Consider the following 131170-nt stretch of genomic DNA (forward strand, 5'->3'; position numbering starts at 1 on the left):
TGTTCAGACCCGCCGCTGAAGCATTATATAAAATGTTTCTATCTCCTGGAGAGCACGGTGTAGTATCCACGTCAATGTGACCAAAGATGGCCCAAACATGATTTAATGGGACATAATTGACCATAAGAGTGGCAATAAAAGTGTGCACTTTCTTCCAGAACGATTGTATCACCAAGCAACTCCAGAGGCAGTGAAAAATATCTGCTGAACCCTCCCCACATCTAAAGCAATTGTCATTGGGGAGTATCGTCATTTTAAACTCCGAACTGGCAAGATGTACGCCCTATGATAGATCTGTAACGTCATTTCAGTATAACGACTAGAAGGGAGATACTTAATGCTGTGTTCCAGGGCAGAGCGTAGCGTTTGTGTTGTTAGCTGTGGGATGTCTGATAGCTATTAGTCATGGCTACCCCGGATTCCTGGTAATCCAGGGGGCAGTGTATGAATTTATAATTTCTAGAAGTGTGGCCCCTATCACTAGAACAGATCAGGATGGAACAGAAAACTGGATTCCATTCCAGGGGAGACAAGTGTGGAAGTATACGGTTTACGTAACTACAAGCCTGCAGGTATGCAAACAGTTTGAAAGTTATCTGTGGATATTTATTTTTGAGATTATTAAAAGAAAGAATACTCTTGGTGTCCATTTCTATGAGATGGTCAATATTCACAATTCTTCCCTTTTGCCATTGAAAGAAGTGTGCGTGTGCCATGCCAGATTGAAAGTCCAGGTTACATGTCAGTGTTAGGAGAAGTGAATAGTTAGGATGAAGGGATTTGAGCGATCTCATTTTCTGCCGTGCCCGCCACGTTGCTATTAAAAGTGGATTATTTTTACATGTGCCTGGTATTTTGTGAAATGCTAGGTGTAACAAGTTGGGCAGTGCAATGGATGAGCTATATGTCCTATCCCTGTGTGTGTGTTACGTCTAATGCCGGGGGGTCGTCGTTCTGACTTAACCCTTGACGATCCCGGCCATGGACGTCTCTCTTCTCGGCGTGCGCTCCCTCCAGGGAGACGCCGGCACTCTCTTCCGGGTCCTCGGACTGTGTCCCGCAGGGCACGCGCACGGCCTTAAAGGGCCAGTACCTGTCCAGCTGCCCAACATCAATTATCAGCCCAAATGGCTGCTGGACTATAATAAGGGGTCCTGCCCACTGGTTCCTTGCCTGAGCATTGTTGTATACCCTAGTTTGTCTTGCTAAAGGTCTCCCAGTGTTTTCTAGTTCCCAGTGTTACCTGTTCCTGCTGCTTGTACCCTGTATCCCGTGCTATCGTTACCTGCTGTGAAAGTCAAGTCGTGTCTTCCCGCTGCATCTGCGGCGTTACCTGCTGTGAAAGTCAAGTCGTGTCTTCCCGCTGCATCTGCGGCGTCACCTGCTGTGAAAGTCAAGTCGTGCTCCTGCCACTGTCTACATTGCCTCAGGTACCCGTTCAGAACTATAGACATTGTTTTGTACCTTGTTGGCCAGCTGCTACCCCGCTACGCGGTACGGCCCAGGCCATGGACCCCATGGGCCAAGTCAAGAGCCTGTCATCCTCCCAAGCCATGCAGGCGGACCTGCAGGATCTGCAAGCATGACAGGATCAACTCTTTGTAGCAGTAGACTCCATGGCACAGCATCTTGGTGCGCTAGTTACTTCCGTCACCACTCCAAGTCAAGCTCCTCCAATCGACCCTCCTGCTACACCTCCTGGCAGCTCCAGTTCGGACTCTCAGTTCTCGCTGCCATTGCGACCTTGGTTTCATGGAGACGCAAGTTTGTGCAGGGGGTTCCACTTCACTCTGCACGCCCGAGCATTTCCTTTGGACGGAGCCAGGATCGCCTTCATTATATCCCTACTCGCCAGCAAGGCCCTGGCGTGGGCGAATCCAATCTGGGAACGTCAGGGACCCAAGACCAGAGACTTCCAGGGGTTTGTGCGGTTGTTCCGTTCCGTATTTGAGGAGCCTGGACGAGTCTCATCGGCAGCCACTGATATCCTTTACCTGCGTCAGGAGGACGCCTCCGTGGGCGAATACACCATCCAGTTCCGGACTCTGGCAGGAGAATTGTCCTGGAACAATGAGGCCTTGGTAGCATCCTTCTGACATGGCCTATCGCCTGAGATCAAAGACGAACTGGCTGCTCGAGATCTCCCAGCTGCTCTGGATGATCTGATTCTACTGGCTACCCGTGTGGACATAAGGCTCAGAAAGAGATCCCGAGAGATTCTTCAGGAAAAACGGCTTCCTAGACTGGCGTCCAACTTCCAACAACCCCTCTTGCCTTGTTCTTCTGCTGCGCCCGAGGTTCCGTCGCAGGTGGATCGGCTTAAACTGTCCGATCAAGAAAAACAGCGCAGGCGCACCTCTGGACTCTGTCTGTACTGCGACCTTGCTGGCCATGTCGTGCGTCTGTGTCCCCAGAGGCTTAAGAAACCCCAATGCCTAGGATTGGTTGGAGAGACAGCCCTGGGCGCTACTGTACTTGATGTAGAACTCTCGTCCAAGCTGTTTATTCCTGTGACCATCGTCGCTGGCGAGAGATCTCATCCAGTCTCTGCCTACCTGGACTCTGGCTCCGCGGCCAATTTCATCTGTCAAGACTTTGTGGATCTTCTTCAGTTGCCCACTGTTTTGGGAGAGACCGTTGATCGTTGCCTCGGTAGATGGACTGCCTTTGCCTGACCCAGTATTGTCTGTGACCAAGCCATTGAGACTCCAAGTGGGAGCTCTTCATTCCGAGCTTATCTCCCTGTATGTCCTGCCCAAGGCCGTCAACCCTGTGCTGCTGGGTTTGCCTTGGCTCCGTCTTCACGCCCCAATCCTGGATTGGAACTCCGGAGAGGTTCTTCAGTGGGGCCCCAAGAGTCTAGACCGCTGTCTGGGTAATGTTCATCTATCCCAGCCTTCTTCGCCTCAGTCATTGACAGAGTTGCCTCCTTGTTACTCTCAGTTCGCTGATGTCTTAGACAAAAAGGAGGCAGAGATATTGCCACCACATCGAGAATACGACTGTCCTATCGACTTGGTTCCTGATTCGTCACCTCATCGCGGTAGAGTATACCCTCTCTCCTTGCCAGAGACCCAGTCTATGTCGGCCTACATTAAGGAGAATCTGGAGAGGGGTTTCATACGAAAGTCTTCATCCCCGGCCGGAGCCGGGTTTTTCTTTGTCAAAAAGAAGGATGGATCCCTTCGACCCTGCATTGACTACCGGGGTCTCAATCAGATCACGGTGAAGAACCGGTACCTCTTGCCGTTGATTTCTGAGCTCTTTGATCGTATACGGGGGGCAAAAATTTTTTACAAGCTTGACCTGCGGGGGGCTTACAATCTCATCCGGATCCGTGAGGGAGACGAGTGGAAGACTGCATTTAACACAAGTGATGGACACTACGAATATTTGGTCATGCCCTTGGGCCTGTGTAACGCTACCGCAGTATTTCAAGAATTTCATTTTTCGTGACCTCCTCTATGTCTGTGTTGTGGTGTATCCCGATGATATCTTGATTTGTTTCCCCAGATCTTGTGAATCATCAGGGCCATGTCCGCCAGGTGTTGCTTAGATTAAGAGAGAATCATCTTTACGCCAAGTTGGAGAAGTGCGTGTTCCTGAGAAGGTAAAGGCTGTCCTGGAGTGACCACGTCCCTAAGGCTTAAGGGCCATACAACGCTTCCTGGGATTCGCCAACTTCTACAGACTGTTCATTCCCAACTTCTCTTCTCTGACAGCCCCCATCTCCACCCTCACTAAGAAAGGGTATGAATGCCAAGGTATGGACTCCAGAGGCGGAAATCGCATTGGAAACCTTAAAAAAGGCCTTCACGTCTGCCTTCATTCTGCACCATCCTGATGTATCCCTACAGTTTTCATTAGAGGTGGACGCCTCCTCTGTTGGTGCCGGTGCACTATTGTTCCAGAGGGGTTCGAAAGGCAAGACTGTGGTATGTGGTTACTACTTCAAGCTGTTTTCTTCTGCAGAGCGCAACTACTCGATTGGAGATCGGGAGTTACTGGCCATCAAGCTGGCTCTGCAGGAGTGGAGACACCTACTGGAGGGCGCAGCTCATCCTATCCTGGTCTTCACGGACCACAAGAACTTGACCTACCTACAGACGGCTCAATGGCTGAACCCTCGTCAAGCCAGATGGTCATTGTTTTTTGCACGGTTACGGTTCGAACTCCACTACCGACCTGCCGGCAAGAATGTGAGGGCCGATGCCTTGTCTAGGTCATTTGAGGCAGAGGACACTGTGGCGTCTCCACAGAATATTATCGATCCTTCCTGCATCTACTCTGTTAACCCTCTGCAGGTTAGAGACATTCCTCCAGGAAAAACTTTAGTACGGCTGGCAGACAGAGGAAGAATCCTTCGCTGGAGTCACAGTTCCAAGCTGGCAGGACATGCGGGTGTCCGTAAGACCCGAGACCTAATTTCCCGTCAGTTCTAGTGGCCCACGCTGCCCAAAAATGTAATGGACTTTGTCTCCTCCTGTACGGTATGTGCAGCCAACAAAGTTGCCCACTCTAGACCAGCCGGTCTGCTCCAACCACTGCCTGTGCCCGATGCCCCCTGGCGGCATATTGCTATGGACTTCGTCACAGATCTGCCTCTCTCTGCAGGATGCAGTGTGATCTGGGTGGGGGTGGATCGTTTTTCTAAAATGGCTCATTTTGTTCCCCTGACTGGCCTACCTTCTGCCGCTCGATTGGCTGATATCTTCATGCAACACATCTTCCGTCTGCATGGATTACCTCTGCATATTGTCTCGGATCGAGGGGTCCAGTTCACCTCTAAGTTCTGGAGAGCACTCTGCGGCCTACTCGGTGTAAAGTTGGACTTCTCCTCAGCTTACCACCCTCAGTCCAATGGACAAGTTGAGAGGATTAACCAAATTATGGAGAACTTTCTGCGGCACTTTGTCTCCAGAAGACATGATGACTGGGTGCAGCTGCTCCCGTGGGCGGAGTTCTCTTATAATAACCATACCAGTGAGTCCACCACCTCCAGCCCGTTCTTCATAGTCTACGGCCAACATCCTCGAATACCCCTGCCCTGTCTAATAATGTCTCAGGTGCCTGCAGCCGACTTTACCTTCAGGAACTTTCTGCAGATATGGCAGCAGACACAATCTTCTATTCTGCTGGCGGTGGACCGCATGAAGAGAAAGGCAGACACTAGAAGACGAGAACCTCCCCAGTTTCTTCCAGGTACAAAGGTCTGGCTGTCTTCCAGGAATATCTGGCTGAGGGTGCCATCTTGCAAATTTGCTCCCAGGTTCCTTGGACCCTTCGAGATTTTACTACAGATCAATCCTGTGTCGTACAAGCTTCGACTGCCTCCTAGCTCAAGATCCCTAACTCCTTCCACGTCTCCTTGCTAAAACCCGTGGTTCTGAACCGCTACTCCAGAACTCCTAGTTCCGCAGTGGCTCCTGACGGTTCATCCGGAACTTTCGAAGTGAGGGAGATCTTGGCCACCAAGAAAGTAGGAGGCAGGACGTTTTACCTGGTGGATTGGAGGGGATTTGGTCCAGAGGAGAGGTCTTGGGAGCCAAAGGAGAACATTGTTGCCCCTGTCCTCGTGAAGAAGTTTCTTTCCCGCTCTGGCCCCAAGAAGAGGGTCGTAAGAGGGGGGATACTGTTACGTCTATGGCCGGGGGTCGTCGTTCTGACTTACCCCTTGACGATCCCGGCCATGGACGTCTCTCTTCTCGGCGTGCGCTTCCTCCAGGGAGAAGCCGGCACTCTCTTCCGGGTCCCCGGACTGTGTCCCGCAGGGCGCGCGCGCCCGCGCGTGCACGGCCTTAAAGGGCCAGTACACGTCCAGCTGCCCAACATCAATTATCAGCCCGAATGCCTGCTGGACTATAATAAGGGGTCCTGGACTTCCGGTTCTGGCGCTGCCATGTGAGGAGGGTGAAAAGGAGCTCTCCAGACCTACGGGACAAAAAACCGACTGCCATAACCAGCAAACACGCTACTAAGACCGGGGAGTTCAGCCATCAACCTCAAAGGCTACGACGGGCAAACACCAAGAATCCCGACATCGATAACAGCACCCCAGTGCTTACCGTGGATTCTTCGGAACGGCCCAGAAACGGGTACGGAGACGCGGTGGTACACTGCCCACACAGCACCAGAGGCGGTAAGGTACGGAGGCCCGCCAGATAAGGACCGGGAGCAGCATCTTGACCACGGTACCGCAGTCTAAACATTTTGGCGCCAAGACCCGGGGCAGTGCAGGGGGAGAGAGGACGCGCCATCTTGTGCCTTCATACCGCCCAAACCACGCACTGCTGCAGCTTTGACTGCAAGAGATAAGCCGACCCTGATACAATAGAGACCCACACATAGAGAAGTACCTATCACGATGCCGCCAATCACTCGGAAAGACAAACAATCAGTGAGTCGTCCGTCCTCAGGCCAAGAAGATTCAATGTCGGACGAGGACGGGGGGGAGGGGACCTCGACCTCAACGAGGATAAACTACAGAAAGCTGGCCATTGAAGTAGCCAAGCGCATTACCCCTGACATACAGGACATCCTGGCCACTACTATATCGGCTTCCCTGAAGGCGTTGCAGAATGATGTTGTACAACATGGCAGACGCCTATATGAAGCAGAGCAGAGAATCTCGATGCTAGAGGACGATACAGCAGACACCCATGGCACAGTGCAGAAGCTGGTAGCCGAAAAACAAAAGATGCTGGCCAAAATTGATGACCTAGAAAACAAATCGCGACGAAATAACATCCGTGTGGTGGGGATACCAGAGTCAGTGCCGGCCACACAATTGAAACGCATCTGTGAGTACGATCTACCGAAGACGGTGAACATGGAAGGTCCGTGCAAAGTGGAAAGAGCACACAGAGTGGGACCTGACAGACAGAAGTTGACACAACCCCAAGGCCAAATGCAGAGGGCACGACAAGTCATAGTCCGCTACCTGGACTACTCCGACAAAGAAACGCTACTGCGACTATACAAGACCAGAAGGGGGCCGGTGAAATTAAATGGAATCACAGTCATGTTGTTTGGTGACAATTCAGCGGAAGTCTCAAAGAAACGTAAGCTATTTAGTAAGATCTGCACAGCATTTGACAAGCAAGGAATGAAGTTTCAACTACAATATCCGGCGATTTTGAAAGTAACGACACCAAGCGGCACACTACAAGTTTATACAGATCATCAGGAGGCAGAGGCCGTATACAGAGAACTGCTCACAGCTCCAGGGCCTACCGCAGCAGATGACAACTCTACAAGAGGGAACGCACAGCAGAATGCATCGCATCTGAAGGGACAGCCACCAAAAGAAAAAACACTGCCGCAGACCCTACGACACGGGTAGTGACTACCCAAAGCCAGTCGCTGGTTGACTACTCGGTTGACGAGAGTCGTGAGTACCGCAGATGATTGACTTTAGAAATGTTTTGTCTGACAGGGAATATCTGTAGCACTAGACATTACTTAGATTTAAAACATGGGTGCCAGTGTAAGCTAGACATATGCAATAACATGTAGCCAGGTGATGTGTTGTCAATTCCTACTAAATGTGTTATGCTGCTTAGGACATGCCTAGGAGTAGGTTAGAGAAGATCACATGGCTGAAAAAAGAGATGTTCTGAGTAATAATGAAGAGGAGAAATGGGTTTCTCCGAGGGCAACGGGGGGAGTTAAATTCTTGGTTAATAGTTGGATTTTACGGTTGAGTGGTAGTCGTATCGAGTTAATTATGTCAAAATATGCGGAGCTCAGACTCCTCATCTATGCCCTATCAAAATATAGCATCACCTATGGGACGCGAGCACATCGTCCGCTATCACAGACACATACCATAAAAGTTCTTTATGAAAGTAGTGACATGGAATGTTTAGGGGCTCTTGTCCCCACACAAGCGATCAATGGTCCTACGATATCTTGGTAAACTGAGGGCTGACCTGGCTTTACTCCAGGAAACACACCTGGAAGAAAAATATTTTTTTAGAATGCGTAAATTCTGGGTGGGACATGTTTATGGTTCCCCGGCAATTCAAAAGAAAAATGGGGTGCTGATTTTAATAAACAAAAATGTTGCTGCCACTTTGCGTTCGAAATATACTCGGAGGGGCGCATGTTACAAATCTTATTGGACACGCAATTGGGCGATGTTAGCGTATACAATATCTACGCACCCAACACAAACAACCGCACCTACTTTCAGAACCTACAAACTACACTTCTAGAGGACACTTGTGCAATGAAGTTAGTGGGGGGGGGATTTTAATTCAGTACAATGTATAGATGAAGATAGGAAAAGAAGTGCGCAGGCGTCGGCACTTGCCACAGATGGCATTTTGCCAGAATTCTCGCAAGCCACGCAAATAACTGATAGCTGGAGATATAGCCATCCTGACGACAGGGAGTGCACCTACTACTCCCCATACCACAAATCCTGGTCTAGAATAGATTACATTTTCTTAAGCCGACAGTTATTGCAGCGAGTAGAACAGGTAGATATCACTGACATGATCATATCTGACCATGCGCCAGTGCGTCTGGTGCTGGCAGATGCACATCCCAGGGGAGAATTTATTCAGTGGAGATTCCCGGCCCACCTAGCAGAAGATGATGACTTTAAGCAGCGGATTAGGGGGTGGTGGTTAGAATATGCGACGGATAATGCGGAACACATTGCAGATTAGACGCTGTTTTGGGAAACGGCTAAAGCTGTCTTGAGAGGGAGGCTCATCTCGTACGTCACGTTTAGGAAACAGCAAGCACAGCAGAAATTTAGAGAATGCAGCGACAGTCTTAGAATGGCATACTCCACCTTTCTGGCCAATCCAGTCATGGATAAAAAACTTAAATGGATAGACGCCAGAAGGCACTTTGAAACATGGTTGGACAATAAGAAAAGGTTTGGGAGATCAATTTATGAGGCCAAACTTTTTCGTTTTGGAAACAAAGCTGGAAAGATGCTGGCAGGGCTGTCTAGAGGATTTAGACCACACACGCATATCACCAAATTGAGGGATCACGAGGGTCGAATTCATTCTGATCCTGGGAAAATGAATGCCGTGTTACAGGCTTTCTATCAACAGCTGTACGCATCCACAAATGTACCTGGGGACACGCAGGGCAGTCAGTTTTTAACCAACCTCACCATGCCTACCCTAGACCAGGGACAGTTAGCGGATTTGAATGCACCAATAACACTGGAAGAGTTGCAGCAGACTATAAAATCATTACCAAATGGGAAGGCGCCGGGACCTGATGGTTACCCAGCAGAATTCTATAAAATCCTACAAGAACAAATAACCCCGACGCTATTAGCATACTTCAACTCACTATTGCAGGGTGGGGCCATTCCTGCAGCAGCAAATATGACTTACATAAAGGTGCTGCCCAAGGCGGGAAAAGATCTGTTACTACCAAGCTCATACAGACCCATATCCTTAATAAGTCAAGATCTCAAATTGATCTCCAAAATTATGGCAGCCAGACTAGCCCAGCTGATGCCTCTCTTGGTGGGGCAATCACAAGTGGGGTTTATTAAGGGTAGATCGGCAGTCACGAACATTAGAAAAGTTTTGGGAGTCATGGACGGGATAGTAGCTCAGCCAAAGTCACACAGCCAATCGGCGCTAGTACTGCTAGATGCTGAGAAAGCATTCGATAATGTTGAGTGGCGGTGGCTAGACATGATCCTAGATAAATTTAACATACAGGGGGCTTTTAGGGTCTACCTGAAAGCACTATATGATAACCCCACGGCAGCTGTCTGCACGCCGGGCATTAGATCAGCTACGTTTAAGTTACATAAAGGCACAAGACAGGGTTGCCCATTGTCGCCGCTCTTATTTGATCTAGCATTGGAACCTTTGGTACAGGTCTTGGAACATGGGCAGGTATATACTGGTATTCGAGTGGGCGAAGTGGAAGTTAAAACTGCGGTTTTTGCAGATGATATTCAACTGTTTCTCTCTCACCCGTCCAGACATCTGCCAAAAGTCTTTGAAGTGATTCAGGAATATGGGCAATATGCGGGCCTTAAAATTAACCCACTCAAGAGCGAACTTTTTGGTTTAACACAACATAATCACGCAGCAGATGGAAACCTCCAGCAACTGGGTATAAAAATTGCGAAATCGCAGATAACGTATCTGGGGATACGGATTGGGCGGACCCCGGGAACCTTATATCACCTGAATTATGAGCCCATCTTCCACAAAATAAGGCTAGAACTGCAGAGCTGGAAGGCAATGCCGCTCTCCATGTTCGGTAGATGTCATCTAGTCAAGATGATATCCTTTGCGAGGCTATTGTATCCATTGCAAACACTGCCTATCTTGCTGAAGCACAAAGATGTCAATGCCTTTAATTCTGATTAAAAAAAAATCATATTGTTAAATAAACACCCCAGAATATCATTGCTAAAATTGCAGGGATATCATTGGCAGGGGGGAGTGAACATACCGCACTTAAGGGTATATAATATTGCTAGTCTTTTCCAACATGTCCTAGACTGGATACATAAAACTAACCACTATTCCAATCAAGACTTAGAATCAGCACTGGCGGAAAATGGGATCTACGAGCTTTATTGCACACAAAACTTATGCACCTCCCACACAGTGTTAAATCTTCCGTTATATTACGCGACACTATAATGTGCTGGAAGGAGGTGAGGAAAAAGCAGGGCCTCTCTTTTCAATTGTCTAAATACTTATCCCTATGGTCACATATACAATTCCCGGCAGGGATGTCCAGTAGCCTATTTAGGAGATGGAAACAAAATGGGATAGCCACAGTGAAACATCTGCTGCAAGCGACGGAACCGAGATTAAAGACGTTGTCAGAATTGGGCAGTGAATATGGGATCCAACAAACGCATTTTCTGCAATATATGCAGGTTAGAACGTTCTGTACAAAGCTGGTGGGAAACTTAGAAAAGGAGATTGTTGATAACCCGTTTGACACTGAAAGATATGTATGTGCAAGTAGAACAAAAAAATCAATTTCCTTACTGGAGATGTATTTTTAAAACACCAGAGGTAAATGCGCAAATACTAGAGTGATGGATAACAGTGAGGAAACATGTTATTAATGAAGTATGGAGAGAAACGCAATTTAAGCTGATGCATGCAGCCATTTATGCTTTTAACATACCGCCAAATGATAGAGATCCAGATCTGTTGCATTCCTGTCCAGCCACACACGGACCTATATCATGGTATTTGGTTGTGTTCTGCAACTCAGGGATACTGGTCAGAAATAATAAGATACATTAGGAAGCTCTGGGAAGGATCTATACCACTGAATCCTACACTTCTATTATTTCATTCAACAGCGTCAATAAACACTGAAGTGGAGGGGGCCTTGCAACATATACCTCCGTTAGTACACATAATAATACTTATAGCCAAAAGGTGCATTCTGAAAAATTGCCTGGAAACTAATACACCGACACTGGAACAACTAATTCAGCAACTACAAAAGTACCTATATTAAGATAGGACTGAGGCCTTGTTACACAAGGAGCAAAAAACTGCAAAAATTTTTAAAAAATGGAAACAGTTCTTGGTACAAATGTCTGTCACGGACATAGCGAAAGTGATGGCGGGTTTCCATCACACTAAATGGTACCTTACCGAAGACCTTAAGGGGACCTTGGGGAAACTGAAGGTTAAAATGCCAAGAAATTACACAGAAACACATCGGATAGAGGCATAAACACGGATAGGAGAAGAAGAGTGACAAGACACTAATTAGACTATCACAGTTGTTGGGTTAACTGTTTACAAGTTTTATTGTATAATCTGCAATTGAAATCATACTGCGTTTTCATTATAATTGTTTTTGACTTTTCAACAAATGTAATGATATGTATAAATATGTATCTTCTTCAGGGTATGGGCAATGTCATACCTTGTTTCTTGTAATTGTACAGAAATATTTATAAGAAAATCTCAATAAAAATTTTGGGAAAAAAAATAAATAAGGGGTCCTGCCCAATGGTTCCTTGCCTGAGCATTGTTGTATACCCTAGTTTGTCTTGCTAAAGGTCTCCCAGTGTTTTCTAGTTCCCAGTGTTACCCGTTCCTGCTGCCTGTACCCTGTATCCCGTGCTATCGTTACCTGCTGTGAAAGTCAAGTCGTGTCTTTCCGCTGCATCCGCGGCGTTACCTGCTGTGAAAGTCAAGTCGTGCTCCTGCCACTGTCTACATTGCCTCAGGTACCCGTTCAGAACTATAGATATTGTTTTGTACCATGTTGACCAGCTGCTACCCCGCTACGGCCCAGTGGGTCCACACCATGACAGTGGGTCTGTGAATTGTGAGGTGGCATGCAACCAATCCAGCGTGATCCTCAACTGCCCCATGACAATATAAGCCCGAATGTTAGGAAAATTGAGACCCGCATTAAGTTTAGGTTGTTGAAGGATATAGAATGGAATCCGTGGGTGTCCCCCCTTCCATATAAACGAGCGGCACAAATAGTTGATATGTTTCTCGTCCTTGGGACGTAGGTAAATAGGTAGAGTGTAGAAGAGGTATAGAAGTCTCGGAAACAAGCATTTTAATCAAGTGGTCTCTCCCCACATAAGACAAAGGCAAATGTCTCCAGTTTTCTCTAACCCTAGTATGTAAGATTTAATATTGATATTGTATAAGTTCCTTGGAGATTTTGTGATGGAGACTCCCAAATATTTGACGGAGCCGACACGCCATTGGAATGAAAGGTGAGAGGCCCAAGATGGTTTACTTGAACCCCTCAACATCAGAGCCTTAGTCTAAGGTAATATCTCGACATACTACCAAGATCTCGTATATCTCGAAGCACCTGAGATCTCCTTGGGATCCCTAATCATCAATAAAACATAATCTGCGAAAGCCCATTATTGATATTCCCTGGCAGTTTCTCCAAGGTAACAAAACTTCCCTTACTGGTTGCAAGTTATATAATAGAGGGTCAAGGGAGAGGTTAAAGAGTAAGGGTGAGAGGCGGCAGCCCTGACGAGTGCCTCTGAAGATATCAAGAGGATCAGTGTTCTGTCTGTTCACTGTGAGTCGCGTTTGTGCGTTTTGTTGTATGCAGTGAAGAAAGGTTCTAAAACAAGGGGTCAATGCGCCTCTGTTGTAAAGCAGCATGTAAGAACGGCCAAAGGACCCTATCAAAGGCTTTTTCTGCTTCTAGACTTAGGAGCATCATAGGGGGTTGTTCAAATTCCTATGCCGTTGTAATGGCATCCCTAATGTTTTAGTAGCTTGACAGTGCTTCACAAAGCCCCTCTGTGAGGGCTGCATAATATCTGGGAGAAAGGTTTGGACACGATTAGCCAATATTTTTGTTAAAAATTTATAATTGCTATTTAATAACATTATGGGTCGGTACCAATGTAGCAAACTACAATCTTTGTCTAGTTTCGGGAGTAAAATTGTCCTAGAATCCAGGAAAAGATCCACCTGGGCATTATTTACATACAACGCGTTATATAAGAAAGTAAGAGTAGGAATTATGTCAGGTTATAAGAGTTTGTAGTATTTATTACTAAAACCATCCAGTCCTGGCGTTTTGCTATTAGCGGATGACATGACAACCCTCCTGACCTCATCCTCCGTAATATGTAAATCCAGAATAGCCATCTGTTCATCCAACATGCCAGGCAGGCTTAAAGAGGCTCTGTCACGACATTATAAGTGCCTATTTCCTACATAACGTGATCGGCGCTGTAATGTAGATAACAAGACTGGTTTTTATTTTGAAAAACGATAATTTTTGAGGAAGTTATGAGCAATTTTAGATTAATCTACTTACTTTCTTAATACCCAACTGAGCGTTTTTTAACTTTTGACCAAGTGGGCGTTGCAAAGAGGAGTGTATGATGCTCACCAATCAGCGTCATACACTTCTCCCCATTCATGTCCGTTTGTACTCAGCACAGCATGATCTAGCGAGATCATGCTGTGCTGTCACATACACCCACATTAACTTTACTAAAGTGTGTTGACAGTGAATAGACATCAAATCCAGCTAGGACGCGATGTCTATTCACAATCCCGACACTTCTGTAAAGTTTGTGTGGGACTTAATTGCTGCACAGCGTGATCTCGCGAGATCATGCTACTTCTGTCATTCATAGCCCAGTTGGGCATTAAGAAAGTAATTAGCATAAATCAAGAATTGCTCATAACTTCCCCAAAAATGATCGTTTTTCAAAATAAAAAATAGTGTTGTTATCTACATTACAGCGCCGAACACATTATGTAGGAGATAGGGCACTTATAATGTGGTGACAGAGCATTTTTAATGATTGCAAGAAACAATGTATACCGTCTAAATCCGTTGGGGCCGCCCTGTACATATCCTCATAGTAAGCATGTAGTAGCCCACCAATATGCTCGGACTTGGTGTAACAATCACCTGTCACTGTGTCCCGGAGGGAGGTAATTAACCTGTACTTAGAGTGAGGATTCATTAAGCGATATAAGAATTTTCCCGGTCTATTTGCCTCTCTTTAAAATTAGTTTGGATCCTGCCCCGTCAACCAAACAGCTTGGCTATCTATAAAGGTTTGCATGAGACCCTTGGCTTCGAAGTACTGTTCCCTCGCCTGGGCACCGCCACGTTTGGCAAACCATCTTTGGTGCTGCAAAAGCGAAGATTGCAGTGTGGCAAATTTGGCTGCAGTTTGTTTGCGTTTCAGACTAATGTAGTTGATAATGTGTCCACGAAGGACCGCTTTGGATGTAACCCAGTGTAAAGTCCGTGGTTGCTGACCACAAACTCCTTCCATCCAATCGACGCCCTTCTCTCCGGAGATGTCTGCACATACGGCCGTTCTGTTCCACAGTGACCACCAGGGTGCGCTCGTGAGCTCAGTCCAGACTTAAGAAGCCAAAGCGCACGCAGGTGGGAGATTGAGCTGATTGCTCCCAGAGCACCCTGGGCTATAAGAAGGGCTGTGCCCCTTCCTCCCATGCCTTAGCGTTGTTTGTCGTATCCACAGTTTGTCTATGCAAATGGTCTCCTAGTGTTTTCCAGTTCCCAGTGTTCCCCGTACCTGTATCCTGTGCTATCATGGTCAAGTGCTGTGCTGAGCTGTAGTCGTGCTGTGCTGTATTCCATGCCTGTCCTGCTACTCCACGCCTGACGTCTACCTGCTGCCTAGTCCCAGCCGAGCCTGCCTTGCTACTGTCCGAGCTGCCACAGGTACACTATATGAACTATAGACTGTGACCTGCGCCCTGTTGGCCAGTTACCATACTGTCAAGGCAGTATGACCCAGTGGGTCAACGAACCCAATGTGACACCCAGAGCAAGGGAACGTCATCAAGGTGAACTATATTGTCATCTATGAAGTTTGTCCAATTAGTGCGAAGTTAGTTTTTGAAGTCATCTGATTGATATAAGTATGTTGGGAATTTCCAAAATCTAGTTCTCCGTGAGGGCGCTAGACCTGTTATGGTGATCGTCACAGGGGCATGATCTGACACTGTTATGGCATGAATCTCACTAGCGACAGTAGATTCAAATAGATTTAGGGAAAGGAGAAAATAATCTATCCTCGAGAAACTATCAATGTACAGAGGAATGACAAGTGTATTCCCTAGAAGTAGAGTGAATGTTTTGCTACGGATCATAAAGGGATAGTGTTTCCATTTGGTGTAAAAGATCCCTTGGGGAGGGTGTCATCGAGTGTCTATGTGATGAGTAATCCACCATAAGGCATAAGGTAGTGTTATAATCACCCCCCATTATTAGACATGAATCTTGCCGTTTCAATAACCAGGCCTCCAAACAAGATAAAAAATTAGGAGCATATAGATTTAGGAAAGAATAGGTGTTAACTACTTTTGAAGGTTAGCATGGGAGTTATCTCCCTTTCACGTCAGCCACTTCCTCCTCAACAGAATATTGGAGCCCCCATCTAAATAATATGACCACCCCTCTAGACTTTGAGGAATAACTAGCCGTGTAACAGCTATCTATCCAAGGAGCTTTAAGCGTGGCCCTATCTTTTTTCTTCCAGTGGGTTTCCTGGAGAAATATTATGTCAGGATTGAAGCATTCAGTGTGTGTGTCTATTTTATTTCTGCTTTACAGGGGTGTTTAGATCCACTACGTTCCAGGATATCACCTTGAACTCAGGTGAAGTGGAGTAGTGTTCTGTTGTGTTGTGTATCGGTTTCAACATCAAACCTGGTGTGGTTGGTTCAAAATTCTGGCAATATTTGTTATGATGCTGCCACCTATCGTCCCAGCGAGCGACGTAGAGCAGATGACACAGCAGGCGCCAATCTTGAGGGGCCTGCAAGCCACGACTAGAACACTTCAAAGAAAGTGAGAGAGATATCAGCAATAACAACCTATCAAACAAAAACCTTTTAGACATCAAATCTGGCCTAACCAACATCGGCCCCATTGATGCAAAACCATTTCTATGAAAGCGAAAGTCTGAGGACATGTCTATCCTATTCTCCCGACAAGAGTCAAGAATTTCATCCTCCCTGGGGAAGGTCATCCTAAAGGGGTCATCATTCCTGATGCGGAAATGCTGTCTTGCAACCGAGGGATCCTCAGATAGAACCTGTCTGCCTTGATTCTGAACCCGCAACTTGGCTGGAAGCTGAAACCTTATGTTATTGTCATGAAGGTATCGACAATTCGAGGTGTTAGGGTATGTTCACACGCTTAGCAAAAAACGTCTCAAAATACGGAGCTATTTTCAAGGGAAAACAGCCCCTGATTTTCAGACGTTTTTTGAGCAACTCACGTTTTTCGCAGCGTTTTATACGGCCGTTTTTGGAGCTGTTTTCAATAGAGTCTATGAGAAAGCGGCTCCAAAAACGTCCCAAGAATTGTCCTGCACTTCTTTTAATGAGCCGTCATTTTACGTGCCATATTTTGACAGCGATGTGTAAAATGACAGGTCGTCAGCACAGTACATCGTAAAGCCCATTGAAAGTAATGGGCAGATGTTTGCCGACGTATTGGAGGCATTTTTTCAGACGTAATTCGAGGTGTAAAACGCCTCCATTACGTCTGAAAATAGGTCGTGTGAACCCAGCCTTAGGCTTCCGTTCTGCCGGAGCAGTCATCGGAACCCTGCGATTACTCACTTTTGTGCGCTGCAACTAAGGGGTTAATCGGCCGGATCCGGTCCTGGCCTTGAAGCAGTGATAGCGTTAAGCTATCACTGCTTTAAAACTGTGTCTTCAGACGCAATACCCTGTTAATGCTGTGACGTAATAGTCTGTCAGTTTGCGTTAACAGGACAACGCCTGTAACGTACTATTACGTCACATAGCATTAAGGGGTTAAGACAAAATTTAAGGCAGAAAGACCCACAAACAAGCGACAACTGAATACAGCTGCAGTAAATGCCTGGCAAAGCATCACAAAGGAGGAAACCCAGCGTTTGGTGTTGTCCATGGGTTCCAGACTTCAGGCAGTCATTGCCTTCAAAGGATTCTCTACAAAGTATTAAACACATTTTTTTTTATTTATGGTAATGTTAATTTGTCCAATTACTTTTGAGCCCCATAAATGAGGAGGCTGTCTAGAAAAATTCCAAACGTTTCACAGGATATTTTGTTCAACCCCTTGAATTAAACATGAAAGTCTATACTTCAATTGCATCTCAGTTGTTTCATTTCAAATCCAATGCGGTGGCAGCAGAGCCCAAATCATGAAGATTGTGTCACTGTCCAAATAATTCTGAACCTAACTGTAATAAGTAATTTTTTTGCTACAGTTTCTTTTTAGCACAAATAAATAGCATTAGATTTAGCGTCAGTTAGTGACAGACGTTCAGTTTTCTTTTTACTGAAGTTCGTTCACTAAATTTTACAAAGCGACGCTTTATGGTTTTAGACTAAATTTACGGTAGTGTAGTATAATTTTTATACTACAGATTTTTTTAGCACTAATATACGTATTGCGTTGCATATTCAGTGTCACAAAATCTTAGTTAGTGTCAGGCAGTCAGGAAATTCTTTAGAGTTTTATATTGCCATAATTTTTTTTTTACTTGTTCAGTAAATGTATTTTATACTACAATTTTTTCTAAACTTATATTTTACTTTCTTTTTCCCTTCTCTTTTTTTTTTATTCGTTAGCAATATTGAAATACATGTGTAAAAGCACAACACACACAACTCGCTGTGTAAAAATAAAGTCAGTATTACACGTGTTTAAGCAAAACACCCCCCCCCCCCACCTAATAAAAATGTCCCAGTCATCCAAAAGGGTCTATTTAGCAGAGGAGGCATATGCCTTCCTGGCCTCTGACACTGATTCGGCCAGCGAGGGAGAAGAGGAATTTGCTCCAAACATCTTGTCCTCGCCCTCTTCCTCATCATCCGCTAATGAGGACTCCCCGCAGAGGCGACCCAGGACATCAGCTGTGGCAACCCCCCCCAGATAAGTGATCCCATGTGGAACCTACCCAACCGAGAATTATGAGCCTCAGATCCCTGAATTCATAGGCAGCTCATGAACTAATTTTGAGACTTAAGTCCTCACAGAATTCGATTTTTTTTAACATTTTTTTCAGTGAGGATTTTGCAAATTTAATGGCAGCCCAGGCCAATTTATATACCCTGCAATTTATTGCCCAGAACCCCACATCATCATATGCTAGACCCCTCAGGTGGACCGCAGCAGAGATTAAAAATGTTTGCGGCCTTGTGCTGCATAGGGGCTAGTAAAAAAGCCACAGGTCAGGCAATACTTGAGTACAGATGTTTTGTACAAAGCCACAATTTACCGCATGGCTATGATCTGGACACGCTTTGAAACTATTTTTAAACTTTTAAAAAGAAACAAGTCACGACCAAGTAGTTGAAAAAATTACGAACAATCTTTATTAAAGTCAATTAGACACAAAAAATCACATAAAAACAACTGTACACAATAAAATAACATGAACCCTCGTAAGAAGATGGAATCAGAACATAAAGCAGCATGGCTCCCCAGATGTTAAACTAGTCACATGATCCCAAGGAAAGCTAAAGTGCATAGATCAATAGTTTTGGGCAGGTGCTAGGCATGGTACGTTTGCACAGATAGATACCTATACATAGAATAAATGCAAGTGCAATCTTAAGCAAATATAACATACAATGAGCAGTATACCTACACCTACGCAGTACAAGGATAGCCAAGAGATCAGGACCGGGAGGGGAGACCAGGATTTCTGTCCAGTTGTCTGCTGATTCCAAAAATTCCTAGTGAGGTGGGCATTGCACACAATGGGCACTGGCAGTATCCTCATTACATATTTGCTCTAATATAGCGTTGTACCTACATGGTTGTACACCTAAAGGTAAGCCCCCACACCCACTGATTTTATTGTGCATATGTTGAATTTATTCATCCTATGTAGTGCTATACTGTTTACTTTTTAGACCTTATTAATTTTTTTAAGTTTTCCCTTGGTGCTGGAGGAGAAGATTTTAGCCCAAACCTCCAATCCTTTGTGGCTTCAAGATATCTTTTGGACAATTCTCTTTACATTTACAGTATGGAATTTCTACTGCTTTTTTGCTCATGGTTTTGGACAAAATAAGTTTAACATAATCTGTAGATTCCTGTACAAATATGAAACAACCTTTGGGTCTTATTTCCAGGACTGGTTAAGATGTTACCAAGAATTGAAAGCGGTCTGGATTCTGTGTGACAATACTATTTATGTCACCTTGGCCGAGGAAAATCAGTCCCTCTCATCAGTCCATCTAAAAAGATCAGAAAACATGGTGTCATGGAAGTCAATGGCTCAAAATATATTAGACTGAAATTTAGATGAGTGTTCCAATAGACACTCACGCCAAGAACTTTATCCAGCATCCTAATCAGGATATTTTATACCGATATATATCGAGAGGGGAGAAAAAAAACACACAGACACTGCTGATATGCTCAAAATATTCCTCTGGAGGTTTCTTACCAAACTCCACTATAATAATATCATTCAAATGGGGTGTAGATTTTAGGTTAACCAATCAGAGGCAATGTGACATTAATTCTTATTCAGCCAATTACAGACATACGATACATTCCAGATACATCATTATTATTCTTCACACATCAGGTTTGCAGGTGGCCTTATCTCTCTTGGCAAGAATGTTCCTGTAAGATGGGGGAGGCACTCCCACAAGCATATTTGCCACCCTCCCATCTCACTTCCTGTGCCTTCTCTGCAAGCTTTGTATGGGAGCCAAGGTCAAAGATAAAACATACGAAATCAACATTACTTGCGTTAAAGGAACAATGACTTATCAACATTACTTGCGTTAAAGGAACAATGACTTTCTTATTCACTACAAAAGACAAAAGAACCAAGATGGGGACTCCAGACAAGATGGCTGCTGCACGAAACTAAATCATTTAAACATTATTATAATCACTTTCACATAATACATATCTTAGTAATTCGGCATCCTGCTTGATAATTCATAATGTAATTTCATACAGAGAATATAAGCAAATAAACCATCCTTCACAATGGTTTCAGACTTTCTTAGCCAGAAACATCTAGATCTGAGGTCCTAATCCAAGTGGTCTTTGTTTTAGGAAGATGGATATAGTATATACACATGTGCAGCCACCTCTCCATTCATTCTCTGCCATGATAGCAGCCAACTCATCAGGCAGGTCAGGGGACCCCTATATTCCACATAGGTGCGAGTCCCAAAGGCGGTACCTTTATCTAGCAGACATTTATGGAATACCCCTTTATTCTGATCTATTCTTATATTGCAGCTTCCAAATCTGTAAGTTTATAAGGTGCCATGACACCATGTCTTGTGTCCAAGGCAGCCGATCTTTACCATGTGACATGACATCATTGCCTTGTAAACAAAGACAGACAGATAATACCTTTGAGGTACATTGATATAACCCAATTCAACAAACGCCGAAAATAAAAAAAACATTGTGAGAATCAAGCATTTTATTAAAAAATAAAATTCCAACACAACGTTACACATAAGGTTAAGTGTAAGATAATGGGACATCATAGCGTGGCTGTGTCCCCATAGGAACGGTAGTTCATGTAAAACCCTGCTCTGTGGATGGTAACACAACTGTAATGTTTTTTCATGTGTAAGGTAAAATACACGTCGTTTTAGGCTTACTCACAATCATTACCTTACCCTTCAAAATTACATGTTTATGAAGCATGCATTATCTAAGTCTCTGACTACAGTGACCCTAAGGCTGCGTTCACCCTACCTATTTTCAGACGTAAACGAGGTGTATTATGCCTCGTTTAACGTCTGAAAATAGGGCTACAATATGTCGGCAAACATCTGCCCATTCATTTGGATGGGTTTGCCGACGTACTGTGCAGACAACCTGTCATTTACGCGTCGTCGTTTGACTTATGTCAAACGACGACGCGTAAAAATACAGCCTCGTCAAAAGAAGTGCAGGGCACTTCTTTCAGACGTAATTTGAGCCATTCTTCATTGAACTCAATGAAGCACAGCTCAAAATTTACGGCTGTCAGAGAAGCCTCGCAAAATGCGAGGAGGAGCAATTACGGCTGAAACGAGGCAGCTGTTTTCTCTGCTACCGTGTGCACATACCCTTAGGAAACCCCATGTAGTCTTTTTTTTTTTTTTAACATATGTTGACATGTGTATCAATATTCAATCTTCATTTATACAGTATAAACAGATAAAAGGTGATAAAAAATTTTTTATAAATTTAATTTGCAATAATTTTTTAAACAAAGAAGAAAACCACACAGATATGCCACTTCTTTCTATGGCTCAAATACCTATCTCTGCCACCTTTGGCAAAAACAACCACCAGCAGGCGTGTTTTTTTTTTTTATAAATCCTCATTCACACTTGCGTATTTTGTTTAGTATTTTGCATCAGTATTTGTAAGCCAAAACTTGAAGCGAAACATAAACAGAGAAAAGTACAATAGAAAGATATGTATGTCTTCCATGTTTTGTAACTACGCCTAGTTTTGTCTAAAAAATACTGATGTAAATACTGTCCAAAATATGCAAATGTGAATGAGGCTTTACGGTCCGCTAGTCTCTTATATGGGAGATTTTGTTTCCTACTCTTTCATGGGGAGCATGCACAACCAGTTTTACTCCCCCACTCCCCCAGGATCTTGTTGGGATTTAACCCCTTCCCGACATCCGCCGTATATATACGACGCTGTCGGGCAGAGCTTCCCGCAAAGCGCAGTACCATTACGTTGTGGTGATACTGCGGGCTCAGGAGTGGTGATACAGCTGGCACCCTGAGGTATCGGCCAGGACCGGAGCTAGCATCCGATCCGGACCAAAAAAAAAAAAAATACCAACAGACAGAATATGATAATGATAATAGTGCTCGAAGCATCAACATATACACTGTAAAGCACTGTTGCTAGTTATGTGAGCGGCACGTTATCATATCCTAAGTATTGACCAAGATACACTTGGTGCGTCGATCAAAAGATTTAGCATGAGAAACTGACAAAGAGAAAATGATCGACTTGAAGCACGTGAAGTACAAAAAATATATATACAATCTTTATTGAATAGAGACATGAGACAAGTAAAAAGATGGAATAAGGATAAGTCACACAATAAAAAAGGACGTCACATCGATCATAAATCAGATGTGCTAATTTGGTCAACATGTTGGAAACAATAAGATATTATGGCAGCAAATAGATAAATAGCAGCATACCTGGCTAAAACACATATATGCATATATTTCGTACAGTAGTGGCGATTTGAGTAAAAAAGAAAATGTATAAACAACGCCAACAGGATACAATAGTATAGAGCAGTTTAGGTGTGCAAAAGCTGGTTTTGAAGTGTAATCAAAGAGTTATAGGCAAAGTTTTGTGCAAGCTGCTGAAGATGGCAAGTATTTGTTCAACATACCAGTAGACATTGTGATGCAAAGATGGGACGTCTACACCCGACGCGCGTTTCGGCACCTGCCTTCGTCCGGACGAAGGCAGGTGCCGAAACGCGCGTCGGGTGTAGACGTCCCATCTTTGCATCACAATGTCTACTGGTATGTTGAACAAATACTTGCCATCTTCAGCAGCTTGCACAAAACTTTGCCTATAACTCTTTGATTACACTTCAAAACCAGCTTTTGCACACCTAAACTGCTCTATACTATTGTATCCTGTTGGCGTTGTTTATACATTTTCTTTTTTACTCAAATCGCCACTACTGTACGAAATATATGCATATATGTGTTTTAGCCAGGTATGCTGCTATTTATCTATTTGCTGCCATAATATCTTATTGTTTCCAACATGTTGACCAAATTAGCACATCTGATTTATGATTGATGTGACGTCCTTTTTTATTGTGTGACTTATCCTTATTCCATCTTTTTACTTGTCTCATGTCTCTATTCAATAAAGATTGTATATATATTTTTTGTACTTCACGTGCTTCAAGTCGATCATTTTCTCTTTGTCAGTTTCTCATGCTAGCATCCGATCCGGCCAATTAAACCCTCAGATGCTGCTTTCAATGGAGATCGCAGCATGTGAGGAGTTTTTAGCCACCGGCACCCTAGCAACGTGATCGCTGGGTTTCTGGTGGCTGCAAAGGCGATCGGAGGCCTAAAACTTACCTCCCAGTCTGCCAGCAACGGCAGCCGCCTATGCCCTGCTCGGCGGCGGGGCCTAAAAGGCTTCCGGTACCATCGGCAAGATGGTGCCGTCTCAGCTTCTGGCTCAAAAGCTGAGCCGGCGTCATCAGCAGTCTGCTGTATGTTACAGCGGACACCCCGCTGTATCGGCAGGAACCGGAGCTAGCTCCGATTCCTGCCATTAACCCCTTCGATGCAGCAATCCAATGCGATCGCTGCATCAAAGTGGTTTGTAGCAAATCGGCAGCCTGCCATGCGATGGCAAGGCTGCCAACTGCTACTATGGCAACAGGAGGCCTAACAATGGCCTCCTGTCTGACATTACGGAAGTCGATTAGGCCCCGACCGGAGCCTGATCGGCTTGCTGTCAGTGAATAACTGACAGTTCTAATACATTGCACTACATAGGTAGTGCAATGTTTTAGAACATTAATCAAACAGTTGTTCCTTAAGTCCCCTAGTGGAGAAAGAAAAGTGTAAAGAAAAGTGTAAAAAAATGTAAAAATAAAAGTTGTAAAAAATAAAATAAAAGTTTCAAGTAATAACATAAAACACTATCACCCTTTTTCCCTTATCAAGTCATTTATTATCGAAAAAAAATAATAAAACCAAACATATTTGGTATCACCACGTCCGTAACGACCTGAACTATAAAAATATTATGCTATTTATCCTGCGCAGTGAACACCATAAAAAAAACAACCTAAAAAATAATGTCAGAACTGCTTTTTTTTTTTGGTCACTTTGTTTTACAAAAATGTAAATAAAAAGTGATCAAAAAGTAGCATGTATCCAAAAATGGTACCTATAAAAACTATACCTCATCTCGAAAAAACAAGCCCTCAAAAAGCTCCATCGACTAAAAAATTAAAAAGTTATGGCTCTCACAACTTGGCGACAGAAAAAATACATTCTTTGTACAAAAGTAATTTTATTGTGCAAAAAGTTGTAAAACATAAAAAAGTGCTATAAATTAGGTATCGCCATGATCGGACTGACCCGCAGAATAAAGTTAACATGTAATTTATAACGCGTGGTGAACGCTGTATAAAAAAAACTAAGAAACTATGGCAGAATTGCTGTTTTTTGATCACCCTGCCTCCCAAAAAAAAGGATAACAAGTGATCAAAAAGTCTCATGTACCCCAAAATGGTACCAATAATAACTAGAGCTCGTCCTTCAAAAAAAGAGCCCTCATACCACTACATCTATGAAAAAATAAAATTTGTAAAGACTCCAATAAGTCAGGAAAGAAAAATATGCAGTTATGCCGGCCCGAGGGGAACATGTCTTCTGTTTCAAGTGGCTATTTATCAAGACCTTAAAATTAGGGAACCAGGAAGGGGAGGGCCCAAACATATCTGCTGAAAGCGAGGGCACCCGTATTATACCAGGACAACACTTCCCAGCAAAATTCCTCAAACTGCAAAGGTGCGGAGTGTGGACCAAAAAGGGGCTAAGGAAAGACATTTATCAGTGCAACCCAGGCCTGTGCAGAAAGTATTGCTTCACAGCGTAACAAATATTTATGGATTCAAATTTACTGCCTGTAGTAGAACGATTAAAATAATGTTTAATTGATAATAATAAAAATGGGCTATCCTAGCCCTAGTTTCAATAGAACAGGCTCAGTTAAGGTGGTCAGTAATGAAGAGAGGAAAACTCGTGTGCTGACGATATTCCAAACACAGAGCAAAACCTCTCCACTTATAGTATACTGCACTGACACACCTCACTGACATAGGAGACAGTCCAACGCGTTTCCGTGCCACTAATACATGTGACACATCATCAGGGACTCTCAATTCGGTTTATTAAATTGTATATTCTATTACTGCCGTTCAGCACAGTTGTGTGCCAAATTGAACCTCACGGCGCGTGTCTGGCTCTAATGCATTGGCCGCACACGCGCCGGCGAAGTTCCGGTCTATTTGACAGGCCTAAGCCCACCCATTCAACTGACGTAGCTACGACACGGCACCAACCCACAGTGAACACGTCAAAAATGACGTTGCAGGAGAGGTGCCGAGCCTCCAAAGCAGCAGCCAATCAGCTTTCATTTGAACGCTACAGCGTCCCACGTTGCCTAGGAGATCTCCAGGCGAATCAGTATAGCTGGTGAGTGAATACACGACTCAGTGCAGATGCAGTTTAAGACAAAGAGAACAAAAACAAAGCATCAGAAACACCATATAGTTTTAAAGGTAATTAATATGTAGAAGTTTTGCGCGTATAGAATAAGTAAATAGACAGTATCAGACCGCTAAATACATTTCCATGATGGGATACATGTCAAATTGCCGCTGAAAAAACGCATACCAAACCGCATGTTTGCGCATGATCATGAAAGAACATTTTTGCATCCCATACCATAAGGATCACCTGTATTTACCATACGTGACACGAGAAAAAGCACTACACACAGCATCTAGTTGGTTTGTATTATCCTATACTAGATAAGATTGATTAGTTGTACAATAAGTGTTTTACCATCTATTCGCTTACCAGACCCAATAACAAGACGCTTGAGGTAGATACAAGTTTCAGTAGTAATAATGACCCTACACGCAAGGAATTCGGTTAGATATAGTATAGGTCCTCCGCAAAAGATTGCATTAGGCCATACGTAAATAAACTGGAAACAGCGACCCGTGGAACAAATCCACAGATATCACCCAAACGGTATGATTTAACACTAGAGTAGATGTCAGAGTATTACTATAGGAAGCATGCATAAGAAATCTGTTCATTTAGACCTAGGGGACAAATGGTTTGAAGACGATGGATCCATTGCGCTTCTTTTTGCATAATCCTTTTATCAATGTCACCGCCTCTTAGTGTCTGTCTAATACATTCCACCCCTTGAAATTTGAGGTTTGAAGAGTCACCACCATGACACTCCCAGACATGGCGGGACACTGAGGTATCTTCTTGTCGCCTAACGTCCCCAACATGCTCTCTAATCCTCCTTCTAAATTCCCTTTTAGTTTTCCCTACATATTGCATTTTACAACCGCAGGTAATTAAGTAGACCAGCCCCTCGGTTTTGCAATTAATGTAGGACCTGTTTTCAAAGCTTTTCCCCGTAACGGTACTCGTAAACTTATTGCTGCATAGTATGGACTCACAGGCTTTGCAGGATCCACATCTATAACTTCCTTTAAGGCCACGATTCAGCCAGGTACCAACAGGGTCCTGGATCTTTAGATGGCTGTGAACTAACCGATCCTTGACATTGCATCCACGTCTATAGGTAATCAAGGGGGCTTTACCTACCAAACCCCCAATGTCTGGGTCAGCTTGCAGTATACCCCAGTAGCGTTGTAGGATGGACCGAACTTCCATACTAGAGGAGTCAAAAGTACCGATGACCCTAATTGCTTCCTCCTCCACTTCCTTAGGTTTAGGGTTCAATAAATCATCCCGATTTCTACCTAATGCGTTCTGGTATGCATCTTTGAGTACTTGTCTTGGATATCCTCTCCGCCGAAATCTTATAATCAGATATAGTCAAACAGTTCCGGCGTGCCCTCAGATATTGGCCTTTCGGAATACCACGTCTCAGATTTAGAGGATGACAACTTTCCCATCTCAGGAGACTGTTTGTAGCAGTAGATTTCCTAAACATGTTGGTTTGAATGGCTCCTGAGGGTGTCTTACAAATCGTGACATCAAGGAATGTGATCTTATTATCATTAATCTCTGACGTGAAAAAAAGGCCTAGGTTGTTTACGTTAAGGACACCTACAAACTCCATGAATTGTGCCCTTGTTCCTTTCCATAAGATCAGAATGTCGTCTATGAATCTAATCCATAGAAGGATACAGGAGGTCCATTGTTCCATTAGATCCGTAAAAACGCACTCTTTTTCCCACCAGCCCAAATACAGGTTGGCATATGTCGGGGCACATGGACTCCCCATGGCAACCCCCTTCAGCTGGTGGAAAATCTTCTGATTGAACAAGAAGAAATTGTGTTCCAATACAAATTTCAACAACAAAATGACAAATTCATTGTGGGCCCTGAAGTGTGTACCCTTGTCTCTCAAAAAGTAATCAATGGCACAACATCCCTGCTCATGGGGGATAGAGCTGTATAAAGCCTCCACGTCTAATGAGGCAAGAAACACATCGTGGTCAAGACGAATGCCCTCCAGTTTCCTCAGGGTATCCATAGTATCCCTGACGTATGAGGGCAATGCTATTGCAAAGGGTCTAAGAATGCGGTCCAGATACACACTAGCATTTTGCGTCAAGCTGTCAATACCGGACACAATTGGGCGACCTTTTAAAGGGGTCGTCCCTTTGTGGATTTTAGGTAGACTGTAAAATGTTGCAACCTGTGGAAAATCGGTCAACATAAATTTGAATTCTTTCTCGCTGATCAAGTTAAGAGTTTTTGCCGAGTCCAAGATGTCCTTCAGTTGACTCTTAAAAATCCTTGTGGGGTCATATTCAAGAACCCTATAGCATTGTTGATCCTGCAAAATATGAAGACACATTTTTAAATAGCGGCTCCGATCCATGACCACGATATTACCACCTTTATCCGAAGGCTTTATAACAATCGTGTCATCCATTTCAAGGGATCGTAGACCCGCCATTTCCTCCTTGGTTGTATTGAAATGACCAAACTTACAGTCATCAAGTGACCTAAGTTGGTCTTCAACAACTTTTACGAACACATCAATAGGGGTGTTATCATTTAGAGGTGCGAATTTAGTGGATGGGGCCCTCAGATCTGTAAATGGACCCATACCAATCTCTCTTTGACCTTCCTCCCATAATCCTTCCAATACTCTAAGGTCTGGTAAATCATCCTCAGTTATGCCCAATTCTAGGCATTTACGACGATCATGCGTCAGAAAAAACTTCTTCCATTTTAATTTTCGAGCAAATAAATTAATATCCTTTACCCAGGTGAATAGATTAAATCTATTTGTAGGGACAAATGACAACCCCCTTTTAAGGATACCAACTTCCTCACTTTTGAGTACTCGGGATGAGAGATTGATGACCTGGGATTCATCTTCATCAGATCTAGACCTATAGCCTAGATGTCTCTCCTGTCTCTCAAGAGGTATTCCGAGATGGGATGGCTTTTGGCTAAAAAACCACCCCCCCCGGCTTTGCCCTTTTCCTCTACCTCTACCCCTTAGATTAGCACGGGTGGGATAGCGAGTCTGATCCATCCCTCCCCGTTGTCGCCTAAAGTGGGTTCTCCCTTGTTCGGAGTCGGAATATTCCTGCTCTGACGATGAAATGTCAGTTTCGGGTTCAAGAGTAGTTTTAGATTTAATACTATAATCTAATATTCTTCCCTCCTTAAAGTCAAGCGTGTCACGAACGAATTGATAATGTTTTCGCTCCTTTATATGGTTCGTAAATTTTTCCACAGCTTGCTGTAGGACAATTTCTTTCCTCTCATACTCTATGTTGGAGGAAAATTTTTTAGCCGATGTTATTGCTTCTTTCAGTTGTTGTGTGCTTTTTACCAGGCAATTTTTTTCCTCCTCTAATAACAGACCCATGAACCTTAGTGAGGACTCAACAGATTCTGTTTCCCATTTCTTCAATAAATCTGGGGATCTGATTCTGGCTGCTGGAGTCAGGGAAATTCTTAAGCCCCTAGGGACAATTTTATTTCTGCTATATGTTTCTAAGGTTTGTATTTCCCACCAAGATCTTATGTGGTCTTTATAGATTTTTGTCAGTTGGCGAAATGACGCATTAATGTTTAAATTCTGAGTAGGAAGCACAATCTCATTTTCAGAGAAAACCTCCTTAGCATCATGCACCCATTTGTCAATATTAAATTCACCAGTTAGAAATCCTGCCATCTCCAATCAAAATATTTTGATTGGAGATGGCAGGATTTCTAACTGGTGAATTTAATATTGACAAATGGGTGCATGATGCTAAGGAGGTTTTCTCTGAAAATGAGATTGTGCTTCCTACTCAGAATTTAAACATTAATGCGTCATTTCGCCAACTGACAAAAATCTATAGAGACCACATAAGATCTTGGTGGGAAATACAAACCTTAGAAACATATAGCAGAAATAAAATTGTCCCTAGGGGCTTAAGAATTTCCCTGACTCCAGCAGCCAGAATCAGATCCCCAGATTTATTGAAGAAATGGGAAACAGAATCTGTTGAGTCCTCACTAAGGTTCATGGGTCTGTTATTAGAGGAGGAAAAAAATTGCCTGGTAAAAAGCACACAACAACTGAAAGAAGCAATAACATCGGCAAAAAATTTTTCCTCCAACATAGAGTATGAGAGGAAAGAAATTGTCCTACAGCAAGCTGTGGAAAAATTTACGAACCATATAAAGGAGCGAAAACATTATCAATTCGTTCGTGACACGCTTGACTTTAAGGAGGGAAGAATATTAGATTATAGTATTAAATCTAAAACTACTCTTGAACCCGAAACTGACATTTCATCGTCAGAGCAGGAATATTCCGACTCCGAACAAGGGAGAACCCACTTTAGGCGACAACGGGGAGGGATGGATCAGACTCGCTATCCCACCCGTGCTAATCTAAGGGGTAGAGGTAGAGGAAAAGGGCAAAGCCGGGGGGGTGGTTTCTTAGCCAAAAGCCATCCCATCTCGGAATACCTCTTGAGAGACAGGAGAGACATCTAGGCTATAGGTCTAGATCTGATGAAGATGAATCCCAGGTCATCAATCTCTCATCCCGAGTACTCAAAAGTGAGGAAGTTGGTATCCTTAAAAGGGGGTTGTCATTTGTCCCTACAAATAGATTTAATCTATTCACCTGGGTAAAGGATATTAATTTATTTGCTCGAAAATTAAAATGGAAGAAGTTTTTTCTGACGCATGATCGTCGTAAATGCCTAGAATTGGGCATAACTGAGGATGATTTACCAGACCTTAGAGTATTGGAAGGATTATGGGAGGAAGGTCAAAGAGAGATTGGTATGGGTCCATTTACAGATCTGAGGGCCCCATCCACTAAATTCGCACCTCTAAATGATAACACCCCTATTGATGTGTTCGTAAAAGTTGTTGAAGACCAACTTAGGTCACTTGATGACTGTAAGTTTGGTCATTTCAATACAACCAAGGAGGAAATGGCGGGTCTACGATCCCTTGAAATGGATGACACGATTGTTATAAAGCCTTCGGATAAAGGTGGTAATATCGTGGTCATGGATCGGAGCCGCTATTTAAAAATGTGTCTTCATATTTTGCAGGATCAACAATGCTATAGGGTTCTTGAATATGACCCCACAAGGATTTTTAAGAGTCAACTGAAGGACATCTTGGACTCGGCAAAAACTCTTAACTTGATCAGCGAGAAAGAATTCAAATTTATGTTGACCGATTTTCCACAGGTTGCAACATTTTACAGTCTACCTAAAATCCACAAAGGGACGACCCCTTTAAAAGGTCGCCCAATTGTGTCCGGTATTGACAGCTTGACGCAAAATGCTAGTGTGTATCTGGACCGCATTCTTAGACCCTTTGTAATAGCATTGCCCTCATACGTCAGGGATACTATGGATACCCTGAGGAAACTGGAGGGCATTCGTCTTGACCACGATGTGTTTCTTGCCTCATTAGACGTGGAGGCTTTATACAGCTCTATCCCCCATGAGCAGGGATGTTGTGCCATTGATTACTTTTTGAGAGACAAGGGTACACACTTCAGGGCCCACAATGAATTTGTCATTTTGTTGTTGAAATTTGTATTGGAACACAATTTCTTCTTGTTCAATCAGAAGATTTTCCACCAGCTGAAGGGGGTTGCCATGGGGAGTCCATGTGCCCCGACATATGCCAACCTGTATTTGGGCTGGTGGGAAAAAGAGTGCGTTTTTACGGATCTAATGGAACAATGGACCTCCTGTATCCTTCTATGGATTAGATTCATAGACGACATTCTGATCTTATGGAAAGGAACAAGGGCACAATTCATGGAGTTTGTGGGTGTCCTTAACGTAAACAACCTAGGCCTTTTTTTCACGTCAGAGATTAATGATAATAAGATCACATTCCTTGATGTCACGATTTGTAAGACACCCTCAGGAGCCATTCAAACCAACATGTTTAGGAAATCTACTGCTACAAACAGTCTCCTGAGATGGGAAAGTTGTCATCCTCTAAATCTGAGACGTGGTATTCCGAAAGGCCAATATCTGAGGGCACGCCGGAACTGTTCGACTATATCTGATTATAAGATTTCGGCTCATGAACTAGAAAACAGATTTCGGCGGAGAGGATATCCAAGACAAGTACTCAAAGATGCATACCAGAACGCATTAGGTAGAAATCGGGATGATTTATTGAACCCTAAACCTAAGGAAGTGGAGGAGGAAGCAATTAGGGTCATCGGTACTTTTGACTCCTCTAGTATGGAAGTTCGGTCCATCCTACAACGCTACTGGGGTATACTGCAAGCTGACCCAGACATTGGGGGTTTGGTAGGTAAAGCCCCCTTGATTACCTATAGACGTGGATGCAATGTCAAGGATCGGTTAGTTCACAGCCATCTAAAGATCCAGGACCCTGTTGGTACCTGGCTGAATCGTGGCCTTAAAGGAAGTTATAGATGTGGATCCTGCAAAGCCTGTGAGTCCATACTATGCAGCAATAAGTTTACGAGTACCGTTACGGGGAAAAGCTTTGAAAACAGGTCCTACATTAATTGCAAAACCGAGGGGCTGGTCTACTTAATTACCTGCGGTTGTAAAATGCAATATGTAGGGAAAACTAAAAGGGAATTTAGAAGGAGGATTAGAGAGCATGTTGGGGACGTTAGGCGACAAGAAGATACCTCAGTGTCCCGCCATGTCTGGGAGTGTCATGGTGGTGACTCTTCAAACCTCAAATTTCAAGGGGTGGAATGTATTAGACAGACACTAAGAGGCGGTGACATTGATAAAAGGATTATGCAAAAAGAAGCGCAATGGATCCATCGTCTTCAAACCATTTGTCCCCTAGGTCTAAATGAACAGATTTCTTATGCATGCTTCCTATAGTAATACTCTGACATCTACTCTAGTGTTAAATCATACCGTTTGGGTGATATCTGTGGATTTGTTCCACGGGTCGCTGTTTCCAGTTTATTTACGTATGGCCTAATGCAATCTTTTGCGGAGGACCTATACTATATCTAACCGAATTCCTTGCGTGTAGGGTCATTATTACTACTGAAACTTGTATCTACCTCAAGCGTCTTGTTATTGGGTCTGGTAAGCGAATAGATGGTAAAACACTTATTGTACAACTAATCAATCTTATCTAGTATAGGATAATACAAACCAACTAGATGCTGTGTGTAGTGCTTTTTCTCGTGTCACGTATGGTAAATACAGGTGATCCTTATGGTATGGGATGCAAAAATGTTCTTTCATGATCATGCGCAAACATGCGGTTTGGTATGCGTTTTTTCAGCGGCAATTTGACATGTATCCCATCATGGAAATGTATTTAGCGGTCTGATACTGTCTATTTACTTATTCTATACGCGCAAAACTTCTACATATTAATTACCTTTAAAACTATATGGTGTTTCTGATGCTTTGTTTTTGTTCTCTTTGTCTTAAACTGCATCTGCACTGAGTCGTGTATTCACTCACCAGCTATACTGATTCGCCTGGAGATCTCCTAGGCAACGTGGGACGCTGTAGCGTTCAAATGAAAGCTGATTGGCTGCTGCTTTGGAGGCTCGGCACCTCTCCTGCAACGTCATTTTTGACGTGTTCACTGTGGGTTGGTGCCGGGTCGTAGCTACGTCAGTTGAATGGGTGGGCTTAGGCCTGTCAAATAGACCGGAACTTCGCCGGCGCGTGTGCGGCCAATGCATTAGAGCCAGACACGCGCCGTGAGGTTCAATTTGGCACACAACTGTGCTGAACGGCAGTAATAGAATATACAATTTAATAAACCGAATTGAGAGTCCCTGATGATGTGTCACATGTATTAGTGGCACGGAAACGCGTTGGACTGTCTCCTATGTCAGTGAGGTGTGTCAGTGCAGTATACTATAAGTGGAGAGGTTTTGCTCTGTGTTTGGAATATCGTCAGCACACGAGTTTTCCTCTCTTCATTACTGACCACCTTAACTGAGCCTGTTCTATTGAAACTAGGGCTAGGATAGCCCATTTTTATTATTATCAATTAAACATTATTTTAATCGTTCTACTACAGGCAGTAAATTTGAATCATTAACGGAACGAAATAATCTTATCTTTGTGCATATTCTGTCAAATATTTATGGATTATTTTATTGTTTACCCCATTATTATACCACCTGACTATGCCCCTGATGTACTCTGCCCAGCTTACATATGCCCAACATTATAAACTGAAATACCAGTAAAACATTCAACCAAAACTATTACCAAGCAAAATCTACGCTCCAAAAGCTAAATGGTGCTCCTTCCCTCCTGAGCCCCACAGTGTGCCCAAACAGCAGTTTACTTCCACATATATGGCATCGCCATACCTGGGAGAACCATTTTAACAATTTTGGGGTGTGTGTCTCAAGTGGCATAAGCTGGGCACGAAAAAATTTAATATTTACTTTGCACCATCCGCAGTGCAATCATTTATGTAAAAGACCTGTGGGTGAAAATGCTCACTACACCCCTTAATACACCGTGTTCCAAATTATTATGCACATTGGATTTAAGTGTCATAAACATTTAATTATTAGTTTTCAATTAAACTCATGGATGGTATTGTGTCTTAGGGCTCTTTGGATCATTGTAATCAATCTCAGACACCTGTGATAATTAGTTTGCCAGGTGTGCCCAATCAAGGGAAAACTACTTAAGAAGAACGTTCCACATTATTAAGCAGGCCACAGGTTTCAAGCAATATGGGAAAGAAAAAGGATCTCTGCTGCCAAAAACCGTGAAATAGTGCAATACCTTGGACAAGGTATGAAAACATTGGATATTTCAAGAAAACGTAGGCGTGATCATCGTACTGTGAAAAGATTTGTGGCTGATTCAGAGCACAGACGGGTTAGTTCAGATAAAGGCATAATGAGGAAGGTTTCTGCCAGACAAATTAATAGGATTAGGAGAGCAGCTGCTAAAATGCCATTGCAAAGCAGCAAACAGGTATTTGAAGCCGCTGGTGCCTCTGGAGTCCCGCAAACCTCAAGGTGTAGGATCCTCCAGAGGTTTGCAAGTGTGCATAAAGCTATTATTCGGCCACCCCTAAACAATGCTCACAAGCAGAAACGGTTGCAGTGGGCTCAGAAATACATGAAGACTAATTTTCAAACCGTGTTGTTTAGTGATGAGTGCCGTTCAACCCTGGATGGTCCAGATGGATGGAGTAGTGGATGGTTGGTGAATGGCCACCATGTCCCAACAAGGCTGCGATATCAGCGAGGAGGTGACGGAGTCATGTTTTGGGCTGGAATCATGGGGAGAGAGCTTGTAGGCCACTTTAGGGTCCCTGACGGTGTGAAAATGACCTCTGCAAAGTACGTAGAGTTTATGACTGACCACTTTCTTCCATGGTACAAAAAGAAGAACCGTGCCTTCCGTAGGAAAATTATCTTCATGCATGACAATGCACCATCTCATGCTGCAAAGAATACCTCTGTGTCATTGGCTGCTATGGGCATAAAAAGGAGAGAAACTCATGGTGTTGCCCCCATGTTCCCCTGACCTCAACCCTATTGAGAACCTTTGGAGCATCCTCTAGCAAAATATTTATGAGGGTGGGAGGCAGTTCACATAAAAAAAGAAGCTCTGGGAGGCTATCCTGACATCCTGCAAAGATATTCAAGCAGAAACTGTCCAAATACTCACAAATTCAATGGATGCAAGAATTGTGAAGGTGATATCAAAGAAGGGGTCCTATGTTAACATGTAACTTGGCCTGTTAAGTTTTTTTTGATGGAAAGAGCTTTTGATTTCTGTAAATATGACCTGATGCTGTAAATTCAACAAATTACCATTTTAGTTCTCTTTACAAATTTTAACATTTTTTGATCTCTGTTGTGCATAATAATTTGAAACAGTGCATTTTGAGTTTTTTACTTCGAAAAAAAAATCCGTTATCATTAGGAGATTTGTTCATTAAAATTTTCATTATACTCCAACGGTTGATGGCTTGAAGATTATACTGACTGTCATTTGCATCGACTATTTAGGAAAATCAGCGAAAAATAACATTTGCATAATAATTTGGAACGCGGTGTAAATGCCTTGAGGGGTGTAGTTTCCAAAGTGGAGTCACTTCTCAGCGGTTTCTTTTATTATTTCACATCAGAGCCTCTGCAATTGTGAACCAATACTGTATATGTTGCCAAATTAGGCCTCAATTTCTCATGGTACCCTCTCCCTCCTGAGCCCTGTCGATAGTCCAGGCAAAAGATTAGGCCACATGTAGGGTGTTTCTAAAACCGGGAAACACAGCATAATAATTAGAGAGCTGTGTTGTTATGGTGGCACAAGCTGGGCACCACATATTGGCATATCGATGGAAAAAATACCATTTTCACTCTGCAACATTGAGTGCACACTAATTTCCACTGTACTGGTTCCTTAGGGGCTTTGCAAAAGCGACATGGTTCCAAGAAATCAATCCAGCAAAATCTGTACTCCAAAAGCCAAATGCCGCTCCTTCTCTTCTGATCCTTGCCGTGTGCCCAAACAGCAGTTTATGACCACATATGGGGTATTTCCGTACTCCAGAGAAGTTGCTTTACAAATGTTGGGGTTAATTTTCTCCTTTATTTGTTGAGAGAATTAAAAATTTGGAGCTAAAGCTATGTCTTATTGAAATAAAGTGATTGTTTTTATTTTCACTGCCCAATTCTAATAAAATATATAAAACCCCTGTGGGGTCAAAATGCTCACTACATCCGTGGATGAATTCCTCAAGGGGTGTAGTTTCCAAAATGGGGTCACTTGTGGAAAGTTTCCACTGTTTTGTCCCTTCAGGGGCTTTGCAAATGTGACATGGCCTCCGAAAACCATTTCTGCTAAATTTGAGCTCCAAAAGCCAAATGTCGCTCTTTCCCTTCTAAGTCCTGCCGTGTGTCCAAACAGCCATTTAGGGCTACATGTGGGGTGTTGTTTTAATCGGCAGAAATTGCTTTACAAATGTGGCGGTGCTTTTTCTCCTTTAATCCTTGTGGAAATGAGAAAAAATTAGCTAAACCTACATTTTCTTTGAAAGAATGTAAATTTTAATTTTCACGGCCTACCTCCAATAATTTCTGCAATAAACATGTGGGGTCAAAATGCTCACTATACCCCTAGATAATTTCCCTGAGGGGTCTAGTTTCCCAAATGGGGTCACTTTTGGGGGATTTCCACTGTTTTGGGACCGCAAGAGCCCTTCAAACCTGACATGGTGCCTAAAATATTTTCTAATAAAAAGGAGGCCCCAAAATCCACTAGGTACTCCTTTGCTTCTGAGGCCAGTGCTTCTGTCCATTAGCACACTAGGGCCACATGTGGGATATTTCTAAAAACTGCAGACTCTGGGCAATAAATATTGAGTTGCATTTCTCTGGTAAAACCTTCTGTGTTACAAAAAAAGAAAAAAAAATGGATTCAAAATGAATTTCTGCAAAAAAAAAATGAAATTTGTAAATTTCCCCTCTACATTGCATTAATTCCTGTGAAACTTCTAAAGGGTTAAGAAAGTTTCTAAATGATGCTTTGAATACTTTGAGGGGTGAAGTTTTTAAAATGGGGTGACTTATGCAGGGTTTATAATATATAAAGCCCTCAAAGCCACTTCACAACTGAAGGCTTAGTTCTAAGCCTTGTAACGTCCTAGAAGAATAAATTTAGTATTAAAAACAATGCCGATCTAAAGTAGACATATGGGGGATGTTAATTAGCAACAATTTTGTGGGGTATAACTGCCTTTCTTACAAGCAGATACATTTAAATTTAGAAAAATGCAAATTTTTGACATTTTTCACAAAATCTTGGCGTTTTTCACAATTAAATACTGAATGTATCGAGCAAAATTTGCCAGTAAGTCCAATGTGTCACAAGAAAAAAATCTCAGAATCGCTTGAATAGGTGAAAGCTTTCCAAAGTTATTACCACATAAATTGAAACATGTCAGATTTGAAAAATGAGGCTGTCAGGAAGGTCAAAAGTGGCCAAAGCGGGAAGGGGTTAAAACTAGGCTTTGACTAGGCCATTCCAGAACCCTCGATTTCATTATTTTTGGCCATTCCTTGGTGGGTTTACTGGTATTGCCATGTTCCAAAGTCTACTTTAAGCTGAACTTAAAGATTTCTGACAGATGGTCCCACATTATCCTCAAACAGCCTCTGCCAATGTAGAATTCATAGTGGATTCTAGGCTGATAAGCTGCCCATGTCCTGATGCAGTCTAGCAGTCCCAAACCATAACATTTTCTCCACCACAGTCTCGGAAGTCATTTACTGTTTTTTCCTAGTGAAATGAGGTCTATAGTTTATGCCAGACATGTCTTCTACTGTGGCCAAATAACTTTTTGATTCACCATTCCATAACAGACTGTTTCAGAAATCATAGATTTTGCCTAGGTATTCACAAGCAAACTTTAATCTTGTCGTAATGTTTTCTTTTTGTTTTTTTTGGATAGCTAAGGTTTTCTTTTGGCACACCCCAATGTAGTTTTCATTTTTGAAGCATTTTTGCAATGGTAGACCTCAAGAGTGGCAAAATCTGCAGTAGATCTTTAAAGAAATTCTGGGATTCTCAGAAACTTCTCCCAGGTTTTTTGGACAGTGGAATGATTCACACCTAATAGTTTGGCCATTTTCCCTTTACTGAATCATAGACATCTATAACCTTTCTGAAGGCTTCATAGCGCTTTGGATCTCGGCATGGTTATACCACACATTTCAACAACAAAGGATATATCAAACATCGAGGTTTAAATTAGACACATTCCTCCTAGATCCTATCTAAGGCCCTGTTCACACGGCAGAATTTTTGCAGAAACAGATGCGTAGTCCGCCATAAGATTCCACCGCCCATTATTTCAGTGGGAGTCGGATGCTTCTTTTTCCCTCTAGCTGATTTTTTCAGTCAGCGGGAAAAAGAAGCATCCTGCTCGATCCTCGTGAACCTCCCTTTGAAGTCAATGTGAGGAGGAATCTTCCAGTCGACGGCAGGAATAATTCTGCAGGGGATTTTGGGGCAGGGACCCGTCACACAAAATCTGCTGTGTGAACATATCAGAGATAGCATATCTATAAGACTAAGGCTCCTATAGCTACACCGATGGATAGAATTGGATGCATTGTCTCAGCATACAATATCATACATGATAGACTTAGATACATGGCCCCAGCAGACAGTATCACACATGATAGACTAAGGGCTGATTCAGACAAGCGTGATTCTCGTCCGTGTGCTGTGCGTTGAAACAACGCACATCACACAGACCCATTGATATCAATGGGGCTATTCACACATGCATTAGTTTTCACACAGCGAGTGTCCATTGCATGAAACTCTCTGCATGTTCTATATTGGTACATTTTCACACACCTAGTCGCCCATTGAAGTCAATGGAGGCGTGAAAACTACGGACAGCACACAGATGTGTTTCACACATCAATTACACTGAAATAAACCCCATTAGTGCTTGCAAGTGCATGAAAAGTACATGCCACACGCAAAGCATAGTGATGCAAAAACGCAATGCACACGGACAGATTTACGCACATTTTTTACACACATAAATCTGTCACGCTCATGTGAATGTAGCCTTAGATACAGGGCCCCAGCAGTACGTAACCTTGTACTAAACCTTAGGGCAAATTTGGCATTTCTGGGGCCCCAAGCAAAGTTATTTCCTGGGGCTCTAATCAATGACACCTGTTCCTCACAAAACCCCCCTGTATGGTTCCACACACAGCCCCCCTGCCATACATCCTCCTTGTAGACTCCCCTCTAGGTAGTCCCACATACCCAACTTGTCTCAGCAGACAGTATCAGACATGACAGGCTTAGTTACATGGCCCAGCAGACAGTATCACACATGATAGATGTAGATGCAGGGCCCCAGCAGTAAGTATCCTTGTACAAACATATGTTAACCCCCTAAAAAAATGTGTGCGTGTATGTATGTATGTGTGTATATATCTATATCTATATATAGATATAGATATATACTGTATATACATATGTATGTAGAAATGACCAGATCATTCCAAAAGTTGATGTCAAACAAAGATGTGGTTTATTATTCCATGTTTCAAAGACAAGCTACGTTTTAGTCCTCTCACAGGACCTTTTTCAAGCTCAAGTGACGTGCAAAACAGGGTTTTTATACCCATGTACCCATGTGTAAACAATGCATAATCAGCAGTGATAAATGCCAAGTCGTACAAATCAGGCCAACATTTGGCTAATACAATGTATAAAAAGTGCACAGTACAATATAACAATGTTAAAAACATGTTACATACAATGTGTATTCAAAATTCATTGCAAAACAGTGTGTAATATCAGTTACATAACATTAGAAAAATATACATATTCATGGAAGGGAGGAGTCCCGAGCCACTCACCAATCGTCGAACCAACAGACAGGTGTATGCAAATAGCACTTCAATTAGAAACTACGATCCTCCTGCGTCTACAACAATCAACAGTGCATGCGTAATAGAACATTATGCAAGCAGGGATTGACAACCAATCCACAGACGGCGTCCCGCGTTGCCATGGGCACAATTCCTGTCGGCCTATCAGAAACATGCTAGTTCCGTTGCTACAGTTACGAAATCACTGCTGTTAACAGCATACAAATGCTGCTTATAAAATGCTGATATTCTACGAGAAATGCCTCAATATACATCACAAGACAAAACCTTTTTTAGCTCCAAGAACCAGAGATAGGTTATAACTTAGTGACCGGGTCATTGTCTAAACCTCCACATAAATAATGTAATATATAGACAAGCTCCATGTCTAATATGGCCTACCACCCCCACCTTCGTGTGATGGTTCTACATTATAGACATAACGGTCAAATGTGCATTAAGGTCGAGAAACCAAAGGAGTTTTCAGGGTCGATTTTATCGGAATAGGCAAATCCCTTTATTACATATGGAACTCACAAGTTTTACAATGATTTAAGCAATTCATACTGTCTGTTGATCATTGTTAGATTAAAGAGGAACAAACATATCAATTTATCAATATAAATTTACCTTGGTGTTCTCAAATGAGTCCATACAGTTTTTGGACACCAAGGTTACTATCTCTAGCACTAGTTTGCATACTGAACTCTTTACAAAACCTACCGATCGCAATACTTTGATTCATTATGATAGTTGTCATCCGAGAAAAATTATTGACTCCCTACCTTTTAGTCAGATGCTACGTGTTAGATGGATCGTTGATGGGGAAGAAAAAATTGACCCCACTTTAAAAATTATGATTGACAATTTTGGAAGACGGGGATACCCATAACGAGTCATTGATAAACAAAGAAATGGGGCACGACTATTTACTAGAGAGCAGGCATTATATAAACATCATAAAAATCAGGGTCTGGATAGAATACATTTTGTCTCATATAATGGTCTGAGTCCCGAGATAGGCAATATCATTAGACACCATTGGCCATTAGTTAGGGATGGTCATGGGGAAATCAAACAATTTAAGGTTTGTCCCCTTATGTCATATCGACGCCCTACAAGTCTGAAGGACAGATTGGTCAAATCGGACATTGTTGGCAATACTGGTAAAAGTCAATTATCTTTGAAACCGGAGAAAATGGGGTGCTTCCCTTGTTTGGGATGCATCAATTGTGCACTAATGTCAAAAGGGAGTGTTTTTGTACATCCACAAACCAGTCAAAATTTTAAGATTAAGCATTTCTTGACCTGTAGTTCAGATTGGGTAATATATGTGACTTGGTGCCCATGCAAACTTTTGTACGTTGGTGAAACAATGTGTGATATGAAAACACGCCTTAATAATCATAGGTACACTATTCGGAAAGAAAGAAAAGATCTACCTGTGTCCAAACACTTTTTTTGATAAGGGACACGGAGAACGTGACCTTCGTTTTATGATCATTGATCATATACCAGTGTTAAAACGTGGAGGTGATAGGCTCACTGCTCTAAAGAAACGTGAATTAGAGTGGATTTTCAAACTTGGTACTGTAATGTCGGGGTAGGGAAACAGACAAGTGAGCCCTAATCTACCCGCCACCCAGTCCCTGCCTACTTGCAACGACCCGCCCTAGGCGACGAGATACAACTGGGCGACGGTCCCTACACTCAATAGGTGCACGACAGACAAATAGACAAGGGTACAAAGAAGCCAGGGAAATGGGGAAGTTGCCCACGGGAACACCGTGAGCAACAAGAGTGGTGAACGAGCCGAGTCAAACCAGGAGATGAGCGAGGTACAAAAACGCAGAGCAGAAGAGTGGTCAGAAAAGCCAAGGTCAATCACAAGCAGAGGATCAGTAGTTCAAGAAGCTGCAGCAGGGCCAGGAAACCAACAGAGAAGAATCACAAGCAAAGGAGGAATAGGAAAGGCAGGTATAAATAGACAGAGGGCGGGAGCTAGCTCCGTCTGGCTAGGCTGTGATAGGCTCTTCCACTCCTAAGCCTGCCATCCTGGGTGGTGGAAGATGGAGTCAGTCTCACAGACATAGAAGCAGGTGCAGACTGATTACCTATGGGCGTCGACACAGAAGTTGTGTCTGGCAGATCCTTTACAGGTACATTGAGACCTAATGGCCTGAATGTTGACTTTCAAGTATCTAGACTTATGTTGAGATATTGTTATTTGATTACTATTTTTCGTAAAATTTCGCTCATATGGGGAGTCTTGGTCTTATTCCTCAACCCTTTTTTCTGTCATTGTCTGATAAAGCATAATGATGACATGATATGTCATTTTTTAGTAATTATTATATATTTTCGTCTTTTTTATTTAGAATCACAATATCGAATGGGGAAGAGCCACACACCACCTGTGAACAACAGACATTCAATAAAATATTGTCTCTATATACTTGTATATCCATTGATATGTTTGTTCCTCTTTAATCTAACAATGATCAACAGACAGTATGAATTGCTTAAATCATTGTAAAACTTGTGAGTTCCATATATAATAAAGGGATTTGCCTATTCCTATAAAATAAACCTTGAAAGCTCCTTTGGTTTCTCGACCTTAATGCACATTTGACCGTTATGTCTATAATGGAGAACCATCACACGAATGTGGGGGGTGGTAGACCATATTATATATAGAGCTTGTCTATATACTACATTATTTATGTGGAGGTTTAGACAATGACCCGGTCGCTAAGTTATAAACTATCTCTGGTTCTTGGAGCTAATAAAGGTTTTGTCTTGTGATGTATATTGAGGCATTTCTCGTAGAATATCAGGATTTTATAAGCAACATGCGTTGTTTGTATGCTGTTAACAGCAGTGTTTTCGGAACTGTAGCAATGGAACTAGCTTGTTTCTGATCGGCCAATAGGAATTGTGCCCATGGCAACGCGGGACGCCGTCTGTGGATTGGTTGTCAGTCCCTGCTTGCTTAATGTTCTATTACGCATGCACTGATTGTTGTAGACGCAGGGGGATCGTAGTTTCTAATTGAAGTGCTATTTGCATACACCTGTCTGTTGGTTCGACGATTGCTGAGTGGCTCGGGACTCCTCCCTTTCATGAATATGTATATTTTTCTAATGTTATGTAACTGATATTACACACTGTTTTGCATTGAATTTTCAATACATATTGTATGTAACATGTTTTTAACATTGTTAGGGCTTATTCAGACGAACGGGATATACGTCCGTGCAACGCGCGTGATTTTCACGCGCGTCGCATGGACCTAAATTAGTCTATGGGGAAGTGCAGACAGTTGCGTGATTTTTCCGCAGCGTGAGTCCGCTGCGAAAAAGTCACGACATGTCCGTTCTTTGGGCGTTTTTCGAAGTCAATGGGTGCGTGAAAATCACGCATGCCACACGGAAGCACTTCCGTGGGACAAGCGTGATTCGCGCAACAGCTGTGAAAAGGATGGATGAAAACAGAAAAGCACCACGTGCTTTTCTGTTTACAAACATCCAAACGGAGTGTCATAATGAGGGTGGCTGTGCGAAAAGCACGCAGCCACGCATCATATGGGGCTGACACACGGAGCTGTCAAGTGCCTTTTGCGCGTGCAAAACGCACACGCTCGTGTGAATCCGGCTTTATATTGTACTGTGCACTTTTTATACATTGTATTAGCCAAATGTTGGCCCGATTTGTACGACTTGACATTTATCACTGCTGATTATGAATTGTTTACAAATGGGTATAAAAACCCTGTTTTGCACATGTCATTTGAGCTTGAAAAAGGTCCTGTGAGAGGACTGAAACGTAGCTTGTCTTTGAAACATGGAATAATAAACCACATCTTTGTTTGACATCAACTTTTGGAGTGCTGCGGTCATTTCTACATATATCTATAGGACCGTTGGATCGAGGTTAGGATCGCATAGCACCAACATATACAAATACGAAGTGCTGCTTTTTGCTTGCTATATATATATATATGTGTATATAGCAGCATATTTATAGCACTACAACCATATAGCGATGGATAGGATTAGATACAGTGGCTCAGCAGACAGTATCACACATGATAGGATTACATATAGGGCCCAGCTCGCTGACATTGAGGACCCAGGAAAAATAAGTATAAGAATGTCTTTGCTTTTGTATGTTACTCATTTTTTTGGTGTGTTTGTGTTTTTTTTACAGGTACAGTTGTTGGACTACATTGGATTCGAGGACTCCTTCAATTACGGCTTTTTTACTCTCAATAAAATGGTTAATTAGGGTTAAGTGGGTTTTTTTTATTTCCCAAAAATATTTTTTCTATGTCCTTGTATTTTTTGAAACTTTATTACTACCGCCTTGGTAATGGCCGCTGGCTGATTGGCAGCGTCCATTACTAAGGCAGGGCTTAATGTTAGCTGGTGAAAAGGCTAGCACTAATCCCCCATTATTAACCCGGTACCCACCGCCATCAGGTGTGCTGGGAAGAGTGAAGTACGATCCAGTGCCCAAACATCTGTAGTGATGGTCGGGTACTGGGACGACCGCAGGCTGGTATTATTAGGCTGGGTAAGGCCAAAAACAGTGGGTCATCTCACCCTGGTAATGCTAGCCTTCTGCTGCTATGTTGTATATGGCCAGTTATGAAAAATAGGGGAGGGGGGGGCGCGCACATTTTTTCCATTTAAAAAACATATGACGTGGGGTCCCCTCCATTTTTGATAACCAGCCAAATACAACATAGCAGCAGCAGGCTAGCATTACCAGAGTGGGAAGGCCCACTGTTTTTGTGCTTTCCCAGGCTGATCATAGAAGCCAGCGGCCGCCCCAGTACCCAGCCTTGACTACAGATGGTACCCGTCTCTTCCCAGTATTCCTGGTGGCGGTGGGTACTGGGGAAATATTGGCGGGTTAGTGTTAGCCTCTGCACCCACTAACACAAAGACTTGCCTTAGTAATGGACGCTGTCAATCAGCCAGCTTCCATTAGTAAGGCGGTAGTAATAAAGTTTAAAGAGGCTCTGTCACCACATTATAAGTGGCCTATATTGTACATTATCTGATCGGCGCTGTAATGTAGATTACAACACTGTTTTTTATTTAGAAAAAGGATAATTTTTGACAGGGTTATGACCTATTTTAGCTTCATACTAATGAGTTTCTTAATGGACAACTGGGCGTGTTTTACTTTTTGACCAAGTGGGCGCTGTGGAGAGAAGTGTATGACGCTGACCAATCAGCATCATACACTTCTCGCGAGATTACGATGTAACCTGTCATTTAAAACAAGATTACGCTTGCCTTGCTGTAAATCTCACACAGACGCTACAGAAGTGTCAGGATTCTGAATAGACATCACGTCCTGGCTGGAGGTAATGTATATTCACTGTCAGGACACTTGAGTAACGTTAGTGTGTGTGTAAGTGGCTGCAAATAGTGATGTAATAAGATCACTATATGCTGTGTAAATTAATGGGGAGAATTGTAGGACGCTGATTGGTAAGCGTCATACACTTCTCTCCACAACGCCCACTTGGTCAAAAAGTAAAACACGCCCAGTTGTCCATTAAGAAACTCATTAGCATAAAGCTAAAATGGGTCATAACTCTGTCAAAAATTATCGTTCTTCTAAATAAAAAAACACTGCTGTAATCTACATTACAGCGCCGATCACATTATGTAGAAGATAGGGCCCTTATAATGTGGTGACAGAACCTTTTTAAAAGAAAATAGAAAGACATAGAAGAAATATTTTATTGAAATTAAAAACCCACACAACCCTCATAAACCATTTTATTTAAAATATAAAAAGCAGTCATCGAAGTAGTCCTTGAATCCGATGTAGTCCAAAAACCGAACCCGTAAAAAAACAAAAACCCCCCCCAAAAAACAGTAACACAGGTGGTAGGCTTAGACACATACCATATAAGATTACTGTCTGCTAGGGCCCTGTATCTTAGACTACAATGTGGTAGGCTTAGATACAAGGCTTATCAGACAGTATCATATATGGCCCTGTATCTAAGCCCACCATGTGGTAGGCTTAGATACAGGGTCCATGTGTGATACTGTCTGTTAGACCCTGTACAGATGTGGCCATCTTTATCTTGACTGTGGTAACTTGCTGCAGCGTGATATCACACAACAAAAGTGAAAAAGTCAAGATAAAGGATCTTGCCACTCTGTATTTAATGCGTTAAAAGTCAAGGTGAAGACTGCTACAGTTGTATCTAAGCCTACCACAAGGGAGGCGTAGATACAGGACCCCAGCAGACAGTATATCTTATACTGTATAAGAATACTGTCTGCTGGAGCCCTGTATCTAAGCCTATGTAGGCTTAGATACAAGGCACATCAGAAAGGATCACACATAGGCCATGTATCTAAGATGGCCATGTGGTAAGTTAAGATACAGGATCACACCATGTGCGATCCTGTCTGATGGGCTCTGTATCTAAGCCTACCACATATTAGGCTTCGATACAGGGCCCCAGCAGACAGTATCATACATGGCCATTTATAAAAACCTGCTATGTGGTAGGCTTAGATACAGGGCCCATGTGTGATACTGTCTGCTGTACCCTGTATCTAAGCCTACCACAAGGCAGGACCACAGCAGGCAGTAATGTCACACTTACCCTCCTTTTCGACTCCGGGTGCAGTGGATGTCCTGATATCATCCAGCGCCGTGTCATGTGTGGCGCACAGCGTCGTGACGTCATGACGCGAGAAGACGTCAGGACTTCCGCTGCGCTCGGGAAGGAGGGGAAGTGTTGTGTTATTACTATAGTGTAGCGTCCACGGCCGCGGACCGTCGGGATTACTCACCCCCGATGGCCGCAGCCATGGATCTGTGAGCGCTGGCCTGCATCTCCTCCCCAGGAGACGCCAGCGCTCACTTACGCTCCATTCTGCTGTGTCCCGTTGGGGGCGCGCACACTCGTCCCCGACCTTAAAGGGCCAGTGCATTCACATGAAAATAACCATCTATTAACTCATGATCACCCTGGACTATAAAAAGGGCTCTGCCCTTTCACTCATTGCCTGAGCATTGTTGTTTACCCTTGTTAGTCTTGAAAATGGTCCCTTAATGTTATCGAGTCGTGTTGTGCCATCGGTCATGCCTGCTGTGTTACACCACGCCTGGTGTCTGCTGCCAAAGTCCCATCTGAGCCTAGCCGTTACCTCTGTATGAACTGCTACAGGTACCCTTGTGCTTGGACTATATAGACATTGACTTGGTACACTGTTTGGCCAGCTGCTTTCCCAGTACGGCCTAGTGGATCCACATACTCACAGATCATGACATATAGTAACAGGAGCCCATGCATTTTAGGACATAGGCCCCAGTTACTATAGTAGATTTTTATAGGCGCGGTGCAGGTGGCTGCGGCCCGGTCACAATTGCGACCCCTGTAGCGTAAGTCACCAGGGGATCCGGGCCAAAGATCTGGGGCTTGGGCCACAGAGGCACAATGCTGGTGAAGCCCCTGACAGGGCCTGAGGCTGGAATCCCACATGCAGTTTTTTTGTGCCAAATACAAAAAAGAAATATGAAATATAAATGAAGGACTTATACTTCTCTTTCCAGCTGGATCCACTTCTGGCTTCAAGGTGCAGTTTTTCATGCGCTTTTTTGAGCCAAACTGTAAGAAATACTATTATTGTCAATATTAAATGATAATAATATTGAACAACAACAATATCTCTACGTAGGTTATAGAGGACGGTCGGCAAAGAAAGCACACCAACAAAAGTGTTTATATTAAAAGATAAGGTATATTATATACAGAATCAGTCAAGCAGCATGAAATTGCTAAAACAAATAATAACCTCACAATCACAATAATATGCACATAAGTGGACAATAACACCAAAACAACACCCCAAAATCAAAGAATACCTGCCCCAGTGAATTCACCGCCTGATAGAACGATTAAAATTTAGTTTATTGTTAAATTGATAAAAAGTATGGCTCAACCAGCCATTATTCCAGAAACAGGCAAAAGCAGGTGATTGGCGACAGGGGAGGTGTATCAGAGTGAACGAAGTTACTCAGACACTCCAGGACCACCCACCCTGCTTATTATAGTATATCGCTACACCCTTGCCGTTCTATCAGGCGGTGAATTCACATTTACATTTTTGAATGACACTTGTTATCTAATATACAGTGAATACCTGCCCCGGATTTAAAGAAATATCAACTAAGAATTAAACATGGATAATAAGACAAAGATCAGTTAAGCACCAAACAATCACCAGGTTAATAGTAAAATTTGCTAATAACCACTTCTATATAGCAAAACACAAAACAATACAATACAATACAATAACCATACGTCAAATGAAAAGGCACCAATATATTAACCACGGTCTGAGCAAAGTTCCTCCTGGTATAAACCAAATCTTCCTATAGTCCTCCCTAAAAGTCTCCCCTTAAGACGTCCCCCTAGAGATATCCCTAGTCCTTCTTTCCATAAGCATACAAGAATAGGCAGCACTCTAATTCAAAGTAAAAAAAGGTGTTTTTTAATCTCCCTTTTGCAACATTCCGGCTCTATTGCTGGAGTCTATTTCTAGTCCTTCTCTCCCCTAGATGTCCAAACCTGAGTATTTTATACCCATTTTGGGACACCAACAACGTCCCACCACCCTCCAGCCTTAAGAGACACAGTGTCTCACCTATGATCAGATTGTTTTGATCTATCTGTGCTTTTCCCCATTAATATGTGTGAGAAGAATCATGTCATCTCCTCCCGTAATTAGCATCTGACATAACACTCTGAGCATACATAGGAGTACTTTTGCATACATATTACAAATCACACAAAAGGTAGACCTGTTGACCAGCTGTTTTCACACCTGGTACCTCCACTTGAATGGGAAAACTCTACCGCTCTAAGGAGCCTTTAAAATGTAAGTTACTGTAACCACTTACAGTATCTGAACAACCTGAGTAGCAATGCATAGGCCTTTTTGCACAGAATCCAATATTTTGCTTATCTTGTTTAGCATTGCCAGGGCAACTGACCCCAGATACATTGACTATAGAAACCGTATTCAGACCATTGGCTATATCATTGACGCTTCATTTTTTTATACATCTTATTATATTCACCTTATACACAATGTACCATATACAGATATTTCATCTGTATATCTTACAAAACCGCATGTGTGGTTCCAGTTCTTAAATAGCAGTTTTGTTTCAGAGATGTCTGTGGCTGTCCCATTCATCTGAATAGGGCTTTCGGAATCCATGTGCATGCTGCAGAAAAAACCCCACTCAGATGCATGGAACGGTTTTCAGTTTCAGAAATTTCTGTTACAAATCTTCCGCAAGTGAATCTACCCTTAGGGTAAGAACACTCGGAGCAGCAACTGCAACCACACCCACATAGGTGATCAATGGACAAATGATTTAGCAGGTAAATACTATAGTAATACAAGAACAATCGTTTTGCCATTCGCCACCGCATGTGGATGTGATTTTGGGGCCCACCTGATTCTAATTCTAGGTCTTTATGGTAGTGATAAATATACTTATGACATTTCCTTTTATGGAATTTTTATTTATTTATGAATATAGTAAAAATAAGAAACGTTCATAGTGCCAATCCAGCTTCTCTGTTTTGTAAGTAAACAAGGCTCTTCTTTTCTTCCTTATATCCACAATAAATTTCCTTCATAGATCCCGGTCACGGTTGACCTTAGGTAAAATATAATTTGGGTGCTTGGCAGATCCAGGCTAACACCACTCAAAAAATGAACAAACATTCTTATTGGCTGTTTAATGTCTGTGAATAGCCGGATACGTTTAGAATCTTTTTTTTTTTTGCTCTAGCATTTCCCACATTCTAAATGAGAATATGGTTTCTACCCTATGTGAATTCTCTGAGGAGTTCCAAAATTGTATTTCTTTGTAAAACATTTCCCATATAAAGAACATCAAAATGGCTTCTCCTCTGTGTGGTTTCTCTGAAAAGCCCCAAGTTTGTCTTTAGTAGTACATTTCCCACATTCTGAACATGAATACGGCTTCCCACCTGTGTGACGTCTCTTATGTGTAACAAGATTTGATTTATCTGTAAAACATTTTCCACAGTCTGAACATGAATACGGCTTCTCTCCTGTGTGACCTCTCTCATGTGTAACAAGATGTGATTTTTGTGTAAAACATTTCCCACATTCTGAACATGAATAGGACTTCTCTCCAGTATGAATTCTTTCATGTTTAGCAAGACTGGATTTTTGCGTAAAACATTTCCCACATAGTAAACATGAATACGGCTTCTCTCCTGTGTGAATTCTCTCATGTTTATCAAGACTTGATTTATGTGTAAAACAATTCCCACATACTGAACATGAATATGGCTTCTCTCCTGTGTGACTTCTCTCATGTGCAACAAGACTTGATTTTTGTGCAAAACATTTCTCACATAGTGAACATGAATATGGCTTCTCTCCTGTATGAATTCTCTCATGTTTATCAAGATCTGATTTTTGAGTAAAACATTTCTCACATAGTGAACATGAATATGGCCTCTCTCCTGTGTGACGTCTCTCATGTGTAACAAGACTTGATTTTTGCGCAAAACATTTCAAACATAGTGGACATGAATACGGCTTCTCCCCTGTGTTAATTCTTCTGTTTGTAAAAAAACCTGGGGTTTTTGTGAACTGTTTACCACATTGAAACCTTTTAATACCTTTCTGAGCTGTACTTGTGGTCACAATCTGTGATTGGTCAAGAGAAGGTTCCTCATGATTAGGGGAATTATATGATCTTTCTGTATTGTGAAGTCCTGAATGTAGATTAAGGGTAATGAGGTTTTCTCCTGAAGACTGCTGCGTGATATCTTCATCTTCATCTTCCACTTTATAATTTATCGATAACATAAAGTTTCCCTCAGAGTTCTTACTGGGATTTTCTGTTAGGATTAAACATTTATTATTCTTTTAAAACAAAAGTTGACAGATTTATAACATTTATATTAGGCTGGAAACACACGTGCAGTGTTTCGAGCCAAAGCCAGAAGTGGATCAAGCAGGAAGGAAAAGTTTAAGCCTTGCCTTTTGCATCAACTCCTGGCTTCAGCTCAAAAACCTGCATCAAAAACTATTTGTGTGATTCCAGCCTTATAACGCTTTGTATAACACTTTAAAATATATAGATAACCAAGTCCAGAATTCTGGTCTATACCCGGTACTCCACTTCTTTTATTACATAAAGCTTGACCTGATAAAAAAACAAACTATTTTTTTGAAAAGCAGAACCTTGTCTGGCAATCATGCCTGTCCTCTGCCAACATATTTGGCCCATCAATACTATTTAATACTTATACTTAACTCTGATGGAGTGGGAAAGGAATATAGGAGAAAACTCTGCTGGACGTTTTAAACATCTGTGCAGAGATAGGTGTGGACCACCAGGAATTTTATAGTCTATGGGCATTAGGTACCTGGTTAAAATAGGTGTTTCCTAATAATCATGTATCTGCTTTTTTTTTTTATACTCCAGTATAAAAAAAAACTGACATTTTTAAACTCACTTTGAAAACTTCTTAAAGACCCTTAAAGAATACCAAATTTTTAGACGACTTTTAAGAATAATCTGTCATAGGAGGAATAACACTATTTCGTGTGTTTTTCGTGTGTCTCTCACCTAGTGGCACTAGCTTCAAACAAAATTTGCATGGTTTAAACAGATACATTTTAACAGTAAGCAAATTACAAAGTTGATATATTCGTATATATTATGGAATAGGTGTGCCTGCAATTCCCTTATGTAAAAGAATTGTGTCTTAGTAGATACTTTATTTTTATTTTTTTGCCTGCTTAGTCGGCGTAATTAAGGAATAACTGTGCAAATGAGGCTATACTAGACAAGTGGGTGTCAAAACCAGCGATTCTCCTGAGGTGTAGCTACCTCACAGCCTCTGACGCTATCCTATCAGCATGAAGCTGCTTTACACACAGTGTGAGAGACTGAGGCTGGAAGGAAGGGGGATCACTTCAAACAGCAATATCTCAGGCTGTGGACCACCCAGAACAGTGGTTCTGGCGGCATATTAAAGATAAGATTCTAATAGAATCTAGCTGTGAAACTAACGGCGGTATCACAGGCTGTATACTCTATATGATCACACGGTGTTGCTGGGCTGGGAAGAGAACTGTAGGACGCTGATAACACTATGGCTGGTCATTATAGGACTTGTATATGAAATAGTGTATTGGGCAAGGGAAAGAGAGGGCAAATAAATTAATATTCTGTATAATCTAAAAAACTGGGAATAGCAGGCATGTGTTGACTAGTGGGAGAGAAACATATTGGTGAAATGTCCCCATTCTATATTCACCTTATAAGATTTCACCTTTATTTTTATTATTTTTTCAAATCCCATTAATCACAGACTTAATCTTGCCGCCTTGTTTATTATCATCAAGTGCGGGCGAAGTGAAAAAATAGGAATAAAAGGGAGAGTGAATTGTGTTCCAGCCACCTGTATATGTGCTTCTTGATACAAGAACTGAAAAGCCCCTAAAGCCTTTCAGTATCCTAAAGAGTTGCAGGAGATAATCAGTCTCCATCCAAATGCTGTGGCCGGTTAACAACAGCACAGGGTAAAAAGTACTAGTCTCCCCGCAACTAGTGTGAAGCAGTCGATCTGTAGTCTCAGTGGCCAGATCAGACTCAGATCATGCTGCAGACTATGGGTCTACGGTTGTTAAGCACTCTTATGTATCTTGGGCAACATATAACATTTTGCAACCTTGGTGCGTCTGACAGAGATACTTGGCTTCATTCTGCGTTATTGCTCACGCTTTAAGGCCAGATTCTATTAGCCTCTCGTATTCTTTTAGAAGTTGTACCATGGGGAACCCCCATAGAGATCTATAACATTCTTGTTTGTTTAGTTGTATTTTGGCTTCCTTAATATAAAGATCTTTAGGCCAAATGACCGCATTGTCCCCTTTATCGAACTGCTTAAAAAACACGTCCATCCAGGTTTTAAATTCTGCTATGTCCTCGTATTCATCAGTTGTAGTGTTATGTGAATAAGGTAAATTGCTCAATAAATTAATATCTTGCGAAACTTAATTCACAAAGATTTTTACTTGTGGACACATATCTAGGGGAGGCATGTTCTTGGATTTTGGTTTAAATTTACATTTTATGTTGTGTGTCTATCTTCTGGTTGCGGAACTGTGCAGGGCTGGGAAGAGAACTGTAGGACGCTGATTGGACAGTGTCATACGAAAAACATTACACCGCCCAGAGTGAAAAAAAAGGGTAACCTCCCATTTGGCAAGAATAGCCAAATTAGCAGATTTAGAAAAATGCACATAACTTTTGCGTTTTTGAAAAAAAAAATTACACTGTAGTTGTCAGCATCATAGCGCCTATTAGTTAGGAGATGGGGCATTAATAAACTAGTGACAGATCCTCTTTAAGACAGGAGAGAGACTGTCTAATGTAAATAAAGAAGAGAGAGAAACTCTGATACAGTCTCTCTCCTCTGTTTACATTAGACAGCCTCTATCTCAGTCTCCAGGGGGTGGGGTCTTCCTTCTTGTCCTTCATACTTACCTGGCTGCAGTGTCTCATTCTCGGTCCTTCTCCTCCTCCCTGGGACTCTCCTTTCCCTTTTAGTGCCTGCAGGATCCAGTGTGTTTCCTCAGGGTCCTTATCCTCTTGTCTCCCTCTCAGTACATGGGGGCAGGGCCAGGCAGCAATGGTTGTGTTGCGTGGTGAGGTGGTCTGGCAGGTGTGCAGAGGAGGGTGAAGACGTCGGGAGCCAGGAGGGTTTAAGTTCGGAGAGCCTGCTGGTGCTGAACTCGCTGCTGCTCTAGCGGCTTTTTCCTCCAGCGCCCCTCTCGCCATAATGAGAAGCCACTGCTGTGTGGTCGGGACTAATATGGACTTCATGATTCTGATCAAAATCAGAATGGTGCTTCAATGAAAGGGCAAATTAATCAGATTAATTGGCCAACCCTTAAGGGGATTTGTAATAGTTATATCAAATAAATGACAAAGGCAATCACCAAAATATATTTGTTTTATCATTTTGATTCACTCCGAAAACGATGCATAATCGGTTGAGGACTGCCCACTGTATATATATATATATGGTGCAGGTTTAAGTTTGCTGCCTGAGCAATTGCGCAGCTGAATGTTGGGTGCACAGCAGTCAAAGACTGCCACGGACCCTGGGGAGAAGAGGTTTTCACTACTTCTATCTTTGTGCTCACATACTCAATGACCGCTATGTATAGAATAGAGGCTTCTGAATCTATTGGTCCCAGTGGTGATGTGACTGGACACATGATCGCCGAGATGCCGGTAGCAGGAGGCTGCTACTGGGTCTAACTAGACCCAACACAACCCTATCAGTAGCAATAGTTACTATAAGGCTGGGTTCACACGACCATGTTACGTCCGTAATGTACGGAACGTAATTCGGCCGGAAGACCCGGACCGAACACCGTGCAGGGAGCCGGGCTCCTTGCATCATAGTGATGTACGATGCTAGGAGTCCCTGCCTCTGCGTGGAACTACTGTCCCATACTGTAATCATGATTACAGTACGGGACAGTTGTCCTGCAGCGAGGCAGGGACTCCTAGCATCGTACATCACTATGATGCTAGGAGCCCGGCTCCCTGCACTGTGTTCGGTCCAGGTCTTCTGGCCGAATTACGTTCCGTACATTACGGACGTAACATGGTCGTGTGAACCCAGCCTAACAGGGCTGTTCTCCTCTGCTGTGCAGCGACAGTTACAGAGGACAAGTATAGTGTAAAAAAAATAATAATTTAAATAAAGTTCCCCAAATGTCTTTTCTCATGGAAAGGCCATAAAAAAGAAAAGTTAAAAAACGAAAATAAATTAAATGAAAATGACACATAAACCCTTACTTTAACGCATTGTCACCTACACGTATGCCCTGCTGGAGGTCTGCCAAAATAACAATATACTGCGATACATTAGTATTCAAGTATACAGTGCAAGCGACCACTGGTTCAATGTCCATAAAAAAATTTTTTTAAAAAAGTTAAAAAATCTCCTCTTTTCCCATTTTTTTCTCTATTGTAATGTTTCAAAAAAATAGAAAATGGCAATTTTTCCATAGATAAGCCATTTATTTCAGTGGCAAATAGGTTGTGCCCAGCCTATGCCACCATGAAAAGACAGCTCTCTAATTATTATGTCATGTGTGCTGGTTTTAGGAACACCCTACATGTGGTCCTAATCTTTTGCCTGGCCATACGACAGGGGCTCAGGAGTAAGGCTGGGTTCACACGACCATGTTACGTCCGTAATGTACGGAACGTATTTCGGCCGGAAGACCCAGACCGAACACAGTGCAGGGAGCCGGGCTCCTAGCATCATAGTTATGTACGATGCTAGGAGTCGCTGCCTCGCTGCAGGACAACTGTCCCGTACTGTAATCATGATTACAGTACGGGACAGTAGTTCCACGCAGAGGCAGAGACTCCTAGCATCGTACATCACTATGATGCTAGGAGCCCGGCTCCCTACACTGTGTTCGGTCCGGGTCTTCCGGCCGAAATACGTTCCGTACATTACGGACGTAACATGGTCGTGTGAACCCAGCCTAAAAGAGTACGATGCGAATTTCAGGCCTAATTTGGTGATTTACACAGCATTGTTCAAATTTGCAAAGGCTCGGAGGTGAAATAGTAAAAGAATCCCCCAAGACATTACCCCATTTTGGAAACTACACTCCTCAAAGTACTCGAGGGGTGTAATAAGCATTTTGACCCCACAGGTGTTTTCCATAAATGAATGGGCAGTGGACGGTGCAAAGAGAAAATTGCAATTTTACCAGATATGCCATTTCAGTGCCAAATATGTTGTGCCCATCTTGTGCTGGAGACACATACCCTTAAAATTGTTAAAAGGGTTCTCCAGGTATGGAAATGCCATATATGTGGAAGTTAACTGCTGTTTGGACACACCGTAGGTGCTCAGAAGGGAGTGTGCGCCATTTGGATTTTGGAGCGCAAATTTTGCTTGGAGTTTTACTGGTGTTTTAGTTTATAATGTGGGGGCACATGGTGATATAATAATGGCGTAAATAATAACACAATTATCCACGGATGTTTGTTATGATTTGAAGCAATCCTTTATGCACACATCAGTGTTGCACTGATAAATGGTGTCCTTTCTTATCCCCTTTTTTGCAGTTTGGGGAATTTTGCTGGGAAAGTGTTGTCCTGGTATAATACGGATGCCCTCGCTTCCAGCAGATATCTTTGCGCTCTTCCTGGTTTCCAAATATTAGAGCCTTTATAATCATCGCTCGAAACATAAGAAATGTTCCCCTCGGGCCTGCACATCTGAATATTTTTTCATCCCTGACTTATGGGAGCCATAACTTTTTTCTTTTTTCCCTAAACGTATTGGTATGAGAGCTTGTTTTTTGCGGGATGAGCTGTAGCTTTTATTGGTATCATTTTTTGACAAATGCCAATTTTCGTTCACTTTTTATTCCAATTTTCGGAAGGCAAGGTATCCAAAAAACAGCAATTCTGGCTGTTTTTCTTACGGCATTCACCTCGTAGGATAAACAATATATTTTTCGAGTTCAGGATGTTGCGAACACAGCGATACCAATTAAGTATAGGTTTTCTTCCAATCGTAAAGGAAAAAAAATGGCAATATTTTTATTTTAATGCTTAAAACGTTTATTTTCCTAAAACATTTTTTTGTAACTTTTTTTTAAAGTCCTACTAGCGGACTTGAAGGCCTGATCTTCTAAACACTATTCTAATACATAGCACTACTCTATGTAGTGTAATGCATTACAAGGGTCAGTCTTACACTGTCAGCAAGCCTATTAGGTTCTGTCTCTGGCAGGGCCTATTTGGCTTCCGTACAGGGCAGTCCTGGAGGCCATATCAACTATCGGCATTCCCCCGATTGTGTTGCAGGGGTGCCGATTAGCTACAAACCGCGGCATCTAAAGGGTTATTGGCTGGGATTGTAGCTAGCTCTGTTCCCTGCTGTTACAGCAGGGTGTCAGTTGTAATATACAACTGCCACCCGTGTCTAATGCCTCAGGGTCAGCGATTCGTTTTTTAGTGGTTGCATTTAACATTGATACAATAACCTTATTCTATAGTTAGTTTAGTACGGGTATACAAGTATGTGCATGTTCTCTACTGATCACTGTATTATGTGATATTTATTGTATAGTTAGATTTGAGTATGGGCCAACCAAGTATGTGCATGTTCTCTACTGTTCAATGTCTTATGTGATATTTATTGTATAGTTAGATGTGAGTACATGAATACAAGTATGTTCATGTTCTCTACTGATCACTGTCTTATGTGATATTTATTGTATAGTTAGATGTGAGTACAGGAATACAAGTATGTGTATGTTCTTTACTGATCACTGTCTTATGTGATATTTATAGTATAGATTTGAGTAAGGGAATACAAATATGTGTATATGCTCTATTCACGGCCTTTTATTTGCTAAAATTTATTGATGTGTTAAAGGGGGCATTTGACCTGTTTCCTCTATAGTCCACTTACTTCGTATTGTTCACAATGTGCACACACTCCAGTCCTTCACACACCATAGGAGTAACATACAACCCTCACAGATACTTAAATATATAAAAATACTTTACTCATAACATAGACGTGACAAAGCAATATACACTATATCAAGATACAATACATTACATAGACAACACAATCACACACAGCTGCCTATGTTCCTACCTTCCCTGGACACTTTGCACATGTGACTAGTAATGTGTATGTATACACTACCGTTCAAAAGTTTAGGGTCACTTAGAAATTTCCTTATTTTTGAAAGAAAAGCAGTTTTTTTCAATGAAGATAACATTAAATTAATCAGAAATACACTCTATACATTGTTAATGTGCTAAATGACGATTCTAGCTGCAAACGTCTGTGTTTTAATGGAATATCTACATAGGTGTATAGAGGCCATTTCCAGCAACCATCACTCCAGTGTTCTAATGGTACATTGTGTTTGCTAACTGTGTTAGAAGGCTAATGGATGATTAGAAAACACTTGAAAACCCTTGTGCAATTATGTTAGCACCGCTGTAAACAGTTTTGCTGTTTAGAGGAGCTATAAAACTGACCTTCCTTTGAGCTAGTTGAGAATCTGGAGCATTACATTTGTGGGTTCGATTAAACTCTCAAAATGGCTAGAAAAAGAGAGCTTTCATGTGAAACTCGACAGTCTATTCTTGTTCTTAGAAATGAAGGCTATTCCATGCGAGAAATTGCCAAGAAACTGAAGATTTCCTACAACGGTGTGAACTACTCCCTTCAGAGGACAGCACACACAGGCTCTAACCAGAGTAGAAAGAGAAGTGGGAGGCCCCACTGCAAAACTGAGCAACAAGACAAGTGCATTAGAGTCTCTAGTTTGAGAAATAGACGCCTCACAGGTCTTCAACTGGCAACTTCATTAAATAGTACCCGCAAAACGCCAGTGTTCAATGTCTACAGTGAAGAGGTGACTCTGGGATGCTGGCCTTCAGGGCAGAGTGGCAAAGAAAAAGCCATATCTGAGACTGGCTAATAAAAGGAAAAGATTAATATGGGCAAAAGCACACAGACATTGGACAGAGGAAGATTGGAAAAAAGTGTTATGGACAGACGAATCGAAGTTTGAGGTGTTTGGATCACACAGAAGAACATTTGTGAGACGCAGAACAACTGAAAAGATGCTGGAAGAGTGCCTGACGTCATCTGTCAAGCATGGTGGAGGTAATGTGATGGTCTAGGGTTGCTTTGGTGCTGGTAAAGTGGGAGATTTGTACAAGGTAAAAGGGATTTTGAATAAGGAAGACTATCACTCCATTTTGCAACGCCATCCCAATCCCCAAATTATGCAAGAACTATTTAGGGAAGAAGCAGGCAGCTGGTATTCTATCTGTAAAGGAGTGGCCAGCGCAGTCACCAGATCTCAACCCCATAGAGCTGTTGTGGGAGCAGCTTGACTGTATGGTACGCAAGAAGTGCCCATCAAGCCAATCCAACATGTGGGAGGGCCTACTGGAAGCATGGGGTGAAATTTCTCCCGATTACCTCAGCAAATTAACAGCTAGAATGCCAAAGGTCTGCAATGCTATAATTGCTGCAAATGGAGCATTCTTTGACGAAAGCAAAGTTTGAAGGAGAAAATTATTATTTGAAATAAAAAACATTATTTCTAATCTTGTCAATGTCTTGACTAGATTTTCTAGTCATTTTGCAACTCATTTGATAAATATAAGTGTGAGTTTTCATGGAAAACACAAAATTGTCTGGGTGACCCCAAACTTTTGAACGGTAGTGTATATAATATAAATCCAGGTCCCAACCTTATACGGTCTCCTGGTACTACAACTATAACCAAAGCCACATACAGCGCTTGACCATTAGTACATGTGCATATAGAGACTCATGCTTAAAGAGCACATATATATCTACTCATCTATTATCCACATAAGATTCCTAGAATATCTCTATGTACACATTATAAGTCTGCTGTAATATAATTATACTTCTATACATACACAGAAATCACACATATGATATAACTTAGTTTGCTCCTGATGTTAAAGGAACAGTGTCATGGCAAATAATTTTTTTTATATGTTAAAGATGTTAGTGCTTTAATAAAAACGTTTTTATTCATTTGTGTGTTTGTGTTTTACTTTTTCTTATTTTTACACTTTTTCTTCCCTATGGGGGCTGCCATTTTTTGTTCCATTTCTGTGTGTGTCGATTAACGACACACACAGACATGGAGTACGGCAGCCACAGTCCCATAGGGACTGCGAACGGCTCCCGTCCCATTGACTGCCGTGTACGGCGTCTGTGTGGGAACTGCGCATGCGCCGCTCCCACACAGTCCTATTCGAAATTGGCGCCGTCCGGCGCCATTTTCCTGGGGACCGGAAGTCGCGGCCGGACAGTAATATTACTACTTCCGGTCGCGGCTTCCGGACTTGTGCACATGGAACAGCGGCAGCAAAGGGAGCGGACGGGCCGGAGGGAGCCGCGGCGGCAGGAGCAGGTAAGAGATTTCAATGTATGTTAGTGTTTGTGTGTGTTTACTACTGTATGTAAACCTACTACACTGTGGGTTACCTCAAAAAATGGCGACACACAGTGTAGGAGGTTAAACCTTTCAAACCCCTCGTTTATCCCGGCACTAGCCAGGATAAAGGAGGGGGGGATGCTGAGAGCTCACTAGAGCGAGGGCTTTTAACCCAATGTTGCAATGCTGCAATTTTGGGAACTAGCTCCATCTAGTGACCAAAAATGGGTAGTATTATAAATTAGAATTAATTTATAATATTTCCTATTTCCTGACTCGTGAAAAAAATAAAAAAAATTTGAACCATGTTTAATCACCCACACACTAAATGTTTAATTTTTAAAAAAAAAACATGTTTTTCTGGCAACACATTCCCTTTAAGTGCTGATCGTCCAGGGCTGGCAGGAAATAGAGAGAGAACCAGAAGTTCACATGGCCTATATGTTCCTATCCCTGAGTTGAATCCACCCCTTCCATTGACTCCGCCTTAAGACCACCCATATACCTACCAATGTGCATCTGTACAGTATAGGCAAATCTAATCCCAGTATGCTCAGCTGTCTCTACATCCAGTTTACAATGGCTCCTTCCTGTACTGAGGTCCATTGTAATGCTAATAAGGCAGTAGATAAGAATCTATGACCAAATGGCTTCTAAGCATACTGTCAACTCAATGGGCGAACACCACTGAATAATATCAGTATATACTATATCTATTTACCAGGTATATTTTATGTGGTCATAAGGCAGAGTGTCTGGATAGGAACAATATTCTCCTGTAACAATTTGTATGTTTTGTTTTCCATAGATATTGTTTAATGTTAATTTTAATCGGTTTAACATTTTTAATGGTGCCAATGAGGAACTTTATAGTGGTGTCATGTGATGTCATAAAATTCATAGGCAATGTTAACCCCTTCCCAACATCCACCATATATGTATGACGGAAGTCGAAAGGGAAAGTATGGATTGGGCTCACAGACTTAGGCCACTGAATAAAATGCATGTGTTGGAAACTAGCTGGATCAGCGATAATACCGATCTCGCTCGTTTAACACCTTAGATGCTGTCGCTATTGACCGCAGAATTTAAGCCGTTAGAAAGAGGGAGTGGCCCCCCTCTCCTGGTAATCGCGGGGTGCCGATGGTTGACATGGCAGCCTAGGGGCCTAATGATGTCTACCATCTTTGTGCTATGTGGCGGAGCTTAAATAGTAGATGGTAAAAAACACAGTATACTGCAATACATAAGTATTACAGTATATACTGCAAGTGATCCAACAATTGGAAAATCCCCTTGGGGGACTAATAAAAAAAAGTAAAAACAGTGAAATAGTTTTTTTTACGTACAAAAAATATAAAAAGTTCAAAATACCCTCCTTTTCCAATTGGTTTTTCACAATTGGGCTTTCCCGTTATAGAAATAGTAAAACATAAAAAAAATATAAAGATTTGGAATCGCTGCAATCGTATTAACACCCCTAGAATAAAGAGAACATGTTGTGGCTACCGCAAGGAGAATGGCGTAAAAACAAACCCTACAAAAAAAAAAAAATGTTTCCCCTATTTCAGCCGACAAATATTTTTTTCCAGTTTCCCAGTACATTATATGGTACAATAAATGGTGCCGTAAAAACGACTCTCACAGAAGCCCATGCAGTTGGGTTCCACGATGTCTTCTCAAGAAGGCCATCTGGATGTTCAGGGATTTCCCAAATTTTCTCAAAAGATCCTTTTGCCTGTTAATATATTGTTTAACAATGTTTGTATTTCTGGTCAGGCTTTCATCGATTGTGGTTCTGCTGGTAATGTTTTGGATTTTCAGGTTGCTAAAAGATCGGCTATTCCCCTAGTTCAATTGAGGAGACCTGTCAAAGTGTCTGCTGTAGATAATACCCCTCTCTTGCAGTGGTCGGTATTCTTCTGTTTTGCGATTTGGACTTTTAGTCTTTCCTGGTTTGAACTCTGCTTGTTGATTACCCCTCTGGCTTTCCGGTTATCCGTTCCGGTATTGCCTGCAAGTGCACCGTCTGTCCAACACCTTATTCTGCATAAGCAACCTGGGTTCTATGCAGCTAAATCCAACCTGCCTCGGGGTGGGCTCTGGTGAAGACCATAGAGTAGCCTTAGACTGTGCTGACCAGAGTGGTGACGGACTTGAGGTAGCTGATTTACTTGTACGCTTGATTCAGACAGTCTCCAGCTGCCTTTGGGGAATTGCTCATATATTAATTCCACAAACTTTCACTCTGGAGTATTGCTAAAGTAGTGATTCCCTGACAACTACAACTCGTCCCGCAAAAATCAAGCCCTCTTACGGCTATATTCGCGGAAAGATAAAAATTTTATGACCAGATGGGGAGGACGAAACAAAAATGAAAGATGGCTGCAACGGGAAGGGGTTAAGACATACCGAAGATATAACAGACATTACTACATGGGGGCTTTAACCCCTTAATGACCAACTAATTGTTTTCATTTTTGCCTCTCTGCCTTTCAGCAGCCATAATTTTTTATTGTTCCATTGACGAGGCCGTATGAGGCCTTGTTTTATGTGGGAGAAATTAGACAGTTTTTTTTAAATTTAATTTAATTTATTTTTTTTTATCCCATGAAGGAATAACTTTATTTACAACTTTATTTTTTACTTACAATGTATTAGCATACTTCTGTATGCTAATACATTATACTGTATCATTATGCCATCACATATTGTGCCTTAACAGCAGGCATACTGAACAGACAACCCTGAGGTCCCCAGGGAGGCCTACAGATGGTTCCCTAGTCTCTGATTGCGTCACATAGTTTTCGGTGACGCTATCGAAATGATTAGTTCCCTTTGAACATGCCACGGTCACGGATCGCGGCAATGAAAGAGTTAAAAAGCTGGGGTCAGAGTTTTTTCCGATCCCAGATGTGTTCAGCAGGCTGCTCTTAGTTCATGAGCCGTTAGTTACAGCTCCTGCTTAGAGGATCAGCTCACAGGACCGCTCATTACCCCTTTTCTACAGCGACGCCAAAATACGTCACTGTAGACTGGGGACCTGCACCATCCACCGCCAAAAGGCAGTGGGCAGTCGTTAAGGGGCTAATAGGCCTTGAGCTGTCAGTATCAAACTATCAGCCTTAGGCCTTATTCACACGAACGTGTCCGTTTTGCGCGTGTAAAAAACGTAGCATTTTTCCTGTGTTGCAGTTCCGTGTGACATCCGTGTACGGTGCGTGTCTGCATTTTTTACTCGCGCATGTCATCCGTATGTCACACATTTTTTACGTCAGCAAAACAAACTGAAGGAGGTGGTTTTCTTTTTCTCATCATTTCTTTAGCAACTGTTGCGTGAATCACGGACAGCACACACACGCTGCGTAAAAAACACTGAATATATGAATGGCCCCATTGAATTGCATAGGTCCGTGTGACATCCGTTTTTTTAACGCGCGTAACACGGACGTGAAATACGCTCGTGTGAATAAGGCCTTACAGTGTCAGGGCTGGAAGACAAGGGTCAACTGGAACCCCTACCAGCATTGACTGCAGTGCTTAACCCCTTCCTACATTATCACGTACATGCACGTCATAGGAAGAGTCCCCTAACTGCATTGTGATGTGAATGTACGTGATGCTGATTGCAAGAACACAAGAGCTGTGCCGTGCAATGACCGCGGGAGCACAGCTGTAACTGTTAATCGCGACAGAAGTGTTTAAGTTGTTTGACAGAGGGAGGGGGTTTCCACTGTCCCCCATCCGCGGCCTACCAAATGCGAACAACAGATGCCTATCAAGGTCCCCCAGGCCTGCCATTACTATATTCCTGGTCTGCACATAGCACAGTAAGGTTACAATGTTGCATCGGAAACATCATAGCAATATATGGATACTATACTGAAATCAAATATACATAGATCGAAGTAATCAATGAGACCCCACGGTACTAAAATCCTCTGTTTGTCATCCAATTTATAAATGGAACAACACTATGTTAGTCTTAGACAAGGCTTTTAAGGACATATACAATTTAATGTTGTGGTCTACCTTCGCCCAGTATGTATAAAATATCACATGCAGTATATCGCTGCAGTATCTATAATGCTATATATTTTTTATTGTTATATTAGAAATTAGCTTAAATCTCCTTTGGTTATTTTTCAAATTTTTTAATTAATGCAAGTAAATCTAAAGCCCTTGGAATAGCACTACCTTTGGAGAGTAGATCACGTTTAATGGCTAATTTGGCCTTGTCATCATCGCATATTACATACTTGGGGATTAAAATCTGTGCAGACTGCAATGAATTGTTCTCTTTAAACTTTTCCCCACTTTTGTCTTCCTTTCCCGATATGTTGCACCGCTTGGATTTTCCTTATCTGTCGTGGTTTGGTCGGAAGAAGATCGTTATGTCTTATGTTCCGCCTAAACTTACTTATTTGATGCAGACCTTACCTGTGGATATTCCTAGGTCATATTTTTTAAGCATGAATAGATTATTTGCTCGGTTTATCTGGAGAGGGAAGAGGGCTCGTATTGCGAGGTCTATTCTGTCTCGGCAGAAAGTTTCAGGAGGTATTGGTTTACCGGACCTAGAACTGTATTATAGGGTGATGCCAGGGTAGTGGATTGGTTGCGTGTCCCTAAACATAAATTGTAGGTTGCTTTAGAAAATGATTTGTCACCGACCCCGCTTCGCACTCTTATTCTATTGGACCCCTCCCTTGTTTTGGTAGTGCTCCATCTAATCCCTTTAAGCGGGCAACTCTCTCAGTATGGAAGAGGTTTTGTGCCAGTTCGAACATGCATTCGGTGCCATCTCCCTTGGTTGAAATTAGAGATATTATTGGAGCAGCCCCTAGGGCTGTGCGGGATAGTGCTCCATTGAATGTCAGTTGTTCTAGGACTCCTTTGACTAAATTATTGGACGTGATGGTGGTATGATCTCCCACTCTGCTCTTCTGTCTGCATTATCTGTTACTGATAGCCCCTTTCTGCTCCTTGCGTATGTGAAATCTGTTACTTTGTCATGTTGCAGGTCTACCTCTTTTCATAGGGAGGTTACTTGGTTTGAAACTCTGTTCTCTCAAGGCCGTACACCACTTAAGCTTATTTCTTTGATTTAGAAGAAAATCTCTATAACTCTTTCGTCTCGGCCTCCATATTTTATTGGGTTATGGGAACGGGACTTGGGGAAGAAATTCACGGATACTGAAATTTCTAGGATGCTGATTGCACCCCATAAGATGTCTAGATGTATTAAGATACAGGAAAATAGTTACAAAATACTATCCCGTTGGTACAGGACACCAGACAAGACATGTTTGTTTGCCTCGTCTCATTCTGACACCTGTTGGCGTTGTAAGACGGAAAGAGGTACTTTTTATCATGTTTGGTGGGAATGTGGCGTGTTGTCTAAGTGGTGAGGGGAGATTTTCACACTCTGTATTGATCGCCTCGGTCCCTTGCTGACAGCTCTAATACACTGCACTACGCATGCCTCCTGCCCCAAGTCCGCTAGTGGGACAAAGTAATGAATTTAAAAAAAAGTTGTTTAAAAATAAGAAAATAAAAGTTTTAAAAAGGAATAAAAGTAAAAATCCCCCTTTTTCCCTTATCAGTCCTTTATTATTAATAAAAATAAACAAATAAACCATTCATAATTGGTATCGCCTACAAAATTATTTCGTTATTTATCCAGCACGGCGAACACCATAAATGAAAATAACAATAAACCATACCAGAATCACAATTGTTTGGTCACTTCACCTCCCAAGAAATGGAATAAAAAAAGAGATCAAAAAGTCGGATGTACCTAAAAATGGTTCTGATCAAAACTACATTCGTTACGCAAAAAAAAGTCCTCGCACGGCTTTCTTTATGGAAAAATAAAAAAGTTATGGCTCTTAGAATAAGGCAACACAAAAAGTAAATGATTTATTACAAAAAGTATTTTATTGTGCAATCGCATAAAAAGACATAAAAAAGCTATAAACATATGGTATCGCCATAATCGTATCGCCTCGCAGAATAAAGTGATTTTGTCATTTATAGCGCACGGTGAACGCTGTAAAAAAAAATAGAATAAAAAAACAATAGTAGAATTGCTGTATTTTAGTCACCACGCAACTTAAAAATAGAATAAAAACCGATCAAAAACTCGCATGCACCCCAAGAAAACTACAATGATTTTTCTAAAGGGGTCTAGTTTCCAAAATAGGGTCACTTTTGGGGGTTTCCACTGTTTTGGCACCACAAGACCTCTTCAAACCGGACATGGTGCCTAATAAAAAGGAGGCCTCAAAATCCACTATGTGCTACTTTGATTCGGAGGCCAGTGTTTCAGTCCATTATCACACTAGGGCCACATGTCGGATATTTCTCAAAACTGAAGAATCTGGGCAATAAGTATTGAGTTGCGTTTCTCTGGTAAAACCTTCTGTTTTACAGAAAAAAAATGGAATAAAAAGGATTTTCTGACAAAAAAAATAAATATGTCAATTTCACCTCTACTTTGCTCTAAATTCCTGTGAAACACCTAAAGGGTTAGTAAACTTTATAAATGCCGTTGTGAATACTTTGAGGGGTCTAGTTTCTAAAATGGGGTGTTTGATAGGGGTTTCTAATATATAGGCCCCTCAAAGCAACTTCAGAACCGAACTGGAACCGAAAAAAAAAAAAAATATGAGGCAATACTTCGCTTCTTACATTATACTGATAATGAGCAGTGCCCACCCCGAGATGACCCCAGTTTTGACCGTTTGTATAAACGGAGACCCCTATTAGACCCTTTCAGTGCCCGGTTTTCCCAAGCATACACCCCCGAGAAGTGTATTTCTATTGATGAGTCCTTGGTACATTTTAAAGGCAGGCTTCAATTCCACCAGTACCTCCCGAGTAAGAGGGCAAGGTATGGCGTGAAGATGTATAAGCTGTGCGAGAGTGCATCAGGGTATACCTACAAATTTAGGATAGATGAAGGGAAGGACACCAGTATTCAGCCCCCATAATGCCCCACCTTACTGGGAGGTAATGCAAAAATTGTGTGGGATTTGGTGCACCCACTGCTGGACCAGGGTTACCACCTCTACCTGGATAATTTTTATACCAGCGTTCCACTCTTCAAGTGCCTCGCTTTCAGAAGTACTGCAGCATGCGGCAGTGCTAGAAAAAACCTGAGAGGCCTCCCTAAGACTCTGCTTGGGTGAACAAGAAAGGGTGAGAGCAGGGCACATTCTAGCAGCAACATATTGTGTGTCACGCACAAAGACAAGAGAGATGTCCTTGTATTGACAACAATACATGGCCACACCAGTATCCATGTACCTGTACGAGGTACCAGTACAGAGACCCCCAAACCAGACTGCATCCTGCACTACAATAGGTACATGGGAGGGGTGGACTTGTCAGATCAAGTCCTGAAGCCCTAGAGCGAAATGCGGTGTGGTATAAGAAGCTGGCCGTGCACATCATACAGATGGCATTGAACAATGCGTATGTGCTACGACGATGTGCAGGCCAGACGGGAGCTTTCCTGGAATTTCAAGAGGTGGTTATCAAGAACATAATCTATAGGGACCAAGAAGGGGGACACCCAGTACTTCTGGAAGAGAGTCCACACGCATCGTATCAGGGCAACACTTTCTAGGAGAAGTTCCCCAAACTGGCAAGAAGGGAAAAAGTCAAGAGGTGCAAAGTCTGCTATAAGAGGGGGATAAGGAAGGACACAATATATCAATGTGACACGTGTCCCGAAAAACCAGGGCTCTGTATGAAACAGTTATTTAAAAATCTAAGGGATGTATACAATTTTAATCTACCCTGATGCACTCTGCACAGCTTATCCCCCTCATCTTTACGTCCTGAGCCCTGCTGTGTGCCCAGGCAGCTGATAATAGCCACATGTAGGGTATTGCCGTACCCAGGAGAACCCACATTACAGTTTATGGGGTGTATATCCCCGGTGGCGCATGCTGGGAACAATATATTGGACACTGAAATGGCATACATATATAGAAATTTTTTAATCTCACACTGCACCATCTGCTGTGCATTACCTTTTAGACAATACCGGTGGGATCAAAATGCTCACTACACCTCTAGATGAATGCCTTAACCCCTTGCGTACCTTCGACGTAATAGTACGTCGCTGGCCGCTTATTCCAGCGTACCTTCGACGTACTATTACGGCGCAGGAATAAACTGTCACTATGTGAAATCACATAGTGACAGAACAGCGGCGGCAGCTGTCATTGACAGCTAACCGTCTCTGCTACCGGCCTGGGGACCAATTAGCAGTCCCCAATGCCGGCGATTGCTGTGATTGGTCAGTCTCTGAAGACTGACCAATCACAGCCGTCTGTGACGTCGTCTGCAGGAGAAAGCTCCTGTCACTTTCTCTGATCTCCTCACTTCTGTGAGATACGTGAGGAGATCAGAGAAAGCGGTGTAAAAAAACAAAACACTATTTTTATTAACCCCTTCCCGAAAATGGGCGTATAGTAACGCCCTGAGGATGAAGCGGGCACAGGAGCTGTGCTCGCTCCATCTTCATCGGATGTCGGCTGTAATATACAGCCGACATCCCACTGCAACTACAGCGATCACTGTCCTCTCCGATCGCTGTAGTTTAACCCATTAAAAGCCGCTGTCAATAGCGACAGCGGCATTTAAGTGATTGATACAGAGGGAGGGGGCTCCCTCTGCACCCCATTGCCCCCCCCCCCCCCGCGAAAAATCGCGGTGTTCTGATGGTTGCAATGGCAACCAGGAAGCCTAGCAACGGCTTCCTGGTTGCCAGGTACGGGAGCCTATTAGGTCCTGCCCAAGGCAGGACGTAATAGGCTCAACTGTCAGTTGTAAAGTGACAGTTACAATACACTGCACTACATCAGTACATACAGAAGTAGTGCAGTGTATTGTGCAGGGGATCAGAAGATCAGATCTTCCAGTCCCCTAGTATGTGTAAAATAAAAAGTGAAAAAAAAAGTAAAAAAAAAGTTTTAGATAAATAAATAAATAAATAAATACAAGTTTTACGTAATAAAAACAATAATCGCCTTGTTTCCCTGATCAAGCCCTTTATAATTAGAAAAAAAATGGAAAAAAAGACAAAAACGTGACATAATAGGTATCGCTGCGTTCGTATCGGCCTGACCTAAAAAAATATCATATTATTTATCCCGCACGGTGAACACCGTAAAAAAAATACCATAAAAAACAATGGCAGAATTTCCTTTTTTGGTCACGTTGTTTCCAAAAAAATGGAATAAAAAGTGATCAAAAAGTCGCGCGTAGCCAAACATGGTACCAATAAAAACTACAGTGTGTCACGCAAAAAATTTATGTACTCTGCACAGATTACATATGCCCCCACATTATAAACTGAAACACCAGTAAAACACTAAACAAAACTACTACCAAGCAAAATCTGCGCTCCAAAAGCCAAATGGCGCTCCTTCTGGGCCTGGCAGTGTGCCCAAACAGCGGTTTATGACCACATATGGGGTATTACCGTACTCTGGAGAACCGCTTAACAATTTATGGGGCGTATGTCTCCAGTGGTACAAGCTGGGCCCAACGCATTGGGCACTGAAATAGCATATATGTGGAAAATGTCAATTTTCAATCTGCAACATCCACTGTGCACTAATTTCTGCAAAACCTTTGGGCGTCAAAATGCTCACTACACTTCTAGATGAATTCCTTGAGGGGTGTAGTTTCCTAAATGGGGTCACTTCTAGGGAGTTTTCACTGTACTCGTACCTCAGCGCAATGCAACATGGCGTCAAAAACAAATTTTGTAAAATCTCCACTCCAAAAACGAAATTGCACTTTTTCCGTTTAGACCCTTGCCGTATGTCCAAATAGCCGTTTACAACCACATATGGGGTATTTCCGTAATCAGGAGAAATTGTGTAACACATTTTGGGGTGTCTTTTCTCCTGTATTCCTTGTGGAAATGAAAAATTCTGAGCTAAAGCTACAGGTTATTGGAAAAAAAAAATGTTTTCATTTTCACGGACCAATTCTAATAAAATCTATAAAACACCTGAGGGCTCAAAATGCTCACTACACCTCTAATTTAATTCTTTCAGGGGTATAGTCTCCAAATTGGGATCACCTCTGGGGAATTTCTACTGTACTGGTACTTCAGGGACTCTGCAAATGCGACATGGCCCCCAGAAACCAATTCAGCAAAATCTGAGCTGCAAAATCCAAATGGTGCTCCGTCCCTTCTGAGCCCTGCCATGGGTCCAAACAGCAGTTTATTACCACATAATGGGGTATTTCCGTAATCAGGAGAAATTGCTTTACAAATGTTGAGGTGCTTTTTCTCCTTTATTCCTTATAAAAATTAGAAAATTCTGTGTTTTTTCCAAAAAAAAGTCTCTTTTCATCTTCACAGACTAATTCCAATAAATTCAGCAAAAAACCTGTGGGGTCAAAATGATAACTATACCACTAGAAAAATTCTTTGAGGGATATAGTTTCCAAAATGGGGTCACTTTTGGGGGGATTCCACTGTTTAGGTCCCTCCAGGGCGTTGCAAACGTGACACGGCACTGAAAACCATTCCAGTAAAATCAGAGCTCCAAAATCCAAATGGGGTCCTTCCCTTCTGAGCCCTGCTCTGGGTCCAAACAGCAGTTTATTACCACATATGGGGTATTTCCGTAATCGCAAGAAATTGCTTTACAAATGTTGGGGTGCTTTCTCTCCTTTATTTCTTGCAAAAATTAGAAATTTTTACGTTTTTCCAGAAAAAAAGTAGATTTTCATTTTCACAGACTAACTCCAGAAAATATAGCAAAATTCCTGTGGGGTCAAAATGCTAACTATACCCCTAGATAAATTCCCTGAGGGGTGTAGTTTAAAAAATGGGGGTCACTTTTGGGGGTTTCCACTGTTTTGGCACCACAAGACCTCTTCAAACCTGACATGGTGCCTAAAATATATTCTGAAAAAAGGAGGCCCAAAAATCCACTAGGTACTCCTTTGCTTCTGAGGCCTGTGTTTCAGTCCATTAGCGCACTAGGGCCACATGTGGGATATTTCTAAAAACTGCAGAATCTGGGCAATAAATATTGAGTTGCGTTTCTCAGGTAAAACCTTCTGTGGTGGAGAAGAAAATGTATTACATATGAATTTTGTAAAAAAAATGAAATTTGAAAATTTCAGCTCTACTTTCCTTCAATTCCTGTAAAACGCCTAAAGGGTTGAAACACTTTCTGAATGCTGTTTTGGATACTTTGAGGGGTGCAGTTTTTAAAATGGGGTGTTTTATGGGGGTTTCTAATATATAGGGCACTCAAAACCACTTCAGAACTGAGCTCGTCCCTGAAAAAATCGCTTTTTGAAATTTTCTTAAAAATATGAGAAATTGCTGCTAAAGTTCTAAGCCTTGTGAGGTCATAGAAAAATAAAAGGATGTTCAAAAAACAATGCAAACATAAAGTAGACATATGGGAAATGTTAATTGGTAACTATTTTGTGTGGTATTACCATCTGTTTTACAAGCAGATGCATTTAAAATTGGAAAAATCATAATTTCTTCATATTTTCGCTAAATGTTGGTGTTTTTCACAAATAAGCAATGAATTTATCGACCAAATTTTTGCACTAAACTAAAGTACAATATGTCACGAGAAAACAATCTCAGAATCAATTGGATAGGTAAAAGCATTCCGGAGTTATTACCACATAAAGTGATACATGTCAGATTTGAAAAAATGGGTCTGGTCCTCAAGGCCAAAATGAGCTGGGTACTCAAGGGGTTAAGGGGTGTAGATTTTGAAATGGGGTCGCTTCTTGGGTGTTTCCATTGCTTGGATACCTCTGGTTTTCCGCAAATGCAACACGGCACCCGAAAACCAATCCAGCAAAATCTGGACTCCAAAGAACACATAGCACTCCTTTACTTCTGAGCCCTCCCATGGGCCCAAACGGCAGTTTATTACCACAAATGTGGTATTGCCGCACTCAGGACAAATAGGGAAACAAAATGGGGTATTTTATTCCTTGTGAAAATAAGAAATTTTGAGCCAAAGCTACATATTATTGGAAAAAATTAAAAAAAAAATTAATTCACAGCCCAATTCAAATAAGTTCTGTGAAAAAACTGTGGCGTCTAAATGGTCACAACACCCATAAATGAATTCCTTGAGGGGTGTAGTTTCCAAAATGGGGTCACTTCTGGTGGGTTTCCATTGCTATGATACCTCTGGGGCTCTGCAAATGCGACATGGCGCCCGAAAACCAATCCAGCAAAATCTGGACTCCAAAGAACACATAGCGCTTCTTTCCTTCTGAGCCCTCCCATGGGCCCAAAGGGCAGTTCATCACCACAAATGGTGTATTGCCGCAATCAGGACAAACTGGGCAACAAAATGGGGTATTTTATTCCTTGTGAAAATAAGAAATTTTGATAAAAAAATTACATCTTATTGGAAAAAATGGCATCTTTTAAATTTCACAGCCCAATTCAAATACGTGCTGTGAAAAAACTGTGTTGTCAAAATGGTAACAACAACCATACATGAATTCCTTGAGGGGTGTAGTTTCCAAAATGGGGTCACTTTTGGGGGATTCCTACTATTTTGGCACCTCAACACCTCTTCAAACCTGGCATGTTGCCTAAAATATATTCTAATTAAAAAAAAGAGGCCCCAAAATGCACTAGGTGCTCCATTGCTTTTGAGGCCTGTGTTTTAGTCCACGAGCACACTAGAGCCACATGTGGGACATTTCTAAAAACGGAAGAATCTGGACAATACATATTTAGTAGTGTTTCTCTGGTAAAACCTTCTGTGTTACAGAAAAATAAAATTGAAATTCAGCAAGAAAAATGAAATTTGCAAATTTCACCTCCTCTTTGCTTTAATTCCTGTGAAATGCCTAAAGGGTTAAAAAACTTTCTAAATGCTGTTCTGAATACTTTGAGGGGGTCTAGTTTTTAAAATGGGGTGTTTTATGGGGGTTTCTAATACATAGGCCTCTCAAAGCCACTTCAGAACTGAACAGGTACCTTCAGGCTTTTGAAATTTTCTTCAAAATATGAGAAATTGCTGTTTATGTTCTGAGCCTTGTAACGTCCAAGAAAAATAAAAGAATGTTCAAAAAACGATGCCAATCTAAAGTAGACATATGGGAAATGTGAACTAGTAACTATTTTGGGTGGTAGAACCATCTATTTTACAAGCAGATGCATTTAAATTTAGAAAAATTCTATTTTTTCTAAATTTTCTCTAAATTTCGCAATTTTTCACAAATAAACACTGAATATATCGACCAAATTTTGCCACTAACAAAAAGCCCAATGTGTCACGAGAAAACAATCTCAGAATCGCTTGGATAGATATAAGCATTCCGAAGTTATTACCACATGAAGTGAAATATGTCAGATTTCAAAAATGGGCTCTGAGCCTTAAGGCCAAAACAAGGCTGCGTCCTTAAGGGGTTAACCAGATATTTTAGTTTTTTATTAAAGTTTATATTGAAGTTTACGAAAATATTTCTCAAAATGCCACAGTTGATGTCTTACGAACTGCACACCCGCATCCTGAGGAATGCGGGAGTATAGGCTCTCGACATCAACTGAGGCTAGGTTGAAATCCTCTTGCTACCCAAAGTCGTGAAATATAGGTTGTTTTTTTTTATCAAATAATTTTTTATTCAAGTTTTTCAAAATGTACATACATTAAAAGAACATTTAACACCCCCTCCCTCCTCTCCCTCCCATTCCCACCCCCTGCTAAAATTAAAATAGAGTCTCATACAAGATATAGGTCTGCATGCCTCGGACGTCTAAATATTCCACACATCAAGCAGACACTTTTAAAGGACTCTCATTTATATAGTCAATATCATCGTATTGGGTTGGGTTTGGAGGCACATTTTGAAAACTGTTCCATCATTTATAGGTGACACCACTGACTTCTTAACTATATTGAATGACTTTAGGTGGCAAGGTTTCAACCTAGCCTCAGGATGCGGGTGTGCAGGCCTTAAGACATCAATTGTAGCATTTTGAGAAGGATATCACTTTTGTAAACTTTATTTGTGAAGCACTATGCAATGTTAAATACTTTTGTGTCAAAAAAGGCAAAAGTATAGTAGGTATGATACCTTTATTGGCTAACCATAAAAATTATAAATGCAAGCTTTCAGAGCACAAAGGCCCCTTCTTCAGGCAAGCTAGCAAATGAACGTACTGTGAAGCACTATAATTTATGCTTAATTCTAATTCTTTTCAGCATAAGTCGGGTACGGCTATGGGTACCCTTGTCGCCCCGACCTTTGCCAATATCTTTCTTGCGGAATTTGAACAAAATAAGATTTATAACATCTCTAACACCTGTCTGAGATTTTTATAATTATACCTGCGTTACATCGACGATATTTTCATCGTCTGGTCTGGTCTGCAGGAATTTCTAAAATTTGTACAGTATATTAATGATAATCAAGTTAAAGAGTCTCTGTCACCAGATTTTGCAACCCCTATCTGCTATTGCAGCAGATAGGCGCTGCAATGTAGATTACAGTAACGTTTTTATTTTTAAAAAACGAGCATTTTTGGCCAAGTTATGGCCATTTTTGTATTTATGCAAATGAGGCTTGCAAAAGTACAACTGGGCGTGTTGAAAAGTAAAAGTACAACTGGGCGTGTATTATGTGCGTACATCGGGGCGTGTTTACTACTTTTACTAGCTGGGCTTTCTGACGAGAAGTATCATCCACTTCTCTTCAGAACGCCCAGCTTCTGGCAGTGCAGACACAGCCGTGTTCTCGAGAGATCACGCTGTGACGTCACTCACTTCCTGCCCCAGGTCCTGCATCGTGTCGGACGAGCGAGGACACATCGGCACCAGAGGCTACAGATGATTCTGCAGCAGCATCGGCGTTTGCAGGTAAATCGACGTAGCTACTTACCTGCAAACGCTGATGCTGCTGCAGAATCAACTGTAGCCTCTGGTGCCGATGTGGCCGACACGATGCAGGACCTGTGAGTGACGTCACAGATCTGCACTGCCAGAATCTGGGCGTTCTGAAGAGAAGTGGATGATACTTCTCATCAGAACGCCCAGCTAGTAAAAGTAGTAAAAACGCCCCGATGTACGCACATAATACACGCCCAGTTGTACTTTTACTTTTCAACACGCCCAGTTGTACTTTTGCAAGCCTCATTTGCATAAATACAAAAATGGCCATAACTTGGCCAAAAATGCTCGTTTTTTAAAAATAAAAACGTTACTGTAATCTACATTGCAGCGCCTATCTGCTGCAATAGCAGATAGGGGTTGCAAAATCTGGTGACAGAGCCTCTTTAATATGAAATTTATTAGCAAAGTCGGTGGCCACTCCAGAGAATTTTAGATGTTCTACTTACAGCAATAGGGGGTGAACTTATGACGAATTGCTACCATAAACTTACTGCCACAAACTCTTTATTCAAAGCAGAAATCTGACAAACTCTTTATTGACATTTGGTAGTCATCATCCGTTTCATGTCAAAGCAGATTTTCCAAGATTTACTGCGGGTTTTCTGCATCGCTGTGAGTATGTCCACTCTGATTGGAAAGCATCACAGCAATGCACAAGAAAACGCCTACTGAGGAGAGATGAGATCTCCTCCTCTCTGTACCTTTACTCAAAATTAGAATATTAGGCACCAAACAGAGTAAGGACTGTTGCAGGACAACAGGGGGGGTGGGGGCAAAAAAATTAAAATATATGTTACAGCTTTGGAATCGGGAGGACGGCAAAAGGGGAGCTATGTGGTTTAAAAAAAAAACACAGGACAGGTACTCTGTAAGAAATTTTAGAATTCAATTTAAATGTAATATTACTAACCTGTGGTAACATCTCCTGGAATTTCCTCCTCCACTTCACTCTTACAACGTTGATCAACCCTCATCCACTCTTCTTCGGCTTCATCCTCCGCTTTAATATAAGTAAGATCTTCACCCTGATTTTACATATGTAACAATTCAGTATAATACAGCAGAGTGCGAAGAATCTAATAGATCAACATAAGAAACCACCAAAATCTATGACCGCAGGACCAAAAAGATCCACACCGCCCTATATAGATCTGGTATAGGGCTCAGCTTCATCTACCTGATGATTCTCTGGGTCATTGTGATTTTCCTCTGGACAGTCCTGGGAATACAGGGGACTGGGACAACTCTCTGGTGGATTTCTCCTAATGGATCCATCTGTAGGAAACACAGTGACCGAAAACATTACTACTGTATATCTGTCACTTCTCTCCACACTTCTATGTTTATTGATCAGAACCGAAATTACAATGTTGAGGTCCTCACTACTTGTGTCGATGTTCCTGCTCCTTGTAAGCCGCAGGGCAAAAGTAGACTGTAGCCTACCAGAGCAAATGGGGGGGCACCAATGGCTCCCTGCTTCGCCATAGTATTTAACTGTATCAGTGTTCTGTGGATGCGGATACACTTGAAAGTGGCGGGGCACAGGGCGCCCCTATTTTAAGGAGTTCCCTGCAACCAAAAAAAGTGTTGGGGTGGCGTCTGCTTATTAGCCCCTTAAAGCCTATGTACACCTTTGTAAGCAATATTTTCTTTAAATAGTTTTTTATGAATATATATATATTTGCTTTAGGTGATTAAACACGTTTGTTTTTTTAAATTTACTTGTATTAAAACTTTTTTTTTCGTTTTTATGATACGACTGTCATGTCAAATAAAATAAAAAAACATTAAAAAATATTTCATAGAAAAAAATAATTGCCCGCATTAGAGATCTGGAGGAGCAGAATGCAACACTGAGGAAGATAGACAATTTTGAGCGGAGCTTACTGCTCACAGAGCATGCAGTTAGTGGGTTAGAACTGGAGGGTGAAGACATGGGTGAGCAGGATCAGGTAAGTAGCTGGGTTAATGTAGTTAGGGGCAGTAGAAAGGGGTCAAAGACAAGGAAGGCCGATCCGGTTTCTGGCATTCCAAGCAAAATTGCCAGGTTGGGTGATGATGCGAGGGTGTCAGTCTCAGAAATGGCAGCCCTAGTGGATACTGATCTCCCTAACAGCCGGGAGAACAGCCCAGCTAGTAGTCGGCGGGATGGTAATGCAGGTAAGCCAAGACAATTGATAGTTGTAGGGGATTCTATAATCAGGAAGACGGATAGAATAATTTGTCGCCAAGACCGCCTCAACCGAATGGTTTGCTGTCTCCCTGGTGCCAGGGTTCGGCATGTGGTGGAACGGGTGGACAAATTGCTGGGAGGGGCTGGTGATGATCCAGCTGTCGTGGTCCATGTCGGTACCAACGACAGAATAAATGGTAGGTGGAGGAGCCTTAAGAATAATTTTAAAGAACTAGGCTACAAGCTGAAGGGAAGGACCTCCAAGGTTGTATTCTCAGGAATACTGCCTGTGCCATGCGCATCACAGGAAAGACAGCGGGAGCTCGGAGTTAAATGCATGGCTTAAGTCTTGGTGTAGAGGAGAAGGATTTGGGTTCCTAGAGCACTGGGCTGACTTTTCATTGGGGTACAAACTGTATTCTGCAGATGATTTGCACCTAAATGGAAGGGGGTCCGCTGTGCTGGGGGAGAGAATTCTAGCTGGGGTGGGGAGTGTTTAAACTAGGGCTGAGGAGGGAGGCCAATGTAGGAAATAAAGGGGTAGTTAGGTTAGAGAGGGGTCAGACTATATTGGTGGGGGGAGAGACAGACGGTGGGGAGAGGACTATGCAACAAGATAAGGAGATCCTTTCGTTACAAAACAGCAGTGAAAATAAAAAGGCCCAAATGTCAAATAATCACATTTCTGATAGTGAAATTGAAACATTTAAAGGCAAGTTAAAGTGTATGTTCACAAATGCCGGAAGTCTAGCAAGCAAAATGGGGGAGCTGGAGGCCTTAATACTGGAAGAAGATATAGATATAGTTGGTGTTGCTGAAACATGGCTGGACTCTTCACATGACTGGGCTGTAAATCTACAGGGTTTTACACTGTTTAGGAAAGACAGGGCAAATAGGAAAGGTGGTGGTGTATGTCTGTATGTGAGAAGCGATATGAAGGTGAGTGTAAATGAGACATTAGAGGGTGAATACTGTGAGGAGGTTGAAACCTTGTGGGTGGAATTACAAAGGGAAGTAAACACTGAAAAAATTACTTTTGGTGTAATCTATAGACCCCCCAATATAACTGAGGAGATGGAAGTTCAGCTATATAAACAGATGGAGCGGGCTGCACAGGCGGGTACTGTTGTGATAATGGGAGATTTTAATTTCCGGGATATTAATTGGTGTCATGGTTCGGCTTCAACTGCAAAGGGGAGACATTTCCTCAACCTGTTACAGGAAAATTTTATGGGCCAGTTTGTGGAAGACCCGACTAGAGGTGAAGCTCTGTTGGATCTGGTCATTTCTAATAATGCAGAGCTTGTTGGGAATGTCAATGTTCGTGAAAACCTCGGTAACAGTGATCATAATATAGTTACATTTTACCTATACTGTAAAAAACAAACGCAGGCTGGGAGGGCAAAAACATTTAATTTTAAGAAAGCCAATTTCCCCAGGATGAGGGCTGCAATTCAGGATATAGACTGGGAAGAACTAATGTCAAATAATGGGACAAATGATAAATGGGAGATTTTCAAATCTACTTTGGGTAATTATAGTGCAAAATGTATTCCTACAGGTAACAAGTATAAACTACTAAAATTAAACCCCACATGGCTTACACCTTCTGTGAAAGGGGCAATACATGACAAAAAAAGGGCATTTAAAAAATACAAATCTGAGGGTACAGCTGTAGCCTTTGTAAAATATAAAGAGCTTAATAAAATCTGTAAAAATGTAATAAAATCAGCAAAAATACAAAATGAAAGGCAGGTGGCCAAGGATAGTAAAACAAATCCTAAAAAATTCTTCAAGCATATAAATGCAAAAAAGCCAAGGTCTGAACATGTAGGACCCCTAGATAATGGTAATGGGGAGTTGGTCACAGGGGATCAAGAGAAGGCAGAGTTACTAAATGGGTTCTTCCGCTCTGTATATACAACAGAAGAAGGAGCAGCTGATGTAGCCGGTGCCAGTGCTGTTAATATATCAGTTGATATACTGAATTGGATGAATGTAGATATGGTCCAAGCTAAATTAAATAAAATAAATGTACACAAGGCCCCGGGGCCAGATGGGTTACACCCTAGAGTTCTTAAAGAGCTTAGTTCAGTTATTTCTGTCCCCCTCTTCATAATATTTAGAGAGTCTCTCATGAGTGGTATAGTGCCAAGGGACTGGCGCAGGGCAAATGTGGTGCCTATTTTCAAAAAGGGCACTAGGTCTTCGCCGGGTAATTATAGACCAGTAAGCTTAACATCAATTGTGGGGAAAATGTTTGAGGGGCTATTGAGGGACTATATACAGAATTATGTGACAATAAATAGTATTATAAGTGACAGCCAGCACGGTTTTACAAAGGACAGAAGCTGTCAAACCAACCTGATTTGTTTTTATGAAGAGGTAAGCAGAAGTCTAGACAGAGGGGCCGCTGTGGATTTAGTGTTTTTGGACTTTGCAAAGGCATTTGACACTGTCCCTCATAGACATCTAATGGGTAAATTAAGGACTATAGGTTTAGAAAGTATAGTTTGTAATTGGATTGAGAATTGGCTCAAGGACCGTATCCAGAGAGTTGTGGTCAATGATTCCTACTCTGAATGGTCCCCAGTTATAAGTGGTGTCCCCAGGGTTCAGTGCTGGGACCACTATTATTCAACTTATTTATTAATGATATAGAGGATGGGATTAATAGCACTATTTCTATTTTTGCAGATGACACCAAGCTATGTAATATAGTTCAGACTATGGAAGATGTTTGTGAATTGCAGGCAGATTTAAACAAACTAAGTGTTTGGGCGTCCACTTGGCAAATGAAGTTTAATGTAGATAAATGTAAAGTTATGCATCTGGGTACCAACAACCTGCAAGCATCATATGTCCTAGGGGGAGCTACACTGGGGGAGTCAATTGTTGAGAAGGATCTGGGTGTACTTGTAAATCATAAACTAAATTTCAGCATGCAGTGTCAATCAGCTGCTTCAAAGGCCAGCAAAATATTGTCGTGTATCAAAAGAAGCATGGACTCGCGGGACAGGGAGGTAATATTACCACTTTACAAAGCATTAGTGAGGCATCATCTAGAATATGCAGTTCAGTTCTGGGCTCCAGTTCATAGAAAGGATGCCCTGGAGTTGGAAAAAATACAAAGAAGAGCAACGAAGCTAATAAGGGGCATGGAGAATCTAAGTTATGAGGAAAGATTAAAAGAACTAAACCTATTTAGCCTTGAAAAAAGACGACTAAGGGGGGACATGATTAACTTATATAAATATATGAATGGCGCATACAAAAAATATGGTGAAATCCTGTTCCATGTAAAACCCCCTCAAAAAACAAGGGGGCACTCCCTCCGTCTGGAGAAAAAAAAGGTTCAACCTGCAGAGGCGACAAGCCTTCTTTACCGTGAGAACTGTGAATCTATGGAATAGTCACCGCAGGAGCCGTTACAGCAGGGACAGTAGATGGCTTTAAAAAAGGCTTAGATAATTTCCTAGAACAAAAAAATATTAACTGCTATGTGTAGAAATTTTTTACTTCCCCTTTCCCATCCCTTGGTTGAACTTGATGGACATGTGTCTTTTTTCAACCGTACAAACTATGTAACTATGTAATAAAAGGTGTACATAGACTTTAAGAACTTTAAGAACCGAACCATTTTTGGCTTTAATCACGTACCGCTGCAGCCAGTTTTGACCTATTTAAAAGAACTATTTCTCAAATCCTATGTGTCACTTTAAGGGTATGTGCACACAAGGCGGATAAGTTGCAGATTTTCTGCAATGGATTTGATTGCAGAAAATCTGTAGATTATTAGAGTAGCAGCAATGTAGATGAGATTTCAACAAATCTCATCCACATGCTGTGGGAAAAATACACAGAAAAGAAGTGCGGTGCAAATTCTCAATCTGCAGCATGTCAATATCTTTTGTGAAAACGCTGCGAAATTTTCACACAGAAAATCCAGAGGGACGTTCTGCATTGTTTACGCCGTGTGTGGACGTACCATAAGTGGGAATAAGCCTTTTCTTATCCAAGTAATTCTGAGATAGTTTTTTCAGAACACATTGTACTTTATATTAGTGGTAAATTTTGCTCCATACATTCTGTGTTACTTAGTTAAGAAGTTTGAAAAAAGACCAAAGTCCATCAAGTCCGACCTATAATCCTACCGTGTTGATCTAGAGGAAGACAAAACCCTCCATGAGGTGGATGACAATGGTCTCATTAGTGGAAAAACTCCTCCCCGACTCCAAAACTGGAAATCACAATAAATCCCTGGATCAACGTCCCATCTCCGAAATCTAGTACCCATAACTAGAGTACCTCCGGTTACACTGACATTATATAGAAAACTATTATAGTGTAGGTGTGTGCCAATAATCATCCTTCTAAATGACTTGTATTACCATGTTTACTTCTAACTACAGCACGGACTGCCCATAGTCCGCACTGCCGGCTGCTTATAACTCTGCATTAGGGGACAGAGCGTCCTGCTCGTCTCCATGGCTCCCGTATCCAGAACGGCCGCCAGCGGTGTACAATGTAATGTGACCTCTAATGCAGAGTTATGAGGAGCCGGCAGCGCGAAACGTAGGGATCTAATATGATTTGAAAAGAGTCGAAATTGTGGGGCTCCTACATTACACATAATTTTACACACATGTATATGTACTGCACATGACGTTAGTAAGACTTCTACATGGCCGCCAGTCTAGCCTGTGCCCACAGTAATGCAAAACATATATATAACTGTCTCTTCGTACCTTGTGATGTGCGGGGTTGGTAGTTTTCCAACATGACCTCCTCGTACAGATCCTTGTGTCCTTCTAGATACTCCCACTCCTCCATGGAGAAATGGACAGTGACATCCTGACGCCTTATAGGAACCTGACACACACAATGATACAGTCATTACCCAGACACCTCCAGTGCTGTTACTATATAATTTCCCAGCATTCCCAGCAGTGTCACCTCTCCAGTCAGCAGCTCAGTCATCTTGTAGATCAATTCTAAGATCTTCTTCTTATTGTTCTTCCCATGTGTCTGGGAGTGAGGGGGAGACTCTGTGATGGAGCTCTGACTGCTGCTCCATCCTCTTGACTCATGGATGATGGGAGTCGTACAGTCACCTGATATCTTCTTCACGATTGTGTACTCCTGTATATGGGAGAGACTCTTAGAGAACTGAACACAGTATCCCCCCTCAGTAGAAAGAGGGAGATTGTGACCCCGCTGTATAGAGCTCTAGTGACCCCACATCTGTAAGGCGACCTCACCTACAAAAAGGCATTGAGAAAATAGAACGAGGCCAAAGACGACTACAAGACTGGTGGAAGGTCTGAAGAATTAAACTTCTCAGGAGTGACTTAAAGAGTCTCTGTCACCACATTATAAGTGCCCTGTCTCCTACATAAGGAGATGGGCGCTATAATGTAGGTGACAGTAATGCTTTTTATTTAAAAAAACAATCTATTTTCACCCCTTTATTAGCGATTTTATATTTATGCTAATGTGTTGCTTAATGCCCAAGTGGGCGTGTTTTTACTTTAGACCAAGTGGGCGTTGTACAGAGGAGTGTATGACGCTGACCAATCAGTGTCATGCACTCCTCTCCATTCATTTACTCAGCTTATAGGGATCCTGCTAGATCCTTATGTGCTGTCTTATACTAACACATTAACAATACTGAAGTGTTTAGACAGTGAATAGACATTCCACGGGATGTCTATTCACAATCTCTGCACTTCGTTACTCTGTCTGTGGTAGTTACAGCAGAGGACGCGTAATCTCGCGAGATTACGCGGTAAATGACAGGGTACAACGAGATCACGCTTCCTCTGCTGTAACTACCACAGACAGAGTAACGAAGTGCAGAGATTGCGAATAGACATCCCGTGGAATGTCTATTCACTGTCTAAACACTTCAGGATCTAGCAGGATCCCTATGCTTTGCCTAAATGAATGGAGAGGAGTGCATGATGCTGATTGGTCAGCGTCATACACTCCCCTGTACAACACCCACTTGGTCTAAAGTAAAAATACGCCCACTTGGGCATTAAGCAACTCATTAGCATAAATCTAAAATCGCTAATAAAGGGGTGAAAATAGATCGTTTTTTTAAATAAAAAGCATTACAGTCACCTACATTATAGCGCCGATCTCCTTATATAGAAGACAGGGCGCTTATAATGTGGTGACACAGCCTCTTTAACTATTCAAACGACAGGGAAATATAGCTGCGTGATGGCCATTCTTTTTAACGGCCGTCACACGGCTGCATTGAAATCAATGCATGTCTATGTGGCTATTCACATGGCCGTTTTTTTTAACGGACCGTGAGGATGGCCTGGGAAAAAATAGGACTCAAGTCTATGAGGAATCAATGAAAACGGGTCCCGCACAGGTGCAAATCGGTCGTGAAAAACGGCCTATTTGACACCCGGTCGTCTGAACAAAGCCTTAAAGAATGTCATTTGTATATCTTGGAGGAAAGAAGGGACATGATGGAAACCTTTAAATATGTTACAGGAGGGAAGAAACTAAACACAAGAACAAGGGGCACAATCTGACATTAGTGGGGGGGATCAGAAGCAATGTCAGAAAATATTATTATACTGAAAAAGTAGTAGATGCTCGGAGCAAAACTCTAGCATATGTGGTTGGAAAATCAGCAGTAAGTGAATGTAAACCTGCCGGGGAGAAACATAGATCTATCCTAAAAGAAAACAACAATAAATAATATTGGGGGCGAATAGATGGACCGACTATGTGCTCTCCTCCTGCCGTCATCTTCTATGTTTCTATATAGATATCATCCTCATCCTCCTGGTTCCTTGTTATTCTCCTTGCTCTACAACATTACTATTGCTGCATTGGTGACAGGACACATAACTGACCATATTGGTGGCTGATCTTCAGCTTCTTGACGTCACTTGGAAGGTCTGGACGCTGTTATACAGGACACTGGATTCTTCCTATTACTTCCTATTATGTATTGTCCCTTCCCTATGTGTGACTTGCTCTATAAATTTAGAAAAGTTTACCTCTCCGCTCAACAGGTAGATGATCTCCAAGGTGAAGTTTAATATTCTTCTACTCATCTCATTCCTGTCCTTGTCCATCGTTGGTGGGTAATTCAGGAGAAGGAAAGTTGCGGAGGAGAAGATGAGAAAACTGGAGGATCTAGTACTGCAGACGTCTTTATGAAGGAAGGAGAAGATGGAAATCATACAGGGGACAACATCATGTGTGACATACAGAACCTCACTTATTGATCATTGAGAGAAACATCTTCTCATAGCCGACACCCCATGGCTAAGGGGGTATTCCCAACACGGACATTTCTCCCCAGGATAAGCCAGAAATGTCTGATAGACATGTTTCTGGACCTCCTATACAAGTGAATGGAGAGAGCCGTGCACATGTGTGGTCACCTCTCCATTTATTCTCCCCCTGGGTGCAGTCATCACCTCACCAGGCGGGTCGGGGGACTCCTGTTTTCTACATAGAGGTGGGACCCCCATACATCAGATCTTTATCCCCGCCCCCCCGACAATGAAGACCTGACTCCCTGAGACATGGTGGATACTGGGGAGACATTGCTGACATCTCACAAGACATGGTGCACACTGTGCAGTCAGTGTTTGATATGAACTGTGAGGTTCTGCAGCAGCTGAGGTGACATTATATATAAAGGGAATATGCACTGTGATCTCTTATGTTATAGAACAGGTGGAGCGGAGCGATTTATTGTTTTGTGGAATAAGATTCTGTATAAACTCGTATTTTAGTAATTTAACCCTTTAATGCATAGGACATTTACAGCTCATGAGTTGTTCATATGCCATAGGGAAGACTTGACACCCTGCTGCAAAGGCTGGAAACCTGAAAGAAATACGATTACGGACGTTTAACCCCCTTTGATACTGCAATCAATAGCGACTGAGGCACCTAAGTGTTTTACTATGGATTTTTTTTAACTATAAATAATTGTTATCGTCCCAATAATAATGACTTCTTTCAGCGTGAAGTTTAAGGAGTTCAGAAACATTATAGTAAAGTGTCTTCACATTTGCGGTCAGGACTGGATGACATTATTCAGGATGTAAGAGTTATTCCAGAGAGACCCCAACACGAGGGCAACGTCAACCCCCGAGTTTATGTGAGAGTGAAATACGGAGTCATACTTGTCTCACCACTGAAGGTTATTCCCACCGTGGTCATAAAAAGCCGATCCTGGAATTATAACAAAGCTACAAATAGTTCTTCGTCTTGTACAGATAACGGGGTGTCACTAGTAAGACAGATATAGATTATAACACATCACGTCATTTATCTCATCCGCTCTCTACAATGTCAGGTTCAATATGTCAGATGTACAACATTAATGGTGCGAATTCATAAACCCCTTCTAGATACTAATAAGAAAGACGCCAGTAATCCAACAGCCATGTCCAAAAGCGGCCATCCCCATGACAACACTGAACGTCATGGTGCAGGGAAAGAAGCATGGAGCGGGTTTACAGGCTGAGCCTGCTCCCTATGCTGCAAGTAGGACTGGGCGATTTCGCCCCCCAAAAAAATAATCAATATTTTGTTCAACCCTATAGATGATTTTCGATTTAAATCTCGATTTTCTTATTTTTAGGAGTAATTAAGGAATTACTGTGAATGCATTTCCCTTATCTAAAAAAATACCAAAACACAATTCTTTTACATAAGGGAATTGCGGGCACAGTTATCCCATAATATATACGGATTATCGGGATTGTCCCTTTTATAAGGGAGTGTGATCCCACATAGCATCTAAGGGACAATCCTATAGCTGTGCCTGCAATTCTCTTATGTAAAATAATTGTGTCTTGGTATTTTTTTCGATAAGGGAAGTGCATCTCCATCAATTCCTTAATGACTCCGTCCAAGCAGGTGAAAAAACCCAAAAGTATCTACAAAAGTAACTATTTGTATATGAGACAGTCTCTCTCCTCTCTGTATATCCGACAGGAGAGAGACTGTCTAATGTAAATAAAGAAGAGAAGGAAACGCTGAGACCGTCTCTCTCCTCTGTTTATATTAGACAGTCTCTATCTCAGTCTCCAGGGTGTGGGTTCTTCCTCCTTGTCCTTCATACTTACCTGGCTGCAGTGTCTCCTCCTCCTCCTCTTCCTGGCTCTTTTTTTCCCCCTTTAGAGCCCACAGGATCCAGTATCTGTTCTTGGGTTCCTTATCCGCTCGTCTTCCCCTCAGTAGATAAGATACAGGGCCAGACAGCAATGGTTGTTTAGCGTGGTGACGAGGTGGTGTATTACAGCTGACACCTCGCACTAAGGCCTTATTAACACGAACGTGTCCGTTTTGCGTGCGTAAGAAACGCAGCATTTTTCCTGCGTTGAAGTTTCGCGTGGCATCCGTGTGCGGTGCGCGTCTGCGTTTTTTACGCACGTAAGTCATACGTTTTTTACGTCAGCAAAATAAAAAACTGAAGGAGAAATATCACGGGAGTAAAGCATATATATCCACTGGGATTTCTTTATTCTTGCGGACTAGCTGCCTGAGTTGGTGAACTGCTTCACGAAGCTCCAATTGTTATGTATGCTCCAATTTCTTATTTGTTCTGTGTATTGTTTAGTTATGTAAGTTAGGCAGATATGCAAAGTTATGTAACAATGTTTACAGGAATACCCGACATGTGGGGTTAAAGGAAGGGAAGGATAGAGGAGATAGAGGAGATGAAGGAGGGCTGATAGCCCATGGGGAATAACTTCCAAGATCAAACCTAGTTTGCTGGGAAGCATTCACTATCACATGTTCATTTATACATTTTTTGTAATGTTTATTATTATGGCAATGCATTACTGTATGATTTGTGTTTTTTGTTGTGGTGAAAAAATTCAATAAAAATATGTTTAAAAAAAAAAAACTGAAGGAGGTGTTTTATTTTTTTCCCCATCATTTCTTTAGCAACTGGTGCATGAAAAACACGGACAGCACTCGGATGACGTCCGTGTGCTGTCCGTTTTTTTGACGCACCCATTGGCTTTAATGGGTACGTGATGCGCAAAAAACGCACAAGAATAGGACATGCAGTGAGTTTCATGCAGCGGACACACGATGCGTGGAAAACACTGAATGTCTGCATGGCCCCATAGAATTGCATAGGTTCGTGTGACGTCCGATGTTTTAACACGCGTAACACGGACGTGAAATACGGTCGTGCGAATAAGGCCTAACGGCAAGAAACAGATAACTCAGATTCTGGCCATTTAAAGAGGCTCTGTCACCAGATTTTGCAACCCCTATCTCCTATAAGTAACGTTTTTTGTTTTTTTTAAAACGAGCATTTTTGGCCAAGTTATGACCATTTTTATATTTATGTAAATGAGGCTTTCTAAAGTACAACTGGGCGTGTTTAAAGTTAAAGTACATCTGGGCGTTTTTACTTCTTTTACTAGCTCGGCGTTGTGAATAGAAGTATCATCCACTTCTCTTCACAACGCCCAGCTTCTGGCAGTGCAGATACACAGCGTGTTCTCGAGAGATCACGCTGTGACGTCACTCACTTCCTGCCCCAGGTCCTGCATCATGTCGGACGAGCGAGGACACATCGGCACCAGATGATTCTGCAGCAGCATCGGCGTTTGCAGGTAAGTCGATGTAGCTACTTACCTGCAAACGCTGATGCTGCTGCAGAATCAACTGTAGCCTCTGGTGCCGATGTGTCCTCGCTCGTCCGACCCGGTACATACAGCTGTTCTGTATTCTGCATGGAGAGCAGCTGTATGTACCGCTAAATCCTGTTCCCGTCAGGTCCGCAGGACTGATGGGTTCAGCGACAGTGGGTTCATAACTCACATGTGATAAATTACAGGTGGATCCGCTGACACTGAGCCCGTCAGATCCGCGAAAGAAACTGCTGCTCTGTATAGAGAATACAGAACAGCTGTATCTCAAAAAGTAAAAATAATTTATAATAAAAAACAATTAAAAAAGTAACACCAAACACACTGACTGACCTGTTTATTTAAAAAAAAAAAACAAAAAAAGCCCCTCAAAGAGCTTTTAAGCTTAATCACGATATAGTGAGATACATTAGTATAAGGGTAAGGCCCCATGCACACAACCGTAAAAACGCCCGTAATTGCGGGCCGTAATTAAGGCCCGTAATTGCGGGCACATAGACTTCTATTGGCCACGGGTACCTTCCCATTTGCTTACGGGAAGGTGCCCGGGCCGTTGAAAAATATAGAACATGTCCTATTTCAGGCCGTAATTACGTGTTGCTCGGCGACATCAGGGGATTCCCGTCTGCAGGCTCATGCCTGATTTTAATTTTTCAATAATTAGAAACATTACAAATCTATATTGTGAGCGCCGCGCATGATACTCATTGTCCAGCGGTAGTCACTGTCCAGGGTGCTGAAAGAGTTAAACGATCAGTGATGGATAGAGAGGAGCTGCACTGATAGACTAACTCTTTAAGCACCCTGGAAAGTGACTACTGCTGGACAGTGAGTACCATGCGCGGCGCTCACAATATAGATTTCTTATGTTTCCTTCAAAAACCCGCTGCAGCGGTCACATGGACTGCCACGTCATCCAGGGAGGTCGGACTGGATGTCAAAAGAGGGACGCGTCACCAAGACAACGGCCAGGGTACGTATGAACTTAATTTTCTTTCTATCGCTGTGTTCCGCTGCAGAAACTCTGCCCGAAAGGGCTGCCCTTTCTCTCTATCCAGCACTGATAGAGAGAAGAGGCTGCCGATCAGAGCTGGATAGAGAAGGGGCTGCCGATTAGTGCAGTGCAATATTTCTCTCTATGTGTAAAGAGAAGCAAAGAAAACGGGTCTGTAAATACGGGTGGAATACGGGTGACAACGGACCCGTATTTAAAGGCACGGGTCTGTAAATACGGGTTAAAAACGTGTGACAAAGGACCAGTATTTACAGGAGGGAAAAAATACGGTCGTATGCATGTGGCCTAAATTCACACGTAGCGAAAATAAATAATAAATAAAGGATTTAGTGGTGGAAAATCCGCAGTATAATACAGTAGCAGCAGAGTGGATGAGATTTGAACAAAAAAATAAAAACGCTCAGAAATTGACCTTCAGTGTTTTGTTTTTTTACACTGCAGCATGTCAATTGTATTTACGTAAATTCTGCTTATTTGTTGCGGGTTTTCCCCATTGTATTCAATGGGGCGGTGAAACTTGTGACAAATAGCAGATGTTGTGTTTTTGGCGGCGGAAAAAGCTGCAATTCCGCCCAAAAAAAAACAAAAACATATACAGTAACAATAATTATTATTTATATAGCGCCAACATATTCCGCTGCACTTTACAGTTCAGGGGGTACATTGTACAGACAAAATCAGACAATAAATATTGACAAAACTAATTTACAATTCAAACAAGAGGAGAGAGTGCCCTGATTGCAAGAGCTTACAATCTATGAAGAAATAAGGAAGAGACAAAGTGTAAAAAATGCTTAAAGGGGTTTTCCCACAAGGGACATTTATGATATATCCACAGGATATGTCATAAATGTCAGATAGATGTAGTTCCCACCTCTGGGGCCCGGACCTATCTCCAGAACGGAGCCCCCTAAACCCCGTTCTACCTCTGTGTGTGTCGGCTGATTTCCGACCATGAAGGTGAAAACACGCTGTTATTGTAAGCCCCATATAACTGAATGGTAGTTACGGAAACAGCGTAGCTCGCATGCTATGCTGCTTTCGTAACTGCTGCTATTTACTACTATGGGAGTTACGGAAACAGCCTAGCTCAGCGAGCTATGCTGTTTTCGTAACTCCCGACCATAAATTCAGGAAGTGGACGGAAGTCAGTGATAGCAGACACAGCTAGAATGGGGTTTAAGGGGCCCCATTCTAGAGATAGGTGCGGGTCCCAGAGGTGAAATCCACATCTATCTGACATTTATGACATATCACGTGGATATGTCCTAAATGTCCCTCGTGAGAAAACCCCTTTAAGTACATTATCCATATGGGGTAGTACACATAAAGCTGCATGAGCCGGTGACCAGCCAGTGACAGTGTATGACAGACATGAAGTGCATTAGGGTGCAAGGAGTGTGGGGGATACTGCTGAATGAAGGGGCCTCATTACTAATGTAAAGGGGGGCCAGGGAAAGGAATTAGATTAGGGAATGTTATAGGCCTGTCTAAAAAGATGTGTTTTCAGGGCAAGACTGTGGATATCGGGAATTAATCTGATTGTCTGTGGTAGCGCATTCCAGAGGACTGGCGCAGCCCGAGAAAAATCTCGGAGACGGGAGTGGGAGGTTCGGATTATGGTGGATGTTAATCTGAGGTCGTTGGCAGAACGTAAAGCACGAGTAGGGTGGTAGACAGAGATGAGGGAGGAGATGTAAGGAGGTGCAGCACTGTGGAGAGCTTTGTGGGTGAGAGTAATAAGTTTTGAATTTAATTCTGAAGGGTGTGGGCAACCAGTGCAGTGACTGGCACAGGGTAGAGGCGTTGGTGTAGAGGTTGGTCAGAAAGATGAGCCTGGCTGCTGCATTACGGATAGATTGGAGAGGGGAGAGTTTAGTGAGTGGAAGACCAATTAGTAATGAGTTACAGTAGTTAAAGAGGCTCTGTCACCAGATTTTCAAACCCCTATCTCCTATTGCAGCAGATCGGCGCTGCAATGTAGATTACAGGAAAGTTTTTTTTTTTTCAAAAACGAGAATTTTTGGCCAAGTTATGACCATTTTTATATTTATGCAAATGAGCCTTTCTTAAGTACAACTGGGCGTGTTTAAAGTTATGTCCAAGTGGGCGTGTATTGTGTGTGTACATCTGGGCGTTTTTACTTGTTTTACTAGCTGGGCGTTGTGAATGGAAGTGTATGATGCTGACGAATCAGCATCATCCACTTCTATTCACAACGCCCAGCTTCTGGCAGTGCACAGACACACAGCGTGTCCTCGCTCATCCGACGCGATGAAGTTCCTGTGGGAGGAAGTGAGTGACGTCACAGCGTGACTCATTTGCATAAATATAAAAATGGTCATAACTTGGCCAAAAATGCTCGTTTTTGAAAAAAAAAAAAACGTTACTGTAATCTACATTGCAGCGCCGATCTGCTGCAATAGGAGATAGGGGTTTGAAAATCTGGTGACAGAGCCTCTTTAAAGGGTTATTCCCAAGTTGAGTCCAAATTTTTTTTTTAGACATTCTAAGCAGGAAATAATTTTTAAAACATTTGTTGTTTACATTTTTTAAAAATTCATTTCCTAAGTACCTTTTTTTTTACACTTGATAACTCAGCAAGTGCTGGTTATCTTTTCAAAAAAGGGGCGTGAGCGGCTCGATGTCAATCAAGCCGCTCTGCTCTGCAGTGTGCGAGCTCCCGACGTTGCTAGATACTGTAGTTCTAGCAACATCGGGAGAATGTTCGTCTCAAGCGGGCATGGTAAGCCCGCTTCAGACGAACTTACCGTGAATGTCATCTACACTACACTCCACTCACCCCGTTTCGGCAACCAACGTCTTCCCTCTCCCCCCCCCACCCTGTCACTACATGTAATATTTGTAGACGCCGCACCGGTGCTGCATCAGCACCCGGGCGAACAACAAAAAATTTATTTAAAAAAATAAACTCACCTAAGACGTTCCTACGGAGCTCTGAACGGTCCCGTCACTTGCCATCTTCCTTCTACTTGGCGCCGCTCGCATTCATAGTAACAATGCGTTGTGGTGCAGATGACGTAATCATATCAGGCACACGTGATTACGTCATCTGCGCCCACCGCTCTGTTATTGTGAATGGGAGCAGTAAGAAGAAAAGTGACGGGACCGTTCAAATCTTCGTGGGAACGTCTTAGGTGAGTTTATTTATGTATGTTTGCATGTATGTATGTTGTCATTTATGTATGTTGTCATGTATGTGCATGTATGTATGTTTGCATTTAGGTATGTTGTCATGTATGTATGTTTTCATTTATGTATGTGTATATATGTTGTCATGTATGTATTTATGTGTATGCATGTATGTATGTTGTCATGTATGTATGTGTATATATGTTTGCATGTATGTATGTATGTTGTCATGTATGTATGTATATATGTGCATGTATGTTGGCATGTATGTATATATGTGCATGTTTGTATGTATATTTGCATGTATATATGTGCATGTATGTATGTATGTATATATGTGAATGTATGAATGTTTGCATGTATGTATGTATGTATGTTTGCATGTATGTTGGCATGTATGTATATATGTGCATGTTTGTATGTATATTTGCATGTACAGTGAAGGAAATAAGTATTTGATCCCTTGCTGATTTTGTAAGTTTGCCCACTGTCAAAGAAATGAGCAGTCTAGAATTTTTAGGCTAGGTTAATTTTACCAGTGAGAGATAGATTATATTTAAAAAAAAAACGAAAATCACATTGTCAAAATTATATATATTTATTTGCATTGTGCACAGAGAAATAAGTATTTGATCCCTTTGGCAAACAAGACTTAATACTTGGTGGCAAAACCCTTGTTGGCAAACACAGCAGTCAGACATTTTTTTGTTGTTGAGGATGAGGTTTGCACACATGTTAGATGGAATTTTGGCCCACTCCTCTTTGCAGATTATCTGTAAATCATTAAGATTTCGAGGCTGTCGCTTGGCAACTCGGATCTTCAGCTCCCTCCATAAGTTTTCGATGGGATTAAGGTCTGGAGACTGGCTAGGCCACTCCATGACCTTAATGTGCTTCTTTTTGAGACACTCCTTTGTTGCCTTGGCTGTATGTTTCGGGTCATTGTCGTGCTGGTAGACCCAGCCACGAGCCATTTTTAATGTCCTGGTGGAGGGAAGGAGGTTGTCACTCAGGATTTGACGGTACATGGCTCCATCCATTCTCCCATTGATGCGGTGAAGTAGTCCTGTGCCCTTAGCAGAGAAACACCCCCAAAACATAATGTTTCCACCTCCATGCTTGACAGTGGGGACGGTGTTCTGTGGGTCATAGGCAGCATTTCTCTTCCTCCAAACACGGCGAGTTGAGTTAATGCCAAAGAGCTCAATTTTAGTCTCATCTGACCACAGCACCTTCTCCCAATCACTCTCAGAATCATCCAGATGTTCATTTGCGAACTTCAGATGGGCCTGTACATGTGCCTTCTTGAGCAGGGGGACCTTGCGGGCACTGCAGGATTTTAATCCATTACGGCGTAATGTGTTACCAATGGTTTTCTTGGTGACTGTGGTCCCAGCTGCCTTGAGATCATTAACATGTTCCCCCCTTGTAGTTTTCGGCTGAGTTCTCACGTTCCTCAGGATTAAGGATACCCCACGAGGTGAGATTTTGCATGGAGCCCCAGATCGATGTCGATTGACAGTCATTTTGTATGTCTTCCATTTTCTTACTATTGCACCAACACAAACAGAGAAAATGGGACATAGATATCATCAAAACCACAAAAAAGGCCATACTTACTAGGTAAGTGGGTGGGTGAAAACCCGTTCCCATCAGGATGCAGACGGGTCAAAGAATGCTGCAGAAGGAGTGTGCATTAAATAGTGATAGCCCCTCCCACTAGTCTTGAGGGGAGTGGCGAACTAAGTGCTCAAAGGTGTGCGATAAATGAGTGTCAGTGTAGTGCTAGGGTGTGAATGGATGGTAAAAAATAAATAGGTATGTATGAAAGTGTCAGAACTGTGTAATAATAATAAATAAATGTGATGAATAGGGGTCAGTGCTGTGAATAGTACATGGGGTGTCAGTACTATGTGTAATACGTGGAGGGATAATGTGCTGGTCGTCAGGCATGGCGTATCTTGCCGAATAACAGCCTATTTGTAACGCCGCTAGTGTTAGCTAAAGCGGGCTGCTCTGCATTCCAAACCAAACGCCAGCACATCATGCCCTCCCAGCATATAAGACCCGGCTGCGTCCTGAAAAAAAGTGTAGTATACGTAGTAAGAAATATCCATGAAACATGGGGTATTAGTTGTTATTTTGGCCAGGATTTTAATCCATTACGGCGTAATGTGTTACCAATGGTTTTCTTGGTGACTGTGGTCCCAGCTGCCTTGAGATCATTAACAAGTTCCCCCCGTGTAGTTTTCGGCTGAGCTCTCACCTTCCTCAGGATCAAGGATACCCCACGAGGTGAGATTTTGCATGGAGCCCCAGATCGATGTCGATTGACAGTCATTTTGTATGTCTTCCATTTTCTTACTATTGCACCAACAGTTGTCTCCTTCTCACCCAGCGTCTTACTTATGGTTTTGTAGCCCATTCCAGCCTTGTGCAGGTCTATGATCTTGTTTCCTGACATCCTTAGAAAGCTCTTGGGTCTTGCCCATGTTGTAGAGGTTAGAGTCAGACTGATTAATTGAGTCTGTGGACAGGAGTCTTTTATACAGGTGACCATGTAAGACAGCTGTCTTTAATGCAGACACCAAGTTGATTTGGAGCGTGTAACTGGTCTGGAGGAGGCTGAACTCTTAATGGTTGGTAGGGGATCAAATACTTATTTCTCTGTGCACAATGCAAATAAATATATATCATTTTGACTATGTGATTTTTTTTTTATATAATCTATCTCTAACTGGTAAAATTAACCTAGCCTAAAAATTCTAGACTGCTCATGTCTTTGACAGTGGGCAAACTTACAAAATCAGCAAGGGATCAAATACTTATTTCCTTCACTGTATATATGTGCATGTATGTTTGTATGAATGTATGTATGTATGTATATATGTGCATGTATGTATGTTTGCATGTATTTATTTTTGAATGTATGTTTATATATATATATATGTGCATGTATGTAATTATGTTTGCATGTATTTATGTTTGCATGTATATTTGTGCATGCTTGTATGTATGTTTTCATGTGTGTATGTATATATGATAGTTTGCATGAATGTATGTATATGTGTGTGTATGTATGTATATGTGTGTACGTTTGCATGTATGTATATTTGCATGAATATATGTGCATGCTTTATATATATATATATATATGTATGTATGTATGTTTGCATATGTCTGTATGGCCATGTATGATACTGTCTGCTGGCGCCCTGTATCTAAGTCAACTTCGCGGCAGGCTTCTATACATGGTATAACAGTCAGTATCACACATTAAACTGAATCTAAGCCTACGACATGTTTTATTTCATTTTTTATTTTTCTTACAGGTTTGGTGTTTGGACTACGTCGGTTTCGAGGACTACTTATATGACGTTTTTTTTTTCTACAATAAAATGGTTAAAGGAACAGTGTCATCACAAATATTTTATTTATATGTTAAAGATGTTAGTGCCTTAATATAAACGTTTATTTTCATTTGTGTGTTTGTGTTTTACTGTTTCTTATTTTTACACTTTTTCTTCCCTATGGGGGCTGCCATTTTTTGTTCCATTTCTGTGTGTGTCGATTAACGACACACACAGACATGGAATACGGCAGCCACAGTCCCATAGGGACTGCGAACGGCTCCCGTCCCATTGACTGCCGTGTACGGCGTCTGTGTGGGAACTGCGCATGCGCCGCTCCCACACAGTCCTATTCGAAATTGGCGCCGTCCGGCGCCATTTTCCTGTGGACCGGAAGTCGCGGCCGGACAGTAATATTACTACTTCCGGTCGCGGCTTCCGGACAAGTGCACATGGAACAGCGGCAGCAAAGGGAGCGGACGGGCCGCGGCGGCAGGAGCAGGTAAGCGATTTCAATGTATGTTAGTGTTTGTGTGTGTTTACTACTGCATGTAAACCTACTACACTGTGGGTTACCTCAAAAAATGGCGACACACAGTGTAGGAGGTTAAACCTTTCAAACCCCTCGTTTATCCCGGCACTAGCCAGGATAAAGGAGGGGGGGGATGCTGAGCGCTCACTAGAGCGATAGCTTTTAACCCAATGTTGCAATGCTGCAATTTTGGGAACTAGCTCCAAACAGCTCCATCTAGTGACCAAAAATGGGTAGTATTATAAATTTGAAAAAATTTATAATATTTCCTGGCTCGCGAAAAAAATAAAAAAAATTTGATCAATGTTTTATCACCCACACACTAAATGTTTAAATTTTAAAAAAAAAACATGTTTTTGGGGCGACACCATGCCTTTAATGAGGGTTGTGTTGGGGGTGCTTTATTTATTTCAATAAAATATTTTATCTATATTACATAGTTACATAGTTACATAGTTACATAGTTACATAGTTACATAGTTAGTACGGCTGAAAAAAGACACATGTCCATCTTTTCTTTTCAAATTTTATTACTACCACTTTAGTAATGGCCGCTGTCTGAGTGACAACATCCATTACTAAGGCGAGGGTTAGTGTTAGCCGGTGCAGAGGCTAACATTAACCACCATTATTACCCCGGTACCCACCACCACCAGGGGTGCCGGGAAGAGCCAGGTACGATCCAGTACCCGACTATCTGTTGTGATGGTCGGGCTCTGGGGCGGCCGCAGGCTGGTATCATGAGGCCGGGAAGGGCCAAAATCAGTGGACCTTCCCACCCTTGTAATGCTAGGCTGCTGTGTTGTATCTGGCTGGTTATAAAAGTGGGGGGGACCCCACGTCATTTTTTATTATTATTTATTTATTAATTTATTTTTTTAAAAGACATGGGGTTCCACCCAATTTATCATAACCAGCCACATACAACACAGTGTTATTAGCCTGGGAATGGATAAAACCAGTGTCCCTTCCCACCCATGTAATGCCAGACTGCTGCGGCCTTGTATATGGCTGGTTATTAAAAATGTGGGGGACCCGTCTATTGTTAAATTTGTTAAATTCAAAAAAAAAAAAAGACGGGGGGGGGGGTCCCCCCCCATTTTTATAACCAGCCCGATACAACACAGCAGCAGCCTAGCATTACAAGGGTGGGAAGGTCCACTGTTTTTGGCCCTTCCCAGCCTCATAATACCAGCCTACGGCCGCCCCAGTACCCGACCATCACAACATATGGTCGGGTACTGGATCGTACCAAGCTCTTCCCGGCACCCCTGGTGGTGGTGGGTACCGGGGTAATAATGGGTGGTTAGTGCTAGCCTCTGCACCAGCTAACACTAAGTACCGCCTTAATAATGGACGCCGTCAATCAGCCAACTGCCATTATCTAGGCACTAATAAAGTAAAAAAAAAAACACAAAGACAATTCTTTTTTATTGAAATAAGAAATCCCCAACAAAACCCTCGTTAACCATTTTATTAAAATTTGAAAAAACCTAGATCTACGCAGTAGTCCAACGAATCGAAGATGTAGTCCAATCGGTACATCAAAATCTGCAACAACATAAAAAAACAGTTATCAATGTGAACAATACCAATACTTCTACTCACATATATACACAAACACAACAAGATATACACGAACTCACACATATACAAACAAAAACACACACACACACAGTTATACACAAACAACAAGATATACACAAACACACACACATATACACGAACTAACACATATACACAAACACATATACAAATAAAAACACACATACCCAAACACACACATATACACAAACACACACACACATATACACAAACAGACCCATATATACACAAACACACACACATAAACACACACATACACAAACACACATATACAAAAACAACATATGCACAAACACATATGCACAAATAAACCCATATATACACACACACACACACACACACACACACACACATATACAAAAACACACACATCTACACACAAACATATGCACAAATAAACCCATATATACACACACAAACATCTACACAAATACACCCATATATACACACACATATACACAAACACACCCATATATACACAAACACGCATAAACACACACACACACACATATAAAAACAAAAACAGACAAAGACACATACCCAAACACAAACACACACATATATATACATACCGTGCGACTGGTGTCTCGCCTGGTGTCTCGTCCTGCATCTACGGCGCATGCGCCGAGATGCGCGTTCACAAGATAAATGACATCCTCTCCTCGAGAAGGAGAGGATGTTATTACGCATGCGCGGCCACCGCTAAAGGTAAATAGCGGTGGCCGGGAACCTAGACAACGCGCAAGATACAAAGAGGGACCGACCTGGACTTCAATCAAGAATCGCAGGAAAACGACATTGCTGGACGACGGACAGGTAATTAGAAAACTTCTTATTTTTACATGGGGGAGCTTCCTAGCTACATTTATCAACTTGGGAATAACCCTTTAAGACGAGAGTGAATCAGAGCAACAATGAGAGTTTTGGCTGTTTCCACAGTAAGAAAAGGTCGGATTCTGGAAGTGTTTTTAAAGAGGCCCTGTCACCACATTATAAGTGCCCTATCTTGAACATAATGTGATCGGCGCTCTAATGTAGATTACAGCAGTGTCTTTTGTTTAGAAAAGCTACCATTTTTGAGGGAGTTATGATCTATTTTAGCTTTATGCTATTGACTTTCTTAATGGACAACTGGGCGTTTTACTTTTTGACCAAGTGGGCGTTGTGGACAGAAGTGTATGACGCTGACCAATCAGCGTCATACACTTCTCTCCATTCATTTACACAGCACATAGTAATCTTAACTAGATCACTATGTGCAGCCACATACACACACACTAACGTTACTCAAGTGTCCTGACAGTGAATATACATTACCTCCAGCCAGGACGTGATGTCTATTCGAAATCCTGACACTTCGTAAACGTTTGTGTGAGATTTAGAGCAAAGCAAGCGTAATCTCGCGAGATTACGCTTTAAACGGTCATTTAAAACGAGATTACGCTTGCCTTGCTGTAAATATCACACAGACGCTACAGAAGTGTCAGGATTGTGAAAAGACATCACGTCCTGGCTGGTGGTAATGTATATTCACTGTCAGGACACTTGAGTAACGTTAATGTGTGTGTAAGTGGCTGCACATAGTGATCTAGTTAAGATTACTATCTGCTGGCCAACAAGGTACAAAATAATGTCTATAGTTCTGAACGGGTACCTGAGGCAATGTAGACAGTGGCAGGAGTACGACTTGGCTTTCACAGCAGGTGACGCCGCGGCTGCAGCGGGAAGACACGACTTGACTTTCACAGCAGGAACGATAGCACGGGAGACAGGGTACAGGCAGCAGGAACGGGTAACACTGGGAACTGGAAAACACTGGGAGACCTTTAGCAAGATAAACTAGGGTATACAACAACGCTCAGGCAAGGAACCAGTGGGCAGGACCCCTTATTATAGTCCAGCAGCCATTTGGGCTGATAATTGATGTTAGGCAGCGGGACGCGTACTGGCCCTTTAAGGCCGTGCACGCGCGGGCGCGCGCGCCCTGTGGGGAACAGTCCGAGGACCCGGAAGAGAGTGCCGGCGTGTCCCTGGAGGGAGCGGACGCCGAGAAGAGACACGTCCATGGCCGGGATCGTCAAGGGGTAAGTCAGAACGACGACCCCCGGCCATAGACATAACAGTGTATGACGCTAATTGGTCACTAATTGGTCAGCGTCATACACTTCTCTCCACAACTGCCCACTTGGTCAAAAAGTAAAATGCCCAGTTGTCCATTAAGAAAGTCATTAGCATAAAGCTAAAATAGATCATAACTGCGTAAAAAATGATCGTTTTTCTAAATAAAAAACACTGCTGTAATCTACATTACAGCGCCGATCACATCATGTACAAGATAGGCCACTTATAATGTGGTGACAGAGACTCTTTAAGGTGAAAGTGACAGGAGCGTGCAAGGGATTGAATGTGAGGCGTAATGGTAAGATCGGAGTCAAAACTAACCCCGAGACAGCGGGCATGCTGCCTAGCAGTTATGGTGGTGCCACACACTGAGGTGGAGATACAATCACAGGCTATATCGGTCACATGAGATAAAACGTCATCCCAGGAGGTCGGGCTGCAGAATGGCGAAGGGACACGTCGTCCATTGCTACGTAAGTTTTAATCTTTTTTTTTTTGACAAGCGGTTTTCTGCAGAGGACATTCTGGTCGAAAAACTGTACCACAATTTGGTGGTTTTTCCACCGGAATTCGCTGCTGTGAGCTTTTACGCAGCGTATCTGCCCTGTGTGTATTGTACCAGTGATCTAATTATCACTAGCTCAAGCCCCCTAGGGGAGTAATACAAGTTGTTAAAAGTAGTCAAATACGGTTTTTAGCTATGTATAAAAATTAAAGAAAAACCTTTTTCTTAGGCCTCATACACACGACCGTAATTACAACCCGAAATAACGGGCCCATAGACTTCTGTTGGCCACGGGTACCTTCCCGTTTTCTCACGGGAAGGTGCACGTGCCGTTAAAAAGATAGAACATGTTCTATTTTTTCATTTTACGGGCCGTGCTGCTATACTTTATAATGGGAGCACGGCTCGGAAAAACGGCCGGCTGCACGTGGCCGGCCTTGCTCGTAATTACGAGTCGTAATTACGAGCACGGTCGTGTGCATGAGGCCTTAGTTTTTCTCTAAAGTAACAAAAAAACAAAATAATAAACATAACTAGTATCACCGTATCTGTAAAAGTCAGAACAACTACAATATAACATTATTTACCTGTACGGTGAACGCTGTAGAGAAAAAAAAAAGCTAGAATCGCTGTTTTTTGGTCACCTTAGCCCTAAAAAAATATTTTAAAAAAAAGTCATCAAAAATTACAGCTTGCCCCACGAAAAACAAGCCCTCACTCCATTCCAACGAAGGAAAAATAAAAAAAATCTGGCTCTGAGAATTTGGTGGCACAAATAAAAAAAATTTTACCGATTAGTTTTTTCTTTGTAAGTGTCGTACATCATGAAAAACGATAGAAATTTGGTATCGCCGTAAGCGTATTGACCCACAAAATACAGGAAAAAAAATTGTTTTTCCCGCACTGTGAACGCTATAAAAGAAACCGAAAAAACACTGCATTTTTTTTCCCATTTCACCCCACAAAGAAGTTTACAGTTAATTATGTGATACTTCATATGAAGCCCTGAAAAACTACAACTCGTCCTGAAAAATATAATTCTTCACGCCGACAGAAAAAAAAAAAGTTATAGCACTGAGAAGACGGAGAGGGAAAAACTAAAACAGAAAATGGCCTGGTCCTTAAGGGGTTAACCTGCGGTGTGGATTATAAACGCGCAGGATATCGGATTTATATGGCGAATTCGCTGCGCATTTGTTGCAGAATTTCCCCATTAAATTCAATGGGAAAATCAAGTTCTGCCACAAACGTCATTGTTCCCAGAATCCTCTGCGGCTACACCGCGTGTTCACAGCAACGCTGCAGGTTACACATTTATAAAGAAAAAAAGAAGGCGTCATGTGACTCCTGCAGCCAATCACAGACTAGAGAGGTCACATGTCATTATAGGGGTCACCTGGACACAGAGCAGCCGGAAGAGCAGGGACGTGTTGCTATGGTAACGCTCGGAGAGGTCTTGTTGGATTTTTCTAGTAGACATTCCAGCGGAATATTCGGCCGGATTTCCTTGCGTGTTGTGGGTCGTATTCGCTACGTGTGAACATCCCCTTAAACCGCACGGTGACCGACATTAACAGAAAATGTATAAAAGTTAATGAATAAGTTGTATGTACCTAATAATATGTCATTACAAAATACGACTCGTCCCACAAAGCATCAGACCCATACAAAGAAATAACTAGAAATAACAACTTACGGCTCTCTGAAGTTTCTGCAGTATAGAGGCCGGCACAGAAGGCGTTAAATCCCGGCTCAGTCTGGGTTTAGGAGTCCAGTGGGCGGGGTCACTCAATGATTGACAGCTCTCTGTATACACACTCATACAGGGATGGATGATAACAGAGAGAACAACTGACCAGCGATGCTCTCTACCTCTTTACGGCAATAGCTGAAGGACCTGTGACGAGATCAAGATCACGTGACCGGCGCAGGAGGGGCGGAGCGTATTGGCGGAGAGGATAAGTGGTGGAGGGAAAAAAAAATTGTGACGCTATCAAGATCACGTGACCGGTGCGTCGGGGGCGGGGATTAGAAGTGGAAAGACTGAGCGAGGACTAATGATGATGAGCACGTGACATAAGGGGTCATGAGGATCATGTGACCGGTGCAGGAGTAGTCGGAGCTAAGCAGTGCAAAATATAATAATTTGTGGCTAAAAGACCTGCGATGACGTCACCACCATGTGATCGGGGCAGGAGGGGCCGAGCTTATCAGTGGAGAGAAGGGTTAGATGAAGGACCTGTGACGTGATCACTTGACGTGAGGGGGCGGGGCTCCTGCGCTGTGTGAAGTGATGATGATCACGTGACATGAGGGGCGGGGCTCCTGTGCTGTGGAGAAGCGATTGATTTAGTGTTTAATTCTATAGATTGTCAGCAATTGTGTGAGAGCTGGAGCCAGGGGAATGCTGGGAGTTGTAGTCCTCTGATATCCCATAATAACAGCCTGAACATGCTGGGAGTTGTAGTTCTCTCCTCATACCCCTCCCTGTAATGTCCTCTGATATCACATAATAACAGCCTGGACATGCTGGGAGTCGTAGTTCTCTCCTTTTATACCCCTCTCTGGAATTATATCACATAACAGTCTGGACATCTTGGGAGTTGCAGTTCTTTCCTCTTAAACTCTTCCCTGTAATGTCCTCTTGTATAAAAAAAACAGCCAGAACATGCTGAGGGTTGTAGTTCTCACCTCTTATACCCCTCCCTGTAATGTCCTCTTATATCCCATAATAACAGCCTGGTCATGCTGAGAGTTGTAGTTCTCTCCTAATACATTCTTCCAGTTATTATATCACATAATAACAGTCTGGACATGCTGGGGGTTGTAGTTCTCTCCTTTTATATCCCCCTCTCTGTAATGATATCACATAATAACATGGACATCCTGGGAGCTGTAGTTCTTTCCTCTTAAACTTAATGTAATGTCCTCTGATATCACATAATAACAGTCTGGACATGCTGGGAGTTGTAGTCGTCCCCTCTTATACCTCCTCCCTGTAATGTCCTCTGATATCCCATAATAATAGCCTGGACATACTGGGAGTTGTGGTTCTCTCCTCTAATACATTCTTCCAGTAATGATATCACATAATCACAGCCTGGACATGCTGGGAGTTGTAGTTCTCTCTTATACCCCTCCCTGTAATGTCCTCTTATATCCCATAATAACAGCCTGGACATGCTGGGAGTTGTGGTTCTCTCCTCTAATACATTCTTCCAGTAATGAGATCACATAATAACAGTCTGGACATGCTGGGAGTTGTAGTTCACTCCTCTTATACCTCCTCACTGTAATGTCCTCTTATATCCCATAATAACAGCCTGGACGTGCTGGGAGTTGTAATTCTCTCCTTTTATACCCCTTCTCTATAATGATATCACATAACAGTCTGGACATCCTTGGAGTTGTAGTTCTTTCCTCTTAAACTCTACCCTGTAATGTTCTCTGATATCCGATAACAGTTTGGACATGCTGGGAGTTGTAGTTCTCTCCTCGTATGCCCCTCCCTGTAATGTATTCTAATATCCCATAATAGCAGTATGGACATGTTGGGAGTTGTAGTTCTCTCTTCCTATGTACTCTTCTATGCAGGCCTTTGTTCATTCTGTTGCTGCAGCAGATTTTCTAGATTTGGATTTGGGGATTATCCCTGCACCTCTGGAGAAACCCATTGACATTTGTTCATTGGATGGTGCTCCTGTGTCTGGAGGATCGATAAGATGCCGTACTCTTGGTCTGAAGTTTTCAGAAGGAAGTATTTACTGTGAGACTATTTATTTTCTGTACGCTCCCCGTTCTAATTATTTTGGGGTATCCTTGGTTGTTCCCCCATAATCCAGTGTTTGATTGGACTTCAGGAGAATGAGTGCAGTGGGAAAGTTTTGTTCAGGGAGATGTTTTACTTCCTCGATTCTAGTTGCAGTCACCAGTCTCCAGGGTCTGCCTGTTGAGTACAGAGAAATTGTGAATGTTTTGTGTGAAAAATCTGCTGATGTTCTTCCCCCTCATAGAGAGTATGACTGCTCCATTCATCTAGTTCCACGTTCCAAAAACCTTAACCCCTTGACGCATTATCACGTACATGTATGTGATAAGTGTCATAGGGAAGTATGGCGCGATCGCACTATTCCTGGCCATTTAACCCCTCAAATGCTGCGGTCAATCGCGACCGTAGCATCTGAAGCGTTGAAAAGAGGGGGCCAGCCTCCTCCGACAGCCCATCGGCGCCCCCACACTGTGATCGGGGGTGTGCCGGTGGTTGTCATGGCAGCCCAGGGGCCTAATGAAGGCCCCCAGTGCTGCCTTTTGTCTGCCTCTGTTAAGCCTTGTCCCTGAACAGCTAGATGTCCCGGATTCAAACAAGGCACGAGATGTAGCCTCACTACCAAATCTGCTGGAAATCTTACCATTGGAACCAGCGAGCATCTCGAAACCTCAGTGGCAGCGCAAGAAAGCAGGAAAACTGACCTCTAGAAAGATCCAAGACGATCCGACTTGATCTGGACTGCTTACTGCCTATATTGGACTGTGTAGTGCCGGCAGCCGATGGCTGCCAGTATCTCCCCTGCCCCGGCTGCTGTCAGCTTGTCTCTATTCACCGCCGGCATCTCCCTCCTCCCGGGGGAAGCTGGCGTGCTCTGCCTCTTTCTTCTGGTTCATGTAGGTTGCGCGTGCTCTGGTAGTCTTTTAAAGGGCCAGCGCGCACCACTAAAGTGTCCCCAGTCTATCCCTATACACCCTTCCCCAGTGCCTGAGCAATGTTAGTTGTAACCCAATTTAGTCTGCGAAGGCTCCGTATCCAGTTCCCTGAAAGCTGTGTCCGTGACTATCCAGTATCCGTGTCCAGTCCTGTATCTTGAGTCCAGTTTGAATGTCGAGTCCTGTATCCAAGTCCAGTTTGCTTGACGAGTACAAGGGCCGTGACGAGTCCAGTATCCGAGTCCACTGTCCATGACGAGTCTAGTATCCGTGTCCAGTGTCCGCGACGAGTCCAGTATTCGTGTCCAGTTCTGCTTCTGATGAGCCAGCTTCCGAGAATCTAGCACAAGCCAGTTTCCGATAATCCAGCCCAAGCCAGTTTCCGATAATCCAGCACAAGACAGTTTCCAGTAATCTGGCATTAGCCTGCCATCAAGATACCATCGACCAGTAACTGTCCTATACTTGTCTGGCCGGCAGCTACTCCGTTAAGCGGAGTATCCCAGTGTGTCCACTTTCCCAGTGGACGTTACAGACTGTATCTGATGTCTCTTCTTTCTGACTCGTTCTAGTGGGTGAGATGATACCTCTTTTATATTTTCTCAACGACAATCACTGCTTCCCTGTTGGAAGTAACAAAATTACCAAAAGAATACCCACACTTTGTATATCTTTCTCCAGTTACTAAGATTTTTTTTTTATTGTTATGCCCATATTATTAGTAGGCCTACCCTATGGCCGGGAAAGTATGGCAGAACACGCTCCCCCTATAGTTTTCCACCTTAAGTCCCTTGGTGGGGATTACGTTTACGCATGGTCCTATGACCTGGGACTATTTTGCTCTCAGGACATGGTGCTCTATATTATTTGTTTCTTATATGACTTTTCATTTTACATTTTATCAACAGTAGAAAAAACGAGGACATCTCGTCAAGTCAGAGTACAAAATTTCAATCAAGGTACAAACAGATTATTCAATAAGACACAGGCTGTTCCTTACATAGAATGATACGTATGTAGTCGGTACAGTGATGAAACACAGTCCACATGAAATGAAAGGGTTAACAATAAAGTGCAGCTAGAAAATGACCTGACAGTACTACGTTTTAAGCAGGTGGGAGCAGGATAAGGGGGAGGGAAGGGGGAAACAGTAGGGATAACATAATAGGGCAACAGTTCCACTTTTAGATAAAAACACATATGCCAGCATGTAAATACATCGAAATGCTCATATTCTCGACAAAGGCTAGAGGTGAGAAGTCATGATAAGCAAAATAGAGGGGTTAGTAAGAAGTAGATAAAAGTTTGTGGCAATCGCTCTAGATGTGACGGGGGGGGGGACGGCATGTAAGAATTAGGCCCCATGCACACAAACGTATTTTTGCGGACGCAATTCATTTCAATGGGCTCATGCACACGACCGTGGTTTCCACGGTCCATGCATGGCCCAGGAGCCTGGACCGCAAAAATAACATTTTTTTTTACGGTGTACATCGTGCGGTTTAAATAATGATATATTGTAATAGTTCAGACGTTTACGGATGCGGTGATACCAATTATGTTTATTTCGTTTTTATTTTCGCTATTGACCACAGCATTTAACAGGTGAAACAAGAGGGATCGAGCGCGATCCCGCTCATTAGGCCATATTTACACGAGCGTGTTAAACGTCCGTGGGACGGCCGTTGAAACAGCAGCCGTCCCACAAACCTATGTAATTCAATGTGGCCGTTCACAGACCTTTGGCATTCTAGCTGTTAATTTGCTGAGGTAATCGGGAGAAATTTCACCCCATGCTTCCAGAAGCCCCTCCCACAAGTTGGATTGGCTTGATGGGCACTTCTTGCGTACCATACGGTCAAGCTGCTCCCACAACAGCTCTATGGGGTTGAGATCTGGTTACTGCGCTGGCCACTCCATTAAAGATAGAATACCAGCTGCCTGATTCTTCCTTAAATAGTTCTTGCATAATTTGGAGGTGTGCTTTGGGTCATTGTCCTGTTGTAGGATGAAATTGGCTCCAATCAAGCTCTGTCCACAGGGTATGGCATGGCGTTGCAAAATGGAGTGATAGCATTCCTTATTCAAAATCCCTTTTACCTTGTATCCCACTTTACCAGCACCAAAGCAACCCCAGACCATCACATTACCTCCACCATGCTTGACAGATGGCGTCAGGCACTCTTCCAGCATCTTTTCAGTTGTTCTGTGTCTCACAAATGTTCTTCTGTGTGATCCAAACACCTCAAACTTCGATTCGTCTTTCCCTAACACTTTTTTCCAATCTTCCTCTGTCCAATGTCTGTGTGCTTTTGCCCATATTAACCTTTTCCTTTTATTAGCCAGTCTCAGATATGGCTTTTTCTTTGCCACTTTGCCTTGATGGCCAGCATCCCGGAGTCGCCTCTTCACTGTAGATGTTGACACTGGCGTTTTGCGGGTATTATTTAATGAAGCTGCCAGTTGAGGACCTGTGAGGCGTCTATTTCTCAAACTAGAGACTCTAATGTACATGTCTTGTTGCTCAGTTGTGCAGCGGGGCCTCCTACTTCTCTTTCTACTCTGGTTAGAGCCTGTTTGTGCTGTCCTCTGAAGGGAGTAGTACACACCGTTGTAGGGAATCTTCAGTTTCTTGGCAATTTCTCGCATGGAATAGCCTTCATTTCTAAGAACAAGAATAGACTGTCGAGTTTCACATGAAAGCTCTCTTTTTCTACCCATTTTGAGAGTTTAATCGAAACCACAAATGTAATGCTCCAGATTCTCAACTAGCTCAAAGGAAGGTCAGTTTTATAGCTCCTCTAAACAGCAAAACTGTTTACAGCGGTGCTAACATAATTGCACAAGGGTTTTCAAGTGTTTTCTAATCATCCATTGGCCTTCTAACACAGTTAGCAAACACAATGTACCATTAGAACACTGGAGTGATGGTTGCTGGAAATGGGCCTCTATACACCTATGTAGATATGTTGTGGATTATAAGTATGTTTGTGACTCCACTTCCTCTTTTACAACGGCCCCTGCATCCGGGAATACACCCTAACCATATATATATACATAGAGAGAAAGAGAGAACCAATGTATGAGTACCACGCACAGCCTAAAGTCAGAAGGAAAGCCCCTTTTTGTGACAGCATATAAGCTTGAGTGTAATGCATAATAAATGAGATCTACTTTGACCCTACCCTTGGTGTCAGTGTATTTTCTTCCGTGCGCACGCTAAAGCTGAACCTACTGAATTTGGACCAGGCAGTCAACTGACGAGTATACCTGAGTATACATCCATAACAGCTGGCGCCCGTAACGTGGGGCCTAGGCGAAAGATCCGGACAGAGCAGCGGACCCACTAGCCGGAACGAGTGGCCGGAATATCGGGAAGGGGGAGACTGCAGCTCCATAAGGTAAGAAAATTATATTATCTTACTTGACAAACTCTTCCCGTATTGCCGCCCAACGTTTTCGGTGGGACCGCTGTCCTTAAGGACGCAAGACCACTATTAAAAGCCTTGGCTCCAAGAACTCATATATGGTCTAACAAACTCCACTTGACTGTTCTGGGGAACACGGACATGTTTGCTGTTTTTTTATGAATATCGACCTAATAATCTAGTATTGATCTTCGACATCTAATGAAGGTTTGAGTCCCCATTGTGTCCGAAGTGGTGTGTTGACTAGCTATCAACCACGGATATAGAATTTGAAAATTTAAATAGAGATCATACGTCTAACAATGGTAAGAGTCCCTGTTGCGTATGCCTTTTGATTCAAATATAGATCATACGTCTAACAACGGTAAGAGTCCCTGTTGCGTATGCCCTTGAAGGATATATGTCGATATTCACATAAAGTAGACAACTTCCAATAGTCCGGCAAAATGTCAAAATGTTACTAATTAGCTAAGCCTTATTGCAATAACCCAACTTATAATCAGAAAATAAGTTTTTATTACATTTTAGACAAAATTCCGATAATCCAGAATCTGCTTTAGACAAAAGTCCAATAATCCAGAATATTACCTTTTTTTCCAAAATATTGCCCAAATGAATATTACTGTTATTGCCTGTCTAATTTCAAATGGATTGGCCCCCGGATGTATTGAGGGATTTGTCTTAGCATACTTCTTTTTGTTATTTTCCTTTGTTGGGTTATACTCCAGAATATCACAAAAGGGAGGCCACTCATGGCACTCCTATAAATGACCTGTCCTAATTGTCTGTACGGGGTTACCTTGGCCATATCTAATGAGGGGTGGTGTTTAGTGGATATAGAGGACAAGGATTTCCACGCAGAAAACACTGGTTATAAAGCAATAAATTGTCAGACTGAGAGTTAAGTTTTCCAGCTAAATATACACATACATCCCACCCCAGAAACACTCATAGGGTATATATGGGAACACATTGAGGGGGGGGGGGACAATACATGCTCAAGGATTCGGTAGTCAGGTGTAATAACTCTGCTAAAAAGCACGTGACTCAGGCAGGAAAGACCCTATAAATTTCACAATGGGGTCCAGCAATAGCACCGAGACAGGAGAATACACAGCCGCACAGATGGTGGCAGAAAGGGAAGGGAAAAAGTATGTGACAAAAAAAGAAGAAGTTAATGAAAGTGGCTGGAATTCATAGTGGAGGCCGTTTAGATGAAGCAGAGTGGAAACAGGTATTAGTCACCAAGAAGGGAGTTTTACAAGATGAGGTACTGCAAAAACACGCAGAAGCATGGTACAAGACAGCTAAGGGAGTGAAGAAAGCAAAATGGAGGGAAAGGTTTACTGAGGAAGGAAAGTATCATTATACAGCATGTGATCAGACAGACAAAGAAGCAGAAGTAGAATCTAAAATGGAGCCTGCATCACCGACCGCACCCTTAGAATCTAAAATGGCGTCTGCATCACCGACCACACCCTTGGTGAGCGGACCTCCACCCTACCCCGACACCGGGACCAACTGGGATCCCCGGGGCTGGACGTGTGGGAGATGTAAATGTCAGAACCCCGACTGCCGGGAGACTTGTTACTTTTGTGGGGCCCCTAGACTTTACACCACATCAGGGACATACCCATTACTCAATCATGACAATACCCCGTACCACCCGAATAGAGCGACCAGCCAGACGCCCTCATCCAAACCACCCACCTCAAAACCCAAGCTGCCTCCCAGTCCCTATGCAGCCATCACACGTGACTTGGTAGATTTGGGTGAAGCCACATTTCCCCTGGGTGTTTCCGACCATGACCATGACGAACAGGAGACGGGTAGCGTACATAGTGAACAAAGTGGGTACAGGCGACAGGATGAGGCAGAAGTGGCCACACAAAATCCACAACTGGCGCCAAGATGGTCAAATCCACCCGTGCTCACCCCCAACCCTGCGAGTTCAGCAAGGGATGCAGATGTCACTTCCTCCAATTTTAGGGGCCGACGCACCGACCAACGTCCCAGATACGTCCCCTGGAAACCGCAGGAAACACAGGCTCTATTAAATGGTCTGCCTGATCCAGAAAAACAACCCATGCCTTTCTATAGATGCTTGTGCCAGATACAAAAGACACATGCGGCCACATGGAAGGACCTGTGCGGTCTAACTCAGATAAAGGCAGGAGACTCTTTCTGGCCAGTCATAGAGCCACATGTTACACCCGGTCATCTTGATGACATCGATAACTATGCCTCAGGGCCCCGCTTCCTTGAAAAATTAAAGGAATGGGCCACAGATCGGCTGGCTGACCAAGCCACTGCCCTACAGGATGTTACGCAGGATAAGGCAGAGTCCGTTGAGAAGTTTTACTACCGCCTTAACCAGCTCTGCACTGATTTAGGGTTTGACACACGTCTAGTCAAAACTCACGCCCAGTTATGGGGGCATGCCTTTGTCCAGGGGCTTAGGGAACCCATAAGGAAAAGCCTCATAAGCACTAGGCCCGAGTACCGAGGCATGGCAGGGGAAACTTTGTTCCAGGTAGCAAGGGGTATCGAGCAGAACCTGGCCACAAAACCTCCCAAAACCACCCTGTTACCCTATCAGCCAGGTGACTGGAATGCCCCACCCAACTTTCCCCAGTCCAGGCCGCGTCCTACGTGCTATGGATGTGGGAAATTGGGTCACCTCAAGCGGGAATGCCGCTCAGGCCGACCCCCAATGAGAACACAACCTCCCCGCAATCAGCCATACAATACTTGGTCACCACGTGACCGCCAACAAGATTGGCCACCACGTGACCCGCAAGGGGACAGGTACCCACCTGCCCCGCAACCATAGGCTGCTGGCAAACCGGTTCCACTGGTCCTGCCACACCTTACCCCGGCAGGCCCCACCCCATGTATACACATCGACATTGAGGGAACACCTATGAAGTTCCTAGTGGACACCGGCGCTGCCAGAAGTGTTATCCGACAGTCCGACCTCCCTTTCCCTAATTGTATCTCCAAAAACACGGTAGCATGCGTTGGAGTGGACGGACAATCACGCAGATCCCACCTCACTAAACCACTGCAACTCTCCCTTCAACCATCCAGGCCCATGTTAGCTCAGCTAGTAGCTTCCCCCACATGCCCGGTGAATCTTTTAGGCTCAGATCTCCTGTCGAAAATTGAAGCTACAATCACTTACCATGAGGATGGGACAGTCTCCCTTTCCTCTCCCCTACTAGAGGAAGAAACTGTCCAGATTTTTGGCCTGCTCTCACTCCCAGACACCCCTGCTTCAAGCATGGATCACACAGATCTATCAGCCGTTCCTAATGCCTTGTGGTCTACCGGACCACAGGACATTGGCCGCCTTCATGTATCCCCTGTCACGGTGCAACTCAAACCACATGCTGCTTTACCAAGAAAACCTCAATACCCTCTGTCCATCGCACAGTCTGATGCTATTACTACCCAATTAAAAGTGTATCTCACGGCAGGAGCCCTGATTCCCACTACCTCTTCATGTAACACCCCCCTTTTTCCAGTAAAGAAAAAGGTGGAGAAGGGACAACCTCCACAGTACCGCATGGTACAGGACTTACGTGCAGTAAATGAAGCAACGGTACTCGAGACCCCAATAGTACCAAACCCACACACCCTTCTTGCACAGGTACCACCCACAGCCTGCTATTTCACTGTCATTGACCTAGCAAATGCCTTCTTCAGTGTCCCACTCCACAAGGACTGCCAATACCTGTTTGCGTTCACACACAATGGCTCCCAATACACTTGGACCGTGATGCCGCAAGGAGCCCAAAACAGCCCGTCAATGTTCTCCAAAGCTATGACCTCGGTTCTGGAGCCATGGAAGCAAGCCAACTTTCAGGTGTGCCTCCTGCAATATGTGGATGACCTTCTACTGTGTGCCCCCGACCTACCTACCTGTCGAGACTCCTCAATCAACCTGTTAACCTTCCTGCACACTGCTGGGTGCAGAGCCTCTAAGAAGAAACTCCAGTTCTGCCTGCAGAAAGTTATCTTCCTAGGCCATTGTATTTCACATCAATCTAGACACCTGACGGAGGACAGGAAAAATGCCATCAGTGACCTTGCTATCCCCACGTCACACTCCCAATTGCAGGCCTTCCTAGGAGTTGTCTCCTATTGCAGGTCCTGGATATTACATGCTTCTGTCCTCATGCAACCCCTGTATGACTCTCTGAAGAATGACCCGTTCTCATTACCCCCAGAAGCAGTGACTGCTTTCTATGAACTCAAGTCATTAGTGGTCTCTTCCCCAGCATTGGGACTCCCGAACTATGCCAAGCCATTCCGCCTTTATGTCATGGAAAAGACTGGTCATGCCACTGGAGTACTCACCCAAATACATGGTGGCAAACAAAGACCCATAGGCTACTATTCAGCTCGCCTCGACCCAGTTGCCAGAGGAGCACCTTCATGCCTACGGGCCGTATTTGCAGTGCATGCCTTACTAGACAAAACCTCGGACATAGTACTGGCGCATGATCTGACTATCCTTGCTCCACATGATATTTCAGCAATACTTACACAAACTCAGCCAAAGCATTTGTCTGCTGCACGTCACCTTCGCCTCCAATGCTCTCTGCTCATCCCAGATAACGTGACTCTCTCCAGATGTATGGTACTCAACCCAGCTACTCTCCTCCCATTTCCTACTGATTCACCTATCTCTGAAGAAGAAGAAGAACAATCTCTCCTCCAACCTACACATGATTGTCTAGCGGTACTCAGCCAAGAAGCCGCCGGGTTGGAAACCGTCACCGATGAACCTCTAGCAGCTCCTGACTTGACCCTTTTCGTTGATGGCTCACGATTTGCGGATGAAAGTGGACGCTTCCATACTGGCATGGCAGTTACTACTGCCCTTGAGGTACTCCTCGAAGTTCAGCTTCCACCACACATGTCTGCTCAAGAAGCCGAGCTCCAAGCTCTAATTGCAGCCTGCAATATAGCATCTGGGAAAACTGCTACCATTTACACCGATTCTAGGTACGCTTATGGTGTTGCGCACGATTTCGGACCCATCTGGAAAGCACGGGACTTTCTCACATCAAATGGACATCCAATCAAGCATCACCAAGCCATCCATCAGCTCATGGACTCCCTTCTCTTGCCCCTGGAACTGGCTATTGTCAAGGTCAAAGCACATACCAGAGCAGATACAATGGAGGCAAGGGGGAATAACCTGGCTGATATGGCCGCTAAACGTGCAGCAACCTCAGGAACAAAAATCTCGGGAAGCAGCTACGCTGATCTCATCTGTCTCTCCGAACCAGATGACCAGGAGAAAGCACCACTACATAGCCAGGCAGCCATGAATAAGCTCATCCTCACTCTGCAAAAGCAAGCTCCAAAAGCAGAACAGGAGGAGTGGATCACAAAGGGGGCAACAATGGACAACGGGTTGTATACAAAGCATGACAAACCGTGTCTTCCAAGGGCATTATACCCCATGATGGCCCAGTGGGCGCACGGTCCAACACACCTGTCGAAAATCCCTATGAATAACCTGGTACAAATGTATTGGTTTGCCCCAGGATTCTCTATCATGACGAATCAATATACAAAGGGATGTATCACCTGTGGGAAGTGCAACCCTGGGAAAATGGTGAAACCTCCAGCGAAATGCACTCCAAAGCCACTGTACCCATTCCAGCGAATCCAAATAGACCACATACAAATGCCAAGATCCGGCTTGTATGAATATGTCCTAGTAGTGATAGACATCTTCTCGGGTTGGCCAGAGGCGTTCCCGGTAAAAAACCAGTCAGCCACAACCACTGCTAAAAAGCTGTTGAGTGAAATAGTGTGCAGATATGGCGTGCCTGAGACAATCGAGAGTGACCAAGGCCCAGCCTTCACAGCCAACCTTACGAGGGAACTATGGAAGGCCCTTGGCTCTGAATTAGCTTTTCATACTCCCTATCATCCACAGAGCAGTGGAAAGGTGGAAAGGCTTAACGGTACGCTCAAACAGAAAATGCTGAAAGCAGCTGAAGGAGCAGGGAAACCTTGGCCAGAAAGTTTAGCCCTAGCCCTCTTTAGTGTAAGACACACACCAAAGGGCCCTCAAAAGATAAGCCCCTACCAAATACTCTTTGGCAGTGTACCCCGATTGGGACTATATTTCCCCCAGCAGCTGAATATGCAATATGATACGTTGTCCAGATATGTAATTGAACTAACCAAACGGTTGACTAACATACATGGCAAAGTCTTTTCTTCCATTCCAGATCCTGACTCTCTGACAGGAGAGAACCCGATACAACCAGGGGATTGGATCCTGCTAAAGAAGTTCAATCGGAAAAGTTCGCTTGAACCCCGGTTTGACGGCCCCTTCCAAGTCCTTCTCACAACCCCCACATCAGTGAAACTTGAAGGAAGAGATAATTGGGTCCACGCATCTCACTGCAAAAAGACCTCGACCCCGGAATAGAACCATGATGATCATATCCTTTTTATGCTTTCTGGGGATGATATGTGGAACTAAGGGACAGGAGGGTTATGGGGAGCGATTACTAAGGACCAAGGGGTAATCACCTTTTGGTATAACACTTCAAGCCCTATAAGTGTCTATTGCATTATAGTCCCATGCCCTAGCCCACAGTGGCAATCAACCATGCACCAGGGGACCCAGTACATCTGTATAACCACCCAGGAAACGGAGAGGGATCAAATTTTGAGAAGTAGGCTTATGTGGGGTGGAATACTGGAACAGAATGGGGATACAAACCACAACAGGCACAAGACAGAAAGCATAAAAATGGGAAAAATCTGCTTGCTCGAATGACTTTGACCAAGGGCCCCTGATGGTAGTATAAGTAAGGCACTCCAAGGACTGGAGGATCTATCAGTAGAACTAAAAAGGAATTCAGGGATTACCAACACATGGGATCAGGCTTTTGCTTGGATAGGAGGGTGGAAGGCAGCCTTAGTGCAAGCTGTCATAGCTTTTGTATGTATAATACTTGTACTCTCACTCATTGTGTGTGTTGTGTCATCCCTTGTGCAAGGAAACTCATAACCAAGGTGGTCGAAGATGTCTCCCCAACCATGTATGCTGAATTTTCCGAAATCGAAGAGGAGGATGCACTAAAACCGCCTGCGTCCTATGGTCAGGAACTTATACAACCGACAGCAACGGATTACCACAAGCAGACCCCCTCCATACGGTTACTGAGTATCCAGCTCTTCTATCAAAGACCACTAAGAGGGACCTATGCGCTAGGCATAGGCTTGTCTCCTAACTGGTGAAACATGGAACGAAGGGTACTAGGGCTGGATCATAGGGATAGCATTGAAATGGAGTCAAAGGGGGAACTGTTGTGGATTATAAGTATGTTTGTGACTCCACTTCCTCTTTTACAACGGCCCCTGCATCCGGGAATACACCCTAACCATATATATATACATAGAGAGAAAGAGAGAACCAATGTATGAGTACCACGCACAGCCTAAAGTCAGAAGGAAAGCCCCTTTTTGTGACAGCATATAAGCTTGAGTGTAATGCATAATAAATGAGATCTACTTTGACCCTACCCTTGGTGTCAGTGTATTTTCTTCCGTGCGCACGCTAAAGCTGAACCTACTGAATTTGGACCAGGCAGTCAACTGACGAGTATACCTGAGTATACATCCATAACAGATATTGCATTAAAAACCAGACGTTTGCAGCTAGAATAGTCATTTAGCACATTAACAATGTATAGAGTGTATTTCTGATTAATTTAATGTTATCTTCTTTGAAAAAAACTGTGCTTTTCTTTAAAAAAGAAGGAAATTTCTAAGTGACCCTAAACTTTTGAACGGTAGTGTATCTCTTTAAATTCTGCTCTAGATAGTATTCTGTTAACAATTTTTCCTATTTTTTTCCATCCCCCCGGATTATTCTCTCGTTTTAATTTGTTTTTATCAATCCATTGCCAATATAATATTTTCTTCCATAATCTCTTAACCTGTAAGGACGATGGAATATGCATTAATACCCATTCTGATAAAATAACTTTTTTTGCTGAAAGTATCATTAAGTGTATTAGGTCGAAAAGATGGCTGTCTTTTTCACCCGAGTTAAATCCATTCGTCCAATTTTAACTCTTTACTTAGTACAAAGCTCATGTATTTTTCTGCTAAGGCCCATAGCCTTCTAATTGCCGGACAGAGCCAGAAACAGTGGACCAATCCTGCATTTATCTCCCTACATTTCGGGCATTGTCGTGTGTAGTTAGGTATATCACTTTCATAAGGTAGATTAAAAGCATTATAAAGCCTAGCCCCTACCTTCCACTGCATCTCTCTTACGTTTTCAGATGATGTTGCCCTCCTAACCCGAGCCCATACCTTTATCAAACGTTCTTCTATTTCTTCCTCCGAAATCTGTGTATCCAAATCCCTTTTCCATTTTTTTTGTTATATTTTTTATACCTTTCCTATTCTACTTAACCGGCATTTTTTTTCTAATAAATGCGATTGATGGACTTCCCTGCATGCCTCTCATCATGTCTCTAAATTCTTTTTGTTTAATACCCAATAATTTTTTCAGATCTCCTTGCTTTTTTATTATATAGCATATTTGGATATATTCAGGGGTGGGATCCAGCCGGTTCGCCCCGGTTCTCCCAAACCGGTTGTTAAAATGACAGCCGGTTCGCAGAACCAGGTGAAGCGGGAAGCCCGAACTGGTCCGGTCCCCTGCACTCAATTGTATCCATGTCCTTAGGACGTGGATACAATTGAGTTGACTAGCGCTGCCCTGGCGAGGTACATGATGCCTCACCATTCGGCGCTTTAGTGATGATGCAGTCGGCGCGATGACGTCATCGCGCTTCTGCATAATTCCGATGGAGGACTGACTTCGTTGGAGGACGGCGCAGCAACGGGACAGGTGGTTTTTTCCTTCTTCTGTGGGCACTATAGGGCACTACATAAGGGAATATACAGGGAACGAGAAATACAGAAGAATATAGGGAACTAACCACAGGGGACTATATAGAGGGATATACTAAAAAAGAATGAAGAAAAAGAATGATATTACTAATGGGAAGAAAATATAAAAAAAGGGCATAATGAATTTTTTATGTTTGGTAGACATGGCATGAACAGATTTTCTTTGTAGTTAACCCCTTAATGACCGGGCCTGAAAAGACCTTAATGACCAAGCCAGATTTGTTAAATCTGGCATGTCTGACTTTATCAGAGAATAACTCTGCGAAATATCCAAGTAATTCTGACATTGTTTTTTCGTCACATGTTGTACTTTATTTTAGTGGTAAAAGTAGACTGATAAGATTTGCGGAAATTAATGAAAAAATAGAAAAATTGAAGAAATTTTGTAAAAATTATAATTTTTCCCTATTTTTAACTGCAATATGTCACATATGTACATACATACTGTACAATTTTTTTTATTAAATATATATTTCCATCTCTTTACTTTATTTTGGCAGCACTTTTGAAAAATTTTTTGTATTTTTTGAGCAATTTAGAAGACTTACAAGTTTAGTAATGATTTTATAACTTTTGAAGTACATTTTGTTTTCCTGCACCAAGCCAGGTTTTCAGAGGCTCATAGGTGTCAGAATGGTGGAAACCCCCACAAGTGACACTATTTTGAAAACTACACCCCTTAAGGTATTTATTAAGGGGTGTTGTAAGTATTTTGACCCCACAGTTTTTTTGTAAGAATTCATGCAAAGCAGGCGTAAAAAAATATAATTTCACTTTTTTCATAAAAGTATCACTTTGAAGACCGATTTCTTTGTAAAGCGACCATCAGAATGAAGAAACACACCCCAAAATCTATCACCCTGTTTCTCCTGTTTTCAAAAATGCCCACATTGTGACCCTAATGCGTTGCCTGGACACACGGCAGGGCCCGAAAGGAAGGGAGCAACCGGAGGCATTCAGGTCTCATATTTTGCTTGAAAATGTTTTAGGCCCCACTGTACATTTGGAGAGGTTTTGAACTACCAGAACGATAGAAACTCCCCATAATCGACCCCATTTAGAAAACTAGACCCCTTAAGGTATTTATCTAGGGCTGTCGTGAGTATTTTAACCCCACAGTTTTTTGCTAAATTGAATGCATAGCAGGTGAAATAAAAAAACAAAACACTTTTTATATAAAAGTATGACTTTGAAGACCGATTTCTTTGTAAAGCGACCATCAGAATGAAGAAACACCCCTCAAAATCTATCACCCTGTTTCTCCTGTTTTCAAAAATGCCCCCATTGTGACCCTAATGTGTTGCCTGGACACACGGCAGGGCCCGAAAGGGAGGTAGCACCCGAAGACTTTCAGGACACACATTTTGCTTGAAAATGTTTCAGGTCCCATTACACATTTATAGAGGCACTGAGCTGCCAAAAAGATAGAAACTCCCCATAAATGACCCCATTTTGAAAACTAGACCGCTTAAGGTATTCATCTAGGTGTGTACTAAGTATTTTGACCCCACAGTTTCCGCAGGAAGTAATGCAAAGCAGGTGGAAAGAAAATTTTATTTCACTTTTTTTCACAAATGTGTCATTTTAAGGTCAGATTTATTGTACAGAGGACATGAGAATAAGGAAATGCACCAGAAAATGTATCACCCTGTTTCTCCTGTGTTCAAAAATATCCCCATTGTGGCCCTAATGTGTTTCCTGGAAACACCGCAGGACCCAAAAGGAAGGGAGCACCCGGAGGCTTTCAGGACACACATTTTGCTTTGAAAATGGGAGGATTCTACTTTTCTAGATTGAGAAATATATGTCCCTAACAGTTTCTACACCCTATGACTATGTCGTGCTAAGAAAGCAGCTGTCCTGAAATCATGTCAGTCCATAGACATTATGTATATCAACCCGCTCTGATATATAGTACGTTAGAGTGGGAAAATGTATTAAACTGTTGACGGAAAAAGGCAATATATAAAAAAAAAAGGAGGAAGAATGTATCCAGCTATGTGGAAAACTAGAGCATGTTCACAGGATGAAAGAAAATTTGTAGGGCTGTAATGACTTTATTATTCAAAGTGACTGGTCATACAACGTCTCTTTAGCTCCATCAATCCCTATATAAGGGACGAATGTGCCAAGTGACGCGGTACACCATAACAAGCCCCTGCCCGGCAAGGTAGGAACCGCCATGTGCACAAAACAACCAATCACCTGTAGAATATATAAAGGGGCAGTGTCCCACACCGTATGTATAGATACAGTAAAGGACCACTACTCCCCAAATTAATGTCGCTATTTCTAGAAGTATTGTCGGGTGTAAGAGGTCCACCAAAAACCCGAACAAAACTGTAATAAAGCCCATAGTGTATTGATAAGGACAAAACAGGGACTTATGCATAGACCGGGGTTGGAAGGACAAGCGGAACAATAACATCGTCACTCACTTCGCTGTCCTCGTTTGCTGCAGACCCGACACCGTTTTTGGGGTATTTTTGGTTAGATGTTGAAGGGATGGGGTGTAAAAAATGTTTTTCAACAAGTCGGTGTACATCCTCTGACTCATGGACTACTCTCTGGTCTGCAGATTGAAATAGGAGATCTTCAATCACTTTCTCCTGAAATTCAAAGAATGTCGCCCTGCCTGCTGATTTTTTGTACAGGACAAATGCGTTCTGCATCGCAACCTGAATTTGTTATAGCCGATGACACACACAGGCTTTTGTCTATCTGCAGAGGCCCCACGTTCTCTAATAGTTGCTGTTGCACTTGAATGGACAGTGCTATTCATGTAGACGTCCTTGCGGTCACGAAATTTTAAAGCCAGCATCTTCTCAATTTGAAAAGTGCATGACTCCCCCCTTTCGTAGTTTTTTATCCACAAGTTGACGTGGGAAACCTTTGCGATTCCTGCGTATTGTGCCACAGGCTCCGGTGTTGGCACAATGAAAGGCGCTAACCAATGGCACACTGGTATAAAAACTGTCCGTGTATACATGATACCCCTTGTGTAGGAAAGGGCCAATTAAATCCCACACAATCTTACCAGTGGTACCAATATTTGGAGGGCACCCTGGTGGATTAAATTCACTGTCTTTACCCTCGTAGATCTTAAATGCACATGTGTAGCCAGTAGTGCTTTCACATAATTTATAGATCTTTACCCCGTATTTTGCACTTTTTGAGGGTATGAATTGACGGAATGAGAGACGCCCTTTGAAATTTGTGGGATTCCACAACCTGCCATTAGGTGACGAAGGCTTATTGGCAATGTACTGCCTGGCATACAAATTTGTTTCCTGCACAAAATGTTCCAAAACTTGGTCCGTAATAAAAATATTAAAATAATTTAGTGGTGAAAAATTACTGACATTGGGACTTATGCCAGGAGTAGCAATAAAGTCATTTATGGTGGGAGAAAATAAACTCGTGGGTTCCCACACTAAATCGGTTTGGTGGGGTTGTGCAATTTCAGGGGCTGCACTTTGAACGGACGTTGTGGCAACTGCGCCGTCTCCCATATCACTGGTGCTGGGTCTCATATCCATAGAATCCCTTGAAGCGACACTTTCGCTGTCGCTTTCAAGTAAGGCTGGGTTCAAACGACCTATTTTCAGACGTAAACGAGGCGTATTATGCCTCGTCTTACGTCTGAAAATAAGGATACAATACGTCGGAAAACATCTGCCCATTCATTTGAATGGGTTTGCCGACGTACTGTGCAGACAACCTGTCATTTACGCGTTGTCGTTTGACAGCTGTCAAACGACGACGCGTAAAAATACAGCCTCGTCAAAAGAAGTGCAGGACACTTCTTTGGACGTTTTTGGAGCCGTTTTCTCATAGACTCCAATGAAAACAGCTCCAAAAACGGACGTAAAAAACGCAGCGAAAACCGTGAGTTGCTCAAAAAACGTCTGAAAATCAGGGTCTGTTTTCCCTTGAAAACAGCTCCGTATTTTCAGACGTTTTTGGTCACTACGTGTGTACATACCCTAAAAGCTCAACTTCAGATGCAGAATCCGTATCTGAGCATAGCATCTGATAGGCTTCCTCAACGCTGTATCTTCTGGCAGCCATAATGAATATACAGTCTAAACTGCAAATAATAAATGGAACTAGCGGTTTCAATTTTTTTTTTATCAACTAAGGCCTCATGCACACGACCGTAAAAACACCCGTTATTGCGGGTCGTAATTACGACCCGTAATAACGGGTCCATAGACTTCTGTTACTCACGGGTACCTTCCCGTTTTCTCACGGGAAGGTGCCCGTGCCGTTAAAAAAATAGAACATGTTCTATTTTTCTATTTTACGGGCCGTGCTGCTATACTTTATAATGACAGCACGGCTCGCAAAAGCGGCCGTCCGTGCTCGTAATTACGAGTCGTAATTACGAGCACGGCCGTGTGCATGAAGCCTAATCAACTAAGAACACTAAAAGAATTAAACGTTTTTTTTTTTAATTTTTATTTTTTTCAAACCTAAACCTAAACCCTACGCCTAACACAAACCGTAAACCCAAGCCCAGAACAGCACCCTACGCCGTCTAAGGCCCCATGCACACGAACGTGTTTTTGCGGCTGCAATTCCCCCGAAAATCCACGGGAGAATTGCGGCCCCATTCTTTTCTATGGGGCCATGCACACGACCGTAGTTTTTGCGGTCCTTGCACGGCCCGGGAGCCCGGACCGCAGAAAGAACGGGCATGTCTTATTACGGCCCTGTTCTGCGGTCCGGGCTCATTGAAAACAATGGTGGCGGCCATGTGCATGTCCCGCGATTTGCGGGCGGCCTGCGGCTGACAGTCCGCAGCCGGCCGACCCGAAAATCACGGCCGTGCACACGGCTACGGTCGTGTGCATGAGGCCTAACAGCGTACACGCCGTCTAACAGCGTACCCTAAAAAGAAAGTAGTTTATAGTACGATTCTTAGTATATACAGTAAATATATTTATATTTATATATATATGTATATACTATATACTATAAAATACTGAAAAAAATGAGTTTTTTTTAAATAAAATGTGTAAGGGACAAGTGATTTTGTGTGGGGACACTGACACACTTGTATCTGTTTCTCTCCACAGCTAGAACAGTGAGGAGAAACAGATACATGTTTTTACTTTTATTTTACAGTAGTGATCACTATGATTGGATCTCATAGTGATCACAAAAGATCAGGAACCAATACTATTGGCTCCTGATCACTGCTCTAAGAACAGAGCTGCTAGCAACAGCTCGTTCTTAGAGCAGGAGCTGTCATTTAGACACTCCCGGCGGCTCTGTACGCAGTAACAGCATGTGACCGCTGTGATTGGCTGTCACAGCGGTCACGTGCTCTTACGACGAAATCGGCAGGTCCTGATGGCTGCACTAAGAACCGGACCTGTTACATACAGCCGGTTTTTAGTGCAGACTTGACCAGGCTGCCGTTAAACCCACTCTACTACAGCGATGCCAAAAGGCGTCGCTGTAGACTGAGTACCTGCACCGCCTGACGTCAAAAGACGGTGGGCAACCCCTATCTCCTATTGCAGCAGATCGGCGCTGCAATGTAGATAAGAGTAACGTTTTTGGTTTTTTTTTAAAACGAGCATTTTTGGCCAAGTTATGACCATTTTTATATTTATGTAAATGAGGCTTTCTAAAGTACAACTGGGCGTGTTTAAAGTTAAAGTACAACTGGGCGTGTATTGTGTATGTACATCTGGGCGTTTTTACTTCTTTTACTAGCTGGGCATTGTGAATAGAAGTATCATCCACTTCTCTTCACAACGCCCAGCTTCTGGCAGTGCAGACACACAGCGTGTTCTCGAGATCACGCTGTGACGTCACTCACTTCCTGCCCCAGGTCCTGCATCGTGTCGGACGAGCGAGGACACATCGGCACCAGAGGCTACAGTTGATTCTGCAGCAGCATCAGCGTTTGCAGGTAAGTCGATGTAGCTAGGAAATTTCTGTGCTTAATAGACCTGGAATGAACAGGATATTTGTGCAGTTTATAGTGGAATGAAAACATATTACATAGAAATAGATGTGTAATTATTTTTCAGTGCTTTATAGATCTGGAATGAACACGATATATGTGTAGTTTATAAGGGAATGTGTTTATTCCCTTATAAACTACACTTATATCCTGTTCATTCCAGGTCTATCAAACACAGTAAACATTTTTACACATCTGTTTCTATGGAATTTGTTTCTATTTTCTCTTTACCTACAAAGAAAATCTGTTCTTTCCATGTTTTCGAAACATAAAAAAACTCATATATTTTTTTATATTTTCGCCCATTACTAATATTGTTCATTCTTTTTATTTTCTTTATTCTTTTTAGTATATCCCCTATATAGGGTCTCTTAGCTACAGGGAACGCATCAGGGGGCCCCTTATCTACAGGGAACTCCACAGGGGGCCCTATCTACAAGGTAACGACACATAGGGCCCCATGTGGCATTTGTTCTGGTGCTGTATATACAGTGAAGGAAATAAGTATTTGATCCCTTGCTGATTTTGTAAGTTTGCCCACTGTCAAAGTCATGAACAGTCTAGAATTTTTAGGCTAGGTTAATTTTACCAGTGAGAGATAGATTATATATATAAAAAAAAAAAAGAAAATCACATAGTCAAAATTATATATATTTATTTGCATTGTGCACAGAGAAATAAGTATTTGATCCCCTACCAACCATTAAGAGTTCAGCCTCCTCCAGACCAGTTACACGCTCCAAATCAACTTGGTGCCTGCATTAGGTGTCTTACATGGTCACCTGTATAAAAGACTCCTGTCCACAGACTAAATTAATCAGTCTGACTCTAACCTCTACAACATGGGCAAGACCCAAGAGCTTTCTAAGGATGTCCGGGACAAGATCATAGACCTGCACAATGCTGGAATGGGCTACAAAACCATAAGTAAGACGCTGGGTGAGAAGGAGACAACTGTTGGTGCAATAGTAAGAAAATGGAAGACATACAAAATGACTGTCAATCGACATCGATCTGGGGCTCCATGCAAAATCTCACCTCGTGGGGTATCCTTGATCCTGAGGAAGGTGAGAGCTCAACCGAAATCTACACGGGGGGAACTTGTTAATGATCTCAAGGCAGCTGGGACCACAGTCACCAAGAAAACCATTAGTAACACATTACGCCGTAATGGATTAAAATCCTACAGTGCCCACAATGTCCCCCTGCTCAAGAAGGCACATGTACAGGCCCGTCTGAAGTTTGCAAATTAACATCTGGATGATTCTGAGAGTGATTGGGAGAAGGTGCTGTGGTCAGATGAGACTAAAATTGAGCTCTTTGGCATTAACTCAACTCGCCGTGTTTGGAGGAAGAGAAATGCTGCCTATGACCCAAAGAACACCATCCCCACTGTCAAGCATGGAGGTGGAAACATTATGTTTTGGGGGTGTTTCTCTGCTAAGGGCACAGGACTACTTCACCGCATCAATGGGAGAATGGATGGAGCCATGTACCGTCAAATCCTGAGTGACAACCTCCTTCCCTCCACCAGGACATTAAATAAGCTCGTGGCTGGGTCTTCCAGCACGACAATGACCCGAAACATACAGCCAAGGCAACAAAGGAGTGGCTCAAAAAGAAGCACATTAAGGTCATGGAGTGGCCTAGCCAGTCTCCAGACCTTAATCCCATCGAAAATTTATGGAGGGAGCTGAAGATCCGAGTTGCCAAGCGACAGCCTCGAAATCTTAATGATTTACAGATGATCTGCAAAGAGGAGTGGGCCAAAATTCCATCTAACATGTGTGCAAACCTCATCATCAACTACAAAAAACATCTGACTGCTGTGCTTGCCAACAAGGGTTTTGCCACCAAGTATTACGTCTTGTTTGCCAAAGGGATCAAATACTTATTTCTCTGTGTACAATGCAAATAAATATATATATTTTGACAATGTGATTTTCTTTATTTTTTTTAATATAATCTATCTCTCACTGGTAAAATTAACCTAGCCTAAAAATTCTAGACTGTTCATGTCTTTGACAGTGGGGGAACTTACAAAATCAGCAAGGGATCAAATACTTATTTCCTTCACTGTATGTACTGAGCTTGGTTCTGGTGTTGTATATATGTACTTAGCTTGGTTCTGGAGTTGTATATATGTACTGAGTGTAGCGTACATGGACGCGGGCCGTCGGGTTTACTCACCTCCCGACGCCCGGAGTCATGAGCGCTGGCCCCCATCTCCTTCCTAGGAAACGCCAGCGCTCACTTCCGCTCTGGTCTGCTGGGTCCCGTAGGGTGCGCGCGCACGCTCATGCCCTCTCTTAAAGGGCCAGCGCGCACACAAAGGAAGTCGTCATCATTATCAACTGTCACGATTTCCTGGTCTATAAGAAGGCCCCAGGCCTCAGTGTTGTTAGTTTTCCCAGTCTGTCTTGCAAATGGTTCCTTAGTGTTTCCCGTTCCAGTTGTTACCCGTGCCATGTTACCTGTTCCTGTTTCCCGTGCTGTGCCTTGAGTATTGAGTCTGCCACGTCCTGTGTCATCTGCCACGTCCGGAGGAATCCGCCACGTCCTGTGTCATCTGCCACGTCCGGAGGAATCCGCCACGTCCTGTGTCATCTGCCCCGTCTGGCGCAACCTGCGGCTCCTGTGTCATCCGCCATGTTTGGCGTTATCTGCTGCACCCATCTCCATCAGTGCCAGAGCTGCGGCCACCGTCTGGACTATCCAAGTACCCTTGTGCGGGACATTGTATTGCTGGGGTTTCCTGTTGTTTGGCCAGCTGCCTGCCTGCTACGGCGGTACAGCCTAGTGGGTCCACTAACCCGCTACGTGACACTGAGCTTGGTTCTGGTATTGTATTTATGTACTGAGCTTTGTTCTGGTGCTGTATATTTGTACTGTGCATTAGCCGGGAGAGTTGTCGTGGCTTACTACGCGCGCTGCACTGTCCTCCACCCTTCTCATGTGCACAGCCTAACTAAATGGGCTGAGCACGCTTAGGATATTGTATGTGCCCATTTGGTCCTATACGTAATGGATGAGTTTAATATGTGTGGGTAGGTTTGTACGCTTATGTAACTATATAACTAGTGTGGCAATCCACACTAAATAAATTCCCTGTCCAGAATGTTTTAGAGCCCACTTTAATGTAGGGGGTATTTGGAATATCATAATTGTTTTATTTTATTAGAATCATTTTCAATGGCGCGATACACCGCAAAACACCGTGAACCCCCCCCCCCCCAGCATGTCTTCGTCCGAAAAACAGGGAACCTGTTAAAAATTTGAATCCCACCCCTGGATATATTGCAAAATAAAACCTTGGTCCAGAACAAATTGTTCTCTATTTTGTTCATCTATCAGATCCTAGATTCTGCATATATCTTTTTGAGCCCATCCAGTTGTCCAGCCTATGTTATTCAGATAGCCTTTAGATTCTAAATATTCCCTTATGGTCAGAAACCCTGACAAGCTATAGGGTAAGTCAAAGCTTTTTCTCAACAGTGTCCACACTATTCTAGAATCTCTCAGCAAAACCGAAGATCCTGTCCTCAAAGGTCCCATCCCAGAAGATTGATGGAGGTATACCCGCAAGGAATTTGATGTTGTTAGTTGTTTTTCAATTTTAGAATTAACAAATTTATTGTTATCATTTAGCCACTTTATAGCATATGTTGCGATACATGCAATATTATATGCCCTAATATCCGGGATTGATATGCCTCCCACCCTAATATATATTTGAAAATTTTTCATTGACATACAAGATTTTTTTCTCTCCACAGAATTTTCTGGAAAGCTTTATTAATTTTATTTATATCGTTGTGCTTCAGTAAGAGTGGGATCATTTGGAGCAAATACAACAGTCTATGAAAGATCACCATTTTAATTAGGTTCTTCCTACCATATAAGGATAGTGGCAAATCCTTCCACAAAATAAGTTGCCTCCTAGCATCATCCAATACCGACACAAAATTCAACTTATAAATATCGTGTATATCACTCCCAATGTAGATCCCTAAATATTTAATCTTCTCTTTTACAATATTCAATCCGATCTCTCGGTTCCAGACAACATCCATTTGTTTATCCAACAGTAGTACCTCAGTTTTAGTGCTATTAATTTTATAACCTGCCAAATTTTCAAACTCGTGCAATATTTCTAGTATTTTTCCTATCTGCTCTTTTATATTGTGTACAAACTAAATCAGATCATCTGCAAATAAAGCAATTTTAACTTCCTCTTCCCCAACTCTTATACCTTCTATCTGCGGAGTCTGAGATACATATCTCGCTAAAGGTTCAATAGCTATATTGAATAATAATGGTGATAAAGGGCATCCTTGCCTTGTGCCACGATACAGTATAAACTTTTCTGATAAAACTTGTGTAACTACTTGTGCACATGGGTGATGATACATAGCATTAATTGCGTCTAAAAAATAACCCATTATCCCTATCCTTTCCATCACTTTGTTGAGCCAAGGCCAGGCTACACTGTCAAATGCTTTCTCCACATCTAAAGAAATTATCGCAGCATTTTTAATCGAGGATGGACTGACCTTGGCCAAATCAAGAACCCCCAATACCTTTCTTATATTTCTCACCCCGTCTTTCTTTTATAAATCCAATCTATCTGCTAGTATTCTTGAATATATCTTGGTATCTACATTAATTAATGATGATGGTCTGTATGAGGCTGGATCTAATGGATCACCTTTTTTTTGGGATATCACCTTTATATAGGCTATGTTTCCCGTTTCCATTATATCTGCATCTTTGAAAAGTTTGTTATATACTTCTATCAAAGTATCTCCTACCTTGGAAAGCATTCATTTGAAGAACTCTGAAGTGTACCCATCTGGTCCCGGAGCCTTTTGTTTTGGGGACTTTTTAATTGTCTCATAAACCTCCTCTTTGGTTATTGGGGCTTGTAGTTGGTCAAATTGATCTTGTGTTATTAGAGGCATCACTATGTTTACAAGATATTGTCATGTCCGTGGCTGCGGGCCATCAGGTTCACTCACCTCTTGACGGCCGCAGCCATGGGTCTGCGAGCGCTGGCCCATTCTCCTCCTCAGGAGACGCCAGCGCTCACGTCCACTCACATGGGCCGGGTCCCGTAGGGTGCACACGCACACTGGTGCCCGCTCTTAAAGTACGCGCATCGGACTTCCATATGTAATCAGCCTATGGTGCCCTGCACTATAAGAAGAACCCAGCCCCTTGCTTCTATGCCTGAATGTTGTTGTCGTACCCGAAGTTTGTCTTGCAAATGGTCTCCTAGTGTTTTCCAGCTCCCAGTTCCTGTATCCCGTGCTATACTTGTCAAGTGCCGTGCTGTACTGTAATCGTGCTGTGCTGTATACCACACCTGACATCTACCTGCTGCCTAGTCCCAGCCGAGCCTGCATTGCTACTGTCCGAGCTGCCACAGGTGCCATATACGAACTATAGACTCTGACCTGCTCCCTGTTGGCCAGCTACCATACCGCCAAGGCGGTACGGCCCAGTGGGTCCACAAACCCTACGTGACATTGATTCATGTTATCCATAGACACTAGTTTACCTTCATGTAATTTCTTATAATAATCTGTGATTTGATTTGTTCCTTTAATGTGTTATTTTCTCTCCTTTTTCATTTCTTAAAGCTCCTATATGACCTGTATCCTCCCTTGTTTTTATCAAATGTGTTAATAATTTCCCCCAACTTATTACCCAAAGAAAAAGCCTTTTTGATATACTACTCCTTCCCATTGCTTCTAGGTGATGTTCAAACATCATCTTATATTCCAACATCTTACTCTTGTTCTCTATAGTTGGATTTATTTTGTAGTCTACAATAGTTTGTTGATATAGATTACTCAAATTCATATATTTAACTCTTTGGGCTTTTTTAGTTCTTATTGTATATGCTATAATTTTGCCTCCAAGTACTGCCTTTGCAGTTTTCCATAAAATAATTGATTGTTTTTCATGCCCTTTGTTATCTAACTTGAAATTATCCCATTCATTAAACATCAGTTCTTTCAATTTTTTTTATCATATTCTAACATCCTTGGGAACCTCCAAATACCAGATTTTAATGGTTTACCAAAACCTTCTATACCAATATACATAGGAGCATGGTCTGATATAATCACCTCATAAATCTTACTGGTAGGTAACAGGGAGGGATATGCAAGAAGGAGGTCAATCCTGGACCAAGTACCATGTACTTTAGACAGAGAAGTATAATCTCGCTCTGCCAGATTGTGTATTCTCCAAATATCCACCATGTTAGTTGACTCAATAAATCTCATCATTACCCCATCCTCACATCTCCCCCCCATTGACACCTAGAGCCTGATTAATCTAAGACAAGACTTATAACTCTATTGAAATCTCCTCCCATTAATTTATACAGTGTATTATCTGTGTTCATCCAATCTGCCAGTTTCAAAAAGAACCTTTGATTTGTACTAGGATCATTTGGGGCATATATGTTATATATAATTTCCTAATTTTGGTACTTAATCAGGTTACGTATTGTTCTTCCTACCTATCTACATTCAGTAGAAATTATCTCGATATTTAAACTTCTATTAAATAGCATAACTACGCCAGTTTTGCGCTGTGTTGTCCCTTTAGGCTGGGTTCACACTACCTATTTTCAGACGTAAACGAGGCGTATTATGCCTCGTTTTACGTCCGAAAATAGGGCTGCAATACGTCGGCAAACATCTGCCCATTCATTTGAATGGGTTTGCCGACGTACTGTGCAGACAACCTGTCATTTACGCGTCGTCGTTTGACAGCTGTCAAACGACGACGCGTAAATGGACTGCCTCGGCAAAGCAGTGCAGGACACTTCTTTGTCACGTAATTTGAGCTGTTCGTCATTGAACTCAATGAAGCACAGCTCAAGATTTACGAGCGTCTCAGACGCCTCAAAAATTACGAGGAGCATTTACGTGTGAAACGAGGCAGCTGTAAACAGTCTTTTCACACGTAAATGCCTCTCATCGTGTGAACATACCCTTACCTCTTACCTGTCCAAACCAGCCTTTGCTTAGTTTTTGAATCTCTTTCTCTGGAAGATATGTCTCCTGGAGCAGTGCTATGTCTGTATTGAGTCTCTTCAGATATTTCACAATTTTGTCCCTTTTTATCGGGGTAACCACGCCTCTTACATTCAATGAGACTATATTTAGCTTAGCCATTGTTCTTCGCAGAGAGAGATTAGACATGAAGGTTTTGCACGGACCATGGATCCCCTTCACCCCCCTTTTCCTTGCATATTAACTTCCTTTCTTCCCCCGACAGCAATTACTAATATATAAACTTTCCATACCAATTGCTTTCCGGTATCCCTATAATAGCTAGACCTATATATATATATATATATATATATATATATATATACACACTTGATATGTTTAATATTTTCCTCCTTAATAACAATGGGGGGGAACCCCTATCTATTCATCTACAGTGATTTCAAATTGGTCACTGCAATATTTGGCGGCGTCCTTTGGTTGATCAAACGATTGTACTGCACCGTCTTGTAACAATATCTTTAAAGTTGCAGGGTATTGTAGCAAGGGTGGGAACATCATGATCTGGCCAGCAGATCAATATGAAAGGGAGGCTTTTCGCCAGTTAAAAGATAAACAGACATATTGTTAATTGACTTTTAACCCAGTAGGTGTCTTCTCCATAGAATTAGCTAACATCTTGAATCTGGCCTTCAATAAAGGGATAATCCCTAAGAAGGTACTTGATGGTTTAACTGTCAAATACCCCAAAATTCCCACAC

General features: G+C 42.6%; 1 protein-coding gene across 1 annotated transcript; it reads right to left on the reverse strand.

Moving 5' to 3' along the window:
• Nucleotides 1-47943: 47943 nt before the first annotated feature.
• Nucleotides 47944-102492, reverse strand: LOC142665169 (uncharacterized). The gene is made up of 7 exons (XM_075844782.1): nucleotides 102002-102492; nucleotides 84389-84543; nucleotides 82317-82502; nucleotides 82109-82232; nucleotides 76365-76462; nucleotides 76098-76212; nucleotides 47944-51088 (listed from the first exon to the last, which is right to left on the reverse strand). Exons 2-7 carry the CDS (start codon nucleotides 84464-84466, stop codon nucleotides 50106-50108), a joined length of 1584 nt encoding a protein of 527 aa, XP_075700897.1. The 5' UTR covers nucleotides 84467-84543; nucleotides 102002-102492; the 3' UTR covers nucleotides 47944-50105.
• Between the last annotated feature and the right edge of the window lie 28678 nt (nucleotides 102493-131170).

This window comes from Rhinoderma darwinii, chromosome 1 (assembly GCF_050947455.1).
Source record: "Rhinoderma darwinii isolate aRhiDar2 chromosome 1, aRhiDar2.hap1, whole genome shotgun sequence".
NCBI classification, from domain to species: domain Eukaryota; kingdom Metazoa; phylum Chordata; class Amphibia; order Anura; family Rhinodermatidae; genus Rhinoderma; species Rhinoderma darwinii.

Coding starts and splice junctions, on each gene's coding strand:
- LOC142665169 (XM_075844782.1), bottom strand. CDS start 84,466: ATGGACAAGGACAGGAATGAGATGAGTAGAAGAATATTAAACTTCACC. Junction 76,463..82,108: donor CCAACCCCGCACATCACAAG/GTACGAAGAGAC, acceptor TGTTTCCTACAG/ATGGATCCATTAGGAGAAAT. Junction 76,213..76,364: donor ATGACCCAGAGAATCATCAG/GTAGATGAAGCT, acceptor ATGTAAAATCAG/GGTGAAGATCTTACTTATAT.